Source organism: Artemia franciscana, chromosome 18, assembly GCF_032884065.1.
Source record: "Artemia franciscana chromosome 18, ASM3288406v1, whole genome shotgun sequence".
Lineage (NCBI taxonomy): Eukaryota > Metazoa > Arthropoda > Branchiopoda > Anostraca > Artemiidae > Artemia > Artemia franciscana.
The window spans coordinates 36,032,116-36,166,426 of NC_088880.1; the positions used below are offsets into that span (position 1 = coordinate 36,032,116).

The window sequence follows — 134,311 nt, forward strand, 5'->3', positions numbered from 1 at the left end:
AAAAAACCGCCCGATAAGGGACTTGAACCCTTCACCTTAGGATTAAAAGTCCCACGCTCTACCGACTGAGCTAACCGGGCATGTTTGAAGTCGAAATACCTGCATGTGTATAAGTATAACTTTTAAATAACTTTTAAGAATTTCAAAAATTAACATGGGCTCTTATGGGGAAATGGGTTTTTCTAAGCTAGAAAATCGGGGGTTAAGATTTTCCGACGAAACTTTCCAGGAAAATTGCTCGGAGAATTCCGCGTCGAATGAGTCTTCCTACACCCAGATCCGATGTCGGCTGTGACCTGTAGGCGTGGCAAAAAAAAAACAAAAGGAGAACATGAACATTAAGTGGCTATGCGTGGTTTCTGGAAAACAGGGAAGGAGCTATCGGATCGAGCTGAAATTTCGCGGATAAGCTCCTGGGCCCTAGGGGACCTTAACTTGTGAATTTCAGCCCGATCGGACAACGTTAAAGGGGGGGGGGGGTTGGCGGGTCGAAACTTTCGGCCGGATTTTCCCCATGAAGGAAAAGTTGGAGGGTGATGAAATTTGGCAGGTTTCTTAGTTGGAGCTCGGGCTACGAAATGCATCCCTCCCCATTCCTCTGCAACCACTGGAACCGAAGATCGCTTAACATTGTCGTGGTTCGCCTCTTTAAAGAGGCACGAGTGTGCCTCCTTGACTTTTATACACTTACAAACTTTAAAGTTTGTAAGGCATACGGATGTATTTAGTCTTACTTATGTTAATTATTCCTCGTTTTGAGTGTGAATCTACTATTCATTCAAATTTCTGTTCTGTTTTAGTTTTATTTATTCATTGATTATAATTTGTGGTAGTTTTATGCTTGGAAAATTGTTTGACTTGATTTTCACTTTTTCTTGGCTTAATGAAGCTCTTTCCTGTTCTTTGAAAAACTTGTCTTGTGAAAAAAGTTTATTTTTTAATTAACTTATGTTCGTTTTTGTTGGCATAGTCTTTTTCATGGGAAAAAATATTGTGTATCTTTTCAGTTTTCTCTATGAATTCTTAGCTTGGGTATATTGACTCCTTAGCTATTTGTATGTTGGAAGAATTTATAATCCTGAAACAAAGAGTGTTATTTATTTAAATTTTATAGCTTCTGAAGTTAACATGCAAAATAATTCTTAATATCATTCCCAATGGGTTTTATCTATGCTTTTTAACAACTTTTATACTCTTGCGAATTTTAAAGTTTTGTTAATTTAAAAGGCAAAAGAATACTTTTATCCGTTAGTAGTTTCAAGTTCAGCCAAAAATTACCAGCTATGCTGCTCTGACAATTTCCGTAGTTCATAAATGTATGACGATATTATACTGGATATTCGTATAGATTTTGGAAAGGAAAGAATTCACTTAATAGAACCAAATTGCTACAAGAAGAAAACTATGGAAACTATTAAGAAGAAAAAAGCTTCTGTTAGTTCTCAGTCTGTATGTTCAGTATGTAAGATTGGATCAAGCGGTTATCTATAAGGGTAAGAAATTTTGCTAATGGTGAAGCATATATCACATTAAGCAGAATGTGATATTTAGAAGGATTGCAAACTGAAGAATGGGACTGTGACAACCTCCAAGAAAAAATACTTTGCAACAAAGAACCAAAAAATGAAATATAAACAATCTGGAGTTACACAACTTTTCCCTTTTGTTTCACGCTCTAGTTTTCTTCATTTTTTTTCTTTGATTCAGTTTTATTTCTGTTTCTTTACTTTTTTCTATGTTTGTTAATTGTTTTTTTTTTCCAATCTGTTTTTCCTGGACGGTCATATAGCCTTACGGCCAATAGCTGCAACCTAGTAAAAAATAAACCACGGTCAATAGTAACCAATAGTTAGAACATAAGTTTAAAGAACTGTCAAGTGGTAAATACTGTCTTTTGTATCTGATTCAGGAATGGCTACTATTATCTTGATTGGTCATAAAAACAAAAAGTTATTTTTGAAACAAATCTGTAGGAATTTCGAAAAACCGCCTGAGTTCTTCGACAATGGTGCCAGACCAACTTGAAAATTACACCATTAAAACTCTCATTACGCGCAATAGCAATTGTACAATTAATGCTTGCGAAATGTCATTACAATACTGAATTTTGAAAAATAGAACTGTGTTTAATTTAACAATAATTCTTATCTCTTAGAAACAATATTGTAATACAGAAAATATATTGCCAATAAAAATTCAACAAAACCGGTATTTGAAAGAAATTAGCTCCACTTAGCTTTTTTTTTACAAGGAATTAAAAAAAGAGGCATTAGAATAAACTCTTGTTGTAGAAATAGTTAATTTTGTTAAGTAAAAATGAAAAACACATCTGTAGCTCTAATATCTTCTGCGGCATCTATCACAGCCGTCTATTACTTTGAACGGAAGAAAGGCTACGCCATTCTAGATTCTATTGAAGTTCTTTGGAATAAAGTCCAAGAAGGTTTCAAAGCTGCTGGGGCTGTTTTATTACAGCCGTCACTGCATAAGTTCAATTCTCCAAAAGAGGATACAGCCCTAGGAGAAAACGGAGTTGAAGAAGACTTAAACCTAGAAATTCCTGACGCAGAAAAAGAAAAAAGGAAGCAGCTGATCATAGACGAAACGACAGATGCTGAAACTTTGGTCAAAGTGGTAATTAGTGACAATAAAGGTTATAAAACTCATGAATCTTTGAACCTAGAAAAAGTTAAAGAAAAAAGCAAGCAAGAAGTGCAAAACAACGCTAAAAAAGATTTGAACCAACAAAATATTGATCCAAGTGGTTTCAATACCAAGCAAACAAAGGAAAATGAAACTGTTGATGCTTCAAAGCTACAAAAAACGGACAAACCCTCACAATCTCTTTTAGTTACACAATCTCCTCCTCGTCTTCTAATACCACCTCCTCCTCCTTTACCTGATATTAATTCAACCTCTTCTCCTGCACTCACTCTGTCATGTTCTCCGTGTCCTCCTGTTCCTCCTCCCAGTACCATTCCTACTTCTATTTCACCCTTTTCTCGACTTTTTGCTTCTCAAGCTCCACATGAGGAGTCATACTCAAAGGCCAAGAAATTTTTTCAACGTTGGCTAAAAATTATAAGAGGTAAAAAAGGTAAACGGTGGTGGAGGAAATTTATTTTCAAAAATATCTTCAAAAAAAAAGGAGTCAGTTCATACTCAGGATAACAAACCAGCTTGTCTACCAGATGAACCTCCAACCAAACCTCCCCGAACATATGCTCCAAAGGAACCGCCAAACGTCCCCCTTTCTGGGCGTACTCCCAAAATTTCAAATACCAGGAAAATACATGATTATAATCCCAAGAAAGGCATGGATGCTGTCATTGAAGAATTGAAAAGGAGACAAAATATGAAAAAAAGAACTAGTAAGGAAATGGAGATTTGGGTCCAAAATCTGGAAAAAGGTCGGAAAAAAGTCAGTTCCTAATGTGGATTGTAACAGTTTTGGTTGTACTGTTTGCTTTCTAGTGCCTAGTTGTAATATTTGTTTTATTAGTTGTCTTAATTGTATTGTTTGTCGTCTATATTAATTGTATGGTTTGTAATATTGCTGTATTGTATTATTTGTAATGTTGTTGTAATAGTGCCTAGTTGCAATATTTGTTGTATTACTTTATATATATATATATATATATATATATATATATATATATATATATATATATCTATCTATATATATAAAAATAAGTTGTCTGTCTGTGGATGGATGGATGGATCAGGTGACGTCACCTGAAAAAACTGGATCAGGTGACGTCAAAACTGAAAAAACTAAAAAAAGGCAAAAACTACAAAAAAAACTAAAAACTAATAAAAAAAATAAAAAAGCTAAAAAACTAAAAAAACTTAAAAAAAGGCAAAAACTACAAAAAAAAACTAAAAACTAATAGAAAAGCTAAAAAACTAAAAAAAGGCAAAAACTACAAAAAAAACTAAAAACTAATAAAAAAAATAAAAAAGCTAAAAAACTAAAAAAACTAAAAAAACTAAAAAAAGGTAAAAAACTAAAAAAACTAAAAACTAAAAAAAAATAAAAAAAAGGAAAAAACTGAAAAATAAGCTAAAATAAAGGTAAAAACCAATAAAAAACTAAAAAAAAACTGAAAAAACTAAAAAAAGGCAAAAACTACAAAAAAAAACTAAAAACTAATAAAAAAAGTAAAAAAGCTAAAAAACTAAAAAAACTAAAAAAACTAAAAAAAGGTGTAAAACTAAAAAAAATAAAAACTAAAAAAAAACTAAAAAAAAGGAAAAAACTGAAAAATAAGCTAAAATAAAGGTAAAAACCAATAAAAAACTAAAAAGAAAAAAAGGAAAAAACTAAAAAAAATTTTCATCTAAAAAACTAAAAAAAACTAAAAAAGGTAAAAACTAAAAGAACTAAAAAAGAAAAAAATAAATGACGAAACTCAAAGAGAAAGCGACCAGGACAAAAGGAATGTTCGATTAGCAATCAACAAAGCACCGGGACACAGGGAGTATAAATGACGACCAGGACATAAGTAAAAAAAAAAAACTATCTATATATATAAAAATAAGTTGTCTGTGGATCTGTGGATCGTGGATCAGGTGACGTCACCTGAAAAAACTGGATCAGGTGACGTCAAAACTGAAAAAACTAAAAAAAGGCAAAAACTACAAAAAAAAACTAAAAACTAATAAAAAAAATAAAAAAGCTAAAAAACTAAAAAAACTAAAAAAAGGCAAAAACTACAAAAAAAACTAAAAACTAATAAAAAAGCTAAAAAACTAAAAAAACAAAAAAAAAGGCAAAAACTACAAAAAAAACTAAAAACTAATAAAAAAAATAAAAAAGCTAAAAAACTAAAAAAACTAAAAAAACTAAAAAAAGGTAAAAAACTAAAAAAACTAAAAACTAAAAAAAACTAAAAAAAAAGGAAAAAACTGAAAAATAAGCTAAAATAAAGGTAAAAACCAATAAAAAACTAAAAAAAAAAACTGAAAAAACTAAAAAAAGGCAAAAACTACAAAAAAACTAAAAACTAATAAAAAAAGTAAAAAAGCTAAAAAACTAAAAAAACTAAAAAAACTAAAAAAACTAAAAAAAGGTAAAAAACTAAAAAAAAATAAAAAATAAAAAAAACTAAAAAAAAAGGAAAAAACTGAAAAATAAGCTAACATAAAGGTAAAAACCAATAAAAAACTAAAAAGAAAAAAAGGAAAAAACTAAAAAAAATTTTCATCTAAAAAACTAAAAAAAAACTAAAAAAGGTAAAAACTAAAAGAACTAAAAAAGAAAAAAATAAATGACGACACTCAAAGAGAAAGCGACCAGGACAAAAGGAATGTTCGATTAGCAATCAACAAAGCACCGGGACACAGGGAGTATAAATGACGACCAGGACATAAGTAAAAAAAAAAATTAACAAAACTAAAAAGAAGGTAAAAACTACAAAAAAACTAAAAAGAAAAAAAAACTAAAAACTAATAAAAAACTAAAAAATCTAAAAATCTAAATAAACTAAAAAAGAAAAAAAAAGGAAAAAAATAAAGGAGAAAAACAAAACTAAAAAACGAATGTATATACAGACCGGTACACCGGGATACAAATGACGACCGGGACACAGGGAATATAAATGACGACCGGGACACAGGGACACAACTACAACGGGGACACCGGGGGAAACAGGGGGATATAAATGACGACCGGGACAAAAAAACTAAAAAGAAAAAAAAACTAAAAACTAATAAAAAAACTAAAAAATCTAAATAAGCTAAAAAAGAAAAAAAAAGGAAAAAAATAAAGGAGAAAAACAAAACTAAAAAACGAATGTATATACAGACCGGGACACCGGGATACAAATGACGACCGGGACACAGGGAATATAAATGACGACCGGGACACAGGGACACAACTACAACGGGGACACCGGGGGAAACAGGGGGATGTAAATGACGACCGGGACACCGGGACAGGGAATGGTCGATTAGCAATCACCATCAACAAAGCTCAAGGGCAATCATTAGAATCATGAGGTATAGATCTGAATACAGATTGTTTTCCCATGGACCATTATATGTTGCATGTTCAAGAGTCGGTAAACCTGACAATCTATTTATATGCAAAGACAATGGGACAGCAAAGAATGTTGTATATTCGCAAGTTTTACGTAGTTAAAACCATATATATATATATATATATATATATATATATATATATATATATATATATATATATATATCTATATTCACAGGTGGGACATAGGGACACAACTACAATGGCGCGTAACTATTATGGCGCGTAACGACTTACGCGCGCGGGGGGGCTTGGGGGGGGCGCGAAGCGCCCCCACCAACTAGGTGTTGGGGTGGCGCGAAGCGCCACCCCAACAGCTAGTATATATATATATATATATATATATATATATATATATATATATATATATATATATATATATATATATATATGTTCTTAACTACGTAAAACTTGCGAATATACAACATTCTTTGCTGTCCCTGTTGTAGTTGTGTCCCTGTGTCCCGGTCGTCATGTCCCGGTGTCCCGGTCGTCATTTGTGTCCCGGTCTGTATATACATTCGTTTTTGAATTGGTCTTTTTTTAGGTTTTAGTTTTTTACCTTTTTTTTAGTTTTTTTTTCGTTTTTTTAGTTTTTTTTTCTTCTTTATTTTTCTTTTTTTTTTCTTTTTCATTTTATTTTCTTTTTTAGTTTTTTTAGCTTTTTAGCTTTTTTGGTTTTTTATTAGTTTTTAGTTTATTTTCTTTTTAGTTTTTTGTAGTTTTTACCTTTTTTTAGTTTTTGATTTTTTTACTTATGTCCTGGTCGTCATATATAGATATATATATATATATAAATATATATATATTTTTTCTTTTTAGTTTTTTTGTAGTTTTTACCTTTTTTAGTTTTTTTCTTCTTTTGTATTAATGCTAAAGCCAAGGTTCAAACCTGAAGCCTCTCGGACCTAGAACCTGAAACATAACGCTTTACCAACTCAGCTACTTCGGCTTGAATCCATTCGTTTTGAGCAGCTTCCTCGGGTGTTGCCATTGTAGGTTCTTCAGTCATTTTACAATTAGAAATTTCTCTTTCAACGGTCTTCTTACAATTAAAAATTTGTCTTTGAACGATATTCTTAAATACCTGTGTCCTGGTCGTCATTTATATTCCCTGTGTCCCGGTCGTCATTTGTCTCCTGGTATCCCAGTCTGCAATTTCTCTTTGAGTGTCCCGGTCGTTATTTGTATTCCCTCTGTCCCGGTCGTCATTTGTGTCCCGGTCTGTAATTTCTCTTTGAGTGTTTTTTCTTTTTAGTATTTTTTAGTTTTTTACATTTTTCTTTTTTCAGTTTTCTTTTTCTTCTTTATTTTTCAGTTTCACTATGAAATACATATCGCCGAACCTTTGTTTTTTTAACTAAAATCTGGAAGGCATTGATGACCTTATCCAAGTCAAAATCCCAAGCCCAATCATCATCGCTATCATTTTCAGTTTTGATATATTTTGACTCTCGCTGTCCAGGTGGATCTTCATCTAACTGAGCAGTTTTGCGTTCTTTAGCCTCAAGCCTGTTTCCTTGCTGTTCTTTTGATTCCTCGGCACGCTTTCTTTTCTAACTTTTTTTCGATCAGCAGCAAGTTTTTTGGCATAGACACTTTGAGCATCTTCATCGGCTTTTGCCATTGTAAGTTCATCAGTCATTTTAAACTCAAACATTAATAGATTTCTACGTGAATATATATGTCTTAAATATCTTTAATGACGTCACCGTCATAGCAAAAATGACGACAACTAACTTCATGACGTCAGTCGACACAGAAACATGACGTCACCTGACAGACAGACACACAGACAGACAACTTATTTTTATATATATAGATTAATTACAAATTACTAATTATAATCTAATTATCTATCAAATTATAATCTAATCTAATTTATCTAATCTAACTTATAATCTAATTATATTTTACTAATTTATAATCCTGACACAAAGAGTGTTATTTATTTAAATTTTATAGCTTCTGAAGTTAACATGCAAAATAATTCTTAATATCATTCTCAATGGGTTTTATCTATGCTTTTTAACAACTTTTATACTCTTACAAATTTTAAACTTTTGTTAATTTAAAAGGCAAAAGAATACTTTTATCCGTTAGTAGTTTTAAGTTCAGCCAAAAATTACCAGCTATGCTACTCTGACAATTTCCGTAGTTCATAAATGTATGACGATATTATACTGGATATTCGTATAGATTTTGGAAAGGAAAGAATTCACTTCTTTGGAAGGAAAGGAAAGAATAGAACCAGATTGCTACAAGAAGAAAACTATGGAAACTGTTAAGAAAAAAATAGCTTCTGTTAGTTCTCAGTCTGCATGTTCAGTATGTAAGATACTGATATACAATATACTCATTCTCATTTGGGGTTCCCATCTAGCCCATGTCTACTCGACTTTTTGTAGTCAATTACAGACAGTTGAAATTTTTGTTTCTCGCCCAAATCCCTTGGCTTATAAATGCAAGTTCACTTGCATAAGAGTCGAGGCAGATTGCAGGAGGCCCTTGTAGGCCTTGAATTGGACTCGTTATTTCCATTCATATTCATTTCTTTGGCGGGGTAATCAGTTGTAAATAGATTGCCAAATTTGTCAATATGCTGCTTCCCCCTTTCTGCGACCGTGAATTAACCTGAGAGAGAACCTCCAACAGGTTGAACCCAACCCACCGTGAATTAGCATGAGAGGGTTGACTCTAGTTCAGCGTTGTCGAATGATAGCCATGAGAGGAAAATTTTCAAGTAATTTAACCCGTAGTCAACCTGCGTGTGTTCCCCAGCGAGAACCTCCAACAGGTACGACTCTAGTTTGGCATTTGTGAAGGGACACACATGCACGGAAAGGTGTAGCATAAACGGAAGACAGTAACAACGGCAATCAAAGGGATAAAATTTACCCTTGACTGGGCTGCCTACTTAATTCAACAATCTGTCTTGGCTTTTTTCTACAATTGGCCATGACTTCCACTTTTCTCCACAACTATTCCCTCTTTTTTAAATTCAAATTTAAAAAATAAATAAATTCGCTAATAAATATCAGACAGTCAGACAGTCATCCCATCTAGCTTATGCCCACCGCCTAGAGTACGGATGCTTAAAGCCGTTGAATGGTTAGACTGTTTCCTTAGCGGCAATCAATTGCTAAACATATACCAACAATGTAGTTCATTTCTTTTGCCCATGTTCACCGCTTGAGGTACGGATGCCTTCAAGCCGAGGCTAGTTAGACCCGTTGTTCTAGCGCTAGGCCATTCTAGCTATAGGCACATACCAACACCATATACCTCTTTCATAGGGTATTTCATTGAGCCTATGTTTGCCGCGCTTAAAGCACGAATCCTTAAAGCCGTCAATGGTTAGACCATTGCTCAAGTGGTAGTAACCATCCGCTTCACACATACCAACAATATACTCATTCTCATTTGGGGTTCCCATCTAGCCCATGTCTACTCGACTTTTTGTAGTCAATTACAGACAGTTGAAATTTTTGTGAGAGGGTTGACTCTAGTTCAGCGTTGTCGAGTGATAGCCATGAGAGGAAAATTTTCAAGTAATTTAACCCGTAGTCAACCTGCGTTTGTTCCCCAGCGAGAACCTCCAACAGGTACGACTCTAGTTTGGCATTTGTGAAGGGACACACATGCACGGAAAGGTGTAGCATAAATGGCAGACAGTAACAACGGCAATCAAAGGGATAAAATTTACCCTTGACTGGGCTGCCCACTTAATTCAACAATCTGTCTTGGCTTTTTTCTACAATTGGCCCATGACTTTCACTTTTCTCCACAACTATTCCCTCTTTTTTAAATTCAAAAATCAACGGTATACCAACAATATACTCATTCTCATTTGGGGTTCCCATCTAGCCCATGTCTACTCGACTTTTTGTAGTCAATTACAGACAGTTGAAATTTTTGTGAGAGGGTTGACTCTAGTTCAGCGTTGTCGAGTGATAGCCATGAGAGGAAAATTTTCAAGTAATTTAACCCGTAGTCAACCTGCGTTTGTTCCCCAGCGAGAACCTCCAACAGGTACGACTCTAGTTTGGCATTTGTGAAGGGACACACATGCACGGAAAGGTGTAGCATAAATGGCAGACAGTAAGAACGGCAATCAAAGGGATAAAATTTACCCTTGACTGGGCTGCCCACTTAATTCAACAATCTGTCTTGGCTTTTTTCTACAATTGGCCCATGACTTTCACTTTTCTCCACAACTATTCCCTCTTTTTTAAATTCAAAAATCAACGCTTCACGCTTCAAGCGGTTATCTATCAGGGTAAGAAATTTTGCCAATGGTCAAGCATATATCATATTAAGCAGAATGTGATATTAGAAGGATTGCAAACTGAAGAATGGGACTGTGACAACCTCCAAGAAAAAATACTTTGCAACAAAGAACCAAAAATGAAGTGTAAACAATCTGGAGTTACACAACTTTTCTCTCTTGTTTCACGCTCTAGTTTTCTTCATTTTTTTCTTTGATTCAGTATTATTTCTGTTTCTTTACTTTTTTCAATGTTTGTTAATTGTTTTTTTTTTTCAATCTGTTTTTCCTGGACGGTCATATAGCCTTACGGCCAATAGCTGCAACCTAGTAAAAAATAAACCACGGTCAATAATAACCAATAGTTAGAACATGAGTTTAAAGAACTGTCAAGTGGTAAATACTGTCATTTGTCTGATTCAGGAATGGCTACTATTATCTTGATTGGTCATAAAAACAAAATGTTATTTTTGAAACAAATCTGTAGGAATTTCGAAAAACCCTCTGAAATTCTTCGACAATGGTGCCAGACCATCTTGAAAATTACACCATTAAGACTCTCATTACGCGCAATAGCAATTGTACAATTAATGCTTGCGAAATGTCATTACAATACTGAATTTTGAAAAATAGAACTGTGTTTAATTTAACGATAATTCTTATCTCTTAAAAACAATATCGTAATACAGAAAATATATTGCCAATAAAAATTCAACAAAACCGGTATTTGAAAGAAATTAGCTCCACTTAGCTTTTTTTTACAAGGAATTAAAAAAAGAGGCATTAGAATAAACTCTTGTTGTAGAAATAGTTAATTTTGTTAAGTAAAAATGAAATATACATGTGTAGCTCTATTATCTTCTACGGCATCTATCACAGCCGTCTATTACTTTGAACGGAAGAAAGGCTACGCCATTCTAGATTCTATTGAAGTTCTTTGGAATAAAGTCCAAGAAGGTTTCAAAGCTGCTGCGGCTGTTTTATTACAGCCGTCACTGGATAAATGCAATTCTCCAAAAGAGGATACAGCTCTAGGAGAAAACGGAGTTGAAGAAGACTTAAACCTAGAAATTCCTGACGCAGAAAAAGGAAAAAGGAAGCAGCTGATCATAGACGAAACGACAGATGCTGAAACTTTGGTCAAAGTGGCAATTAGTGACAATAAGGGTTACAAAACTGATGAATCTTCGAAGTTTGAAAAAGTCAAAGAAAAAAGCAAGCAAGAAGTGCAAAACAACGCTAAAAAAGATTTGGACCAACAAAATATTGATCCAAGTGGTTTCAATACCAAGCAAACAAAGGAAAATGAAACTTTTAATGCTTCAAAGCTACAAAAAACGGACAAACCCTCACCATCTCTTTTAGTTACACAATCTCCTACTGGTCTTTTAATACCACCTCCTCCTCCTTTACCTGATATTAATTCAACCTCTTGTCCTGCACTCACTCTGTCATATTCTCCGTGTCCTCCTGTTCCTCCTCCCAGTACCATTAATACTCCTACTTCACCCTATTCTCGACTTTCTGCTTCTCAAGCTCCACATGAAGAGTCATACTCAAAGGCCGAAAAATTTTTTCAACGTTGGCTACAAATTATCAGAGGTAAAAAAGGTAAACGGTGGTGGAGGAAATTTATAATCAAAAATATCTTCAAAAAAAAGAAGTCAGTTCATACTCAGGATAACAAACCAGCTTGTCTACCAGATGAACCTCCAACTAAACCTCCCCGAACATATGCTCCAAAGGAACCGCCAAACGTCCCCCTTTCTGGGCGTACTCCCACTATTTCAAATACAAGGAAAATATATGATTATAATCCCAAAAAAGGCATGGATGCTGTCATTGAAGAATTGAAAAGGAGACAAAATATGAAAAAACGAAACAGTAAAGACATGGAGATTTGGGTCCAAAATCTGGAAAAAGGTCGGAAAAAAGTCAGTTCCTAATAACTAATTGTTGGATTGTAACAGTTTTGGTTGTACTGTTCTAGTTTTGGTTGTTTCTAGTGCCTAGTTGTAATATTTGTTTTATTAGTTGTCTTAATTGTATTGTTTGTCGTCTATATTAATTGTATTGTTTGTAATATTGATGTATTGTATTATTTGTAATGTTGCTGAAATAGTGCCTAGTTGCAATATTTATTGTATTAGTTGTCTTAATTGTATTGTTTGTTGTCTTATTTGTAATGTTGTTGTATTGAGTTATTAATAATGTTGTTGTTTTTTTTTGTAATATTGCTGTATTGTCTTATTTGTAATGTTGCTGTAATATTGCCTAGTTGCAATATTTCTTGTATTAGTTGTCTTAATTGTATTGTTTGTAGTCTTATTTGTAATGTTGTTGTATTGAGTTATTAATAATGTGGTTTTTTTTGTAATATTGCTGTATTGTCTTATTTGTAATGTTGCTGTAATGGTGCTTAGTTGCACTATTTGTTTTCTTAATAGCCTTAGTTGTATTGTTTGTTGTCTTAGTTGTCTTATTTGTAATGTTTATGTATTGAGTTGTTTGTAATTTTATTTTTAATGTTGCTTTATTGTCTATATTTGTAACATTGCGATAATAGTGTTTAGTTGCATTATTTGTTTGTGTTTTTTTTTCAAAGAGACCCAGTAACCTTACTTCAGCGAAGTTCAGCCAAGACTAATAAACAAAGTGAGATGAAACGAGGCAATTCAGCAGCCATGTGCTTGTACATCCTAGCCACTAAATACCTTTTGAAGAATCTGCCCTTGTTAGCAATACCTGGGTATAAAGTAGACAGTTCTAGAAGCAATTGAAATCAGACTAAGATTAATAATATTTCCTTAAATAGGGGCTTGGGAGAAATTTCACTAAATGTTCTTTACACAAATTCAATTAGAATTGATCTTACAAAATATTAAAAAAACGGTAGATATTAACAAAGAACCAGTCACAAATAGACCTTTGAGACTATTGTTTGTTGTCTTATTTGTGTTGTTGTTGTATTGAGTTATTAATAATGTTGTTTTTTTTGTAATATTGCTGTATTGTCTTATTTGTAATGTTGCTGTAATAGTGCCTAGTCGCAATATTTGTTGTATTAGTTGTCTTAATTGCATTGCTTGTTGTCTTATTTGTAATGTTGTTGTATTGAGTTATTAATAATGTTGTTTTTTTTGTAATATTGCTGTATTGTCTTATTTTTAATGTTGCTGTAATGGTGCTTAGTTGCACTATTTGTTTTCTTAATAGCCTTAGTTGTATTGTTTGTTGTCTTAGTTGTCTTATTTGTAATGTTTATGTATTGAGTTGTTTGTAATTTTATTTTTAATGTTGCTTTATTGTCTATATTTGTAACATTGCGACAATAGTGTTTAGTTGCATTATTTGTTTGTGTTTTTTTTTTCAAAGAGACCCAGTACCCTTACTTCAGCGAAATTCAGCCAAGACTAATAAACAAAGTGAGATGAAACGAGGCAATTCAGCAGCCATGTGCTTGTACATCCTAGCCACTAAATACCTTTTGAAGAATCTGCCCTTGTTAGCAATACCTGGGTATAAAGTAGACAGTTCTAGAAGCAATTGAAATCAGACTAAGATTAATAATATTTCCTTAAATAGGGGCCTGGGAGAAATTTCACTAAATGTTCTTTACACAAATTCAATTAGAATTGATCTTACAAAATATTAAAAAAAAACGGTAGATATTAACAAAGAACCAGTCACAAATAGACCTTTGAGACTATTGTTTGTTGTCTTATTTGTGTTGTTGTTTTATTGAGTTATTAATAATGTTGTTTTTTTTTGTAATATTGCTGTATTGTCTTATTTGTAATGTTGCTGTAATAGTGCCTTGTCGCAATATTTGTTGTATTAGTTGTCTTAATTGCATTGCTTGTTGTCTTATTTGTAATGTTGTTGTATTGAGTTATTAATAATGTTGTTTTTTTTGTAATATTGCTGTATTGTCTTATTTTTAATGTTGCTGTAATGGTGCTTAGTTGCACTATTTGTTTTCTTAATAGCCTTAGTTGTATTGTTTGTTGTCTTAGTTGTCATATTTGTAATGTTTATGTATTGAGTTGTTTGTAATTTTATTTTTAATGTTGCTTTATTGTCTATATTTGTAACATTGCGATAATAGTGTTTAGTTGCATTATTTGTTTGTGCTTTTTTTTTCAAAGAGACCCAGTACCCTTACTTCAGCGAAGTTCCGCCAAGACTAATAAACAAAGTGAGATGAAACGAGGCAATTCAGCAGCCATGTGCTTGTACATCCTAGCCACTAAATACCTTTTGAAGAATCTGCCCTTGTTAGCAATACCTGGGTATAAAGTAGACAGTTTTAGAAGCAATTGAAATCAGACTAAGATTAATAATATTTCCTTAAATAGGGGCTTGAGAGAATTTTCACTAAATGTTCTATACACAAATTCAATTAAAAATGATCTTACAAAACATTAAAAAGAAACAGTAGTTATTAACAAAGAAATAGACTTTTGAGACTATTGTTTGTTGTCTTATTTGTGGTGTTGTTGTATTGAGTTATTAATAATGTTGTTTTTTTTGTAATATTGCTGTATTGTCTTATTTGTAATGTTGCTGTTGTGCTTAGTTGCACTATTTGTTTTCTTAATAGACTTAGTTGTATTGTTTGTTGTCTTAGTTGTCTTATTTGTAATGTTTATGCATTGAGTTGTTCGTAATTTTATTTTTAATTGTTGCTTTATTGTGTATATTTCTAACATTGCGATAATAGTGTTTAGTTGCATTATTTGTTTGTGTTTTTTTTTCCAAAGAGACCCAGTACCCTTACTTCAGCGAAGTTCAGCCAAGACTAATAAACAAAGTGAGATGAAACGAGGCAATTCAGCAGCCATGTGCTTCTACATCCTAGCCACTAAATACCTTTTGAAGAATCTGCCCTTGTTAGCAATACCTGGGTATAAAGTAGACAGTTCTAGAAGCAATTGAAATCAGACTAAGATTAATAATATTTCCTAAATAGGGGCTTGAGAGAATTTTCACTAAATGATCTATACACAAATTCAATTAAAATTGATCTTACAAAATATAAAAAAAAAACAAAAACGGTAGATATTAACAAAGAACCAGTCAGACCTTTTAGACTATTGTTTGTTGTCTTATTTGTGTTGTTGTTGTATTGAGTTATTAATAATGTTGTTTTTTTGTAATATTGCTGTATTGTCTTATTTATAATGTTGCTGTAATAGTGCCTAGTTGCACTATTTGATGTATTAGTTGTCCTGGTTGTATTTTTTGTTGTATTATTTGTAATTTTTTTTCTTGAATTATTTGTAATATTAATTTTAATGTTGCTTTATTGTCTATTTTGTAACATTGCGATAATAGTGTTAAGCTGCATTATTTGTTGTCTGAGTTGTCTTATTTGTAATGTTGCTGTATTGAGCCGTAATTAATAATGTTTTTAATGTTATTTGTAATATTGAGTTATTGTCTTATTTTTAATGCTGTTTTAACAGTGCTTAGTTGCACTATTTGTTTTCTTAATAGCCTTAGTTGTATTGTTTGTTGTCTTATTTGTAATGTTTATGTATTGAGTTGTTGGTAATTTTATTTTTAATGTTGCTTTATTGTCTATATTTGTAACATTGCGATAATTAGTGTTTAGTTGCATTATTTGTTTGTGTTTTTTTTTTCAAAGAGACCCAGTACCCTTGCTTCAACGAGGTTCAGCCAAGACTAATAAACAAAGTGAGATGAAACGAGGCAATTCAGCAGCCATGTGTTTGTACATCCTAGCCACAAAACACTTTTTGAATAATCCGCCCTTATTAGCAATACCTGGGTATAAAGTAGACAGCTCTAGAAGCAATTGAAATCAGACTAAGATTAATAATATTTCCATGAATAGGGGCTTGGGAGAATTTTCACTAAATGTTCTATACACAAATTAAATTAAAAATGATCTAAAAAAAAAAAAACAGTAGATATTAACAAAGAACCAGTCACCAATAGATCTCTGAGATCAGCTGCCAACAAAGCAAGACTAGCACTAAAAACGTGTTTATAATCAAACAAATCAAAACTCCTTTCATTTCATTGAATTGCCTCAGTCCTGGCTGAACTTTCTGAAGCATGGCGACTGGGACTGTTTGAAAAAAAGAAATCATTTTAGTTATATTGGTTACTAGCATGTGGGGGTGCTTCGTGCCCCCCCCCCCCGCGCGTAAGTCGTTACGCGCCATGTTACACGCCATTGTAGTTGTGTCCCTGTGTCCCACCTGTGAATATAGATAGATGTGTCCTCGTCGTCATTTATATATCCCCTTGTGCCCCCCGGCGTCCCCGTTGTAGCTGTATATTCCCTGTGTCTCGGTCGTCATTTGTGTACCGGTGTCCCGGTCTGTAGTGTTATCTTATAATGACGTCATATACAGAGCCTTATATACTTATAATGACGTCTTATGCAAACCCACAAACAAATAAACATGCCTAAAAACAACTTATCTATATATATATATATATATATATATATATATATATATATATATATATATATATATATATATATATATATATATATACTAGCTGTTGGGTCGCGCCACCTCAACACATAGTTGGTGGGGCACTTCGCGCCCCCCCAAGCCCCCCCACGCGCGTAAGTCATTACGCGCCATATTAGTTACGCGTCATTGTAGCTGTGTCCCTGTGTCCCACCTGTGAATAGAGATAGATATAAATATATATTTTTAACTACGTAAAACATGCGAATATACAATATTCTTCGCTGTCCCATTGTCTGTGCATATAAATAGCATTTCTATTCCCTGTGTCCCGGTCGTCATTTGTGTCCTGGTGTCCCAGTTTGTAATTTCTCTTTGAGTGTCCCGGTCTTCATTTATATTCCCTGTGTCCCAGTGTCTCGGTTGTCATTTGTGTCCCGGTGTCCCGGTTTGTAATTTCTATTCAAACAATCCCTGTGTCTCAGTCGTCAATTATATATCCCGCCTGTGCCCCCGGCGTCCCCGTTGTAGTTGTGTCCCTGTGTCCCGGTCGTCATTTATATTCCCGGTTATATCCACGCTTTCTTTTCTTACTTTCTCTATCAGCAGCAAGTTTTTTTGGCATAGACTCTATGAGCAGCTTCCTCGGCTGTTGCCATTGTAGGTTCTTCAGTCATTTTACAATTAAACATTTTTCCGTGAACGCATGTCTTAATTAGTTTTATGTTTTTTACCTTTTTTTAGTTTTTTTTAGTTATACCTCATGATTCTAATGATTGCCCTTGAGCTTTGATGGTGAGTTGATGGTGATTGCTAATCGAACATTCCCTGTGCCCCTGTCGTCATTTATATATCCCCCTGTGCCCCCCGGCGTCCCGGTCGTCATTTGTGTCCCTGTGTCCCGGTGTGTATATACATTCGTTTTTGAATTGGTATATGATGAAATAAATTTTGTGTTTTTTTTTTTTTTTTTTTTAGTTTTTTTGGTTTTTACCTTTTTTTAGTTTTTTAGTTTTTTTTTCTGTTTTCTTTTTAGTTTTTTGTAGTTTTTACCTTTTTAGTTTTTTTTTTATAAATGACGACCGGGACACAGGGACACAATTACAACGGGGGCATTGGGGGGCACAGGGGGATATATAATTGACGACGGCGACACAAGGAATGGTCGATGAGCAATCACCCATCAACAAAGCTCAAGGGCAATCATTAGAATCATGAGGTATAACTAAAAAAACTAAAAAAAGGTAAAAAACTTAAAAACTAAAAAAAAGACCAATTCAAAAACGAATGTATATAAAGACCGGGACACCGGGACACAAATGACGACCGGGACACCGGGACACAAGGAATATAAATGACGCCCGGGACACTCAAAGAGAAATCACAGACTGGGACACCGGGACACAAATGACGACCGGGACACAGGTAATATAAATGACGACCGGGACACAGGTTATTGAGATATATTACATCAGGAATATTGAGATAGGTTGGAGTTGGTTTCAAGATTTGAAAACTTTCACTTTAGGTATGACGCGAACTTACGCTCTCTTCTGATTAATAGCTCGGTACTAGCTTTAGGAAATACCGGTTAAAAATGGAGGCGAGTGACTTGACAAGGAAAAAGGGAATTCACGTAACAACTTTAAAGGTAGCTCACCAGGGTAGGACGCACAGTTCTTATTCAGTTTCTGAAGTTCCTTGTTAACAGCCAACTCAGAAATTTCCCCTAAGTTATTAATCTCTCCTAAAATAATGAGAGATTCAATTTCTGGACCGATGACTGACAAAAGTGCGGTACATCTTCCAACAAAAAATGAGTTCACTTCCTTCGCCGATAGCAAGGTACCATCCTCTTTAATGCCCTTAAGTCCCTGGGTATCATTTCACCAACAAGTCTTTTTGCTGACTAATGTCATTTGTGTAGATCTGTCGTAAGTAAGGGTATAATTTTATTTTTTTTACAAATTATCTCTCCACTCACCAATTCAGTTTGACAATATGGCTCGGTAACTTGGCTGAAACAACTGAACCGCCATTGATGTGAAAGTGGCTGCGAGTCTAAATGAAGTCCTTGATGTCACTTGTGATCCATAGTTTATCAGTATCTGTAACATTAATTAGTCGGGAGTCCAGCCTGGAACTTCTCCTGAAGTTGGCTGTTTGGCCTACTGACTTGAAGTGGATGTACGGCTCGGATCAAATGTTATCAAAATTGTATTTGCCGATCCAACGACCGAATGAAGAAATCAAATCTCTTGTTAATGGTATTATAGTAGTTTCAACATTTTCAGTTTTGGGGCTGGCTAAATTTGCTACCCAGAAAATTATGAAATAACTCCAATAATAATATAACTCTCCAATTCTGGCGAGGTTCTGCAGAATTCTGGAGAGGACTGCGGTGCATAAAAGTCACTAAGGCTCGTTAAGATCAAGTCAAATATGCTGACACTCTGATGGGTCAGTATTACGACAAATTGCCGCAAATTCAAGACACTGGAAGCCCACTGCTGTTTGGTTAAAGTCACCAGCAATCACAAAGGCAGGAGAGGCATACATTTGGCGCGGTTTGTCTACGAAAAAAAGCATGTCTTCAATAACTCCTTTCCTGGTTCTGGCACTCTCAGGGTAATAAACCGAAGCGATTATCAAACACGAAAATTTTCTTGACAAATGTGCTGGCTTACATTCCGTATAGTGACGAATAATATAGTAACAACATGGAGTAATTCTGTATAATTTTAATGTCGCTCCTTCCTTGCAGTTAAAAAATATTGTTTTTTTTTATTTAATTTACACATAGTAATGGTCATTATGAAGTGTACCGATGTTTTCATGGAGACTTTTTCACGTTGGAGTGTGGGTGGGAGGAGGTAGCGGTCTCGTTGGAAGATCTTTCCATGGAGGAATTTATCATGAGGGAAGAGAACTTCCATGAAGGGGGCGCAGGATTTTCTAGTATTATTAAAAAGAATAATGAGAAAATAAGTAATTTTTTTCAAGGCACCATTGTCGAAGAATTTCAGGCTGTTTTTCGAAATTTCTACAGATTTTTTCAAAAATAACATTTTGTTTTTAAGATCAATCACAATAATTGTAACAATTGCTGAATCAGCTACAAATGACAGTATTTCCCACTTGACAGTTCTTTAAACTCATGTTCTAATTGTTGATTACTATTGACCCTGCTTTATTTTTTACTAGCTTGCAGCTATTGGCCGTAAATCTATATGACCGTCCAGGAAAAACAGATTGGAAAAAAAAAATTAACAAACATAGAAAAAAGTGAAGCAACAGAAATAAAACTGAATCAAAGAAAAATAATGAAGAAAATCAGTGGGTGAGACAAGAGAGAATAAACCAAAAGTGTTACCAATAATATTTAATTTTGAGTTTTGTAACTCCAGATTGTTTATATTTCGTTTTTCGGTTCTTTGTTGCAAAGTATTTTTCCTGGAAGATTGTCACAGTCCCGTTCTTCAATTTGCAATCCTTCTAAAGATCACATTCAGTTTAATGTGATATATGCTTGACCATTGCCAAAATTTCTTACCCTGATAGATAACCGCTTGATCCAATCTTACATACTGAACATGCCGACTGAGAACTAACAGAAGCTATTTTTTTCTTAACAGTTTCCATAGTTTTCTTTTTGTAGCAATGTGGTTCTATTAAGTGAATTCTTTCCTTTCCAAAATCTATACGAATATCCAGTATAATATCACCATACATTTATGAACTACGGAAATTGTCAGAGTAGCATAGCTGGTAATTTTTGGCTAAGCTTAAAACTACTAACGGATAAAAGTATTCCTTTGCCTTTAAAACCGTATTAACCGAAGGGTCCATTAAATTGAACAACTTTTGTATTAGTCTACAGCAATCAGTTTTTTAGAGGTAGTCTTTATCGTGTTAGTTGGTCTTGTGAGTATTATTATTTTTGTGCAGGAGATTCATTTACTTAGTTCCTTCTTAGTCATTTTCCTTGTTTTGCAAGACTTAATCTTTATTGCTCATCGGATTCTTTCACCATAGACAATTCCTACCACATATGACGCCATTTTTGTGTTAAGTCATCTTCTATATGATGATAAAATTTGGTTCCAAATAAAAATAACGATGGAAATTGAAAGGCCCAGAAGATGTACCTCCAAGAATAAAATGATGTGAAATGTCAAAGAGTTTAAAATTGCAAAAAAATAAGATTTATAAAAAATAGACTTTATAGCCACCACTTTTTAATATAAATGATTTAAACAACTTTTTCACATTTATTCTTTTTAATCTAAGAAATGACTGGTGATTGTTTAAATTGACATATACTGACATTGCTTCGTTAAAGTTTTGATAATTTATCATTTATGAAATCAAGAAATATGAAAACATTTCAAACGTATTTTGTTTTCAGCAAAGCGTAAATGGTGTTCTTGTCTTGAGAAGGCGTACGGATTTATCAGTCTTACTTATGTTAATTATTGCTCGTTTGAGTGTGAATCTACTATTCATTGAAATTTCTGTTCTTTTTTTAGTTTCATTTATTCATTGATTATAATTTGTGGTAGTTTTATGCTTGGAAAATTGTTTGACTTGATTTTCACTTTTTCTTGGCTTAATTAAGCTCTTTCCTGTTCTTTGAAAAACTGGTCTTGTCTTGTCGTTTTTGTTGACATAGTCTTTTTCATGGAGAAAAAATATTGTATATCTTTTCAGTTTTCTATATGATTCCTTAGCTTGGGTTGCTATTTGTATGTTGGAAGAATTCTATAATCCTGACACAAACACTGTTATTTATTTAAATTTTATAGCTTCTGAAGTTGACCTGCAAAATAATTCTTAATATCATCCCAATGGGTTTTACCTATGCTTTTTAACAATAATATGAAAAAAACTTCGTTTTCTTAAAGAATTAAAGAGGCTGCGTCCCAAAGTCGAACCTTAAAACGTACAGGAATTAGGAGAGGCAGTTAGGGGGCTGCCGCCCCCCAAACCCCCCGAAGCCAAGAGCGAGGGTTAGGGGGGTGGCAGCCCCCCACAACAAAAAACCTGTACAAAAGAGTCTTTAAAAGCGGGGGGTTTGGGGGGCGGCGGCCCCCCAACTGCCTCTCCTAATTCCTGTACGTTTTAAGGTTCGACTTTGGGACCCAGCCTCTTTAACTCTTTAAGTAAACGAAGTTTTTTTCATATTATTTCTGTACGTTTTTCTACAATCCATGGTGGATGTAATTTAATAATTCCTGTACTCCTCGTACAGGAATTAGGACTGCCTCTCCTAATTCCTGTACGTTTTAAGGTTCGACTTTGGGACGCAGCCTCTTTAACTCTTTAAGAAAACGAAGTTTTTTCATATTTGTGAAAAATACCGCCCGATAAGGGACTTGAACCCTTCACCTTAGGATTAAAAGTCCCACGCTCTACCGACTGAGCTAACCGGGCATGTTTGAAGTCGAAATACCTGCATGTGTATAAGTATAACTTTTAAATAACTTTTAAGAATTTCAAAAATTAACATGGGCTCTTATGGGGAAATGGGTTTTTCTAAGCTAGAAAATCGGGGGTTAAGATTTTCCGACGAAACTTTCCAGGAAAATTGCTCGGAGAATTCCGCGTCGAATGAGTCTTCCTACACCCAGATCCGATGTCGGCTGTGACCTGTAGGCGTGGCGAAAAAAAAACAAAAGGAGAACATGAACATTAAGTGGCTATGCGTGGTTTCTGGAAAACAGGGAAGGAGTTATCGGATCGAGCTGAAATTTCGCGGATAAGCTCCTAGGCCCTAGGGGACCTTAACTTGTGAATTTCAGCCCGATCGGACAACGTTAAAGGGGGGGGTTGGCGGGTCGAAACTTTCGGCCGGATTTTCCCCATGAAGGAAAAGTTGGAGGGTGATGAAATTTGGCAGGTTTCTTAGTTGGAGCTCGGGCTACGAAATGCATCCCTCCCCATTCCTCTGCAACCACCGGAACCGAAGATCGCTTCACATTGTCGTGGTTCGCCTCTTTAAAGAGGCACGAGTGTGCCTCCTTGACTTTTATACACTTACAAACTTTAAAGTTTGTAAGGCATACGGATGTATTTAGTCTTACTTATGTTAATTATTCCTCGTTTTGAGTGTGAATCTACTATTCATTCAAATTTCTGTTCTGTTTTAGTTTTATTTATTCATTGATTATAATTTGTGGTAGTTTTATGCTTGGAAAATTGTTTGACTTGATTTTCACTTTTTCTTGGCTTAATGAAGCTCTTTCCTGTTCTTTGAAAAACTTGTCTTGTGAAAAAAGTTAATTTTTTAATTAACTTATGTTCGTTTTTGTTGGCATAGTCTTTTTCATGGGAAAAAAATATTGTGTATCTTTTCAGTTTTCTCTATGAATTCTTAGCTTGGGTATATTGACTCCTTAGCTATTTGTATGTTGGAAGAATTTATAATCCTGAAACAAAGAGTGTTATTTATTTAAATTTTATAGCTTCTGAAGTTAACATGCAAAATAATTCTTAATATCATTCCCAATGGGTTTTATCTATGCTTTTAACAACTTTTATACTCTTGCGAATTTTAAAGTTTTGTTAATTTAAAAGGCAAAAGAATACTTTTATCCGTTAGTAGTTTTAAGTTCAGCCAAAAATTACCAGCTATGCTGCTCTGACAATTTCCGTAGTTCATAAATGTATGACGATATTATACTGGATATTCGTATAGATTTTGGAAAGGAAAGAATTCACTTAATAGAACCAAATTGATACAAGAAGAAAACTATGGAAACTATTAAGAAGAAAAAAGCTTCTGTTAGTTCTCAGTCTGTATGTTCAGTATGTAAGATTGGATCAAGAGGTTATCTATCAGGGTAAGAAATTTTGCTAATGGTCAAGCATATATCACATTAAGCAGAATGTGATATTTAGAAGGATTGCAAACTGAAGAATGGGACTGTGACAACCTCCAAGAAAAAATACTTTGCAACAAAGAACCAAAAAATGAAATATAAACAATCTGGAGTTACACAACTTTTCCCTTTTGTTTCACGCTCTAGTTTTCTTCATTTTTTTTCTTTGATTCAGTTTTATTTCTGTTTCTTTACTTTTTTCTATGTTTGTTAATTGTTTTTTTTTCCAATCTGTTTTTCCTGGACGGTCATATAGCCTTACGGCCAATAGCTGCAACCTAGTAAAAAATAAACCACGGTCAATAGTAACCAATAGTTAGAACATGAGTTTAAAGAACTGTCAAGTGGTAAATACTGTCTTTTGTATCTGATTCAGGAATGGCTACTATTATCTTGATTGGTCATAAAAACAAAAAGTTATTTTTGAAACAAATCTGTAGGAATTTCGAAAAACCGCCTGAGTTCTTCGACAATGGTGCCAGACCAACTTGAAAATTACACCATTAAAACTCTCATTACGCGCAATAGCAATTGTACAATTAATGCTTGCGAAATGTCATTACAATACTGAATTTTGAAAAATAGAACTGTGTTTAATTTAACAATAATTCTTATCTCTTAGAAACAATATTGTAATACAGAAAATATATTGAAAATATATATGAAATATATATATAAATATATTTCATATAATTATATGAAAATATAATTAGCTCCACTTAGCTTTTTTTTTTACAAGGAATTAAAAAAAGAGGCATTAGAATAAACTCTTGTTGTAGAAATAGTTAATTTTGTTAAGTAAAAATGAAAAACACATCTGTAGCTCTAATATCTTCTGCGGCATCTATCACAGCTGTCTATTACTTTGAACGGAAGAAAGGCTACACCATTCTAGATTCTATTGAAGTTCTTTGGAATAAAGTCCAAGAAGGTTTCAAAGCTGCTGGGGCTGTTTTATTACAGCCGTCACTGCATAAGTTCAATTCTCCAAAAGAGGATACAGCCCTAGGAGAAAACGGAGTTGAAGAAGACTTAAACCTAGAAATTCCTGACGCAGAAAAAGAAAAAAGGAAGCAGCTGATCATAGACGAAACGACAGATGCTGAAACTTTGGTCAAAGTGGTAATTAGTGACAATAAAGGTTATAAAACTCATGAATCTTTGAACCTAGAAAAAGTTAAAGAAAAAAGCAAGCAAGAAGTGCAAAACAACGCTAAAAAAGATTTGAACCAACAAAATATCGATCCAAGTGGTTTCAATACCAAGCAAACAAAGGAAAATGAAACTGTTGATGCTTCAAAGCTACAAAAAACGGACAAACCCTCACCATCTCTTTTAGTTACACAATCTCCTCCTCGTCTTCTAATACCACCTCCTCCTCCTTTACCTGATATTAATTCAACCTCTTCTCCTGCACTCACTCTGTCATGTTCTCCTTGTTCTCCTGTTCCTCCTCCCAGTACCATTCCTACTTCTATTTCACCCTTTTCTCGACTTTTTGCTTCTCAAGCTCCACATGAGGAGTCATACTCAAAGGCCAAGAAATTTTTTCAACGTTGGCTACAAATTATAAGAGGTAAAAAAGGTAAACGGTGGTGGAGGAAATTTATTTTCAAGAATATCTTCAAAAAAAAAGGAGTCAGTTCATACTCAGGATAACAAACCAGCTTGTCTACCAGATGAACCTCCAACCAAACCTCCCCGAACATATGCTCCAAAGGAACCGCCAAACGTCCCCCTTTCGGGGCGTACTCCCACAATTTCAAATACCAGGAAAATACATGATTATAATCCCAAGAAAGGCATTGATGCTGTCATTGAAGAATTGAAAAGGAGACAAAATATGAAAAAAAGAACTAGTCAGGAAATGGAGATTTGGGTCCAAAATCTGGAAAAAGGTCGGAAAAAAGTCAGTTCCTAATGTGGATTGTAACAGTTTTGGTTGTACTGTTTGCTTTCTAGTGCCTAGTTGTAATATTTGTTTTATTAGTTGTCTTAATTGTATTGTTTGTCGTCTATATTAATTGTATGGTTTGTAATATTGCTGTATTGTCTTATTTGTAATGTTGCTGTAATAGTGCCTAGTTGCAATATTTGTTGTATTACTTGTCTTAATTGTATTGTTTGTTGTCTTGTTTGTAATGTTGTTGTATTGAGTTATTAATAATGTTGTTGTTTTTTTTGTAATATTGCTGTATTGTCTTATTTGTAATGTTGCTGTAATAGCGCCTAGTTGCAATATCTCTTGTATTTCTTGTCTTAATTTTATTGTATGTAGTCTTATTTGTAATGTTGTTGTATTGAGTTATTAATAATGTTGTTTTTTTTGTAATATTGCTGTATTGTCTTATTTGTAATGTTGCTGTAATGGTGGTGCTTAGTTGCACTATTAGTTTTCTTAATAGCCTTAGTCGTATTGTTTGTTGTCTTAGTTGTCTTATTTGTAATGTTTATGTATTGAGTTGTTTGTAATTTTATTTTTAATGTTGCTTTATTGTCTATATTTGTAACATTGCGATAATAGCGTTTAGTTGCATTATTTGTTTGTGTTTTTTTTTCAAAGAGACCCAATACCCTTGCTTCAGCGAAGTTCAGCCAAGACTAATAAACAAAGTGAGATGAAACGAGGCAATTCAGCAGCCATGTGCTTGTACATCCTAGCCACTAAATACCTTTTGAAGAATCTGCCCTTGTTAGCAATACCTGGGTATAAATTAGACAGTTCTAGAAGCAATTGAAATCAGACTAAGATTAATAATATTTCCTTAAATAGGGGCTTGGGAGAATTTTCACTAAATGTTCTATACACAAATTCAATTAAAATTGATCTTACAAAATATTAAAAAAAACGGTAGATATTAACAAAGAACCAGTCACAAATAGACATTTGAGACTATTGTTTGTTGTCTTATTTGTGTTGTTGTTGTATTGAGTTATTAATAATGTTGTTTTTTTTTGTAATATTGCTGTATTGTCTTATTTGTAATGTTGCTGTATTAGTGCCTAGTTGCACTATTTGATGTATTAGTTGTCCTGGTTGTTTTGTTTGTTGTATTATTTGTAATTTTTCTTCTTGAGTTATTCGTAATATTAATTTTAATGTTGCTTTATTGTCTATTTTGTAACATTGCGATAATAGTGTTAAGTTGCATTATTTGTTGTCTGAGTTGTCTTATTTGTAATGTTGCTGTATTGAGCCGTAATTAATAATGTTTTTAATGTTTGTTATTTGTAATATTGAGTTATTGTCTTATTTTTAATGCTGTTTTAACAGTGCTTAGCTGCACTGTTTGTTTTCTTAATAGCCTTAGTTGTATTGCTTGTTGTCTTAGTTGTCTTATTTATAATGTTTATGTATTGAGTTGTTCGTAATTTTATTTTTAATGTTGCTTTATTGTCTTATTCGTAACATTACGATAATAGTGTTTAGTTGCATTATTTGTTTGTGTTTTTTTTCAGAGACCCAGTACCCTTGCTTCAACGAAGTTCAGCCAGGACTAATAAATAAAGTGAGATGAAACGAGGCAATTCAGCAGCCATGTGTTTGTACATCCTAGCCACAAAATACTTTTTGAATAATCCGCCCTTATTAGCAATACCTGGGTATAAAGTAGACAGCTCTAGAAGCAATTTAAATCAGACTAAGATTAATAATATTTCCTTGAATAGGGGCTTAGGAGAATTTTCACTAAATGTTCTATACTCAAATTCAATTAAAAATGATCTAAAAAAATATTAAAAAACAGTAGCTATTAACAAAGAACCAGTCATAAATAGATCTTTGAGATCAGCTGCCAACAAAGCAAGACTAGCACTAAAAACGTGTTTATAATCAAACAAATCAAAACTCCTTTCATTTCATTGAATTGCCTCAGTCCTGGCTGAACTTTCTGAAGCATGGCTACTGGGACTGTTTGAAAAAAAGAAATCATTTTAGTTATATTGGTTACTATCTGTTGGGGGTGCTTCGTGCCAACCCCCAAGCCCCCCCCCCCCCGCGCGCGTAAGTCGTTACGCGCCATTGTAGTTGTGTCCCTGTGTCCCACCTGTGAAAATAGATAGATGTGTCCTCGTCGTCATTTATATATCCCCTTGTGCCCCCCGGCGTCCCCATTGTAGCTGTATATTCCCTATGTCCCGGTCGTCATTTGTGTTTCTGTTTTCCGGTCTGTAGTGTCATCTTATAATGACGTCATATACAGAGCCTTATATACTTATAATGACGTCATGTACAAACCCACAAACAAACAACCATGCCTAAAAACAACTTATCTATCTATCTATCTATATATATATAAAAATAAGTTGTCTCTCCGTTACGCCAGATTATATCTTCTATATATATAAAAGAAAACAAACTAGAATGTAAAAACTGGAAATTGCATAAATATTTCGAAATATTTTGACAATAGATTAAGGTAATTCGGAAAAAGAAAAATGGTAAAAAACTAAAAAAGAAACTAAAAAGAAAAAACTAAAAAAAATTAAAAAAATTTAAAAAAGAAAAAACCTAAGAAGAAAAAACGTAAAAAACTAAAAAGATAAAAAACTAAAAAGAAAAAAAAACTAAAAAAAGCTAAAAAACTAAAAAAAAGAAAAAAACTACAAAACTGGGAATTGCACAAATATTTCAATATATTTTGACAATAGATTAAAGTAATTCGAAAACCTTAAAACAGATACCCCAAATTTTGAGGTTTAATATAAATTGTTGGAGCTTTAGCATGCTTGGCACGTAAAGATTTTTCCAAGTATCAATGTTAAAATGAACATTGACAAGTTGAAGAAAACAAATCAATAAAAAGAAGAAACTAAAAAAAGAAAAAAACTAAAAAAGAAAAAAACTAAGAAAAGAAAAAACCAAAAAAGAAAAAGAAATGAAAAAGAAACTGTATCTATATATCTATCTATCTATCTGTATATATAAAAATAAGTTGTCTGTGTGTGTGTGTGTCTGTGTGTCGAGTGACGTCATGTTTGTGTGTCGACTGACGTCATGTTTTCGACCGACGAAATTACAGACCGGGACATCAGGAAACAAATGACGACCGGGACACCGGCACATCTATATATATAAAAATAAGTAGGGAATATAAATGACGACCGGGACACTCAAAGAGAAAGCGACCGGGACACAAGGAATGTTCGATTAGCAATCACCATCAACAAAGCATCGGGACACAAATGACGACCGGGACACAGGGAGTATAAATGACGACCAGGACGTAAGTAAAAAAAAAAACTAAAAAAACTAAATAAAAGGTAAAAACTACAAAAAAACTAAAAAGAAAAAAAACTAAAAACTAATAAAAAAAACTAAAAAGGCAAAAAAATAAAGAAAAAAATAAAAAAAGGAAAAAAAATGAAAAATAAAGGAGAAAAACAAAACTAAATAAAATAAAAATAAAAAAAACTAAAAAGAAAAAAACTACAAAACTAAAAAAAAGTAAAAACAAAAAAAAACTAAAAAGAAAAAAAGGGGAAAAATACAAAAATTTATTTCATCATATACCATTTCAAAAACGAATGTATATACAGACCGGGACACCGGGATACAAATGACGACCGGGCCACAGGGAATATAAATGACGACCGGGACACAGGGAATATAAATGACGACCGGGACACAGGGACACAACTACAACGGGGACGTCGGGGGGCACAGGGGGATATATAAATGACGACGGGGACACAGGGAATGTTCAATTAGCAATCATCATCAACAAAGCTCAAGGGCAATCATTAGAATCATGAGGTATAACTAAAAAAACTAAAAAAAGGTAAAAAACTAAAAACTAAAAAAAGACCAATTCAAAAACGAATGTATATACAGACCGGGACACCGGGACACAAATGACGACCGGGACACAAATGACGACCGGGACACCGGGTCACAAGGAATATAAATGATGCCCGGGACACTCAAAGAGAAATCACAGACTGGGACACCGGGACACAAATGACGACCGGGACAGAAGGAATATAAATGACGACCGGGACACAGGGACACAACTACAACGGGGACACCGGGGGGCACAGGGGGATATATAAATGACGACGGCGACACAAGGAATGGTCGATGAGCAATCACCATCAACTAAGCTCAAGGGCAATCATTAGAATCATGAGGTATAGATCTGAATACGGATTGTTTTCCCATGGACCATTATATGTTGCATGTTCAAGAGTCGGTAAACCTGACAATCTATTTTTATGTACAGACAATGGGACAGCGAAGAATGTTGTATTTTAGCAAGTTTTACGTAGTTAAAAACATTTATATATCTATATATATAAAAATAAGTTGTCTGTGTTTGTGTGCGTGTGTCGAGTTACGTCATGTTTGTGTGTCGACTGACGTCATGTTTGTTGATTGACGTAATTTTAAGGATTGAGCTGTATGCGCCATGAAGCTGTTTGTCGACTGACGTCATGTTTGTCAACTGATGAAATTACATAACGGGACACCGGGACACAACTACAATCGCGCGTAACTAATATGGCGCGTAAAGACTTACGCGCACGGGGGGGGGGGGCTTGGGGGGATTGTGAAGCGCCCCCACCAACTAGGTGTTGGGGTGGCAACACCTAGTTAAAAAACTTAGTTAAAAAGTTTTAAAATTAAATTTAAAAGACCGTTGTAACTAAAACTGAAATGAAACTGTATTTATATATCTATATAAATGACGACCGGGACACTCAAAGAGAAAGTACAGACTGTTGGAGCTTTAGCATGCTTGGCACGTAAAGATTTTTCCAAGTGTCAATGTTAGAATGAACATTGACAAATTGAAGAAAACAAATCAATAAAAAGAAGAAACTAAAAAAGAAGAAAGAACTAAGAAAAAAAACTAAAGATGAAACTGTATCTATATATATAAAAATCTATATATATATATATATATATAAATAAGTTGTCTGTCTTTTATGTCTGTTACACTATGTCTGTTACGCCAGATTATATCTTATCTATATATTAAAATAAGTTGTATGTATTTTTGTATTGAGGGTTTGCATATGACGTCTGAAAAATAAAGAAGAAAAAGAAAACTGAAAAAAGAAAAACGCTAAAAAACTAAAAAAACTAAAAAGAGAAAACTAAAAAAGAAAAAAAAAGAAAAAAGAAAAAACTTAAAAAGAAAAATGTAAAAAAAAAATTAAAAGGTAAAAAACTAAAACGAAAAAAAAACTAAAAAAAGCTAATCAACTAAAATAAGAAAAAACTAAAAAAAACTGGGAATTGCACAAATATTTCAATATATTTTGACAAAAGATTAAGGTAATTCGAAAACCTTAAAACAGATACCCAAAATTTGAGGTTTATTATAAATTGTTGGAGCTTTAGCTTGCTTGGCACGTAAAGATTTTTCCAAGTGTCAATGTTAGAATGAACATTGACAAATTGAAGAAAACAAATCAATAAAAAGAAGAAACTTAAAAAAGAAAAACTAAAAAAGAAAAAACTAAAAAAGAAAAAAAACTGAAATGAAACTGTATCTATATATCTATATAAATGACGACCGGGACACTCAAAGAGAAATTACAGACTGGGATACTGGGACACAAATGACGACCGGGACACATGGAATATAAATGACGACCTGGACACAGGGGCACAACTACAACGTAGTTGTAGTAGTATTTGTGTATATATAAAATTAAGTTGTCTGTCCGTTACGCCAGATTATATCTTCTATATATATAAAAGAAAACAAACTAGAATGTAAAAACTGGAAATTGCATAAATATTTCGAAATATTTTGACAATAGATTAAACAGGATGGCTGGCCCCCAACCCCACATTGCACTTCCTGGCTGAAGGGCCAAGAAACGGAGATCAGCACCGCCGGTACGGACTGTAAAGTCTAATGCCGTATCCTTTACCTTTACCTTTAATTCGAAAAAAGAAAAATGATAAAAAACTAAAAAAAACTAAAAAGAAAAAACTAAAAAAAAATAAAAAATTAAATAAATTAAAAAAAGAAAAAACCTAAAAATAAAAAACGTAAAAAAATAAAAAAGATAAAAAACTATAAAAAAATTAAAAAACTAAAAAATTAAAAAAAAGAAAAAATTAAAAAAAACTGGGAATTGCTCAAATATTTCAATATATTTTGACAATAGATTGAAGTAATTCGAAAACCTTAAAACAGATACCCGAAATTTTGAGGTTTAATATAAATTGTTGGAGCTTTAGCATGCTTGGCACGTAAAGATTTTTCCAAGTGTCAATGTTAGAATGAACATTGACAAATTGAAGAAAACAAATCAATAAAAAGAAGAAACTTAAAAAAGAAAAACTAAAAAACAAAAATAAGAAAAGAAAAAACTAAAAAAGAAAAAAAACTGAAATGAAACTGTGTCTATATATCTATATAAATGACGACCAAAACACTCAAAGAGAAATTACAGACTGGGATACCGGGACACAAATGACGACCGGGACACAGGGAATATAAATGACGACCTGGACACAGGGACACATCTACAACGGGGGCACCGGGGGCACAGGGGGATATATAAATGACGACGGGGACACAGGGAATGTTCGATTAGCAATCATCATCAACAAAGCTCAAGGGCAATCGTTATAAAAATGCGGTATAGATATGAATACGGATTGTTTTCCCATGGACAATTATTATGTTGCATGTTCAAGAGTTGGTAAACCTGACAATCTATTTATATGAACAGACAATAGGACAGCAAAGAATGTTGTATATTCGCAAGTTTTACGTAGTTAAATATATATATATATATATATATATATATATATATATATATATATATATATATATATATATATATATATATATATATATATATATATATATATATATATATATATATATATATATATATATATATATATATATATATATATATATATATATATATATATATATATATATATATATATATATATATATATATATATATATATATATATATATATATATATATAAAAATAAGTTGTCTGTCTGTCTGTGGATCTGTGGATCTGTGGATCAGGTTGACGTCATGACGTCAAAAACTACAAAAAAACTAAAAACTAATAAAAAAAATAAAAAAGCTAAAAAACTAAAAAAAAATAACAAACTAAAAAACTAAAAAAACTAAAAACTAAAAAAAAACTTAAAAAAAAGGAAAAAACTGAAAAATAGAAGAGAAAAAGAAAACTAATAAAATTAAGAATAAAAATAAAAAAAAATAAAAAAGATAAAAACTAAAAAAAAAGTAAGAAGAAAAAACGAAAAAAAATTAAAAAAGCTAAAAAAAAGGTAAAAACCAATTAAAAACTAAAAAGAAAAAAAAAGGAAAAACCGCGCAGTTAGATGAAGATCCACCTGGACAGCGAGAGTCAAAACATGTCAAAACTGAAAATGATAGCGATGATGATTGGGTTTGGGATTTTGACTTGGATAAGGTCATCAATGCCTACCAGATTTTAGTTAAAAAAAACAAAGGTTCGGCGATATGTATTTCATAGTGAAGCTGAAAAATAAAAAAGAAAAAGAAAACTGAAAAAAGAAAAAATGTAAAAAAACATGACGACAGGGACACAGGGAATATAAATGACGACCAGGACACGCTGAAAAATAAAAAAGAAAACTGAAAAAAGAAAAAATGTAAAAAACTAAAAAATACTAAAAAGAAAAAACACTCAAAGAGAAATTACAGACCGGGACACTCAAAGAGAAATTACAGACTGGGATACCGGGACACAAATGACGACCGGGACACAGGGAATCTAAATGACGACCAGGACACAGGTATTTAAGAATATCGTTCAAACACAAATTTTTAATTATAAAAAGACCGTTGAAAGAGAAATTTCTAATTTTAAAATGACTGAAGAACCTACAATGGCAACACCTGAGGAAGCTGCTCAAAACGAATGTATTCAAGCCGAAGTAGCTGAGTTGGTAAAGCGTTATGTTTCAGGTTCTAGGTCCGAGAGGCTCCAGGTTTGAACCTTGGCTTTAGCATTAATACAAAAGAAGAAAAAAACTAAAAAAGGTAAAAACTACAAAAAAACTAAAAAGAAAATATATATATATTTATATTTTATATATATATTTTCTATATATTGTCTGTCTGTGTAACGATGACTCTGGTCAAACATTTTCAGATCAATTGCTGGCAATTGGAAACGAAAAGCTCCCAGTAGTGGGAAAGCCAAGAATGTTGTATATTCGCAATTTTTACGTAGTTTGAAACACATATATAAATCTATCTATATTCACAGGTGGGACACAGGGACACAACTACAATGGCGCGTACCTAATATGGCGCGTAACGACTTACGCGCGCGGGGGGGCTTGGGGGGGCGCGAAGCGCCCCACCAACTAGGTGTTGGGGTGGCGCGAAGCGCCACCCCAACAGCTAGTATATAAATAAGTTGTCTGTGTGTCGGTGTCTCGAGTGACGTCATGTTTGTGTGTCGACTGACGTCATGTTTGTCGACTGACGAAATTACAGACCGGGAAATCGGGGCGCAAATGACGACCGGGACATAAGGAATATAAATGATGACCGGGACACTCTAAGAGAAAGCGACCGGGACACAAGGAATGTTCGATTAGCAATCACCATCAGCAAAGCACCGGGACACAAATTTTGACCGGGACACAGGGGATATAAATGACGACCAGTACACTCAAAGAGAGATTACAGACCGGGACACCTGAACACAAATGACGACCGGGACACAAATGACGACCGGGACACCAAGACACAGGGAATATAAATGACGACCAGGACACTCAAAGAGAAATTACAGACTGGGACACCGGAACACAGGGAAACAACAACAACGGGAACGCCGGGGGGCACAGGGGGATATATAAATGACGACGGGGACACAGAGAACGTTCGATATTGCAATCACCATCAACAAAGCTCAAGGGCAATCATTAGAATAATGAGGTAAATATCTGAATACAGATTATTTTTCCCGTAGACAATTATATGTTTCATGTTCAAGAGTCGGTAAACCTGGCAATCTATTTATATACACAGACAATGGGACAGCCAAGAATGTTGTATATTCGCAAGTTTTACGTAGGTAAAAATATATGTATATATATATATATATATATATATATATATATATATATATATATATATATATATATATATATATATATATATATATATATTCACAGGTGGGACACAGGGACACAACTACAATGGCGCGTAACTAATATGGCGCGTAAGCCTGTAAATCTTGTAAAAAAAAACTTTATATTCCCGGGACACAGGGAATATAAATGACGACCGGGACACTCAAAGAGAAATTACAGACCGGGACACCGGAAACAAATGACGACCGGGACAGAGGGAATATAAATGACGACCGGGAAACTCAAAGAGAGATTACAGACTGGGATACCGGGACACAAATGACGACCAGGACACAGGGACACAACTACAACGGGGACGCCGGGGGCGCAGGGGGATATATAAATGACGACAGGGACACAGGCAATGTTCGATTAGCAATCACCATCAACAAAGCTCAAGGGCAATCGTTAGAAAAATGCGGTATAGATCTGAATACGGATTGTTTCTGAAGTTACTTACAGACAGTTACGGATTGTTTCTGAAGCTGAACTTTCTGAAGCCTGGCTACTGGGACTGTTTGAAAAAAAGAAATCATTTTAGTTATATTGGTTACTAGCTGGTGGGGGTGCTTCGTGCCCCTCCCCAAGCCCCCCTCCCCTGTAGTTGTGTCCCTGTGTCCCACCTGTGAATATAGATAGATGTGTCCTCGTCGTCATTTATATATCCCCTTGTGCCCCCCGGCGTCCCTGTTGTAGCTGTATATTCCCTGTGTCGCGGTCGTCATTTGTGTCCCAGTGTCCCGGTCTGTAGTGTCATCTTATAATGACGTCATATACAAAGCCTTATATACTTATAATGACGTCATATGCAAACCCACAAACAAACAAACATGCCTAAAAACAACTTATCTATCTATCTATATATATAAAAATAAGTTGTCTGTCTGTTATGTCCGTTACACTATGTCTGTTACGCCAGATTATATCTTATCTATATATAAAAGAAAAAAAACTAGAATGTAAAAACTGGAAATTGCATAAATATTTCGAAATATTTTGACAATAGATTAAAGTAATTCGAAAAAAGAAAAATGGTAGAAAACTAAAAAGAAAAAACTAAAAAAAAATAAAAATTAAAAAAATTAAAAAAAGAAAAAACCTAAAAAGAAAAAACGTAAAAAAAGATAAAAAACTAAAAGAAAAAAAAACTAAAAAAGCTAAAAGTTAAAAAAAATAGAAAAAACTAAAAATAACTGGGAATTGCACAAATATTTCAATATATTTTGACAATAGATTAAAGTAATTCGAAAACCTTAAAACAGATACCCCAAAATTTGAGTTTAATATAAATTGCTGGAGCTTTAGCATGCTTGGCACGTAAAGATTTTTCCAAGTGTCAATGTTAGAATGAACATTGAAAAATTGAAGAAAACAAATCAATAAAAAGAAGAAAAAAAAATAAGAAACTGTATCTATATATATAAAAATAAGTTGTATATATGCATGTTTGCTTGTTTCTGGGTTTGCATTTGACTTCGTTATACGTATATAAGGCTTTGTATATGACGTCATTATAAGATGACACTACAGACTGGGACACCGGGACACAAATGACGACCGGGACACAGGGAATATAAATGACGACCGGGACACTCAAAGAAAAATTACAGACCGGGACACCGGGACAAAAATGACGACCGGGACACCGGGACAGAGGGAATATAAATGATGACCGGGACACTCAAAGAGAGATTACAGACTGGGATACCGGGACACAAATGACGACCGGGACACAGCGAAAATAAATGATGACCAGGACACAGGGACACAACTACAACGGGGACTCCGGGGGCACAGGGGGATATATAAATGACGATGGGGACACAGGGAATGTTCGATTACCAATCACCATCAACAAAGCTCAAGGGCAATCGTTAGAAAATGCGGTATAGAACTGCATACCTATTTTTTTCCCATGGAAAATTTTTATGTTGCATGTTAAAGAGTTGGTAAACCTGACAATCTATTTATATGGACAGACAATGGGACAGCAAAGAATGTTTTATATACAACGGGGACGCCGGGGGCACAGGGGGATATATAAATGACGATGGGGACACAGGGAATGTTCGATTAGCAATCACCATCAATAAAGCTCAAGGGCAATCGTTAGAAAAATGCGGTATAGATCTGAATACGGATTGTTTTCCCATAGACAATTATTATGAAACCTGACAATCTATTTATATGGACAGACAATGGAAAAGCAAAGAATGTTGTATATTAGCATGTTTTACGTAGTTTATATACATATATATATATATATATATATATATCATATATATATATACATATATATATATATATATATATATATATATATGTATATATATATATATATATATACATATTATATATATATATAATATGTATATATATATATATATACATATATATATATATATATATATATATATATATATATATATATATATATATATATATGATATATATATATATATCAGATTGTTCTGGTATTAAAAAATTTTCGAATTTTAATCCATATTGGAGTGTTAATAATTCACTGTAGGTGATAGATTCTTTAACAGTGTTTCAGCTAAAAGAATTGAGTCTTTCGATTTTGCGACAATGTATACTAATTTATCACTTAATGTAGTGTTTGATAATTTAAAAACTGTTATCAACAAATCTTTCCTCTCATCTAGTAAAAGGTTCTTAAAAATAGACACTTATAATGAAAAAGCTACATGGACAAATTGCTTTAATGCTACAGTTAACTTGAGATGTTATAGCTTGGATATAATTTTTGAGTTATTAGAATTTGTTTTATACAATACTTATATAAGATTTGGTGGCGATTTGTATAAGCAAATTGTGGGAATTCCCATTGGGGGGGGGGAATGCCAGCCCATTTATAGATGACTTGTTTTTAAGTCAACTAGAATATAAATATATGATGGATAAGAATAATCCAATTAATTTAAAACATGTTTTGTCAAATAATAAAATATATTTAGATGATATTTTGGTCTTAAATTGTAAGGATTTCGTTGATATTTCTAAAAATATATATCCATCAGAGCTTATTCTTGAACCTAGTCATGGCGCTGGTTCTGAAGATCATTTCTTAGATTTAAATGTTAATATTTGTGATAATAATAAATTAAGTTTTAAAATGTATTAATAAAACGGATGATTTTGATTTTGACGTGATTAGTTTCCCATTCCATGAAAGTAATATACACTCAAATATCACATATTCAGCGTTTTTCTCACAGTTACTTCGTTATGCAAGGATTTGTAGTAATTATATTGATTTTAAAAATAGATGTAAAATCTTAAGCCAAAAATTGATATCAAGAAGTTTTTCTGCAAATAAATTAACTTGGCAATTTAAAAAAATTATTTTTCATTATAACGAACTTTTAAATAAATATCAAAAGAATTATCTAGAAATACTTAAAGAAATTTTCAACTAATTTCGGAGGTTCGAGAAATGTTGTCACAGCACCATTTATTTTGAATTGTGTTTCTAATTGAGCGGATTTTCTTAAAATTTAGCCACATGGTAAAGGTGAATTCTATAAGATTTTCTTAAAAATTAGCCACATGGTAAAGGTGAATTCTATAATTTTTTAGTTCATTCAGGTTTTTTGCAATGTGTTAATATTTGTGGTTTGGTAAAATTTATGATATTTAGTTTACCTATTGTTGCTAAAGGGAGGGATATATTAACAGGATAAACTTGTTTTGGTTTTACTTGGTTGTTTTACATTTGCTGTTTTTTTTTCATAGGCATGTATTTTGGGGGTGATACCTGACGCGGGGATGCCATGGATATTCTGTGGTAGCCACAACACTGTGCTGGGTAGAGAATTTAGACTGGCGAAACCCTATATAGGCCAGTGTATTCTCCTGATGAGCCCTTATGTTGGGTGTTGCCTCTGAATTATTTGTCTATATTATTTTTTCTATTGTAAGGTAAATGACGACTTATACTTATTGACGACATGACTGCCTGTCCATGGATTATTCGTTATGGTTGATTGTGTGTGGCTATACTGTTTGACCTATGTGATTGTATGGATGAGTAGGGTTGAGGCCTCATTCAAGTGCTGGTCTATATTAGTCACTAATTTAGGAAAACAGTCTTCCTTTTCTCCTTCTGTCTCTTTTTTTTGTGTTTTCGTGCTATTGCATTGGTGATTTCTCTTTTCATGATATTATTCCAGGTTGGATCCAGTGCTGGTGGAGAATTTTTTTTTTTTAGTTTTCTCCCCGACAGACCTTTACCCTGGTCCAGGTTTTTAACCTGATATTGTTAATTATTGGTGAGGTGGCACTTATGCAAATTTCATGTTCTTTTTGTTTATGTATTTATTGACCTATTGACTTTGGCATGTTTTTTGGACTTTGATTGTTGGATTTTGATTTGGATGTTGGTTTGTTTTGGATTTATTTTCAATAACTTTTTATGCAACAAAACACAAATATTAGCCTCGGAACTCGGAACGATTTTTTGAAAGTTAGTAAGTGTAATAGTCGTTGTTTTCTTTGCCAAGACCATTTTGTCCCACGGACTTCTGTTAAAACTACATTGTATAATAAAAATTTTGCATGCAAGTTACGTGGTAATGTTAATTGTAGAACAACCAATGTAATTTACCTATTAGAATGTAACAAATGCTGCCTACAATATGTGGGGGAAACAACTAATAATATATATAAAAGATTTTCTGGACATAAAAGAACAGTTAATAATGAAAAAACTAATAACTATCTAGTTCAACATTGTAATAATGGTAAATGTTCCATATCAGATATAACTGTCACAATTTTAGAAAATTTAGAATTAGAAAATTTAAATAAAGAAGAGAGGAATAATAGACTACGTAAACAGGAGGATTTCTGGATCCATACTCTTGGTACAGCTTATCCTTTTGGGCTAAATGATCGTGTAGCAAAATATGGTGACATGTCTCATGTTGTTGTTAAATTTATTGATGGTTTTATGGACCATCCTTCTTTTACTTGTCCTACTAAACGTAAAAAACGATCGAGAGGACATAGGAAAAATAATAGAAAAAATGAATTAGATGTACATATGCTTTCTATAGATCTATGCCAGCTACTTGAATCTAGGGGTATGATTTCTGTAATAAAATGTCTAAATAATTTATCCAAGAGGAATTTAATCAAACTTTTCTGGATTGTTAAGAATAATACAGCTCTTGATTATAATTTTAAAGTAATATGTGATACAATTTGCATTCTAACTAAAACGAAATTTTTTTCAAAAAAGAAAAAGTTCGATAAGATTAGTAATAAGGATAACAGATTATATTTACCTATTAATTTTACTTGTAAGCACATTGAAGATATTAATTTACCAGAAATTTTAAATCAGCGGCATGTGAAACAGGCCCTTCCTAGTAATTTGAATTATAATGATAGTCCAGTTTTAACTTATAAATTTTCAAAAACTATTGGGCAAATTGTTTTTAATTATAATTTAATACTAAAAAAACTAGATAGTGATATAAATTGGAAACCGGTTTGTAATTGTAAGCAACTTGGCCCATTTGTAAATCCTACTTACAAACATGTTATAACAGAGGACTTGTCAATAATAAAGCAAGATGATCTTCAAATTATAATGAATAAAGGGGCTAATTTCCGTCTTTCTCATCATCTGAAACCATCGAGTGTTCTTGATGGCTTGGAAAATGATTTTGATTTATTTATTGATAAGTGGTGTAAGAAAGAGAATAAAAATAAAGAGAGTTTTCAAAGTTGGAAGAATTTAATTATTAGTAGAATAAGAAATAAAATATATTCTAACTTAAAAAATAGTAACACTAAATCATTATTTTATAATGCGAAGATTAAACAAGCAATTGCTAATCTAAAGAATGAATTTGTAATTGTGCCAGTGGATAAAGCTAATAATAATTTTGCCATAATTTGTCAGAAGCTGTATTTTGATATTTTAAAAAGGGAGTTATGCACAACTAATGTTTACGAAAAGGTAAATATAGAGGATGAGAATTTAATTGAAAAGACTGAAGAAATACTTTTTAAAAATTTTAATATTAAAATAAATGACAATGATAAAAAGTTCCCTTTCCTATATTGGACTGTAAAATTTCATAAGAATCCCCCTAAACCACGGTTTATTGCTGGAGCAGCTAAATGTCCAACCCGCATTGCTGCTACTGACCTCTCTTTAATTTTAAAGGAAATTGTAAATAAACTTAAAACCTATTGTTCTGGGTTTAAAAAATTTTCGAATTTTAATCCTTATTGGAGTGTTAATAATTCACAGCAGGTGATAGATTCTTTAACAATCGTTTCAGCTAAAAGAATTGAGTCTTTCGATTTTGCGACAATGTATACTAATTTATCACTTAATATAGTGTTTGATAATTTAAAAACTGTTATCAAGAAAAATTTCCTCTTATTTAGTAAAAGGTTCTTAAAAATAAACATTTATAATAAAAAAGCTATATGGACAAACTGCTTTAATACCGTAGTTAACTTGAGATGTTACAGCTTGGATATGATTTTTGAGTTATTGGAATTTGTTTTATACAATACTTATATAAGATTTGGGGGTGATTTGTACAAGCAAATTATGGGAATTCCCATGGGGGGAATGTAAGTCCATTTATAGCTGACTTGTTTTTAAGTCAACTAGAATATAAATATATGATGGATAAGAATAATCCAATTAATTTAAAACATGCTTTGTCAAATAATAAAAGCTATTTAGTATATTGCAAATGTGTTAAGGTTTTTTGCAATGTGTTAATATTTGTGAATTGGTAAAATTTATGATATTTAGTTTACCTATTGTTGCTAAAGGGAGGGATATATTAACAGGATAAACTTGTTTTGGTTTTACTTGGTTGTTTTACATTTGCTGTTTTTTTTTCATAGGCATGTATTTTTGGGGTGATACCTGACACGGGGATGCCATGGACATTCTGTGGTAGCCACAACACTGTGCTGGGTAGAGAATTTAGAGTGGCGAAACCCTATATAGGCCAGTGTATTCTCCTGATGAGCCCTTATGTTGGGTGTTGCCTCTGAATTATTTGTCTATATTATTTTTTCTATTGTAAGGTAAATGACGACTTATACTTATTGACGACATGACTGCCTGTTCATGGATTATTCTTTATGGTTGATTGTTTGTGGCTATGCTGTTTGACCTATGTGATTGTATGGATTAGTAGGGTTGAGGCCTCATTCAAGTGCTGGTCTATATTAGTCACTAATTTAGGAAAACAGTCTTCCTTTTCTCCTTCTGTCTCTTTTTTTTGTGTGTGTTTGTGCTGTTGCATTGGTGATTTCTCTTTTCATGATATTATTCCAGGTTGGATCCAGTGCTGGTGGAGAAAAAATTTTTTTTTTTTAGTTTTCTCCCCGACAAACCTTTACCCTGGTCCAGGTTTTTAACCTGATATTGTTAATTATTGGTGAGGTGGCACTTATGCAAATTTCATGTTCTTTCATCTTTTTGTTTATGTACTTATTGACCAATTGACCTTGGCATGTTTTTTGGACTTTGATTGTTGGATTTTGATTTGGATGTTGGTTTGTTTTGGATTTATTTTCAATAACTTTTTATGCAACAAAACACAAATATTAGCCTCGGAACTCGGAACGATTTTTTGAAAGTTAGTAAGTGTAAAAGTCGTTGTTTTCTTTGCCAAGACCATTTTGTCCCACGGACTTCTGTTAAAAGTACATTGTATACTAAAAATTTTGCATGCAAGTTACGTGGTAATGTTAATTTTAGAACAACCAATGTAATTTACCTATTAGAATGTAATAAATGCTGCCTACAATATGTGGGGGAAACAGCTAATAATATATATAAAAGATTTTCTGGACATAAGACAACAGTTAATAATGAAAAAACTAATAACTATCTAGTTAAACATTGTAATAATGGTAAATGTTCCATATCAGATATAACTGTCACAATTTTAGAAAATTTAGAATTAGAAAATTTAAATAAAGAAGAGAGGAATAATAGACTACGTAAACAGGAAGATTTCTGGATCCTTACTCTTGGTACAGCTTATCCTTTTGGGCTAAATGATCGTGTAGCAAAATATGGTGACATGTCTCATGTTGTTGTTAAATGTATTGATGGTTTTATGGACCATCCTTCTTTTACTTGTCCTACTAAACGTAAAAAACGATCGAGAGGACATAGGAAAAATAATAGAAAAAATGAATTAGATGTACATATGCTTTCAATAGATCTATGCCAGCTACTTGAATCTAGGGGTATGATTTCTGTAATAAAATGTCTAAATAATTTATCCAAGAGGAATTTAATCAAACTTTTCTGGATTATTAAGAATAATACAGCTCTTGATTATAATTTTAAAGTAATATGTGATACAATTTGCATTCTAACTAAAACGAAATTTATTTCAAAAAAGAAAAAGTTCGATAAGATTAGTAATATGGATAAGAGATTATATTTACCTATTAATTTTACTTGTAAGCAGATTGAAGATATTAATTTACCAGAAATTTTAAATCAGCGGCATGTGAAACAGGCCCTTCCTAGTAATTTGAAATATAATGATAGTCCAGTTTTAACTTATAAATTTTCAAAAACTATTGGGCAAATTATTTTTAATTATAATTTAATACTAAAAAAAAATAGATAGTGATATAAATTTGAAACCGGTTTGTAATTGTAAGCAACTTGGTCCATTTGTAAATCCTACTTACAAACATGTTATAACAGGGGACTTGTCAATAATAAAGCAAGATGATCTTCAAATTATAATGAATAAAGGGCTAATTTCCGTCTTTCTCATCATCTGAAACCATCGAGTGTTCTTGATGGCTTGGAAAATGATTTTGATTTATTTATTGATAAGTGGTGTAAGAAAGAGAATAAAAATAAAGAGAGTTTTCAAAGTTGGAAGAATTTAATTATTAGTAGAATAAGAAATAAAATAAATTCTAACTTAAAAAATAGTAACACTAATTCATTATTTTATAATGTGAAGATTAAACAAGCAGTTGCTAATCTAAAGAATGAATTTGTAATTGTGCCAGTGGATAAAGCTAATAATAATTTTGCCATAATTTGTCAGAAGCTGTATTGTGATATCTTAAAAAGGGAGTTATGCACAACTAATGTTTACGAAAAGGTAAATATAGAGGATGAGAATTTAATTGAAAAGACAGAAGAAATACTTTTTTAAAATTTTAATATTAAAATAAATGACAATGATAAAAAGTTCCCTTTCCTATATTGGACTGTAAAATTTCATAAGAATCCCCCTAAACCACGGTTTATTGCTGGAGCAGCAATGCCCGCATTGCTGCTACTGACCTCTCTTTAATTTTAAAGGAAATTGTAAATAAACTTAAAACCTTTTGTTCTGGTATTAAAAAATTTTCGAATTTTAATCCATATTGGAGTGTTAATAATTCACAGCAGGTGATAGATTCTTTAACAATGATTTCAGCTAAAAGAATTGAGTCTTTCGATTTTGCGACAATGTATACTAATTTATCACTTAATATAGTGTTTGATAATTTAAAAACTGTTATCAAGAAATCTTTCTTCTTATCTAGTAAAAGGTTCTTAAAAATAGACATTTATAATAAAAAAGCTATATGGACAAACTGCTTTAATACCACAGTTAACTTGAGATGTTACAGCTTGGATATGATTTTTGAGTTATTGGAATTTGTTTTATACAATGCTTATATAAGATATGGGGGTGATTTATACAAGCAAATTATGGGAATTCCCATGGGGGGGAATGCAAGCCCATTTATAGCTGACTTGTTTTTAAGTCAACTAGAATATAAATATATGATGGATAAGAATAATCAAATTAATTTAAAACATGCTTTGTCAAATAATAAAAGATATTTAGATGATATTTTGGTCTTAAATTGTAAGGATTTCATTGATATTTCTAAAAATATATATCCATCAGAGCGTATTCTTGAGCCTAGTCATGGCACTGGTCATGAAGATCATTTCTTAGATTTAAATATTAATATTTGTGATAATAATAAATTAAGTTTTAAAATGTATAATAAAACGGATGATTTTGATTTTGAAGTGATTAGTTTCCCATTCCCTGAAAGTAATATACACTCAAATATCACATATTCAGCGTTTTTCTCACAGTTACTTCCTTATGCAAGGATTTGTAGTAATTATATTGATTTTAAAAATAGATGTAAAATCTTAAGCCAAAAATTGATATCAAGAGGTTTTTCTGCAAATAAATTAGCTTGGCAATTTAAAAAATTTAGTTTTCATTATAACGAACTTTTAAATAAATATCAAAAGAATTATCTAGAAATACTTAAAGAAATTTTCAACTAATTTCAGAGGTTCGAGAAATGTTGTCACAGCACCATTTATTTTGAATTGTGTTTCTAATTGAGCGGATTTTCTTAAAAATTAGCCACATGGTAAAGGTGAATTTTATAAGATTTTCTTAAAAATTAGCCACATGGTAAAGGTGAATTCTATAATTGTTTAGTTCATTCAGGTTTTTTGCAATGTGTTAATTTTTGTGATTTGGTAAAATTTATGATATTTAGTTTACCTATTGTTGCTAAAGGGAGGGATATATTAACAGGATAAACTTGTTTTGGTTTTACCTGGTTGTTTTACAGCTGCTGTTTTTCTTTCATAGGCATGTATTTTGGGGGTGATACCTGACGCGGGGATGCCATGGATATTCTGTGGTAGCCACAACACTGTGCTGGGTAGAGAATTTAGAGTGGCGAAACCCTATATAGGCCAGTATATTCTCCTGATGAGCCCTTATGTTGGGTGTTGCCTCTGAATTATTTGTCTATATTATTTTTTCTATTGTAAGGTAAATGACGACTTATACTTATTGACGACATGACTGCCTGTCCCTGGATTATTCTTTATGGTTGATATTGTGTGGCTATGCTGTTTGACCTATGTGATTGTATGGATGAGTAGGGTTGAGGCCTCATTCAAGTGCTGGTCTATATTAGTCACTAATTTAGGAAAACAGTCTTCCTTTTCTCCTTCTGTCTCTTTTTTTTTGTGTTTGTGCTGTTGCATTGGTGATTTCTCTTTTCATGTATATATATATATATATATATATATATATATATATATATATATATATATATATATATATATATATATATATATATATATATATATATATATATATATATATATATATATATATATATATATATATATATATATATATATATATATATATATATATATATATATATATATATATATATATATATATATATATATATATATATATATATATATATATATATATATATATATATATATATATATATGTATATATATATATATTTATATATATATACATATATATATATATATATATATATATATATATATATATATATATATATATATATATATATATATATATATATATACATATTTATATATATATATATATATATATATATATATATATATATATATATATATATATATATATATATATATATATATATATATATATATATATATATATATATATATATATATGTATGTATATATTTATATATATATATATGTATATATTTATATATATATAGATATAGTTTCTTTGTAGTTTTTCTTTTTTTATTTTTAGTTTTGCAGATTTTTTTATTTTTTAACTTTTTTATTTTTAGGTTTTTAGCTTTTTTATTTTTTTACTTTTTTTAAAGTTTTTTCTTTTTAGGTTTTTTCTTTTTTTAGTTTTTTTCGCGCCATATTAGTTAAGCTCCAATGTAGTTGTGTCCCTGTGTACCACTTGTGAATATAGATAGATATATATATGTTTTAACTAGGTAAAACTTGCGAATATACAACATTCTTCGCTGTCCCATTGTCTGTGCATATAAATAGATTGTGAGGTTTACCGACTCTTGAACATACAACATATAATTGTCCATGGGAAAAAGAATCCGTATTCAGATCTATACCTCATGGTTCTAATGATTGTCCTTGAGGTTTTTTGATTGGTGATTGCTAATCGAAGATTCCCTGTGTCCCCGTAGTCATTTATATACCCCCTTCTGCCCCCGGCATCCCCTTTGTAGTTGTGTCCCTGTGTCCCGGTCGTCATTTATATTCCCAGTATCCCGGTTGTCATTTGTATCCCGGTGTCTCGGTCTGTAATTTATCTTTGAGGGTTTCGGTCGCCATTTATATCTGCCCCCCCTCCCAAGCCTCCCCGTGCTCGTAAGTCCTTACGTGTCCCTATGTACCATCTGTGAATATCGATAGATATCTATATATATGTTTTTAACTACGTAAAACTTGCGAATATACAACATTCTTCGCTGTCCCATTGTCTGTGCATATAAATAGATTGTCAGATTTACCGACTCTTGAACATGCAACATATAATTGTCCATGGGAAAAACAATCCGTATTCAGATCTATACCGCATTTTTCTAATGATTGCCCTTGAGCTTTGTTGATGGTGATTGCTAATCGAACATTCCCTGTGTCCCCGTCATCATTTATTTATCCCCCCTGTGCCCCAGCGTCCCCGTTGTAGTTGTTCCTGTGTCCCAGTCGTCATTTATATATTCCCTATGTTCCGGTCGTCATTTGTGTCCCGGTGTCCCAGTCTATAATTTCTCTTTGAGTGTCCCGGTCGCCATTTATGTTCCCTTTGTCCCGGTGTCTTGGTCGTCATTTGTGTCTCGGTGTCCCAATCTTTAGCGTCATCTTATAATTACGTCATATACAAAGCCTTATATATTTATATTGACGTCATATGCAAACCCACAAACAAACAAACATGCATACATACAACTTATATATATATATATATATATATATATATATATATATATATATATATATATATATATATATAGATATAGTTTCTTTTTTAGTTTTTTTCTTTTTTGGTTTTTTCTTTTTTTTCGTTTTAGTTTTTCTCTTATTTAGTTTTTTTTTCTTTTTTATTTTTTCTTTTTTGTTTTTTTTTAGTTTTTTTAGTTTTTCTCTTTTTTTATTTTCTCTTTTTTTAGTTTTTTTTTAATTTTTAGTTTTTTCTTTCATTTCCTTCTTTATTTTTCAGACGTCATATGCAAACCCTAAAACATACAAAAAAACAAGCATGCTTTATTTTTTTTTTCTTTTTTAGTTTTTTTCATATTTTAGTCTTGTAGCTTTTTTAGTTTTTTAGCTTTTTTTAGTTTTTTACCTTTTTATTGTTTTTTATTTTTTTTATTTTTAGGTTTTTCTTTTTTAGTTTTTTTATTTTTTTTTTGTTTTTTAGTTATTTTCTTTTTTAGTTTTTTAGCTTTTTTAGCTTTTTTTCTTTTTCTGTTTTTTTGGAGCTTTTTTAGTTTTTTTAGCCTTTTTTTGTTGTTTTTCCCATCTGTGGAAGAGTGGGGGGCCCGTTAATTCGGAAAAAACAGAAAAATTTAAGTATTTTTAACTTACGAAAGGTTGACGAGATCTTAATGAAATTTGATCTTTGGAAGGATATCGTATATCAGAGCTGTTATTTTAAATTCCGACCGAATCTGGTGATATTGGGGGGGGAGCTGGAGGGGGAAACCTAAAATCTTGGAAAACACTTAGAGTGGAGGGGTCAGGATGAAACTTGGTGAGAAAAACAAGCACAAGTTCTAGATACATGATTAACATAACCAGAACGGATCTACTCTCTTTGGGGTAGTTGGGGGGGGGAGTTCTGAAAAAAATTTAAAAAAATTAGGTATTTTTTACTTACGAACGGGTGATCAGATCTCAATGAAATTTGGTTTTTAGAAGGATATCGTGTCTCAGAGCTCTTATTTTAAATCAAATCTGGTGTCATTGCCGTGGGGGAGTTGGGAGGGGGAAACCTAAACTTGGAAAACACTTAGAGTGAAAGGATCGGGATGAAAATTGGTGGGAAAAATAAGCACAAGTCCTAGATAAATGATTGACATAGCCATAATGGATCCGCTCTCTTTGGGGTAGTTGCGGGGGGGGTGTAATTCTGAAAAATTAGAAAAAATGAGGTATTTTTAACTTACGAACGGGTGATCAGATCTCAATGAAATTTGATATTTAGAAGGATATCGTGTCTCAGAGCTCTTATTTTGAATCTCGACTGGATCTGGTGACACTGGGGGGGGGGGGATTTGGGAGGGGGAAACATAAAACTTGGAAAACACTTAGAGTGGAGGGGTCGGGATGAAACCTGATGGGAAAAATAAACAGAAGTCTTAGATACGTGATTGACATAACCGGGACGGATACGCTCTCTTTGGGGTAGTTGGGGGGAGGGTTAATTCTGAAAAATTAGAAAAAATTACGTATTTTTAATCTACGGAGGAGTGATCGGATCTTCATGAAACTTCATATTTAGAACGACTTCGTAACTCAGATCTCTTATTTTAAATCTCAATCGGATCCAGCGTAATTGGGGGGAGGGCAGTTGGGGGGACCAGAAATCTTAGAAAATACTGAAAGCGGTGAGATCAGGATGAAACTAGATGGGAAGAATAAAAACCTATCTAAGATACGTGACTGATGTAATCGGACCGGATCTGCTCTCTTTGGTGGAGTTGGGGTGGGGGTGATTTTTAAAATTGAGGTTTTTGTAACTTACGAAAGGGTGACCAGATCTTAATGAAATTTGATATTTAGAAGGATCTTGTACTTTAAAGCTCTAATTTCTAATTCCGACCGGATCCTGTGATATTGGGGGGAGTTGAAGGGGGAAACCGGAATTCTTGGAAAACGGGAAAATTGGGGTATTTTTATCTTACGAATAGCTGATCAGATCTTAATGAAATTTGATAATTAGAAGGAATTCATGTCTAAGAGCTCTTATTTCTAATCCCAACCAGATCTTTGACATTGGGGAAGTTGGAGGGGGAAATCTTGGAAAACACTTGGAGTGGAGGAATCGGGATGAAGCCTGGTGGATAGAATAAGCAAATATCCTTGACACGCGATTGACGGAACTGCACTGGATTCGCTTGCTTTGGGGGAGTTGGGGGCATGGGTTCAGTGATTTGGCGAGTCAGGTGCTTCTGGACGTGCCTGGACGATGAAAATCGGTAATCGTGTCAGGAACCTGCACAAATTGACTTGATAAAGTCGTTTTCCCAGATTCAACCATCTTGGGGGATAAAGGGAGAGGAAAAATTAGAAAAAATTAGGTATTTATAACTTACGATTGGGTAATCGGATCTTAATGAATTTTGATATTTAGAAGGACATCATGACTCAGAGCTCTTATTTTAAACTCTGACCGGCATTAAGCCTCTTATTTTCCTTTTAAATCAATCTATTGATTCATAGAATTTGTTAAAGCTCATACCATATGATCTCTTGGCTCTTCTTGCCTCTTCACAAGTGCCACATGAGCTCTTAGCTCTTGCTGTTTATTTAAATTGTAGGAGCACAAGTTGTAAAAGTAGTAAATAGCAACGAAGACCACACTGCCTTTCCAACATAAACATCAAAAACAAGAGGAACAATAGGGCATTCTTTTCGCAAGACAGTGGAAATCGAACTAGAGCGAATATTTCAGCGTTATGTTCAAGGGTTATCGTCAGAAAAACGTAAATATATAGAAGAAGAAAAACTTACGAAGAAAGACAGAAGAAGAAAGATATAACCAATATAACTAAAATGGTTTTTTTTTCAAACAGTCCCAGTAGCCATGCTTCAGCAAAGTTCAACCAGGACTGAAAAATAAAGTAAGATGAAACGAGGCAATTCAATGAAATGAAAGGAGTTTTGATTTGTTTGATTATAAACACGTTTTTAGTGCTAGTCTTGCTTTTTCGGCAGCTGATCTCAAAGATCTATTTGTGACTGGTTCTTTGTTAATATCTACTGTTTTTTTTTAATATTTTGTAAGATCATTTTTAATTTAATTTGTGTATAGAGCATTTAGTGAAAATTCTCCCACGTCCCTATTTAAGGAAGTATTATTAACCTTAGTCTGATTTCAATCGCTTCTAGAACTATCTACTTTATACACAGGTATTGCTAATAAGGGCGGATTATTCAAAAAGTATTTAGTGGCTAGGATGTACAAGCACATGGCTACTGAATTGCCTCGTTTCATCTCACTTTGTTTATTAGTCTTGGCTGAACCTCGTTGAAGCAAGGGCACTGGGTCTCTTTGAAAAAAAAAAACACAAACAAATAATGCAACTCAACACTATTATCGCAATGTTACAAATATAGACAATAAAGCAACATTAAAAATAACATTACGAAAAACGCAATACATTAACATTACAAATAAGACAATTAAGACAACAAACAATACAACTAAGGCTATTAAGAAAACAAATAGTGCAACTAAGCACCATTACAGCAACATTACAAATAACATTAAAATCAACATTGCGAATAACATTAAAAACAGCATTGGGAATAACTCAATACAACAAAATTACAAATAAGATGATTAAGAAAGCAAACAGTACAAACAAGACTGCTACAATCCACAATTAGGTATTAGAAACTGACTTTTTTCCGACCGTTTTCCAGATTTTGGAGCCAAATCTCCATTTCCTCACTAGTTCTTTTTTTCATGTTCTGTCTCTTTTTTAATTCTTCAATGACAGCATCCCAAACATTTTGGCTTGTAACGACCATGACTATCATTAATAAAAACCAAAATAATAATAAAAAAAATGAAAATATTTTAGATTTGCTAATGCAACTTGCTAATGCTTGGAAAATTCAATAAAGTAATATATGACACGATGGCACTTCTATAATACGTACCGAGAACTAGTAGTATCCTTACTTGCAAAGAAAGTTAAGCTAAAAAAACAAAATTCAACAATTAAAACAAGGTAAAACTAAGAAAATACATTCATTGGGGTGCATTACCTCCACCCAACCACCAAGAGCTAAGAATGGAAACTCCCAAGAAGAGTGGCTTAATATCGTCAAAATCCTGGGGGCACAAAATTGGAGCCAATTTTCCAAAATTATGTGAAAATGGTAGTAAATACTAACCGGGACCAAAACAGGGGTGACAAATTGTCTGTGTCAACAAATATTGCCATCTTTTTTTTCTTTGTTATTATTTCCTTCCATTTTACCGTACCAAAAATATACTTTTGCTCATATACAGCATCTCCTCGAACTTCCCGGAAATTCATTGTAGTTAATTGAGACGTTCCGAAAATAAAATAATTCTCAGCATGAAATTACGCAGTCAGCTCAAAGTCATCAGTATTTAAGCAAAGCACATAGTTGGTTGGGTGGGGGCAGTTATCCTCTCCAGACCATGTTGTCTCCTCACCCCATCCTGGAGTTTGGAAACCATCTTAAACAAAAGTATGTAAGAAGAAAAATGCACGTGAAAATGACACTTCTTACTGCCAATTCAAAAATTTTGGTGACCTTGCGGCTATATTTTTGGAAATTTTGGAAAGTATATTTTTGGAACGGGAAAATGGAAGGAAATAATAACAAAGAAAAAAAAGATGGCAATATTTGTTTACACAGACAATTTGTCACTCCTGTTTTGGTCCCGGTTAGTTTTTGCGACCATTTTCACTTAATTTTGGAAAATTGGCTCCAATTTTGTAACCCCAGGATTTTGACGATATTACGCCACTCTTCTTGGGAGTTTCCATTCTTAGCTCTTGGTGGTTGGGTGGAGGTAATACACCCCAATGAATTAGTCAATTAGTGACATGACTATAAGTCTCCGGAATGAAGCTGTGTCATCATTTGCGGATGACACAGTGGCTATCAGCGCTGCAAAGACGGAAGAATTACTCCTGACATCGTTGAAAAATAATGTAGATAGGTTACATTCTTGGCTAAGGGTAAATAGACTTAAGATTAATCTTGGTAAGTAAAAATTTGTCATTTTTTCTCGACCTCTCGTTTTTATCCTTGGATTAACGAAATTGTTATATATTGTGGGATTTTAAAGCGTGCTTTATCGATTAAGTATCTTGGGGTTTATTTTGATGAGATATTATCATTCAAATCTCATGTACAGTCTGTGAGTAAAACTTTGTCTCGTAACTTAGGTGTAATCAGAAAACTGTAGCATTTTTCCCTGCACATGCACCTTTATTTTTCCCTTGTCCATCATATATTCTCTATTGTAGTAGCATTCAGCTTCGTAAATTTGTTTCCGTTTTTCAGCCCATACGAGTTCTTCAAAACAATGCTGTTCGTTTATTGGTTGGCCTACAACCCCTGGGTTCGGTGTGGAACATCTACGAGTGAATAAGGATACTACAAGCCTCAGGACTAAGAGAGTTATATACATTTTTGTTTATTTTTAGGCCACATCAGGTTACAATGTTTTCATGTTTTGACAGTTCAGTTAATTTGAGATCCATAATCCCCAATTATCACACTCGATCTTCTGGAGAGATTAATATTCCATTGACTGTTTCGACCTGGTCGACGTTTTTTGTGCTTCATAGGGCGATTAGAAGTCGGAATAATCTTGATCAGAGTTTTAAAATTTAGAGTGATGTTTCTTTTTTCAAGAGTGAAATAAAAGAAATTTTTTTTACTAAGTAAATAATTCAGTAGTGTGTTTTGGCCTCTAGGGGTATGATTTTATTAGTATTGTTGAATTTGTTTGTTGGAAGGTTTGTGGTGCCAATTAGGTCGTACGATGGGCTTTATAAATATTTTTTTCTTTGTCCTGTATTATTTTCTAATTTATTTTTGCCACCCCCTCGGACAAGTTTATACTTCTCGGGGCGGCTGTTATTACTGTTTTGTATTGGTTAAATAATAAGTGTTTTCTCCCTCTCAAAAAATTAATGGCGCAGAAACTGCAAGAGAGCCCATTCCAACTCGCCCTTATACTTCTGAAGTCCAAGAGGCTATGATACAGTCCAATTAGTAAAGCTGGTTCCATTCATTTTTTGATACAACAATTTTCAAAATCGTAAGAGTTTTATCTTAAAACTTTAAAGAAAAACTGCTAGTGTGTCTTCCAGAGCGACCTTGAGGTTATCGGTGAGTTTTTCCTTTAAAAAATTCGCAAAATTGCAGTAGTGCAAATGTATAAATCCTGGGGAGGGAGGGGCAAAAAGTGTATTTTTCTTATATCTTACATTACACCTCTGAAATATTGGAAGATCTGAAGTTTCAGGAGAGGGGACTCAGCTAAGAAATAAAACATGCATTCTTGGATCGGTCGAGTTAGTTATAGTCAAGTTCGTCACTACCCTTTCTCCTTTGGGAATGCACCATGAAAACGTGCCTACACAATCAAAAGTATATCCGCTCTTACTCTTAGAGCAAAAGTTTAAATTAGTAACAATTTCTATGATAGAGCAAGTGTATGCGTTGAAGAATGTATTTTCTGTCATAAAGCGAAGGAAATTTTCAAAAATTCAGTCGAATGTTCGGTTTTTTGAAAGTTGTTCATCCCTTCAAAAGGTTTTCATCCCTTTGAAAACCTACTTAAGAGAAGATAATACTCAAGAAAGTACTTTGTAGCATGGCAAAGAGTCTAAGTTTCTTTGAAATCCAGAATTTTTTATTTTTCACACTACTTATGTACTTAAGAATGAATATAAAGAGGGGTGTAGAACAATATTTTCTAGCGCAAAGCACTGTAAAAATATACGAAGTGCTCTTAAACCATTCATTTTTTTTTTTTTGAAAAATTTTCACACGAATTGGCTAGGAAATTCAACTTAAAAGAATACTTTAAGCCGCAAGGTCACCAAAATTTTTGAATTGGCAGAAAGAAGGGTAATTTTCACGTGCATTTTTCTTCTTTCATACTTTTGTTTAAGATGGCTTCCAAACACCAGGATGGGGTGAGGAGACAGGAGACAACATGGTCTGGAGAGGATAACTGCCCCCACCCAACCAACTATGTGCTTTGCTTAAATACTGTTAACTTTGAGCTGACTGCGTAATTTCATGCTGAGAATTATTTTATTTTCGGAACGTCTCAATTAACTATTATGAATTTCCGGGAAGCTCGAGGAGATGCTGTATATGAGCAAAAGTACATTTTTGTAACGGGAAAATGGAAGGAAATAACAACAAAGAAAAAAAGATGGCAATATTTGTTTACACAGATAATTTGTCACCCCTGTTTTGGTCCCGGTTAGTTTTTACTACCATTTTCACTGAATTTTGGAAAATTGGCTCCAATTTTTTACCCCCAGGATTTTCACGATATTACGCCACTCTTCTTGGGAGTTTCCAGTCTTAGCTCTTGGTGGTTGGGTGGAGGTAATACACCCCAATCAATGTATTTTCATAGTTTTACCTTGTTTTAATTGTTAAATTTTGTTTTTTTAGTTTAACTTTCTTTGCAAGTAAGGATACTACTAGTTCTCTGTACGTATTATAGAATTGCCATCGTGTCATATATTACTTTATTGAATTTCCCAAGCATTAGCAATTTGCATTAGCAAATCTACAATATTTTCATTTTTTTATTATTATTTTGATTTCTATTAATGATAGTCATGGTTGTTACAAGCCAAAATGTTTGGGGAGGTTTCTCGCTTAATTTTTCCTTGGGGGGGGGTGAGCAATATTACCGAATGAATCGTCATTCTTATGTATGTTCTTTATCAATTATTTGCTGAATGTCTGTTGTAAATACGATACGCAAAGCCACTACACGAGTTGGTAAAACCGCTGCAGTTACCAACCGAGATTGAGATTTCGGTAAATATCATGTCACTATCAACATGCTTCTTATTTCACCAAACGGAAAATTGTGGCACCATCTGTAAAATTATATCAGGAGTCAATAAAACTGCTGCGTTTACAGACCAAATTGGAGATTTCTGTAAATAACAATTCAGTGTTTCCAAGGTCATTATTGAAAAAAAAATTAACAAAACAAAAAATAACAAAAATATTGGGGATTCGCAATTTTGCCGAATTATCTTCTTACCGACTGGTAACCCGACCCGAAAAGATTTGGGATCCCCCTCTGCCCCCCATAGGCGACAGCTTAGATGAGATTCACTACTTATGATTAGTTGACTATGACTAATTATTTGATTTTGCAAATTTGACCCATGCCATTTCGTTTTGACAAAGCGATAAGCTTTTCTTAGAAATATAACCTTTCAAGTTTATAAAATCAGAGGTTATAAAGGGTTATAAAATAATATCAAAGGTTATAATATCAAGGTTATAAAATATAACCTTTCAAGCTATTAAATGGAGAGAAGGTAAAGAGTCAATCAACACATTTCCGTTTAATATAAGGTTTACTTCATTATAAAATTATTTAATTTTTATTTTCAGCCACCGTACGAAGAAACCAAACTTCGTTTCTTCTGTTGACAAAGTCGTAAGGGGAATTGTAACCAACCATATACCATGGAGCATACTGGGCATCAGCAACGGCATCTGCTTCTAGTAGTTGGTAAAGAGAATAACCTTCTGTTATGAAATCGTTTTCAGATGCATATCCTGAGAATTGCCTAAAAATCATGATAGTGTATTGAAATAGGGAACTTTAAATTTTAATAGTGAAAATTTTCACAAGTGTTACATAAATTAAGATTAAACACTTTATTCAGCACCAATTACACTGATTACACTAGTTTTGTCATATAGTTATTCTAAAAAATGCCAAGGTACATCAAACACTAGACAAGGCAGTTGATTTTTTTTTTCGTCAACACTAGCGCACGTTTAATCTTTCTTAAATTATTTGTACTCCTTAGAAGAACACTTAACTAGTATTTTAAATAATAAGCTTTTTTGTTAAATTTTTGGTGTTACTCTAGAGAATATCCATACACTTTAAGATATCTGATGTGAATACAGTTTTGTTTTCTCGGTACTCCTATCTACAACCGAATGAGTATTGGGAAATAATGCTGACATAGCACGGATAATGTTGATGCTGTTTTAAGGATCGCAAGCTGTGTTAAAATCCCATTTAGTCCCTAAAAGACGCTTAATGAATGGAATTGTTGCTTTTCAATTTTAGTTTTTGTATAAACAATGAGAAAATTACCCGATTCAGCAATTTTTAATCATAGCAGTTATTCAGCTCCGCCTGTCACTGACTTCAATGAGGGGGTAATCTCTCCCAGATAAGGATGAAGGAAGAGGGATGAACTACAGATTTGCTACAAATCTAAAAAGAGATCGAGAAACCCACAACTGTCTACAACAGCCCATTGAAGAGGTCCCGAAGCGGTGTAGCAGCACTTGGGGATAAGTGAAGAGGTCCCGGGCCATCTTAGGACCAAATACTTTACTACTTATAATTTATAATACTACTTATACTACTTATAATATTGTACCTGTGAAATTTTTGCAGTTTATCAGTAAAATCGTTTTCTTTCTCAGTGTCAAAACCATCTAAGCTGGAATATTATTTATCCTAGTTTAATTCAGCTTTGACATTAGACTTACTAGACAAAAATACCATATTTATCTTTAGATCCTGCCTAATTTCTCCTTTTATTATATGTAAAATTTTTCCAACATACTACTGTTTTCAACTGTCTAGTCTCCATCTGATGTTCATTATGACTTATACCTTGCACTTTCTAATCTTAGAGTCTGTAACTCAAATTTCGTTGGATACAGATTCCCAACCTAAGCTCAAGAACTTCTTTATTCATCATAATTTACTGCCTATAGCATAATCCTTCCTACCTAAATAAACAGGTTCCACATCACCTAAGTTTATATTCCCAATCATTCGAGATGAGGTTGCAACATATCTAACAGGTCCAGTTCTAATTATCCCAATTCACCTGTAAAAATGTCAATGAGGTAGTTGTCTTTCAACATCCCAACATTTGATGTACCTATTCCACCTCTAGACAAATTTTTATTTCCAAGTATACACAAAAGGATTAGCATGAACAGACTGCTAGGAGTCCCCATGACTTCCACTAGAATGGACATTGCTATGAACTTTTACTCCTGTGGATATTCCTGTTTGAAAAATTAAATAAAAAACAAGTTGTTTTTACTAAAAGTAACGATCAACATCAGATTAATAGGAGCAGAAGTTAATGAGTATATGGTGGTGTTACCACCTCCTGATTTCCTCAATCATTAACCAAAAATTTCTTTCATGATTATTGTGCTTCAACAGCTGTTCTTAAAATATTGAGATAAAAAAGTCTGAGTTTAGTACAAAGAGTGAGGGATTGAGGAAGGGGGTTCAGTGGCTTGTTTATGATTAAAAAAATCTAAAAATAGAATTAAAAAGGTCCGTCATGTTCTCAGAACTTTTTCTTCTTTCGCATACTGCTGGTAAATTTTGTCATTGGTGCCTTTGAATGGCTTTCGATGGGTCTTAAGTAGTAATATTCCTTATTAATTTTTACTCCCTCTGTATTTGCAACTATTTTACCATCATGCTAATTTTAAATAAGGTTAAAATAATTTTGTTTATTATCTTTTAATTACAAACATGTATGGATCAGCTTACCTTGAATATAGTTCGATCTCTGGCCTATCTTCAATATAAACAGCTTGGTTAGTGGGTACAGGCGGACTTTCTTGGAACTCCTCCGGTACAAAAAATGACATTCTGAATGTTTGTTTGCAGTTTGGTCCTTCTCCAGGTATAATGAGGGTTGTAACGGGGGCTGTCATCGGAACTACGACTCCTAAAACATTTGATATTTGTTTAATTTTTAATAAATTTGATATTTGTATAATCATCAAATTTCTCGTTTAATCACTTAAGTAATTAAATAATTACTTAGTAAGGTAAATTGAATATTCCTTTGGGGGGTTGCAACATTATGATATCAATATCGTCCCCAGTTTTTTTTTGCATTTATATATTTTTCTGTGGTTTTTTTTGCGACAAAGTCACACTTTTCTAGATTTTGCACTTGTTTTTATTTGTAGTGTTCAAGTAAGATTTTTTTTTCATGCAATAAATCGAAATATTTTGAATCAGTATTTCCGAGAAACTTGTCTCAGTTCAGAAGACCTGAATAACAAGCCTTTTTTAAACCGTTGAATTATTTGAATGAGTTTCTACAAGATGAACTGGTAAAGTTTTTCTTAATCAGCCTTATTCAATTCAATTTATTTCTGACCCGTCAAAAAAAACAAAAGAGAGTTTGTAGCCCTAGTAAGAGAGTAAGACAAAAAATAATAAAATAAAAAGAGAAAATAGTATGCTGGTATTCCCTCCAGAGGCGATAGACTGGCTATATTGTCAATCTCTTCCTATTCCTATAAATAAAAACCTTATAGAGGCACAGATACAATAACAATAAGGTAATATATATGTCATCGGAATTACGACTCCTTGAAATATAGTGACGAGCAAACTCGAGATAATATGATGTAAATTTTCAACCTTCCTCAATTAAAGCGGCATTCTTTGTATGCAGTAATTCTATAAGTCTATATACATAAAAATAAGTTGTTTGTGTGTGTGTGTGTGTGTGTGTGTCGAGTGACGTCATGTTTGTGTGTCGACTGACGTCATGTTTGTCGACTGATGTCATTATAAGGATTGAGCTGTATGCGTCATGAAGTTGTTTGTTAACTGACGTCATGTTTGTCAACTGATGAAATTACATACCGGGACATAAATGACAACTGGGACACAGGGAATATAAATGGCGACCGAAAACCTCAAAGAGAAATTACAGACTGGGACAACCAGACACAAATCACGACCGGGACACAGAGAATATAAATGATGACCGGGACACAGGAACACAACTACAACGGGGACGCCGGTGGCACAGGCGGGATATATAAATGACGACCGGGACACAGGGATTGTTTGAATAGAAATTACAGACCGGGACACAAATGACGACCGGGACACCGGGACACAGGGAATATAAATGACGACCGGGACACTCAAAGAGAAATTACAAACTGGGACACCGGGACACAAATGTTGCATGTTCAAGAGTCATTAAACCTGACAATCTATTTATATGCACAGACAATGGGACAGCGAAGAATGTTGTATATTCGCATGTTTTACGTAGTTAAAGACATATATCTATCTCTATTCACAGGTGGGACACAGGGACACAACTACAATGGCGCGTAACTAATATGGCGCGTAACGACTTACGTGTGCGGGGGGGCTTGGGGGGGGGCGAAGTGCCCCACCAACTAGGTGTTTGGATGGCGCGAAGCGCCACCTGAACAGTTCGTATATATTTAAATTTCTTATCTAGAATCCCAATTTATAACCAATTTATATTCTAATCGTAAAAGTTTTAAACACTTCATACTAAAAAAGAAAAAAATACAGAACAGCTAAAATTTTAAAGTGCATATTGTGTTTTTTTTTACTGATATTAACGTGTCAATGACATGAAAATAAACACATTTTTGGACCCCCTCCCTTATATAGACCACTTTTAGGTTCAAAGATGACTATTTAATTCATGCCGTATGTTTTAATTTTTTTCTGATTTTTTCCCCGTGTTCCTTTCCTTTAAATTTTGCACCATCTAGTACCAAAACCGGCAAATCGCATATAAAGGTTCTATTCTATGAAGTATCTTCCCACTTCTCTTTCCTAATTCCTCAATTCTCTTTCCTAATTCTCAATCTTTCCTAATTCTTTAGGATATATTTGGTTGTATAATCATCAAATTCCTGAATTAATTACTTCATAAGACTTTATAAGATAAAAACTATTATTCTTTCTACGATATTAGGTTCTAGAAGCATATTTTCTAGTACCTCTCTTTTTTGTAGAGGCACTAGAAAATATACATGTAGAACCCAGTAGGCATCCTTGCCCAGTGGTTAGCCCAATAGAATTGGGATTCTTTGTCCATCAGGACAAGGGTTGGAATTCTGGTGTCGCTGGTTCTATGCAATGAGCGGGGCTCAGTGGTGTGACTCTATAAGCTCTGCTAAAGTTGATCTAGCTCTAAAACCTGGGAAAATCTGAACGCAGTAAACAGGAAAGCTGTGTCAAAGCACAATATGACTGGCCCTTAATCCCCCATTATACTTCCTGGCTGAATGGCCATAAAACGGGGATCAGCATCGCCGGTAGGGATTATATCATCCAACGCTGCATACTTTATTTTTACCTTACCCCGCTTTTTCAAGTCTTTATTAATGATCCACCTACAGTTTTTTTTAGTTTTTATGGCACTTGGTATTAACCAAGTGACATATAGCAATCGCAAATTCTGTCGGTCTGTCGGTCTGTCTGTCTGTCTGTCGGTCCCGGTTTTGCTACTTTAGGGACTTCCAGGTAAGCTAGGACGATGAAATTTCGCAGGCGTATCAGGGACCGGACCAGCTTAAATTAGAAATAGTCTTTTTCCCGATTTGACCATCTGGGGGGGGAGTGGGGCCGGTTAATTCGGAAACAATAGAAAAAATGAAGTATTTTTAACTAATGAGAGGGTGATGGGATCTTAATGAAATTTGATGTTTGGAATTATATTGTGCCTCAGAGCTCTTATTTTAAATCCCGATCGGATCTGATGACATTGGGGGGAGTTGGAGGGGGGAAACTTAAATTCTTGGAAAACACTTGGAGTGGAGGGATCGGGATGAAACTTGATGGGAAAAATAAGCACAAGTCCCAGATACATGATTGACATAATCGGAACGGATCCGCTCTCTTTGGGATAGTTGGGGGGGGGGGGGTAATTATGAAAAACTAGAAAAAATGAGGTATTTTTAACTTACGAACGGGTGATCGGATCTCAATGAAATTTGATGTTTAGAAAGATATCGTGTCTTAGAGCTCTTATTTTAAATCCCGACCGGATCTGGTGACATTGGGGGGGGGAGTTGGGAGGGGGAAACCTAAAACTTGGAAAACACTTAGAGTGGAGGGATCGGGATGAAACTTGGTGGGAAAAATAATCACGAGTCCTAGATATATGATTGACATAACTGGAACAGATCCGCTCTCTTTTGGGTTGCTGGGGGAGGGGTTAATTCTGAAAAATTAGAAAAAATGAGGTATTTTCAACTTACGAACGGGTGAAGGATAGAAGGATATCGTGTCTCGAAGCTCTTATTTTAAATCCTGACCGGATCTAGTGACATTGGGGAAAGTTTGGGGTGGGGAACCTAAAATCGTGGAAAACGCTTAGATTGGAGGGATCGGGATGAAACTTGGTGGGAAAAATAAGCAGAAGTCTGACATACATGATTTACATAATTGGAACGGATCCACTCTATTGGGAGGGGGGTTAATTCTGAAAAATAAGAAAAAATGACGTATTTTTAACTTATGAAGGAGTGATCGGATCTTCATGAAACTTCATATTTAGAAGGACCTCGTAACTCAGCTCTCTTATTTTAAATCTCAACCGGATCAAGCGTAATTGGGGGGGGGGGCAGTTGGGGGGACTGGAAATCTTAGAAAATACTTAAAGCGGTGAGATCAGGATGAAACTGGATGGGAAGAATAGAAACCTGTCTAAGATACGTGACTGATATAACCGGACCAGATCTGCTCTCTTTGGTGGAATTGGGGGGGGGGTAATTTTGAAAATTGAGGTATTTGTAACTTACGAAAGGGTGACCAGATCTTAATGAAATTTGATATTTAGAAGGATCTTGTGCTTTAAAGTTCTAATTTTGAATTCCGACCAGATCCTGTGACATTGGGGGGAGTTGGAGGAGGAAACCGGAATTCTTGGAAAACGTGAAAATTTGGGTATTCTTATCTTACGAATAGATGATCGGATCTTAATGAAATTTGATTTTTAGAAGGAATTCATGTCTCAGAGCTCTTTTTTCAAATCCCAACCAGATCTTTTGACATTGGGGGAGTTGGAGGGGGAAATCTTGGAAAAACACTTGGAGTGGAGGAATCGCGATGAAACTTGGTGGATAGAATAAACAAATATCCTTGATATGTGATTGATAGAATCGTACTGGATTCGCTCTCTTTGGGGGAGTTGGGGGGAGGGGTTCAGTGATTTGGCGAGTTTGGTGCTTCTGGACGTGCTAGGACGATGAAAATTGGTAGGCGTGTCAGGGAGCTGCACAATTTGACTTGATAAATTCGTTTTCCCAGATTTGACCATCTGGGGGGCTAAAGGGAGAGGAAAAATTAGAAAAAAATCAGGTATTTATAACTTACGAGTGGGTGATCGGATCTTAATGAATTTTGATATTTAGAAGGACAGCGTGACTCAGAGCTCTTATTTTAAATCCTGACCGGCATTAAGCCTCTTATTTTCCTTTTTAAATAAATCTATTGATTCATAGAATTTTGTTAGAGCTCATAACATATGATCTCTTGGCTCTTAGCTCTTCTCGCCTCGTCACAAGTGCCATATGAGCTCTTAGCTCTGGTTTTTTTGTACTGTTTCTATTCGTCGAAAGTGATTGGAGGGTAACCGATTCCCCTCACATTCCCACCATTTTCCCAAACATATTCAATCAAAATTTTGAGATAGCCATTTTGCCCAACGTAGTTGAAAGATCTGGAAAAAATGTCTTTGAGGGTACCAACCCCTCCCTACAGCCCTCAGGGCAAGGGCTCATGCCCATGGAGCATTTCAAGTTTATATAGAAAGAGCAATCGTATAAATTTCGGACGGGGCTCATTAGATTGCTAATTATAATTATAGTGCCATTTTTTAGATTCAGAGTGATCGGAGGGTAGATTTCCCCCACACCCCGTATTTTACCGAAATTCATCTGATAAAAATTTTGAGATGGCCATTTGCTATCATAGAAACTTCGAGAAGAACCCGTCCGATTAAAATGGCTGAAATCAGGGTGCAAGGAAAAAAAAGATAAGAAAAATACAGCAAAACCAAAGTGCTGCTCTCGCAACACAATCAGTATTAGTTCAAACATATTCTTATACCTTGGGTTGAGTTCATTGAAAAACGGTTTAATTTAAATATTTGTGAGTTAGATAAGGATTAAGTCAAGAGAGGGTGTATTTAAATGGGGGTTCAGTGGAACAAAGGCTTATTTTAACTTGATTAGTTGTCAGATGAGGGTTCAGTTTAATGGGGCTGAGCTGCATGTGGGCTGGGTTTCATGGGGCTCAGTTAAAGGGGTATTTAGTTGCACGAGGGTTCAGTCAAATACAGTTGAGCTGCAAAGGGATCTAGTTCCACGAATTAATTGTTTTTTTAAGCATTGACTAAAATAAAATTAAACATTAAGCATTTGAGATGAATTACCCGTTTTCGAAGAGCTTTTACATTGGAACTGTTTAACGACAGTATTTTTTTTTTACTTGGGGCTTCGAAAAGGGTTCGATATTTGAACCCAGTGCTGTGAATTGGACATATTTTTTGTCAAATGGGTATATTCAGGGTTTCCTTGTCTAGTAAAAATAATGCTACTATTCAGGGTCTTTAAAAAGCATTACCACGCCATAAAATTTACTACATCCCAAAAAATATTTCGTGTGATTCTATAGGTAAATATTTCTCTATGTCTAGTTCTCCTCAACTGACTTCTGATATGACAGAAAAGGGCAACTTATGTGGCATACAACTACAAGCAATTGCAAAAAAACAGTCTAATCTGAATTTTAATCTCATCTCCGAATGTTTGCCTTGTGTGGTAATAACGTTTTCAGACTATCCATTTTCTAGAAAATTGTACGGAAAACTGGAAGCAGTGAAAGTAATCGAGATATACAGTATTTTTAAATACATGTGTAATAGTTTATCGGCTATCGTCATCAAAGTTTTTTTTTTCTAAACCAATACCTACAGAAAAACAATTTTTAAGCATGCATCATTTGGAAAATTTACCCTTTTTCTGTTGAAACCACACAAAAAAGTTGAAACCTGTCAATTGTTTCATCAAATTCTGAGACGTTTCAAATTACTAATACATCGTTAAATGTTTTTAGTTAATAAAGGAATGTTTAGTCATCAAGCATTCACCTATTCGCACTGACTTATTGAAAAAGAGGCCTTTGGGAACATATCAAATGGTCAAAATTTAAAGCAATAGATTAGGAAATTCTCTCTTAACTGATATTTTTGAATTGTATTGTACAAATTGTTAATAATAAAAAAATTTGCACAATACAGCGTAACTAGAGACTTTTTTCAAATTTATTTTAAGACAAAACCAAGAAATAATTTACAATAAACCGTTTACACAACTTCAATGTTTAAAAAGTTATATTAGCAGTTAGTGAATTTTTCAATTTTCAAAAGTTTTAATTTTCGATATCAATTTTTGAAATGCTGACGTGATTGAAGGTTGAAACCCTGATCTTCATCAATCAGCATACTGTAGCAGTATCTGCTTCTAATCGAAATCAATGTGTGCTGAACTGTTAGTAGCCATTTTAATGGCTACTAGCAGTACTTAGTACTAAAAAGTGATTCGAGGCCAACTCAAAATTTTGAGATAGCCATTTTGTTCAACATAGTTGAAAGGTCTGGAAATTATGTCTTGGAGGATATCAACCCCCCTACATTCCTCAGGGCAAGGGTTTTAAGTTTTGCCCTGGGGCTATATAAGGTAGAAAAAAAGACTGGTCGTATAAACTTCGGAGGGGGCTAATTGGACTGGTAATCGGAAGTTCTATTTCTCTTTTGAAGATTCAGAATGATCGGAGGTTGGATACTCCCCCCACACCTCAAATTTTTCCGAAATGCACCTGATAGGAATTTTGAGATAGTCATTTGTTGTCTTAGAAACTTCGAAAATAGCATATTCGATTTGAAACTGAAAGGGCTAGTGCCCCTTTTAATAGTTGAAAATGATTGGAGGCAAACTAATCCCTCTCCCACGGCCACCATTTCCTTAAACACATCCAATCAAAATTTTGAGATAGTCATTTTGTAGAACATAGTTGAAAGGTCCAGAAATTATGTCTTTGAGTTTGACACCCTCTTATAGCCTTCAGCAGAACAGTTGTAAGATATGCCCTGAGGGCATTTAAGGTATATATTGAAAGGGTGATCGTATAAACTTTGGAGGGGGCTCACTGGATTCGTAAGCAGAAGTTCTATTGCCCTTATTAAGATTCAGAGTTATTGGAGGGTGGATACCCCCTCCATACTTTTTATTTTTTCCGAAATCGTCTGATAGAAAATATTAGATGGCCTTTTGTTGTCGTAGAGACATCGAAAACCGCTCATTCGATTGGAAATTGAGAGGGAAAGTGCCCTTTTTCATAATTGAAAGTGATTGGAGGGCAACTAAACTCCCTCCCAAGCCCATCATTTCCCCAAACACATCAAATAATTTTTTTTAGATTGCCAGTTTGTTCCACGTAATTGAAAGGATCAGAAATTAGGTCTTTGAGGATGACAGCCCCGTTACCCTTCCCTTCCCACACACACACACACACAGTCCTCAGGGCAAGATAAGGTATGCCGTGTTGGCATACAAAGTATATATACAAAGGGTGATCGTATAAACTTCGGTTCGCTCCCGTAATGCATCTGATATAAACACTGAAATGGCCATTTTTTGTCGTAGAAACTTCGAAAAAGGCTCATTCGATTGGAACTTGAACTGGGCTAGTGCTCTTTTTGTTAATCAAAAGTGATTGGAGGGCAACCCTCCCCCCCCCCACGCATCAATTACCAAAACACATCTAACCGAAATTTTGAGATAGCCATTTTGTTCAGTGTAGTTGAAAGGTCTGGAAATTATGTGTTTTACAGCCCCCATACCTTTTCAAGACCATAACCTAATTTGCACTTTACTGAAAAAAAAGGCTATGGATTGTCAGTTTAATATACATATACTGATATAGATTCCTTAAAGTTTCAAGATTTTTAACTTATTAAAGTTAAAAAAGTTAAAACTACTATTAGTTATTAACTAGTAGTAGTATTAACTAAAAAAGTTAATGCTACTACTACTACTTCTACTCTTACAATTTCAATAAATAAAAAGAGTGTAAGTGTATCCAGGTTGTCAAAGAACATAGATGGGATCTTTCGGGAATGATATTAACTTTATTTTTTTCACGTTCAACTTCAGAAGCTATAAAATTAAATTAAAAAATACTGTTTGTGTCAGGATTAAAAATTGTTGAAAAAGTTTCTCCAACATGCAAATAGCAACCCATGCAATGGATTCTTATAGAAAATAGGCCTAACTGAAAAGATATACAATATTATTTTTTCCACGGAAAAGACTATGTCGATGAAAAGCGAACAGGAATTGATTCAAGAAAACTTTTTTCCACAAGACAAGCTTTTCAAAGAAAAGTAAAGAGCTCCATTAAGCCAAGAATGAGCAAAAGTAAAGTCAAATGATCTTCTAAGCGTAAAACTACTACAAATCACTATCATTAAATAAATGAAACTCGAAACGAACAGAAACTACAATAGATAGAGTCAAACTTAAACGAGCAAAAGTAAAGCTGATAAAACCCTATAAATCTTATCTTATATATGACTTCTCAAGCTCAGAACACAGTTTGCGCTTTACTGAAAATAAAATAAGTTTGAAATTCTTCACCTGTTTTACTGTCATAAATGAAAAATTACCACCTTAAGGTGGTAATTTAACCTTAAGGTAAAAAATCTTAAAACCTTAACCTTAAGGTAAAAAAAACCTTAAGGAAGAAATGTCGGTATATGTTAATTAAACTGACAATCCACGGTCATTTGTTTTTTGTTTTTGTTTTTTTTTTTTTTTTTCAGTAAAGCGCAAATTATGTTGTGGTCTCATAGGGGTTATCAGCCCGAATCATGTTAACTTTTACTCGTTTTGAGTTTGACTTGGCAATTTATTGTAATTTCTGTTCTTTTTTATCTTCATCTATTTATTGATAGTGATCTGTGGTAGTTTTACGCTTGGAAAATAATTTGACTTTATTTTTGCTCATTCTTGGCTTAATGGAGCTCTTTACTTTTCTTTGAAAAGCTTGTCTTGCGGAAAAAGTTTTTTAAATTAATCTGTGAAAGCAATAATTGCAGCTTACTACAGGACGGATTGCAGCTTATTGTAGCTGTTAAATAAGAAAACAATAATTGTGATAGAACACAACAAGCACTTTAGGATATATATCTAATGATTACAATCACTTATTTAACAGAAAGATAACCAAAATTAACTTAATTACCACTCTTGAACGCAGAGGTATTTTTTCTCGTTTGACAGGGTATGAAAGATTACACCAGGTTAGACCTAGCAGTAAGAAAACTCCTTTAGTCATCCAACGGTTTTTTAGATGGATGTACGTAATTGATGAATTTCTTCGGTTAGCCCTCTACGTAATTTATAATACGTAAACTACATAAACTACGTATTTTCAAATCATCTTGTTAACATAGTGTAGTGGTCCCAAACTTACTTTGTCTACACTCCCCCCGACCCTTTTTGAGCAAAAATCATTTACTCATGGCCCAATGGAAATTAAAAAAAAAATTGGTTGCCACAGCGATTAATTAGTATTTAAGTATTAATGTTTTTACCTTTTCGTGAAATTTAATTAAGAAAAGTTAGGAACATAGAAGTTTAAAAATGTGAACTAGGTACTGAGAATGAAAGTTAACATAAATTCAAACACTCCAACTCATCTTATTGAAAGGAATGAACTTGGTGTGTTGCTAAATATTCAGTAATTCCCGGCTCTGTTTTCGTCAACAGCAACCTTAAACCAGCACTAATTAATCATTCCAACAAATATGTAATGTAATATTAGCGATCACTATACTGATCCTGGGTTCCTCGCTTCCCGCATGAATCGCTCCAGAGCACACCAAGGGACGGGAGCACCCGCTTTGGGAAACACGTATATAGAAGAACAACAATCACGAGTGACTTTCCCTTGGATTATTTCCAGGATTTCAATTTGAGGAAAACATGAAGCCTTTTTTAAATTAAAAAGTGGTTTCAGCTACGAAGGAAATCTTTTTTAGTCATTGCATTGCTGAAATATGTTTACTTTTAATGTGTTCTAGGCCCCCACCCCATAAAATTTCCTCCGTGGACAATTCCATTGTCCACGTGGACAAAATTTCCTCCACCCGGAAATTTCCATCTGCGGACAATTAAAACAAATAAGAATGTAAAAATTAATACTGGAGGATTAGCCTATCTTCACCATATACCCCTATTTTACGTATATTTCGAAACAGGTAGAATATTCTCTAAGTCCCATCTCACAAAAATGTAAGCTGCTAAATTTTAAAAGTTCATTCATTTTATTTCTCATACTTTCCCTTTGGCTGCCCAATTTTGTATTTGAGGGGTAATTTTCCGGGGGTAATTGTCTAGTGGGGAAGCATATTCCCGAGGATGTTCGGGGAAAAGTGTCGCAAAGTGATTTTTGGGGACTGGGATTTTCCGGGAGGAACTGTTTGGGGGAGAGGGAATCAGCTGGGCACCATTTTTATAGAATAATACTCATTTTTGGATGGGGAGGATCAAAATCAGAATCTTAATTCTGGTCTTGACCTTGGTTTTACTGATCAGATAAATAATTCCATGGCATTTGGAATCACACAAAACCATGACTTAGGCTAATATGCCATAACTAGATCCATCGTGGCATGCACATTATTTAATCAGATTACCTATCTATTAAATTCTTCAGTGTTCATACCACCTAGCATAGGGGGTTGATTCAAACTGTCTAGAGTGGAGACATTAATAACCCCTTATAATTCTTAGCCTGACTTTGATCGATTTTTTCTCAACAAGTTTATGCAATGTTATGTCAATGATGGGAAATTCAGAGATATTGTTACGCTGGGGGTTATAACGAGGAGTTGTTAGCGATAGTAAAGGCAAGTCAACAATTCAGTTGATACCAGAACGTACTTCAGTAGTGTAGTTCAGCAATGGTTCGAAAAGGATTAAGACATAATTTTCACTTGGTATATAAGTTTCAGCCTTTTATCAAGTCAAGTCTTAATTGTTAGAAATTGTTTCTTTTTTCATGTTCAATAATAAGCAATGAAACTGACTTATTGCAAAATATATATATATATATATATATATATATATATATATATATATATATATATATATATATATATATATATATATATATATATATATATATATATATATATATATATATATATATATATATATATATATATATATATATATAGCATCTCGAGGAGAGAGCTTTAACCCTTACTCCAGGTGAAAATTTGAACAATTAGTTATAATTATGTAATCTTCGCTAGGGCAACAGTGCATTTGGTGTTGTGTCCCGGACTAAACATTATAATACCGAAATTCTTACTTAATTATGTTCAGACAACCTCGATTTGCAGGACTTTCAGATTCGCTTCCAGTTTATTTGAGTCCCAGTATCCCCTTTCCACGGGCACTTCATCTGGGGGAGAGCAAGGGGTCAGTTTCCTCCAAATAATTTGGATGAAAATATACAAAGTCAATAAACTAGAAATTTACTCCACTTTATGATAAACAGAATAATTGTAGTTAGCATGTTTTGACTGCAATTTCCCTATACTTTATACTCCTCCCCTAATGCGCAAATATATAGCCCAGATAATATTATCAACATCTCCAGATTTTTGCTAGTCCCCTGAGATAATTTGCTAATGGGCGGAATGTCTGTGTGACAGCCAGCCGACGCTGAGACTTGCAAAATTATTTCAAGTTACTACGTCATTGTGGTATATTCAAAAAAAAATTAAAAGAATACTTCTTAGGGAATTAGTTTTTTTTAGTTTTTTAGTTGTTTTTATGGGGGTGGGGGATGTGAGTGGGTTATAGGGCTGTAGGGAGTAGCGGGTTGAAGAGGTTGGGTGGATGAATTTGTATTTGGATGGTGGTTGTTACCCAGGGGTGAGACGTGACTGTCTTTTTTTCTATTTTTTTTATTTTTTATTATTGTTTTAATTAGTTTAGGATGCTACAAGGAATACTTATGTAGGCTCTTTTTATTATTATTATTATTATTGTTATTATTATTATTCTTATTATTATTATTAATAATTTAGGATGCTTTTAGGAATGTTTTTGCAGTTAATCGCTACGCGTTAGAAAAATTAAAAATTTTCCTAGCGTAGTGATTTATATCTGTAATAGTTTGTATTTTTATTGTGCAAATAAATGTCAAAAAGTAAGTCACATCCCTTACTCGAACCAGAACCCATTCCTGTGGAGCCTTGGCTCTGGGAGGGGAGCACCGCGGCTGGGGAATTGCCTATTTTGATCCGATTTTTCACTTTGATTTTTTGTTTTTGGAGGTGGCTGCTTAAATAGTTCTTCCCTGGGTGCCACCAACTCTAGGAACGACTCTGATCCAAACAAACTAGATTTTCTAGCTTATGACAGACAAAATTCTGTGTTTCTTCTACTCCCCCTATATTTCGTCACCTTTTAATTAACCCTGACTATATGGAATCTTTCTAAGTAGGAAATGCTCGCTTGCCTTGAGGAATAAAAAAAGCAAAAAAGGTGTATACTCCGGTGAATATCGGAAAGATACTGATGCTCAGGGTTGTCGCCATGGTCAGTTTCAAAGTGCTACAATTGCCCAAATCTGCGTGCAACATAGCGATTTTCGGTGCTGGTGTCAAAGAATGATAATAACAGCGCTAAAATAGCACTTCTGTGCTATTTTAGCACTATTTTAGCAACCCTGAGCACGTGCTACAGTGCTACACGCAATGGAATAGTGTCAAAATAGCACTTTCATGCTAGAAGTGGCAACCCTGCTGATGAGGTTGTTGCATCTTCAGGGATGCCTCAGCTACCCGTTGAATGACATCATGTCATTGTTTTCAGATGGTGTTTGGCTGGGAGTACTTGACATTACCAATTATAAAAAAATTATTCTACTTTAAATGAACAAAAGCACGGTTTTGAGGTACGACAAATTTTAGCTGCAGTGCCTATTTTTTCTTCTATCAAGTATGATCCAGGGAAGGAGATCCACCCTCTGACAAATAAAGTTCCTACAAAAAAATAGATATTGATAATCTGATAACTTAGCCAAAATATGTTTAAAAACATTTATCATAGACTGAAACACTATTTTGCACTACGAGGGAAGGAGTGGCCGAAAATCACATTAATATTAGGGGGTTCCAGGCTCGTACGTAAGATTTTTTTTGGGGCCCACTAGTAATTTTTATATTTGATAATTTTTGATAAATTAACTTAAGTTGAGAAAAATTTTTAATAGTTATTTTTATATTTGATAAGTTGAATAAGAAGTGTCGGAAATTCTGAAAAGCTTAGGGGTTTAAAAATCGTTAAAATTTCGTAGCAGAAGACTATAAAATTTACGGTTTCTAAGAGGCATATTTTCTCTTATATTTACAACTTTAAAACGTATTTAAGCAATTACGGTTAAGCAGATTCTCAAGTAACATCTGAATCTCAGATGTCAGGTGGGGCGGAAAAAAACGCCTTACCCTGCTGCAAGAAGAAGGACGAGAAATAATTTTGTGCATGAGTCAACCATTTTTTAAATTAAAGTAGGCCTACCAAACCTTCTAAATTTTCTTTTATCGTATGTGTTTGACTCTTGTCTCAAATCGAAAGCTCTGGAAGTTGGGATGGGGTATATGAAAGCTCTGAAGCTAACTGTTCCTATGTCTATAGGCTTATACCCGCAGTTGTAGTCAGAATAAACATGGGTTTTGGTCAAATTTGACTCATTTTAATTTTTTTTCATGAAACTATACTTACTTTATTTACTTTGCCTGTCACTCTGGTATGTGCAGAAAATTATTTCGGGAATGGGAGAGAGGGGTAGAACAGAAGATTATGGAAGGGCCAAATTACCCTTTTAGGAAATTGTAGAAAAGAATTCTGTATAAACTCTGGCGCCATGCCTAGAGCTTGCCCTCCCCAAGACCGCACCCGTTTTCTTGAATTTTGAACTCAAGAAAATAATAAATTAAAGAAAAGGAAGGGACAAAATGAAAGGGAAAATATTTCTTTAATTTTGATATGGAGGCATTTTATTAGATCAAAAGAGAGACACATAGGCAGCAATTGAATTTGGAGTAAGGAGTGACACAAATTAAAAGAACAAAAAAAGAATGAAGAGTGGGGAAAATACAAAAAATTATGGGTCAAACCGGAATTTTTTTCGATTCCCCCCCCCCCCCCTGTCGAAACAATGAATTTATGAAAGCCCTTTAAAGAGTCGGAAAGACATTGGTTCCACATTGCGCAAGTGCTTGCTGAAAGACAATAACGAATGATTTTAAAGAATTTGGGCACTTTTGTCTTATAGCCACCACACTCAGGATCTTGTATCGCGAAAATGAGACAATAATCGGTTTTCATGGTCTTTTACCAGACAATATTAGCTTTGGCTCGATGAAAAAACTACATTATAGCTATATTAATTAAATATTTAGTTGGTATTTTGGTTAGGTTCTAGTGTGGTGGCTATAAGGCACAAGTACCGAAGTTACGATGATCCTCCATTTTCAAGAGAGTTTGTACCTGTTTCTTAAAAATGTGAACTATATTTGCATCACTACGGTGTTTAAAATGGATGGTTACTAGTTAATAAGCCTAAAGAGTGTAGCAATCCTCAAGCCTATCATATGGTCTATTGTATCCATATATGTTCTATCATATGGTCTATTGTATGAAATCAACATTCTGTCGTATTCAATGTTCAGTCTATTGTGTAATTAAATAAAAAAAACTAATTTTTTTAGCTGAAAGTAAGGAGTGACATTAAAACTTAAAACGAACAGAAATTACTCCGTATATGAAATGGGTTGTCCCCTCCGCAATCCCTCGCTCTTTACGCTAAAGCTTTTAATTGTTTTAAAAAGTAGAATTGTGGCAAAGAGTCAAACTTCAGCGTAAAGAGCGAGGGATTGCGGAGGGGACAACCCATTTCATATACGGAGTAATTTCTGTTCGTTTTAAGTTTTAATGTCGCTCCTTACTTTCAGCTAAAAAAATTAGTTTTTTTTATTTAATTTCTGAACGTTTTTGAATTAATGCATGTTTGGTTTTGGCTCTCCGCACATAAATTATTAAAATGAAACTTGTATATTAATTCTTTTTTTGGCTAAATGGCTTTCTCTTAGTTTTGATCAGACGATTTTGAGAAACAAGGGGTGGAGAAGGAGGCCTAGTTGCCCTCCAATTTTTCGGTCACTTAAAATGGCAACTAGAACTTTTAATTTTTAATGAACGTTTTTATTAGTAAGAAATACACGTAGCTTAAGAATTAACTTACATAACAAACTTTCATAACCTTATATTTTTATTATGTATACGAGGGAGTTTTTACCCTCGTTAATACTTCGCTCTTTACACTAAATCGTAAGTTTTGTCCCAATTCTTTAAGAATGACCCCTGAATCAGAAAGGCCGTAGAATAAATAGTTGAAATTACTAAAAATACTTTAGCATAAAGAGCAAGGTATTTATCTCCTCCTAAATACCTCGCTCTTTATACTAAAGTATTTTTAGAACCCCTCATATGCGTAATTATCTCTGTTCGTTTTAGGTTTCAATGCTACTTCTTCCTTTCATTTGAAAAAACGTTTTCATGTTTATTTTTCATTGTTTTCTTATAGTAGTGCTAGAGAACCCTGCGCCCTTTTCATTGAATTTTTCTTCCCTCATGACAGATTCCTCCAAGGAAAGATCCTCCAACATAGCCCCCTCTCCTCAGCCCCACCCCCAAACAAAATAAAATCCCCCTGAAAACGTCTGTACACTTCCCAATAACCATTACTATATGTAAACACTGGTCAAAGTTTGTAACTTGCAGCCCCTCCCCCAGGGATTGTGGGGGAGTAAGTCATCCCCAAAGACATAGTTATTATGGTTTTCGACTATGCTGAACAAAATGGCTATCTCAAAATTTTGATCCGTTGACTTTGGGAAAAAAATGAGCGTGAGAGGGGGCCTAGATGCCCTCCAATTTTTTTGGTCACTTAAAAAGGGCACTAGAACTTTTCATTTCCGTTAGAATGAGCCCTCTTGCGACATTCTAGGACCACTTGGTCGATACGATGACCCCTGGGGAAAAGAAAAAAAAAAAAACAAAAAAAAAAAAAATAAATAAACACGCACCCGTGATTTGTCTTCTGGCAAAAAATACAAAATTCCACATTTTTGTAGATAGGAGCTTGAAACTTCTATAGTAGGGTTCTCTGATACGCTGAATCTGATGGTGTCATTTTCGTTAAGATTCTACGACTTTTAGGGGGTGTTTCTCCCTATTTTCTTAAATAAGGCAAATTTTCTCAGGCTCGTAACTTTTGATGGGTAAGATTAAACTTGATTAAACTTATATATTTAAAATCAGCATTAAAATGCGATTCTTTTGATGTAGCTATTGATATCAAAATTCAATTTTTTAGAGTTTTGGTTACTATTGAGCCGGGTCGCTCCTTACTACAGTTCGTTACCACGAACTGTTTGATAAATATCACAACATTGCATTTCCGACTATTCTTCATTGACAAGGACTGTCAATTCATGGCAAATCAATAACTAAATACGCCTAAAAGGGCGTTGTGAGAATAACAGCTAATTAGCATACACCAGGGATCTACACCAGACCCCTTTCATAAATATTGTAGAATACCAGATTTGTTTATAACTCTTTGGGTAATGACAAGACATAAACTAGGCCCTGTGAACTTGCATCAAGCTCAGGGTGACAGGGCAAATAAATCAGCACTGTGAATCTTCAACTTTTGATCCCATCAGCCCCTTGTTGACAATATTATTCATGGATTGTAAGAGTTGTTATTTAACAACCAATGCACTATAATATTTAAATTACGTTTTATTTCAGATAAAATAGTCTAACGGGTCGTTTACCGGGCTAACGCGCTGTTTATCCTAAAAAACTAACAAAAATTCTCCAACTCGTAAGTTGGTTTTTAAAATGCAGTTGAAAAACTCTTACCACCCCCCCAAAAAATGTATAAATTTTATAGTAAAAAATAGAATTAAACTATAAAATGCAAACAAGTAACAAATATTTTGAGAACAAAATAAATGTTCAAAATAAATAGTAAGAACAGTGTTTTAGTTCGGTGACAAAGTTGTAGTAACGATAATAGCGGAATACGACGACATTTTTGAACAACTTTGCTCTCATTACGTGCGCGGCGGGTGTCGTTCTCTCAGTTGTAGGTTGTAGACCATATTTCATTATCCCAAGGAAAGTAACGCAGTTGTGTTACTGAGTAATTATTAAGCAGTTATCCTAGTGAAATAACTTTTGTTATTCAAAATAAATAATACTAAGGGCAAAGGAAAACAAAAAAGAGGTTGTTTCTAGATATGTGGACAAAGTATGGGTATTTTGAAAATGGTGAAAAATTGGTGCACACCTTATGTACAGCTATCAAAGCCGTATCCAGAATTTTGTTAGGAGGGACGCGGCATTTTTTCGAGAATCTGATCGGACAAAAATTTCGGGGTTCAAACTTCCTACCCCCACCCTAGATACGGCCTTAACAGTTATTATAACAGTCATGACTTGTTTTTATGGCACTTGGTATTAACCAAGTGACATATAGCAATCGCCAATTCTGTCGGTCTGTCTGTCGGTCCCGGTTTTGCTACTTTAGGCACTTCCAGGTAAGCTAGGACGATGAAATGTGTCAGGCGTATCAGAGAAGGGACCAGCTTAAATTAGAAATAGTTGTTTTCCCAATTTCACCATCTGAGGGGGAGTGGGGGCCGGTTAATTCGGAAAAAATAGAAAAAATGAAGTATTTTTAACTTATGAATGGGTGATTGGATCTTGATGAAATTTGACTTTTGGAATGATATTGTGTATCAGAGATCTTATTTGAAATCCCGACCGGATCTGATGACGTTGGGGGGGGAGTTAGAGGGGGGGAACCTAAAATCTTGGAAAACACTTAGAGTGGAGGGATCGGGATGAAACTTGACGGGAAAAATATGCACAAGTCCCAGATACATGATTGACATAATCGGAACGGATCTGTTCTCTTTGGGGTAGTTGGGGGGGGGGAATTCTGAAAAATTAGAAAAAATTAGGTATTTTTAACTTACGAACGGGTGATCAGATCTCAATGAAATTTGATGTTTAGAAGGATATCGTGTCTTAGAGCTCTTTTTTAAATTCCGACCGGATCTGGTGACATTGGGGGGGGGGGGAGTTGGGAGGGGGAAACCTAAAACTTGGAAAACAGTTAGAGTGGAGGGATCGGGATGAAACTTGGAGGGGAAAAAGAAACACGAGTGCTAGATACATGATTGACATAAACGGAACGGATCCGCTCTCTTTGGGATAGTTGGGGGGGGGGGGTATTTCTGAAAAATTAGAAAAAATGAGGTATTTTTAACTTACGAACAGGTGATCGGATTTCAATGACGTTTAATATTTAGAAGGATATCGTGGCTCAGAGCTCTTATTTTAAACCCGACCAGATCTGGTGACATTGGGGGGGGGGTTGGGAGGGGGAAACCTAAAACTTGAAAAACGCTTAGAGTGGAGGGATCGGGATGAAACTTGGTTGAAAAAATAATCACGAGTCCTAGATACATGATTGACATAACCAGAACGGATCCGCTTTCTTTGGGGTAGTTGGGGGAGGGGTTAATTCTGAAAATTAGATAAAATGAGGTATTTTTAACTTACGAACGGATGATCGGATCTCAATGAAATTTGATATTTAGAAGGATATCGTGTCTCAAAGCTCTTATTTTAAATCCTGACTGGATCTGGTGACGTTAAGCGAAGTTTGGGGTGGGGAACCTAAAATCATGGAAAACGCTTAGATTGGAGGGATCGGGATGAAACTTTGTGGGAAAAATAAGCAGAAGTCTTACATACCTGATTTACATAATTGGAACGGATCCGATCTATTGGGGGGGGGGGTTAATTCTGAAAAATAAGAAAAAATGACGTATTTTTAACTTACGAAGGAGTGATCGGATCTTCATGAAACTTCATATTTAGAAGGACATCGTAACTCAGATCTCTTATTTTAAATCTCAACCGGATCAAGCGTAATTGGGGGGGGGCAGTTGGGGGAGGGGGAAAATACTTAAAGCGGTGAGATCAGGATGAAACTGGATGGGGAGAATAAAAACCTGTCTAAGATACGTGACTAACATAACCGGACCGGATCTGCTCTCCTTGGTGGAATTGGAGGGGGGGGGGGTAATTTTGAAAATTGAGGTATTTGTAGCTTACGAAAGGGAGACCAGATCTTAATGAAATTTGATATTTAGAAGGATCTTGTGCTTTAAAGTTCTTATTTTAAATTCCGACCAGATCCTGTGACGTTGGGGGGAGTTGGAGGGGGAAACTGGAATTCTTGGAAAACGTGAAAATTGGGGTATTTTATTTTTCGAATAGATGATCGGATCTAAATGAAATTTTATTTTAGAAAGAATTCATGTCTAAGAGCTCTTATTTCAAATCCCGACCAGATCGTTTGACATTGGGGGGAGTTGGAGGGGGAAATCTTGGAAAAACACTTGGAATGTAGGAATCGGGATGAAGCTTGGTGGATAGAATAAACAAATGTCCTTGATACGTGATAGACAGAATCGTACTGGATTCGCTCTCTTTGGGGGAGTTGCGGGGAGGGGTTCAGTGATTTGGCGAGTTTGGTGCTTCTGGACGTGCAAGGGCGATGAAAATTGATAGGCGTGTCAGGGAGCTGCACAATTTGACTTGATAAAGTCTTTTTCCCAGATTCGACCATCTGGGGGGCTAAAGGGAGAGGAAAAATTAGAAAAAATTAGGTATTTATAACTTACGAGTGGGTGATCGAATCTTAATGAATTTTGATATTTAGAAAGAAATCGTGACTCAGAGCTCTTATTTTAAATCCTGACCGGCATTAAGCATCTTATTTTCCTTTTTAAATCAATCTATTGATTCATAGAATTTTGTTAGAGCTCATACCATATGATCTCTTGGCTCTTAGCTCTTCTCGCCTCGTCACAAGTGCCATATGAGCTCTTAGCTCTTGTTTTTAGACAAAACACTAGGACAAAAAGTCGAAAAAAATACTTTATCACACTGTTCTGAGAATGATGTATAGTCAGACACGTCCCCAAAACTTTATGTGGGGGTTCAATGACAAAAAACTGTTAAAAGGGAGGCAATTTTAATAAACAGAAACTAATTTGATTTGATAATTCAAATAGGAAGTGCTAGATGATAAAAATAGGGCTGGAGGGGACCCAGCGAATCCCATCCTGTGCATACATCACTGTGCACAGTGTTTTTCATCTTTTTCAGTTATCTTTTTGCATGTTTTAGGTTTTTTTGCTTTTTTGTTGTTGCTAATAGAAACCTCCAGAGGTGAAGTCCAAACCTCCTGGAACTGTATCTTACATTGTTTCATTGTCGCAATTAAGAATTTAGCTGTTATTTATATATTTTCATATCACCTAATTCATAAATCAACAGGTACTGATCTTAAATGTTCTTTTGAATTTTAATGTCTTTTTACTTCCACAGAAAAATTTGTTTGTATGCAATGTTTCACTGAAACCGGTTTTGTTCTTAATCAGGTAAATCGGCTTTCACGCCCATGACCAAAGACTATCATTCCTAGACGTGTATTTCAGACATGTATTTCATATTTAGTTTCAGTATGTAACCTAAATTCTGCCATGCATGCATGAAAGTGCCACTCTTACACAGACACATATACCATCAAAAGAGGTGTTTTGATTGATGGAATTTGGCGTACTTATCGGTTATATAGCGAACACTATAGAATTTCGATCGCGGATGATGCGAACATGACACAATAAAGTTATCAAGTAACCTCTTTATATCACACAATTAGCCTTGGCTTGGCTGGAAAATAAATTGTAGCTATATCTTATTAAAGTATTTAGTTGGTATTTTGGTTTGGTTAGGCTAGTATAATATATGCTATGCTTTACCCCCCCCCCCTAATTTTCAAATATATAGCCCAAATTTGTTTCTAAACTATTATGTTTTCATCATATTTTGTTTGATTCCATTAGCATTAATAGAATATCACTTCCCGAGTGTCTACTATATAACCGATAAGTAGGGAATTTGTTATTAAGAACACAGAAGTTTAAACATAAATGCTTTGGTCAGACAGTTCTTTGTAAAGAACTGAAGGTAAGGAACGACTTGGCTCGATAGTAACCGTAACTCTTTAAAATAAAATTTTAAAAACAAGAGATATACCAAAAGGATTAGCTTTCTATGCTGATCCCAAATATATAAGATTTATTTAGTAGTACCCTTCAAAAACTACGAGCCCAAGAAAATTTGCTGGATTTTGGAAAAAGGGGAAAGACACCCCCTAAAAGTCAAGAAATTTTATTCAAAATCATCAGATTCGGTGTATCAGATAACCCTGCTGTATGTTTTTTAAGTTGCCATCTGTAAAAATGTGGAGTTTTGTATTTTTTGCGAGAAGAAAAATCAAATAGTCCTTGGCAACGAACTGATAAGGAGCGACACGACTCAATAGCAGCCGAAAGTTTTTAGCGTAAAGAGCAGGGTAATGAGATGGTGAAAGCCTCTTTGATATACAGAACAATTTCTGTTCGATTTTAGATTTGATATTGCTCCTTACTTTCATTTTTAAAAACTATATTTTTTATTTAATCACGCAGAAGGGACGAGTGTTTATTTTATTTTTGTTTCGTTCTTGCCAGGGGTGATCATATCGATTCAATTGTCACATAAAATTTGGAGGGTGTGCAATTGAATGGATGTTAAAAGTTCTTGTGCTCGTTTTAAGTGACCAAAAATATTGGAGGGCAATCTGCCTCCTTCCAGCGCTCTTTTCCTCCCATAGCCTTCCCGCCAAAATTTTATTATATGAAATTTGTTCAGCATAGTTAAAATGTCCAATAACCATACTTTTGGGCTACAAAATTCCCGAGCCCCAGGGGAAAGGGCTGCAAGCTATCAAATTCATCCATTATTTACATATAATATTTGTTATTGGGAACTACTCAGATATTTTTCTGGGGGGAGGTGGCTCTGGATGGGTAATTACTACTGGGAGCCCTTTTTGTTGGGAGGGAAGTTTCAGGAAGTGAGCCTTTCAAGGGAATCTTTACAGGGATGAATTTGCCCGAATTCAGGTCCCAAATTCGTTTTATTTGCCTTCATTTCTCTTTGGCGACTTAATTTGACAAATAGGGATATATTTCAAGAAAAAATTTACTGGGTTTGTAAATCTCTTGCGGGAGTTTTCAGTTATGGGGGAGAGGTTTCTGAGGGATAAATTCTCCATGTGGAAATCATCATCAGGAGAAAGTCCCTGTGGAGAAATTTTCCGAGGGAGAAAGTTCCGATTTAGGAGTGATCCCGAGGAGAATTTTCCACATAGGGAGGGATCGGGAAAATTAGCTTGACTTGAAAAACGATCAGAAATAAAATATATATAAAAAAAATCTCTTTTCAAACTGAATAATACTAAGGAGAATTTTTCAGGTTGAATAGTTCACAAGGATTATTTTGGGGGAAATTCGAAGCGACGATGGAATTTTGCAAGGGTAATTTCCTGGATGAAAATCTTACACAGGAGGAACTTTCCGTGGAGAGATTTTTGAGGAGGGAGGAATTTTCACGGAGAAGTAGGTAGATTTTATTACATTGTTTGAAAAACGATCTGATTCAAAAAAAAACAAAAACAAGCAAAAAACAGGTTTTTTAAACTGAAGGAAATGATCTATGTTAAAACTTAAAACAAGCAGGAACTTAGAACTTAAAACAAGCAGGAACTATGCCATATATGAAAGGAGGCTGCTACTCTCCAATACCCTACTCTCTACGCTAAAGTTCGACATTTTGTCCCCATTCCTTAAGAATGAATCCTAAAACAAAAAGGTCACATAACTAGAATCATAAGCTTTTTTAAAAATATTAAAAGAGTACAGCCTAATGAGCGGGGTATTTAGGAGGGGACAGCCCTTTCCATGTACGGAGTAATTTCTGTTTATTTTAAATTTTAACATTGCTCCTCACTTTCAATTTCCTAAACTTTTGTTTTATTTAATTGCCGTCAAGTACCGTATTTTACAAAAAACGCCATTACACCGAACTTCTTGGAAATTGATCTCTGGACAGATGCTTGTCAACCGTAAACAGGCGTGCCTTGTTTAACTCTCATTCCAGGCAATCTAATGGTCCTATGTCAATTTTAAATTCTTGGTCAACCTGCCTGAGACTCTAGGCAGGTGAGCCTTTCTAGAAGCTAGCAAACAAGTGTTAGTCCAATAAGAAAGTCATAGTTACTCCCATCAATTACCTGTGCCATTTAACCAAACACTTGGAAAACTATAGATTTCACCGTTGGCCTACGAGTCCAGGAGACTTTTTGGTAATGTGTCAATCCCGTGACACGGTATTCCACCTTTAGACTACAAGCGGCCAACCCTATTTGGCGTAGGTCTCACTTGTTCACCCGTGAGTCTAAGCAAATTCAGTCCCGGTTTTTTCCAATGGACATTGCCCGTCATGCATCAACCAAAAATTAGTCCAATCTTTCATATCTTAGTTCTGTAACTACCGACCTTAGTTCTTCCAGGGGAATGGCGCATGGACGAATGATAGATAGAATTATCTATCAAAAGTTGAACTCACATCATTTTTATACAATCCTACAAAGGGCTTATGCTAGAGTTGTCTCTCACTCAATTGGACCACCTGTCTTGGATTTTTCTATAATTAGCCATGACTTGATGCCCACAACTTCTTGATTTTAATTCAAGTTTCGCGAAACACACTTTTTAACGTCACTTGAAGGTTTGATGGCTTTTTGACGTAATAAGACAGAAAATAGTATAAAAATGTATGGTTCTAATAGAAATTAGAAGGAAATGCTCAAAAATTTTTTTTGTATTATATGATCTTTTTAGCAAGGAGGGGCCTAAAAACATAAACTGTTATGTAATTATAATTTTTAGAAAACTAACCTGCTTCATTACCACCATCAATATAATTGAAAAGGGTACGAAAAAGGGGGCTCTCAACTTCTTCAAAGGTGAAAGCATCCATTGAAGTAGTGACCCATTTCTTCTGGGGATATCGTCTCACTTCATATTCCTAAGAGGTAACTTATATTAGTGTATACACATTGATCGCACTTCTTTGGAGAAATTAGTTTCATTGAAGCTTCCTCGTTATCAAACGATTAGATTTAAAACATCCAACCGCCCCGAGGAGGGGCTTTATTTTTAAAATAGAAAAAGTAAGAAAAAAGACGTTACAATTGTAGTATGTTTGGATTCAGTGGGTGAATAATGAACATAAACTTTGAATTTAAAAAAAAAATTGTGTTTCTATAAAATTTACTTATTGAAAGCCAACTGATATAATCGTTGTTTATCCTATGCGCCAAATACTTCTACCAAAGATATTGAATAAAAATATAATCAAGTGAAAAAACAGAATCAAGACTAAAAATCAAATAAATCATCCTATATAATAGAGAAATTTTTACCCTCTCAGCCCCTACTAATTCTTGGGATTTCCCTGTATTTGGAGCTTAAATATAAGTACACCTACAAATATACATCTTTTCTTTTTCTCACCCAGGGTCTTCATACCTTTTTTTTAGATTTGATATACGAAAAAACGAAATTATTTTTAATTGTTAAGTAAAAGCTTTTGAATTTTATTTATATATTTAGCTATCTAATCATTTATTATTTAACTGTTTATTGTTAAACAATAATTTTGTTGTTTTATTATTAAGATGTCATGTATAATATTATAATAATATTATAGTGAAATTGAAATTAAGTTAAAACTATGAATTTAAAATAAATAGAAAAATAAAAAAATTAGCCCAAATCATCAACATCTAATTAGCAAAAATTTCATTTCCAATCCAATATATTCTAATATAGGAATTGTTTGGCATGTAGAGGTTTATTCAAATCAACTACAATAAAAAAATTTATCTTCTATTTTTTGTCCACCGTATTTTCACATATTTTTCCTGGTCTTTTTAAGCCAAGCGAAATAACAGAACTTGTAACCCCCATTATTCTGAAAGCATTATAAACAAACTGTATAATGCCCAAATTTATTGATGGGTTTTTATTATGCTACAAACTCCATATATCCTAAGAAAAGAGGTGCATGAATATCAAAATTATATGTTTAACCAGACGAAAGTAGACTACTATGCTAGAATCTAAACGATAGTTCTACAAGTTGATGCCCACAGGGAGGGGGGCAAGGGGAACAATTACCCCCTAGAAGTTGGGGAATCTAAAGTAATTAAGAGGAAACCACAGGAAGGAGAGCCAAAGCTTACTGCATTGCTTATTAAAACTGAACTTTAAAAGTTCTTACTCTATTTCTAAAGAAATAGGCTATTTTTTATCTGTATTTTTGCAATTTTTTTTAATTTTATTTCTTTTAATTTACTTGATGCAGCCTATGCGTTTGATTACTTTTCCAAAAAAATATCAATACCACCCGTCAAAAATCAGAAAGAGAGCGTTGAAATATTGACTGTTTTTTCTGCGTTAGTAAAAGTGCTGTGAAACTATACTGTGTAGTGCAGATCGACTTAGCTGTCTTTGATTCGCAGGAAATTCGTATTCGTAGTTTGTAGGAATTTCGAATTCGTTTGAAATTCGAAATTCGTTCGTAGGAAATTCTCTCAAGAAAATCACTGCTGAATTGAAACTCCGTTTTTGGAAAAGTTATCTATCAAATCCTCGAAAAAGGATAATAGTGCAAGTACTAAACAAGTAAGCAGAAACTTTTTTTCAGTTCCAACATTATAATAACTTAGTTGATAAGCACTATTAAAATTATGCATATTCTTATTAGTATTTTGGTTTCATTCACCTTTTCTATGGTAAGCTGTCATAACCCAATGGAACATAGCTTACCCCTCCCTAGTTTTAATTTGCGCATGCCTTTGCTACAGACTCAGCAATTTTCAAACTGATGCTGAGGTTTGCGCTCTTATTTCTGTGGTTAAAGATCCTATTTCACCAATTTAGTATTTGGATAAAGACTTTTCAAATCTCAATTTAGTCAGTAGTTATGTAAATGGTTGATATTTTTCTCCATAAAATAGAAAAAAAACAATAAATGACAATAAAAATATGTATCTGAAACGACATTTATAGAGTATTTCAGCCAAAATCAGGTAAAAAATTTTCTGACAAATTTTTATAATGCTGCTAGAAAATATTCAAGAGTTTGTTTTGTCAGGGTTGGTTTCTAAATAAGAAATGAAGAAGAGGCTAGTTATTTGAAAAATATTGTAACAGTGAATGTTTTTAATTAATTTGAAAGGGTGGATTTTCGCCTAAGACCCACTCTTATTTATGCTTCTTTAATTCTGCTCACCCTTTAAAAAAAAAACTGTGATAAAAGCTTCATAGTTGCTCTGCAAAGGGATTGTGCATAAAAATTAGATATTTACTCACGAAGAACTTTCTGATTTATAGAATAGTTTTCGAATCTTCCACTTACCTAGTAATTAGTAATAGTAGTTAGTGATTTTTTTGTTAAAATTCTTATGACCTTCTAACAGTTTAAACTTCAGAAGCTTAATTTGATCATATACTAATGACTTACCACACCAGTGTTTATAACTTCATATGGTGCAGTTTCGACTGCTGCTGATGCAATCCCAACCAATGACTGAAATTGAAAGTATATATACAATAATAGTTTTTGTCAGTGAATTGTGTTAACTTTATTGGAATTAAGTTGACTCTAAAAAATAAACACCAGATTACACTAGTATGGAGCAGTAAAAACTGACTTAAACATAGTTTAAAATGTGGTAAAATTCTTAAGAGGCTCGTGACAAATCAGCTAAGATAAAAAAAAAGAATAGTACTAATTATTGCTTGTTAAATGTAAGATAATTAATATTTCTTGTACAAAGAACGCTGCAAACACATAAATGAGGTAAAACTAGTTCGAAGGATGCATGTTTTGCAACTCACGTTCTTACAGGGGTTTGGAATGACAAAAATTAACCCTTTTCATAGGAAGAAGATTAACTTCTGATTAGCGAATAACTATGTGTTAAAGCATCATGGGTTGATTAAAAAGATATAAATTGGTATTAGGGGTTGGTTGTTTATTGACAACAGCCTGTGAAGCATTAGCAGTTAGTAACATTTTAAATAACATTATTTGGACCTCAGTAAAACCAATAAACTTGACGACAAACATTTACTTTTAATATAAGTTAATTTGATTTAGGTAGGGTTTAAAATTCAGAATTCGATCCATTCCTTGCGGAAACATATCTCAATCACGCGTTACGAGAACTGGTCATGCATGATTCAACCCTAGATTTATATAGTCAATCAACTACCAGAGGGTCTAAAGAGTATAAACAGAATAGTAACGAAGGCATAAATGGACCATATAAGATGCCACAGGTAAGAAAAGTAGATGTTTTGAAGTAAGTGGTATTGAGCCTTATCGTTCACTTGTAATTTAGCCTCAGAAAACACTACAACGAGATTATTGTAAATGTAGGCCTAGTAGTTTAATTATAACATTAAGACTGATCGTAAACTTCCTCTAACAAACTGTAGCTTTAAAAAAATTTCTCTAGTGTGCAGAATATAAGTATTTCAGAAAAAGTAGACATTCTGGAATGCAGGAGGGGGAAGAGCCTCCTGAACCCCCGAGATCTCACGATTTTTTCCCATAATTTTCTGATACTTCTCACAAACCCCTGCGTAGTGTCTGCTGGAAAGATTTCTGAGATAACAAAAGTACAAGACATTGTTTCCTTTAAATCATTTTCGTTTCCCTACGAATATTTTTTTTTAGTGAGTAGTCTTCTCCCTTGCGATGCTTCCATCCCTTTAGCCCTTTCTCTAAAAAATGACCATTTACAAAAGTGATGGTCTCCTCATTTGACAAAAATTTATGTCTTTCAACCTATTATTCAAATATTTAGATTAGGGAACAAAAATAAGCCACTTTGGGATAGATCTGGTGAATATGGTGGATGGCCTAAACCTTATTTCATATAACCGGCGTCGTACCATCGTAACCGCCTATGCTCCATTGTTTTGGTTAAAGGGATTTTTTCTGCAAATGCGGGAGGTTTTTTTCTTGTATGCTCCTACAAAGGTATTTCCTTTTTGAAGAATTAATGAAAATATATTAAATATTTATCCCAGAAAACAGTCGCCATCACCTTCCCCGCAAAAAAAAACTGATGTTCTTTTCAAGAGCCACCTTCCTCTTTACAGCACACTATTATGACAGTATTTTTATTTTGGTTATATAATGGTGTATGTACACATCACTTACAGTTATTAATAGGCAAAAAACCTGTAATTTCCTTTAAACTGCACAAAAAGAGCATTTGACATGTTCAGTTGAGTTTCTTTCTAGTACAACATTAGAAAACTTACGTGAGCAAATTCAGGCATATGATTCGTGATTTTTTTCTTGATTCTTTATTCAGCATATGCGAAATTCACCACATGGACATTTATTCAACGTCGCTTAGCATCATTTTTAGGAATTAATGTAACTTAAGAAGTAACTCTTAATGTGACTTTTAATGTTCTAATGTAGCTCTTTACTTTCGATTGTAAGAACTTCGATATTTGTAAGGTACTAGATCCTTTGGTTGTTATTGAGACACATTAGCTTAAACATAAGGTTAGAAGTCATTTATCTTAGATCACAGAGAAAAAGAGTTCATAGGTGTTTTACTTGTTGCCTTGTCCTTAGAAGGTTCTACTCAAAGAATAATATTTTTAAATGAATTATAAGTAATTCATTTATGTTAAACTATAAATTATCTATTAATATACCTATTAATTGTGAATTATGAATTATAAATTATAAATTTATAATGACAATAATTATAATAACAATGATAATACACATACTACATTATAATAATAAACTATGTAAATTATAATAATAATAATAATCATAAACTAATTAATAATTAATTTATAAATTTCATAAATAATAATCATAAATTAATAATTGCAAATTATTAATTATAAATTATTTAGATATTTTACGTTAAAAAGGTTATTTAAAGCACACTGGAGTGATGATATATAGCAGAAACCCCAGGGAAAGTAACTCGTTCTGGAGGTACATCCATTTAATAAACAGCAAAATAACAATTTGATCATAGGCTAATCAAAGAAACTATCGGACGTTCATTTTAAATTCTAAAAAACAGAAAGGAAACAGAACTCACCAAAAAGGCTAGAAAAAATTTCATAGTGTCAATAGTTTGTATTGGTCACAATTACTAACATTAAAATTTTCTTTAGGTAATTTGTATTTATACTAAGACACATACAAGATAGATAAGATGAGCAATTAGATAACAAGTGCGTCAAAAATAAATGGGTAAATAGCAGCAAATAATGTTCATGCAAAGTTCAAATTTATACCAGTATTACGTAATAAGCAAGTTGCATAACATATAACAATTAATAAATATTTCATGAAGCTAAAATTAATTCTAGAAAAAAATAATGCAATTTAAATTCATTCTCTAACACTAAGGCGGACTGACTTATTTTCTTGCGTAGCCTACATGAGCTTTATCCCCGAACGGAACTACCTTTTTAACCCCAATGTATTTTCTGTTGTGGTTTTGCATACCTTTTCTTTTTTATTCTCTAGTGATAAGCAAGCCCACTTCTTTGAAGCTGGTTGGAGTACATCTTCTTTTTAACTGCGCGAAGTTAAAGGGGTGAAAGTGCGAAATTTAACTTCGCACTTTCTCAGTTTTTGCCTTAGATGTAACACTATCATTGGCTCTGAGTAGTGTTAAACCCACGAAGTATAATATTTCTATGTTTGTCCTTTTTTAAGGACAAATTTTTCTATTGTATTTTTGTCCTTTTTTAAGTATTTTGCCATTTTGAAGTTTTACATTTTTATTTTATTTTCTCATTTCCAATGTATTTTAAAACCGTTGAGCCTGTGGAAGTTGCGTTGAAGCATTTTATTTAGATTGTTGATTTAATTTATAATTTGAAAAGAAAAACAATAATTCGCAAAAATTATCTTCAATCTGAAAATTTTATCAAGTAGTCTGCTTTTCTATTCCTCTCGATTTTCAATCTCAAAATACGTTCGCAATTGCGTGTTTCTTACGTCAAACTTTTTTTGCTATACATACAAATTCTCCTTTTGGTCAAAAACGCTATAGTTATTATAATGCATGTTTCTTATGTTTGGGTATGTCCTCGGAATTCTAAATTATAAAGATGGTGATCATTTTTGTTGTAGTTATTAAGATGGATTTGAGATCTGAAATTTATGTAGAACGTGTTTTCTGGCTTTCAATTTGTTAATATTTCAAACTAGCTATAACTAATCTCTTTTTAAATGACTTTAAATTTTAGCTTTTATTCGGTACACCAACTAATGTCTTTTAGCTAAAAATTGAAGCTAGCCACATGAAAACATTTGAACAAGAAAAAAGATCTGATTAAGAGAATCTTCTAGGGCAGTGGTTTTAAAAGATGACTGAACTCAGCGCCATCTAACAAAAATATCCAGTCTTGGCACCCAATATTTTGGTGTCTTAGAGAAAAGAGGGCATTAATATTGATAGTGCTCGGACTCTGTAGTGACAACAAGTGGAACCTATTTTTCTAAATAAAAAAAAACTCAAGTGTTACCAATAGGAATTAAAGACTGTTAAATAAGAAACACGACTTAAATATTTCTTTTTTTCATTACTTAAATAACTACACCTGCGAGTTTTGTTTTACAAAGTTTTTTTCAATGGGAAGGATGTAGTTATTTCCTTTTTTCTTCATCGGAGTTTCAGCATCAACATCAACTTTAGTTACTTTTAATCGCAGTGAGTTTGATACATACAATTTTGTTTCTGTACTTAGATTCAATGTAAAGCATAGCCAGAAATCCGGCCTCACATAGATATGAGCTACTAAAGAGGAGGACTTTCATAGCCTCATCAAGGCAAGGATAGTTACCACCAACTGAGAGCCAGAATTTCAAAAACTGTTTAGGATTAGAAATATTTTTCAGTGACATATCTACCATTAAATCAATGAGTTGTTTACTTTATTTTGTTGACATAATAGCTGGTAAGTTGTCTTGACATGGATTACAAATCAAACTCAATGAATCAAATTTTATATCTATTCCCAAAATGATCGTCAAAACTGTTTTTAATCTTGAATTATGACGGAAATTTCAGAGAGTACGTTCATATTAGGCTGCTGCGCTTGGCTTTCAATAATAAAAGTTTCAAGTGTTCCAAAAACAATCATAGGTTCCATTATCAACACAACTTTTCCACAGCATAGCCTTTATTACATAGATTTATCTAAGTGAGCCAGATTACTATATCCTTGCTCAGATTTATGTGAGCCAGATTTAGCTATGTGAGCCAGATTACTATATTTTTGCTCATATATATTTGATCCAGATTTATCTATGTGAGCTAGATTATTATATCTTTGCTCATATCTCTGTGAGCTAGGTTTATCTATGTGAGCCAGATTACTATATATTTGCTCATATCTATGTGAGCCATATTACTATATCTTTGCTCATATCTATGTGTGCCAGATTTATCTATGTGAGCCAGATTACTTTATCTTTGCTCATATCTATGTGAGCCAGATTTTGGCTATGGTTTACACTAAAACTTAGCATATAAATAAATTGGATTTATCAAACCCACTGTAATTAAAAGTAACTAAAGTTAAGGTTATGCTGAAACTGTAATGGAGAAAAATGGAAACACGTCCTTCCCATTGAAATAACATTGTAAAAAAAAACTTCTAGGTGTAGCTATCTAAATAAATAAAAATGATCATATTTTAACAGTCTTTCATTCATACTGGTAACACTTGTAATTTATTTTTTCATCAAACAGTACGTGGTATCAAACTGCAAGTCAGGAGAGACCCGGCTCAATAGTGCCCGAAACTCTAAAAAAACGGGATTTTGATACCAATAGATATGACAAAAGAATAAGATTTTTATATTGATCTCAAATATATAAGTTTCATTAACTTTTATCTTACCCATTAAGGGGTACGAGCCTGAAAAAAAATTCCTATTTTTCGAAAAATCAGGAAATACCCCTAAAAGTCATAGAATCTTAATGAAAAGCACACCATCAGATTAAGTGTATTACAGAACCCTAATGTAGAGATTTCAAGCTCCTACCTGCAACAACGTGGAATTTTGTAATTTTTGCCGAAGAAAGATCACGAGTACTTGTTTATTTTTTTCCAAGGAAGATCGTATCAACCCAGTGTTCCAAGAATATCGGGAGAGGGCTTATTCGAACCAAAAAATAAAGTTAATACCCTTTTTAAGTTGCAAAAAATGGGAGGGCAACTAGGCATCTCCCCCGCCACTTTTTCACAAATTCGTCCGATCAGAATTTTGAGATAGGCATTATGTTCAGCATAGTTGAAAGGCCGAATAATTATGAATTTGGAGATATCATGAATCTCAACAGCCCCTGATGATTGGCTTTTAAGTTATGAAATTTCTCCATTGCTTACGTACAGTATTTGTTATTGGTAAGTAAGCATACATTTTTCGGGCTGGGGGACGAATTTTGCGCTGGTGGGATTCTCCACGGGGATAATTTTCCATAAGGAGGGAAGTTTCCAAGGACTGAATTTTTCAGGGAAAATACTAAGAAAAAGCAACTAATAAATGATCTTGTATTGTCAGTTTAATTGACATATACTGACATTTGTTCCTTAAGGTTTTGATAATTTTTCATTTATGAAAGTAAGAAAGGTGAAAACATTTCAAACGTGTGTCCATAATTTTCCATAGGAAGATAAGTTTCAAAGGACTGAATTTTTCAAGGAAAATACTAAAAAACGTCCTTGGATTGTCATTTTAATTGACATTACTGACACTTGTTCCTTAAGATTTTGACAATTTTTCATTTATGAAAGTAAGAAAGGTAAAACATTTCAAACATGTTTTTTTTAGTAAAGCGCAAATTGTGATTAGGTCTTAAGAAGGCATGGAGGTTATAAGCACTACTCGTGTCAATTTTTTCTTGTTTTGGTTTGAATCGGTTATTTATTGTAGTTTCAGGCTTTGAGTTTCATTTATTTATTGGTAGTGATTTGCGATAGTTTAACGCTTGGAAGATTATTTTACTTAATTTTTGCTCATTCTTGGGCTAATAGAGCTATTTACTTTTCTTTGAAAAACTTGTCTTGGCTATCTAAAAATTTGATTACATGTGTTTTGGGAATTGATGAGCGTGGGGGGGGGGCTTGGTGCCCTTCAATCACTTTTGACTAATAAAACGGGCACTAGTTCTTTCAATTTTCCATCGAATAAACCTTTTTCGAAGTTTATATGACAACAAATGGACATCTCAAAATTTCTATCAGATGCACTTCGAGAAAATATGAGGTGATGGGGGGGGGGTCAGAACCCTTTGGTCACTCTGAATCTTACAAAGGGCTCTAGAACTTGCGATAGCAAATCCAATGTGCTCCATCCGAAGTTTGTACGATCACTCTTTCTATATATATAAATATATATATATATATATATATATATATATATATATATATATATATATATATATATATATATATATATATATATATATATATATATATATATATATATATATATATATATATATATAGCTTATGTGCCCTCATAGAACAACTTGCAACCCTTGCCCTGAGGGCTCTGGGGACGGGGGGGGGGGAGTTGTCATCCTCAAAAAATATTTTCCGGGCCTTTTCATTACGTTGACAAAACGGATATCTCAAAATTTTGATTGGATATGTTTGGAAAAGCTGTGGGCATGGAAGAGGGGTTAGTTGCCCTCCAATCACTTTTGACTATTAAGAAGGGTAATGGCCCTCTCAGTTTCCAATCGAATGACCTCTTTTCGAAGTTTCTAAAAGAACAAATGGCCATCTAGAAATTTATATCAGATTTATTTCGGGAAAATACGAGTTGGGGGGGGGGGTATCTACCCTCTAATGACCCCGAATCTGAAAAAGGCATTAGAACTTCTGACTACCATTCCAATGAGCCCCCTTCAAATTTTATACGATCATCCTTTCAATTTATACCTTATATGCCCCCAGAGCATAACTTATAGCCCTTGCCCTGGACTCTGGGGGGGGTTGTAGTCTTTAAAAACATAATTTCCGGACCTTTCAACTACGTTGAAAATAACGGCTATCTCAAAATTTTGATTGGATGTGTCTGGGGAAATGGTGGGCGTGGGAGGGGTAGCTGTCCTTCGATCTCTTTTGGCAATTAGAATGAGCACTAGCCCCTTCAATTTCCAACCGAATGAACCCTCTTCGATTTTTTTACGACAACTCCTTCGATACGAAGTGCTCTGGTCTCAACAAATAATACATTGTGCCCACATCGCTCTTTACTAGGGCAGCACTATTGTGCTGCTGATGATTAGCAAACAAGTTCCACTACTCGCCACAACCGTGATAACCTAAAAGTTTGCTCACGATCGCGACTATCGCGACACGATCACGGTTGCAACCTATAGTCTGAAAACTGCTGACCTAGGGGATCTTCTCGTTTTAGTCTGAAACAGTAATTACTGAGAAAGTCATACACTAATGATGCAAAGAAGCCAAAGTCTTAATCTATAATTGTAATAGAATTAATACATATTATATTGCAAACAAACTTAAATTAAAATTACTTTTAGCATTTTAATTAATACTTATAGTTAATATTGCAGTTAATTGTACAGTTATAACTACAATGCTATTTTAATTAGATATAATAGTAATAATTTAGTTTATAAGAGCTGTATCCTTGAAAAATTTTTCTCTGACTGGGAAAAATCGATAAGACTATGAAATTACCAAGCTATACAAAATTTTAGGAATTTGAACTTTACTTGGAATTGTTTTCTTTTTAGATATTCCCTTTAATCGAATGTACTTGTTATCAGAAAACCCACTCATCCTATCTACAAAGGTTTGCTAATTGTCACAGAGATAAGGATTTGATATAAAGATGATATTTTTTATTTTTGAGAGCATGATGACGAATCTCTAGGGCCTTTTCTTCACTTGCTTAACTTCTTGGATCCAAAATTCAAGTTTACTATGGAATCAGAGGTAGAAAGGCGTCTTCCTTTCATAAATGTCCTGGTGCACCGAAATGATACATGCTTCAAGTTTGGAGTCTGTAGAAAACCTGCACATAGTGACCGCTACTTAAATTATTCCTCAATTAATTGACAATACTAATTGACGGAGTATTGAGGAGTATTGTATTGAGGAGTATTGTATTGACTAATTGAGTATTGTATTGACTAATGTATTGTATTGACTAATTGACTAATTGAGTATTGTATTGACTAATTGTATTGAATAATTGTATTGACTAATTGAGGAGTATTGTATTGTCAATTAATTGACAATACAATACTCCTCTGAAAAGAGGAGTGGTCACCTCTCTAGTTGACAAATCTTTGCAAGTGTGTTCACCACGTTTCCTGGATTCAAAGCTTGAACATCTTAAAGAATTATATTTGGGAATTGTTATCCAATTAGTTTAATAAATTCTGTCATTGCGAAACGTATTAAAAATTATCAGATAGTGGCACAGTAACCGCAAATCAAAGGGAAAATTCACTCCCGTACATTACAGAGGTTCCAGACCACATTTCTAAAAATATATGGACAAATAACATGTACACTTACTATAGACCCAGAAAAACCAAAATTTATCAAGGTAAGGAACCTATCCCGATAAGTGAAAACTCCAGTGTCTACGGAATTCCTTGCTCTTGTGGTCTTTGGTACATCGAATGAGCTTATCAGCAACTTACGGATAAGTTAACTCAGCACTCTACCTCAAATAGTAATACCCTCAAAAAGCGGAAAAACCAGAAAATTTTGACTCTGCCCTTGCAGAGCACATATTTAATAGCCCAGACTCTACTGTTTTATTTTACTAAGCTAGCCTAATTTCGCATGACAAAGGTATTGTACAGCACTACTGAGAAGCTGTTGAAATTTACAAATGCTAACATTTAGGTCTACCTCGTACTTCGATCTTAAAGGGTATCCGCAAGAAATGCAATGGTTAAAATCAGAAAGCAGGTGACCTAGTTCTCCAATTTATTTAATTGCTGGTCTGTTCGTTTGAGTGTGACTTTTTTTCTTTTATTTCTCAGTTGTTTGTAGTATCTGCCGATGATATCCCAAAATTTTCACCTTAATATCCTTAGTTTTAATAGTAGTAGTAGTAGTAGTAGTAGTAGTAGTAGTAGTAGTAGTAGTAGTAGTAGTAGTAGTAGTAGTAGTAGTAGGAGTAGTAGTATTAAAATCAATTTTAGTAGTCTAAGCTTTAATGGCAGTAGTAGTAGTAGATGTAGTAATAATAGTGACAGTAGCAGTAGTATGAGTAGAAGCAATAGTATTAAAATGAAAATCTTTTCTTTTAGTTACTTCATCATCCCTCACAATAAGCCCTGTAAGTTTCAACTTCACACAGAAAAAATGTCCTTAACACATTGCTGTTACACCCTTTTGACAACCTTTATACAGAGGGCGTGTTCTGATTCAATTTATCTTCCCTGCTCAAAATTCCTTGAACATTTCTCCTTCATACCCTTGGGCATAATTGTAATAGTAGTCACAGTAGCAGTATTGATATTACTAGCAATAGTACTGAATAGCGGTAGTATTACTAGCAGCAATAGTATGAACCTATTGCCTTTTGGTCACTAGAACATCCCTCTCATCAAGTCCTGGAAGTTTCAACTTAATACAATCAGCCATCGCTATGACATTACTGATACGGGCTTTTGATAATCTGTACGTTCATATATTTCTTGAAATTTTGATCTCAATGTTCTTAACCCTATAAGTAGTTGCAATAGAAATAGTAGTAGTAGTAAATGTAGAAGTTACAGTAGTATTAGAACTAGTGTGTACATATTGCCTTTTGGTGAGATGATCTTCCCCTTTTAGTATTTTCTGTAAGTTCCAACTTAATATTTAAACCAATTCTTGAGATTTTGACAATGTGTATGCACATAATGTCTTTGAACTTAGTTCGAATTCCTCTTTAAAACTGTAAATGGTGGAGTGTTGATATCCACAAATATATAATTTCCAGACCTTTCAACTACACTGAACAAAATGGCTATCTCAATTTTTTGATTAAGTGTGTTTTAGGAATTGATGGGCGCGGGGGGCTTGTTGTCCTCTAATTCTTTTGACTGTTGAAAAAGGCCCTTTCAAGGTCCAATCGAATGAACCTTTTTTGAAGTTTTTACGACAACAAATGGTCATCTCAAAATTTCTATCTGATATATTTCAGGAAAATACGAAGTGTGGGAGGGGGTATCTGCCCTCCAATCCCTTTCAATCTTAGAATGGGTACTAGAACTTCTTATTACCAATCTAATGAGCCCCCGTTGAGGTTTATACGACCACCCTTTCCATATAAACCTTATATGCCCCCAGGGCATAACTTACAACCCTTATTCTGAGAGCTGTGGGGGGTTGTCATCCTCAATATGTTTGGATAAATGGTGGGAGGTGGTTAGTTGCTCTCAAAATACATTCAGCAATTAAAAAAGGCCATCCCTTTCAACTTCCAATCGAATGAGCTCTTTCCGAAGTTTCTACGACAACAAATGGAAATCTCAAAATTCTATCAGATGCATTTCAGAAAAATACAAGGTGTGGGGGGTATATACCCTCCGATCACTCTCAAGCTTAAAAAGAGCACAGGAATTTCGGATCACTCATCCGTTAAGCCCCCTCCAGAGTTTATACAATCACCCTTTCTATATATACCTTAAATGCCCCCAGGGTATAGCTCTGGAAAGGGTTATCATCCTCAACGACATAATTTTCAGGCCTTTCAAATACGTTTTAACAAAATGGCTATCTCAAAATTTTGATAGGATGTGTTTGGGCATATGGTGGGCGTGGGAGGAGGAGCTAGCTGCCCTCCTATCGCTTTTGACTATTAAAAAGGGCATCAGCCCTTACGATTTCCAATCAACTGAGCACTTTTCGAGTTTCTACGACAACAAATGGCCATCTCAAAATTTTTATCAGATGCATTTTGGAAAAACGAGGTGTGGGGGGATTTTTATTGGATGTGTTTGGGGAAATAGTGCGCGTGGTAGGGGGGTTACTTGACCTCCAATCACTATCGAGTATTAAGAAGGGCAAACGTCCTTTCAATCTCCAATCGAATGAGGCTTTTTTGAAGTTTCTACGACAACAAACAGTCATCTCAAAATGTCTATCAGATACATTTCGGGAAGATACGAGGGGGGGGCATCCAACCTCCCATAATTCTGAGTCTCAAAAATTGTACTAAAACTTCTGATTAGCAATCCAAAGAACCCACTTCAAAGTTTATACGATCACCCTCTCTAAATAAGCATTTTATGCCCCCCTCCTCGGGGCATAACTTACAAGGCTGTAGGGGGTTGTCATCCTCAAAGATATAATTTCCGGAGCTTTCAATTATGTTGAACAAAATGGCTATCTTAAAATTCTCATTGGAAGTGTTTGGGGAATATTTATCTCAAAATTTGATTGGATGTGTTTGAAGAAATGGTGGGCGTGGGAGGGGTGCTAGTTGCCCTACAATCATTTTCGACTATTAAAAAGGGCACTAGCCCTTCCAATTTCCAATCGAATGAGCCCTTTTTGAAGTTTCTATGACAACTCCTTCGACACTAAGTTCCCTGGTCCAAAACCGAAGAACCCACCAAAAAAACAAAAAATAAATAAATAGTACATTGTACCCACATCGCTCTAACGAGAAACTTTAGGGTGGCTACGACACGTTCTCTGGATAAAGGATGAGAGATTGCCAAATGCCGTCCCTTTTGGCCAACCACCTAGGTCCATAAGAAAACAGGTGTTCCCAACATGGCGGGGGGGTCGTAAGGAATGATCTAAGGGAAATTCGAACTTCTTAGGAGGATGTAAAGAGAGAGGTTTTGATTGAGCTAAGATTGAGGAGGAGTTTAAGCAGCTGTATTGGCCTCAGGTGGTATGGTGCTGCAATAAATTGTCATTAGTAGTAGTGAATTGTCATTGTCATCGTCAATGGATTGTCATTAACAGTAGTGATAGCATATTCCTTGAGTTCGATGCATTATGCAACAAGAAAAGTGAAATGCAGAGAGTGAGAGAGTAAGAAATACTTAATTATTTTGTTGTTGTTGTTGTTGCACAATGTTTGACTAGTCCTTTTTACTGCATATGACGAGCCAAATACACAATTGCACTTTGTACTGTCAAATGAGTACAAATTAGGTTAATTTCTGTTATAGCTCATATATATAAAAAAGAAATATATCCATTTTGCTTTGGGAAAGGGTGTTTTTTTTTCTAGCCTAAATTAGACATGTGCCTCACAAAAATGAAAGATACATTCGAGTTATCGTACAATTACTGGTAAGTAATCATAGGGTTACGTATGGATTGGTTTTTCAATTATTTTCTACTATTTTTATGTCTTCTGCTCTTCTGTACTTTGGTTGCCAACAGGTGAATAGCTGATTACCACTAGATTTAAATATATCCACGATAATACAGTTTTTATGTTTTCCTGTCATTTTTGCAAAACTTTTAACTATCACAACGAACTTGTGTTCAATTGAAGTGACAATTTTCCATCTTTTGACAGAACTATCTTGCGAAATACAAAGCTATTATCTCTTATGACGCAACAAAACTGAAAACAAAATAGAAGAATATTGCAGAATTTTTTCTGGTGTGATCAGAACCAACTATAGTGTGAATTTACTATGGGTACAATATATTTTTGCAAAAATGTGTTCTTTTTCTGACAGCATACCCTGGAAATTATCGTCCTCAAATCAAAACACTGCACAAATACACCGGTTTAACCAGTAACAACATATTAGTGCCGACTTTGTCCTTTGCAAATTCCAGAACACCGGTATTTTCCTAGTAGGTGATGTTGATGACCTAAAGTTAAATTCCTTTTGTAGTTCCTTTAATTTAAAACAAATAGTAAAAATACCAACGCCCAAAGGAAATACTACTCTTGATCTGATTTGCACGAATATGCACACTTTTTATAGCTCACCTGTTCCTTTGCCCCCTCTTGGAGGAAGCTACTATTTTGTTTATTAATGAAGCCTCCTTTCAAGTTTATTCATACATTTCCTGTTACCCAATTCTCTTATCATCCAATTTCCAAAGAAGGCCTTTTCGAGTTTGGATCTTGGATTACAAATGAAAACTGGCCAGTTCTTAAGGGAATTAATTTAAAAAAAAACAAGTTTTCTTAACGGAAAGTAAGGAGCGACATTAAAACTTAAAACGAACAGAAATTACTTCGTATATGAAAGGGGCTGCTTCCTCATCAACGCCCCGCTCTTTACGCTAAAGTTTGACTCTTTCTCTTAACTCTACTTTTTAAAACAGTAATTATTAACTCTTTCTCTTTCTCTTTCTCTTAACTCTACTTTTTAAAACAGTAAAAAACTTTACCGTAAAGATCGGTAAAGGTAAAAAGGTAAAGGATACGGCATTAGACTTTACAGTCCATACCGGCGGTGCTGATCTCCGTTTCTTGACCCTTCAGCCAGGAAGTGCAATGGGGGGTTGGGGGCGAGCCATCATGTGCTTTCGCACACCGTAAAGAGCGCAAAAAATTCCACATTTTTGAAGATAGGAGTTTGAAACCTCTATAAAGGTTCCCTGATACGCTGAATCTGATGGTGTGATTTTCGTTAAGATTCTGTGACTTTTAGGGGTTGTTTCCCCCTATTTTCTAAAATAAGGCAAATTTTCTCAGGCTCGTAACTTTTGACGGGTATGATTAAATTTGATGAAACTTATATATTTAAAATCAGCATTAAAATACAATTCTTTTGATATAGCTATTGGTATCAAAATTCCATTTTTTAGAGTTTTGGTTACTATTGAGCCGGGTCGCTCCTTATTAAAGTTCGTTACCAAGAACTGTTTGATAATGACATTAATGTTAAAGTGTCTTACTTCCAAAATCTGATTAAACCAAATACTTAGAATCCTTCCCTGAGAAAAAAGTAAAATCGTGTTCTAATGACAAACCTTACATTACTAGCAAGTTAGAAAAACTAATTAGGTTTAAATTTATCTTTTTCAGAATGGTAAAACATCTGAAGCTAACTCACTGCGTAAACATATAAAAAAGAAAAAACGTAAATCTGCTTCTATGTATTACAAATGCAAAGTCAAGGATTTATTTTCTAATAAGCCAAAACAGTGGTACTATAGTATAAAAAAAAATGTGTGGGAAAACACATAATAATATAGATTTCCATTTACAAGAAGAGCCCCTTGTTACAGCCAATGATCTGAATAAATTTTTTCCTCCATAGTTCAAAGCCTCCCTCCCCTCTCTATAAATACTGATTATGATCTACGCTCTACCAATTTTTCTATTATTTTGCCCTCAGATGTTGAGACAGAAATTAAAAACACTAAAAAGTGCAGCACCTGTCCACTACACATCCCAATTGTACTAATTAAAGCCTTTGCAGACATTCTTTCAGAACCTTTGTCAGTAGTTTTTAATGAAATTACCAATACTGGTAAGTTCCCTGATTGTTGGAAATTGGGTTTTAACACTCCCATAAAAAAGAAGGATAGTAAACAAGATTTCGCTGGTGTCCGGCCCATTACTCTTGCTTCAATGTTTTCTAATTTATGTGAAATCTTTTTTGCTGATTGGTTGAAAGTAAAAATAATCCCAAATGTTGACCAAAGGTAATTCGGAAATCTGCACTCTACCTCTACCTCACACTATCTGGTTCACCTTTTCGACACTATATGTAATAAACTTGAAAAACCCAATACCTGGCTCAACGTTACCGCAGTTGACTTACAAAAAGCTATTGATTTAATTAACCATAATACAATAGTAAAAAAATTAACCAGTGACTTACTAGTTGACCCCTACTTAATAAGAATAATTTTGTCCTTCCTTTCTAATAGAACGCAAGTCGTCAAATACCTGAATGCATAATCTAATCCCTTCAGATTTATAATTGTGTACCCCAGGGCACCCTCTTAGGCCCAATTTTATTTCTTACCATGATAAACAGTCTTGGTGTCGATTTCCCGGATAGATGGAAATTCGTTGACAATTTAACTGTCTTAAAAACATGTTTCAATATTTAAATAGTAACCAAATGGATACATTGGAGTCAATATCATACGAAAGCTGTTGCTAGTGACATGATAGTCAACCCTTTAAAGTCAACAATTTTAACAATTGGTTTCCAAAAAGCTCCCCCTTCTTTCTCCTGTTCTATCCCCCTGAAATGTCTGTTAATACCATGAAATTACTGGGTGTTACTATCTCAAGCTACTTAAAATGGGATTGTCACGTTAATGATTTCTTAAAACGTACAAATACTTCATTTTATCTCCTCAAACTCGTTAATAAATTTAAATATCCTAAATCACATTGTTTGAGGATTTTTTTTCTCTCTTTTGTACGTCCTAACCTCGAATACACTCGTCCTGTTTGGCATCCTGGCATCTCCAATGATTTGTCGGGCAGAATAGAGGCAGTTCAAAAAAGCTACTCAAAAATTATCTTCAATGAGGGTAAAGTGTCTTATATTTCCCTTCTTCAGAAAGCAAATCTAGTCATCCTTAAGGAAAGGAGAGCACAAATCTCCTTGCGTTTTGCCCACAATGCCTTGCATAACCCTCTTGCTACTTCTCTTTTCCCTAGTGATTATTTACCCCCACGTTTTGTTTCAAGAAAAATCCCCCTTCTTGCCCCAATAAGAGTTTCCACTGAAAGATATAGAAGAACTTTCATCCCTCACATAGTTGAAATTTTAAATCAATAGCCCCCCTCCTTTATTTCACTTTTGACCTTGTCTTCGGCACAATCCTTTCATTAATTGTAAATGTTTTATTTTAATAGCCAATTTGACGTTATTTCAAATGTTTTTTATGGCACTTGGTATTAACCAAGTGACATATAGTAATCGCAAATTCTGTCGGTCTGTCGGTCCCGGTTTTGCTACTTTAGGTACTTCCAGGTAAGCTAGGACAATGAAATTTGGCAGGCGTATCAGGGACAAGACCAGATTAAATTAGAAATAGTCGTTTTCCCGATTTGACCATGGGGAGGAGTGGGGAGCCCGTTAATTCGGAAAAAATAGAAAAATTCCACTATTTTTAACTTACGAACCGTTGATCAGATCTTAATGAAACTTGATGTTTGGAAGGAAATCGTGTCTCAGAGCTGTTATTCCAAATCTGGACCGGATCTGGTGATATTGGGGGGGAGGGGGAGGAATTGGGAGGGGAAACTTAAAATCTTGGGAAACACTTAGAGTGGAGGGATCGGGATGAAACTTGGTGGGAAAAATAAGCACAAGTCCTAGATACATGGTTGACACAACCTGAACGAATTCAATCTCTTTGGGTTAGTTGGGGGGGGGGGGGGTTAATTCTGAAAAATTAGAAAAATGAGGTATTTTTAACTTACGAGCCTGTGATCGAGTCTCCATGAAATCTGATATTTAGAAGGATATCGTGTCTCAGAGCTCTTATTCTAAATCCCGACCAGATCTGGTGACATTGGGGGGTGAGTTAGGAGGGGGAAACCTAACACTTGGAAAACACTTAGAGTGGAGGGATCGGGATGAAACTTGGTGGGAAAAATAAGCACAAGTCCTAGACACATGATTGACATAACCGGAACGGATCTGCTCTCTTCGGGGTAGTTGTGGGGGGGGGGGGGCTAATTCTGACAAATTAGAAAAAATAAGGTATTTTTAACTTACGAGCCTGTGATCGGATCTCAAGGATATTTGATATTTAGAAGGATATCGTGTCTCAGAGCTCTTATTTTAAATTCTGACCGGATCTGGTGACATTGGAGGGGTGAGTTAGGAGGGGGAAACCTAAAACTTGGAAAACACTTAGAGTGGAGGGATCGGGATGAAACTTGGAGGGAAAAATAAGCACAAGTCCTAGACACATGATTGACATAAGCGGAACGGATCTGCTCTCTTCGGGGTAGTTGTGGGGGGGGGCTAATTCTGACAAATTAGAAAAAATAAGGTATTTTTAACTTACGAGCCTGTGATCGGATCTCAAGGATATTTGATATTTAGAAGAATATCGTGTCTCAGAGCTCTTATTTTAAATTCTGACCGGATCTGGTGACATTGGAGGGGTGAGTTGGGAGGGAGAACCTAAAACTTGGAAAACACTTAGAGTGGAGGGATCAGGATGAAACTTGGTGGAAAAAATAAGCACAAGTCCTAGATACATAATTGACATAACCGGAATGAATCCGCTCTCTTTGGGGTAGTTGGGGGGGTTAATTCTGAAAAATTAGAAAAAATGAGGTATTTTTAACTTACGACCGGGTGATCAGATCTCAATGAAATTTGATTTTTAGAATGATATCATGTCTCGAAGCTCTTATTTAAGTCCCGACCGGATCTGGCGACATTGGGGGAAGTTTGGGGTGGGGGAACCTAAAATGATGGAAAACGCTTAGATTGGAGGAATCAGGATGAAACTTGGTGGGAAAAATAAGTAGAATTCTGAAAAATTAGAAAAAATGACGTATTTTTAACTTACGAAGGAGTGATCGGATCTTCATGAAACTTCATATTTAGAAGGACCTCGTAACTCAGATCTCTTATTTTAAATCCCAACCGGATCCAGCGTAATTGGGGGGGGGGGGCAGTTGGGGGGGACCGGAAATCTTAGAAAATACTTAAAGCGGGGAGAACAGGATGAAACAGGATGGGAAGAATAAAAACCTGTCTAAGATATGTGACTGACATATCCGGACCGAATCTTCTCTCTTTGGTGGAGTTGGGGGGAGGGGTAATTTTGAAAATTGAGGTATTTGTAACTTACGAAAGGGTTACCAGATCTTAATGAAATTTGATATTTAGAAGGATCTTGTGCTTTAAAGCTCTAATTTTAAATTCCGACCAGATCCTGTGACCTTGGGGGACTTGGAGGGGGAAACCGGAATTCTTGGAAAACGTGAAAATTGGGGTATTTTTATCTTACGAATAGGCGATTGGATCTTAATGAAACTTGATATTTAGAAGGAATTCATGTCTCAGAACCCTTATTTCAAGTCCCGACCAGATTCTTTTGACATTGGGGGGAGTTGGCAGGGGAAGTCTTGGAAAACACTTGGAGTTGAGGAATCGGGATGAAGCTTGGTGGATAGAATAAGCAAATGTCCTTGATACGTGATTGACGGAACCGTACTGGATTCGCTTTCTTTGGGGGAGTTGGGGGGAGGGGTTCAGTGATTTGGCAAATTTGGTGCTTCTGGACGTGCTAGGACGATGAAAATCGGTAGGTGTGTCAGGGAGCTGCACAAATTGACTTGATAAATTCGTTTTCCCAGATTCGACCATCTGAGGGGCTAAAGGGAGAGGAAAAATTAGAAAAAATTAGTATTTATAACATACGAGTGGGTGATCGGATCTTAATAAATTTTTATATTTAGAAGGACATCGTGACTCAGAGCTCTTATTTTTAAGTCCTGACCGGCATTAATCCTCTTATTTTCCTTTTAAATCAATCTATTGATTCATAGAATTTTGTTAGAGCTCATACCATATGATCTCTTGGCTCTTAGCTCTTCTTGCCTCATCACAAGTGCCATATGAGCTCTTAGCCCTTTTTTTTGTTATTTTACAGTATTTGACAGTATTTGTTTTTCTTTAAGCCTGTGATCCCCCCCCCACGCTTTCTGTTTTGTTTTTCCATTAATCGCATAAGGTTGATTTTATTTCTTGTACTTGGATCTTTTTTCTTTTTCATTTGCGTTAATTTTTTTTTTGACCATTTTTATCCTTGATTGAATTCTTGTGATAGCATTTTTGAAAACAAATATTGTCTTATCTTATCTCATAATGGTAACTTCAACAAGTTTAAATCTGATTTACGTGTGGAGTTGCTCAGTAGGTATGCTTTCGAAACCGATTAAATAAAGTTTAAGATGGTTATTCTTCTGTATTATTTATATGTTATTTTGGGGTTTTATAATATTGTGTCTCGTTGTTTATTTTTCAAGTTGGTTTCGGTTAATGGTCTCATGCTCAATACTCTTTTTTTTTCTTTTATGTTAGCACATCCTCGCAAGCTCCGCTTTTGTTGTGCTATTATAAAAAAAAATTATCATTTTCAATAAAATTGCTCTACTACTACTAATATAAAAATTATAAGAAAAAAGTGATGGTATAATTTTTACGAGAAACTCGAATTACGCATTCTTTTATAGTTGGCCCGCTAGATGGCGCTATAAACTGTTCAAAATAAATACACGTAAGTTGTTTAAAAAAAACTTTAATACACATAAACTATCATAATATTTCAAAATAAAGAGTTAGTAAACTGTTAGAGTTAGTCAATCTGAGTTAGTAAACTTGCCTGATTGATTATCACATGTGCTTCCTTACTTTGTCCTCCACTGGATCTTGGATATAGCTCATTGTGATTATTTTTGCAGATAGGCTGTATTTTTACATGCTAATGGCTTTGTTTTTACTATGTCCAAGCTGTCAGAAGGAATTAGAAACAAACCATATTGTCTGTTAAGCCAGTTGACCTTATTGTTTGGAATCATTGGTATCGTTACGGAATAAAACTTAAAATATCCTCTCAAAGAGTTTAATCCATGTTTTGTGTTATCCTAACCGTTTGAGAATAATATTGCTGCAATAATTCCTAACTGTAACAACGGAAAATCAACATTGTTGTCAAATACTTTTATTTGTAATTCCTCAAGCTGGAAACAACCTAAAATACAAGTAGCCAAAGTACCAACACCTGTGGTAAATAGTACTGTCGTAACTAATATGAATAATTCGGGTAATTTTTGGAAATTTTCTAATACAGTGGATCTGTCTGATCTTAGCTAGAGCTATGAATTTAGAAATCTGTAACCTCATAGAATTTTGGCTCTTATGAACTCAAGGGTAACCCAAAATCCTATTGAGAAAGCAATGTTGATCAATTCTTCTTGGTATTGTTCTACATTGTTCTTAGTACGGGTTCTATGCTAAATTTCGTTGCCGGTCTTTTCAACACCATCCTTTTCTCAAAAATATGGGTTTCCACCCCGTCACAATAGAAAGCTGTGTTGCCCTGTTTGGGGTATCACAATACATAAGTCCGTGCAACTTTACTGAGATTAATTTAGAAAACTTTTTCCACAAAGCAAATTTTTCAAAGAAAGGTAAACAGCTCCATTTAGCCAAAAATGAGCAGAAAGAAAATTGAATAATCTTCCAAGCATAAAACTACCACGAATCACAATCAATAAATAAGTGAAACTTGAAACCAACAAAACTACAATAAAAAGCCGAGTCAAAACTAAAAACGAACAACAGACGAGTAGGGCTGATAATACCCATGCCTTCTCAAGACCAGAACATAATTTGCACTATACTGAAAAAACAAACAAACAAAAAATCATCATGGATTGTCAAACTAATTGACATATACTGATATTTATTCCTTAAAATTTTGACAATTTTTATTTACGAAAGTAAAAAGCGGAAACATTTAAAACGTATGGGATTATTCCCACCCTAAAGACATTTTTATACGATTTTGGGACAAAGGTAACAAAATGGCAAGCTCACAATTTCAATTGAATGCGTTTTGAGAAAAAAGGATGTAAGGGATATGGGTGGGGGTGCTAGTCACTCTCCATCATGTTTGACTCTTAAAAGTGAACTAGAACTATACATTTCCAATCAAATGAGCTTCTTCTGAATTTCAAATATCCAGCCCTTCAATAAAAACCTTATATGCCCCTTGGGGCATAATTTACAAACCTTAATCCCCGGACTCTGGGGGATTCTGTCAACCCCTAAGGCCTTATTATATGATATTTGGACTAATTTGGACAAATAACTATCTCTAAATTTCTATGGGATGTATTTATGTAAAGTAAGACTTAGGGGGGAGGGGGCTCGCTGCCCCCAAATCACTTTGACTCTTGAGAAAGGCACTAGAACACCTGATTTCCAGTCCAAAGAGCCCCCTTCGGAGTTTGTACGACGATCCTTTCCATAAAACCTTATATGCCCTCGGGACGTAGCTTAGAAACCTTGTACTGAGGGCTGTGGGGGGGGAGGGTTTGTCATCCTCAACGAACACAATTTCCGGACCTCACAATTACACTGAACAAAATGGCTTTCTAAAAATGTTGCTTTGATGTGTTTTGGGAAATGGTGGGTGTGGGAGGAGGGTTAGTTACCCTACAATCACTTTCGACTATTAAAAAGGGCAGTAGCCCTTTCAATTTCCAATGGAATAAGTTCTTTCGAAGTTTCTATGTCAACTCCTTCGATACAAAGTGCCCTACTCTATATAAAAAAAAAAAAAAAAAAAAAAAAAAAAAAAAAAAAAAAAAAAAAAAAAAACATTGTGCCCACGTCACTCTTTACATAGGCAGCATCTTAATTATTGCGCTGCCTATGATTTTTCTTGAACAAAAGGGTACATTTGGTCAAATAGTTTACCGTTATAGGATTTGATCTGTTCAAAAGATGTTTATCGGCTCTTTGTGGGCCCAATTTTCCCAAAAATTCATATTTTTCATTTATTTTTATTTATGAATAGAATGGCCACGTCCTCATAGCTCCGAAGATTCCAACCACAAGTTTGAAACCAGTCAATACAACAGTTGATAGTCCTGCTGTTCATGATATATATATATATATATATATATATATATATATATATATATATATATATATATATATATATATATATATATATATATATATATATATATATATATATATATATATATATATATATATATATATATATATATATATATATATATATATATATATATATATATTAAGGATTCAAACAAGCAAGGAAATTACGATCACAAATTTGAAACCATTGAGAAAAATGTTTTTGTGCCTTTTCTGAGGAATAATTTTTGTTACTTTAGTTTTGATTATACATTGGGGTGAGCTTGGCCCAAGGATTCAAGGGTATAAGTTTCGAGAGAATCGGAGCAATAGAAAGTTTTTTACCTTTTTTAAACCCTAGTTTCGGGAGAATCCCTCATACCCAAAATGAGTGTTTTTACAACTTTGGCCCCCTTTAGCTCTGACTATGGCTGGAAGTTTCAAGATAATCAGGACACGGCGCATTCTAACAACTTTTGGAGGTTTTTTACCCCTGAATAAATTTTTCTTGGACATTAGAGGCAATTTGGCAAGGTTTTTGCGGTTTTAGGTATCGAAACGTCCACGAAAGTTATTTGCTCTTATCAAGGCACAATAATCAGGTGACTCAATAGTTTTTCTAATTCTCCTAGGGGGAGGAGGGTTCAGGGGTTTGGAGATATTAAATGATAAGGTCACGGTAGTTATTAAAGCCTATACTCTACTCCCAAGGTAAAACAATCTTTTTAAACCAAGACTAGTATGGTCATATCCTTATCAGCGACAGCACAATATCGTTAGCTAAATAAAGCGTGAAACGGGTTCTATGTACCAATATTTTTTCTTCTTTTTTCTGACACAGCACATCCTATGAAATTTACTTAATTTATTAAGTAAGAAAGTATGGCCCTCTAGCCAGGAAGTGCAATTGGTAATTGGGGGCCAGCCATTCCATGCTTTTGCATACCCTTCCTGCTTACCTTCCCCAGATTTCTACATGTACCCATTTAGAGCTGGGTCAACTCTAGCTGATTTTAAAGAGTCACGCCATTATCCCCTGTCCCAAACCAAATAGCCTGTCATGCCTGGAATCAACACCCAACGCACATGTTGATGCGTTTGGAATGAACTGTTTTATAAATTTGGAGGGAGTTCATTCCATTGCAAAGCAAAATTAAGGTGAAACTTTCCGAGATTATTGAGGGGAATGTGTGACTAACTCAAAACACACTAAATGCATTCAGATTGACAAAAGGGCGTATCAGCTGCATCTCAGGATCAAATTAGAGCATTAAGCCGATACTTCATGACATTTGAAGAAGGATGCTGATCTAAATTGAAAACACTTCTTTACGTACGGTTTATCAAAAGGGTAAATCAGTAATGTCTCAGCAATGCCTGAAGGTAACAAACCAAAACTTTTCAGGGGCGTGTAATGGGGGATATTGAACTAAATCATGAGATGCTTGAGCCATCCACGTTTGTCATCAGGGTGTATTTCCGGTATCTTAAGAAGGGATAAAGGCATCAAGTTGAAACATTCCTGGTATATTGAGGAGGTTGCTTAACTTAATCTTGATGATAAAAGGGTTGTATTTGCGATATATCGAGGATGCCAAATGGAATTAGAGAGAAACTTGTAACTGCTAATGCGGCTACATGTAACTGTGAGTACTTGCAACTGCTACTACTGCTGATGTCACTATTGCTACTACTACTAATACTACTGCTACTAATTATACCTACTACTACTGCTACTACTGCTATTGCTACTGCTATTGCTACTACTAATACTATTACTAATACTACTGCTACTACTACAATTGCCGCTACTGCTACTATTACTACTACTACTGTTACTACTACTACTACAATTACTACTACTTTTACTGTTACTACTGCAACTGCTACTGTTACTAGTACTACTACTACTATTACTACTATTACTACTACTAATACTGCGACTACTGCTAATACTAGTGCTACTATTACTACTACAACTATTGAGCCAAATCAAAAGATTTTAAAGTCCATATATTTTCTAAAAATGCCATCGATGCAATAACTTAGGAATGTGATATGGTAGAGGGCTGTGAAATTAAATCCAAATAACTACATATATCCAGATTGTTAAAGCTTATTGTTAAAGGATATTTCATCGGAACTTCAAGGTATGTTGGTGGGGATGTCAAACTAAACAAAAAATACTATGCGCATAAAAGTTTGTCCGAAGGGCATATCTGCAATATTTCATCTACGAACTATGAATATTAAGTTAAAATTGTCTGGGTATGTTGAGGGGGAGATTGAACTAAATCTAAATGTGATGTATGCATCCAAGGCTGTCAAAGGGGTGTATCCGTAGCATCTTAAGAAAGGTTAAGGGAAAAAGGCTAAGGGACCGTTGACGCGCCAATGTACCACCGGTCTATATGTATTTACCCTTACGTTTTTACAGTAACCTGTTGATTTCGGTGTACTAAGTAACCTAGCGTGCTACATAACTTTGTAAAATTTTATTGACATTGAATTCTTAGAGCTTAGAAACAGAGTAGGCAGCGGCGTAATTAGGGGGAACGCCCCCAGAGCCTCCCAGAAATTTGGGATGTTCTTTTAAAAAGTTTATTCTATCCCTTACTTCAATCCTCTTGATTTCTTACAGCATAGTTTGATAATTTATTCGAAATGGTTTGCAGCAATAAATATTTAAAACTCTTTCAGCATTTGCTTATACTCAAGGGTGCAACATTATTGAGTTTAGGATTCCGTCCGCCCTACTGAACCTCAACGATTATGCAGATTTTGAACCTATGTTTTTAATAATTTTCTCCCTACGCATCATTCTAAATTAGTACAGTAAAACTATTATCAAAATTTGGCCAACATATAAATAGTAAGCCAAAAACAAGTAAAAAAAAACAGTAGCCCATTTTTCAATATTCTGTTTTGTTTTACTTAGAGCTATATCCTCCTGCGCCACCTGGTCGGCCCTCTCTCTGATACTTTCGTGCGTGCTCCTGAACAGAGATTTTTCGAAAACGACTTGTAAAGCATAGAATCCTGATCAGAACATCCCCATCTTTGTTTTCCTCACCTATGCCTACTAATAAAAGGGGAGGCAAAGCTATACATCGTTAAGTTTAGTGTATATATGTTTCTATGTGTTCTTTAGAGACTCCCAACTCCCTTTATATGTATGGCTAATAGTCTTAAGGTGTCAATCGCTGATTTTCATGCAGTTGCAAGCTTATTTTGAGATTTGTTTATCAGACATTATAAACGTGTTCTGTCATTTTTTTTTTCAAATAATATTTTAAAATAAGAAACTATCTTGTAGTCAAATTTGCCAGAATATCGTTTCGCTTAATTTAAGGCGTTACCTGCATTAAAACTAACAAAAAAAAAAAAATGCTTTCAACCAGCATGATCCGGAACTGCGCTTTTTATGGTTTCAAATCTTTGTTGTGTGAGTTGGGTACCGAACTAGCTACCGTGATTGCATCATACTGTAACCCTTAAGAATCCAATCTCAGCAAGTTTAAGGCTCACTTTTGTGAAGCTATAGATTAGGATACCCTAAGAAAATTTTCTAGAACTATTTCGTCAAAAATACTCTTATTATGTTAGAAAGAGAAAAGCAAAAGGAAGAAAATTAATACTTAGTCTGAATCATCAATTTAAAAAAGGCATTCAAAATATGTAGCATTATACAAAAATATAACACCTTAATTAAAAGATGAAGTCTGATGTAATAGGGGTTTGTTTCCGGAGTAAGGGGATAATTCAGTTTAGGTTTAGGAGCAAGCAAAGCCAAAATTTTATTTTTTTAAAAACTAGTGGGAGCGGCTGGGAGATTTTGCTGTGCATCCCATAAAAATACATGAAAGTATTTTTTTTTTTTAATTTAAGGGGGATGGTAGAAGTTTCATCAGGGTCTCCAGTTGTTTTTGCTCCCAACCCCAATCATCAAAGCTACAATATAAGTAGATAAACAGAAACTCAGTTCGGCACCTCTTCAGAGGCTCCACATGGGACAGCCACCCCTCCTAGCTATACCCTTGGGGCGGATTTAGGTGGGGTTGGGGGTAATAACTATCGAGAAGCAGGAAGATACTCTCCCCACTCTCCCTGTTTATGCCACTCACATTATAGTCTTTTTGATAAAGTCAATGTTATTTGGCACAAGTGATGGGCCAACTTCTTCAGCTTCTTATTTCATATTAAACTCAAGAAAAAAAACATGGTCGGGCATAACAGTTTTTCCACTTTTCGAATGGCTTAGCATTTCCTTTCAAACGGTTCGTGGTAACGAACTGTAGCAAGGAGCGACCCGGCTCAATAGTAACCAAAACTCTAAAAAATGGAATTTTGATATCAATAGCTACATCAAAAGAATCACATTTTAATGCTGATTTTAAATATATAAGTTTCATGAAGTTTAGTCTTACTCATCAAAATTTACAAGCCTGTGAAAATATGCCTTATTTTATAAAATAGGGGGAAACACACCCTAAAAGTCATAGAATCTTAACGAAAATCTAACGAAAAACTGTTTTTTACTTTTTTAAAAAGAAGAGTTGAGAGAAAGAGTCAAACTTTAGCGTAAAGAGTGGGGCGTTGATGAGGAAGCATCTCCTTTCATATGCGAAGTAATTTCTGTTCGTTTTAAGTTTTAATGTCGCTCCTTACTTTCAGTTAAAAAACCTTGTTTTTTTTAATTTAATTAATAAAGACATCAGAACTTTGTCGAGCACAATTGCTAAAAGCTGGCATACTTTAAATAAATAAAAACACTGTTTTATCATTTACCTCTAATTTTAAGTAAGGTTTATAAGGGATCTCACTAAAAACTCAAGAAACAAGTTAATATTAAAAAATAAGAAATTAGTCGTTCTTGTAGCTCTTTTGGAAGGGAAGCCAAATTGATTTTCTTAACTTAAATTAATACCGTCATTAAAAGTAAATTTTTACTTAATTAATTTGAAGGACAAGTCAAAGTTTTGACATATGGCGTCAAAAAATCCTATATTCTGAAAACATAATTCTTTGTTTATACGTGTGAATGACCAAGCATGCAGAAAAGGATGTTATGGAATTTAATGCCCGAACTTGGATTGCAAGGTTGGATATAGTGAACATTATTCACCAGTGTTTTTTAACAGCAATAGTAAATTGGACTTCGCTTCTAGCTGAGTATATAATTTTAGTCAGTTTTCTACGTAGGTATGAAAATGATGAATTTAAAGGTAAGAATTTTTACTCTATTTACACTGAAGATTTTTAGTTTCCTTTGCTATAGATTCTTATTGATACTTCGCAATTTTGTGCCTTGATTACTCATAGGAAGTAAATATTGTGCTGACAATTGAGCATATGCATATCAAGTTCAATGAACTTTCTAAGCATAATGGGTAGAGCCCTAACAACTTGAACACAACCCTTTTAGTGAGTCCAGATTTAGCCCAAAATAATATGTTTATCCATTGTTTTTCATTGCTTGAGTTTTCGCACGTGTCTGTTCTATTTCTCTTCTGTATAATAAGTAGACAAGGGGAAATAAAACCGATAAATAGAAAACTAAAATATTATGAAGAAAGAATTTATTACTAAAGTGTTTTCTTGTAATAGTGTATATAGCGCACGGCTACGTCTGGTCTCACCAGGGGAAAGATTGTCAGGGTAATGACCCCAACGTTTGGAAAGAGGGTTGATCGCGAAGTTGAACAATCCAACTCTTTCGCTATCGTAGGGTTATTTTCTTGACAGGCCACAGACAAAAATGGTAACAATCTTTACCGATATTTTTCGGTTCGTTACATTTTAACCACATTTTTTAGCTCAATTTAAAAAATAGGATTAGATTTGCCCGGTCAAAAAAAAATTAATTTCTTTCGCAAGACAACTTTCATTTGTTTTATGTTATCAAACAGTTCGTGGTAACGAACTGTAGTAAGGAGCGACCCGGCTCAATAGAAACCAAAACTCTAAAAAATGGAATTTTGATACCAATAGCTACATCAAAAGAATCGCATTTTAATGCTGGTTTTAAATATATAAGTTTCATCAAGTTTAGTCTTACCCATCAAAAGTTACGAGCCTGAGAAAATTTGCGTTATTCTAGAAAATAGGGGGAAACGCCCCCTAAAAGTCATAGAATCTTAACGAAAATCACACCATCAGATTCAGCGTATCAGAGATCCCTACTGTAGAAGTTTCGAGCTCCTATCTACAAAAATGTGGAATTTTGCATTTTTTGCCAGAAGGCAGATCACGGATGCGTGTTATTTGTTTTTTTGTTTTTTTTTCCCAGGGGTGATCGTATCGACCCAGTTGTCCTAGAATGTTGCAAGAGGGCTCATTCTAATGGAAATGAAAAGTTCTAGTGCCCTTTTTAAGTGACCAAAAAAATTGGAGGGCACCTAGGTCCCCTCCCACGCTAATTATTTTCCCAAGGTCAACGGATCAAAATTCTGAGATAGCCATTTTCTTCAGCGTAGTCGAAAAACCTTATAACTATGTCTTTGGGGAGAACTTACTCCCCCACAGTCCCCGTGGGAGGGGCAACAAGTTACAAACTTTGACCTGTGCTTACATATAGTAATGGTTATTGGGAAGTATACAGGCGTTTTCAGGAGGATTTTTTTGGTTTGGGGGAGGGGTTGAGAAGAGGGGGATATGCTGGGGGAACTTTCCTTCGAGAATTTGTAATGGGAGAAGAAAATTTCCATGAAGGGAGAGCAGGATTTAATAGCATTATTTAAAAAATAAAATAAAAAATAAATGTGAAAAAGCTTTTTCAGCTGGAATTAAGGAACAGCAATAAAACTTAAAACAAACAGAAATTATTACCCATATAAGGGGCTCACCTCCTTATGATACCTAGCTCTTTACGCTAAAGTATTTTCGGTAATTTCAACTACTTATTCTACGGCTTTTGTGATTCAGGGGGTCATTCTTAATGAATTGGGATAAAATTTAAGCTTTAGTGTAAAGAGCGAGGTACTGACGATGGGGTGAATCCCCTCATATATGTAATAAAAACATGAGAATACAAAAGTTCTTTACGTAAGCTAATTTATAAGTTACGTAAATCTTTTACCAATAAAAAGATTCGTAAAAAATTAAAAGTTCTAGTTGCCTTTTTAATTAATCAAAAAATCGGGGGGCAACTAGGCTTCGTCCCCCGCTCTTTTTTCTCAAAATCATTCGATCAAAATTATGAGAAAGCCATTGAGCCAAAAAAAAAAAAATATGCAAATTTGGTTTTGATTATTCCTCTGCGGAGTGCCAAAATCAAAACATGCATTGATTCAAAAACGTTCAGAAATTAAATAAAAAAAAACAAGTTTTTTTAACTGAAAGTAAGGAGCGACATTAAAACTTAAAACGCACAGAAATTACTTCGTATATGAAAGAGGCTGCTTCCTCATCAACGCCCCGCTCTTTACGCTAAAGTTTTTTACTGTTTTAAAAAGAAGAATTGAGAGAAAGAGTCAAACTTTAGCGTAAAGAGCGGGGCGTTGATGAGGAAGCAGCCTCTTTCATATACGAAGTAATTTCTGTGCGTTTTAAGTTTTAATGTCGCTCCTTACTTTCAGTTAAAAAAAAACTTGTTTTTTTATTTAATTGGCTAATAAAGCCATTGTTTACGGATAGTTTCGGATATCAATTTGACTGACCTTGACACAAACAGCAGGCTGTTGGAAAAATACCCTTTTGTTCCGCTTTCTAGGGACTACAATGAGAGAAATGTTGCTAGTACACGGGTTGCGGATGAAGAATTAAAGCTTTATAAGAGTGTTATTTCTGGTCATTATTCTAGGGCCAAGGATAGCATATCTTTCCTGAATTGGATGGGTAGAGGTCTTAAGAAAGGATTCCAAGGAAACTAAAACTTCTTGGGAGTGTGTAGGGAGTGATGAGGGGAGCTTCAATTAGACCGGGATGGATAAGGAGCATGTGCAACTTTGTTGGGCTGTGGAGTTATGATACTTTAGTCAGTTGTTTGTAGTAGCAATTGCTGTAGTTACTACTACTAAGTTCTAAAAACTTTTATAGCAAGTGTCTGCCCGCCATGGAACGTACATGTGCAGACATTTCAAACTGTTCGTGGTAACGAACTGTAGTAAGGAGCGACCCGGCTCAATAGTAACCGAAACTCTAAAAAATACAATTTTGATACCAATAGCTACATCGAAAGAATCGCATTTAAATGCTGATTTGAAATATATAAGTTTCATCAAGTTTAGTCTTACCCATCAAAAGTCACGAGCCTGAGAAAATTTGCGTTATTTTAGAAAATAGGAGGAAACGCCCCCTAAAAGTCATAGAATCTTAACGAAAATCACACCATCAGATTCAGCGTATAAGAGAACCCTACTGTAGAAGTTTAGAGCTCCTATCTACAAAAATGTGGAATTTTGCATTTTTTGCCAGAAGGCAGATCACGGATGCGTGTTTATCTGTTTTTTTTGTTTTTTTTTCTTTTTCCCAGGGGTGATCGTATCGACCCAGTTGTCCTAGAATGGGGCAAGAGGGCTCATTCAAACGGAAATGGAAAGTTCTAGTGCCCTTTTTAAGTGACCAAAAAAATTGGAGGGCACCTAGGCCCCCTCCCACGCCAATTATTTTCCCAAAGTCAACGGATCAAAATTCTGAGATAGCCATTTTATTCAGCGTAGTCGAAAAACCTAATAACTATGTCTTTGGGGACGCCTTACTCCCCCACAGTCCCCGTGGGAGGGGCAACAAGTTACAAACTTTGACCTGTGCTTACATTTAGTAATGGTTATTGGGAAGTATACAGGCGTTTTCAGGAGGATTTTTTTTGTTTGGGGGAGGGGTTGAGAAGAGGGGGATATTCTGGGGAAACTTTCCTTAGAGAATTTGTGATGGGAGAAGAAAATTTCCATGAAGGGAGAGCAGGATATAGGCTACTAGCATTATTAAAAAAAAAAAAAAAACAATTAAAAAATAAAAGTGAAAAAGCTTTTTCAGCTGGAAGTAAGGAACAGCAATAAAACTTAAAACAAACAGAAATTATTACCCATATGAGGGGCTCACCTCCTTCTAATACCTCGCTCTTTACGCTAAAATATTTTCAGTAATTTCAACTACTTATTCTACGGATTTTGTGATTCAGGGGGTCATTCTTAATGAATTGGGATAAAATTTAAGCTTTAGTGTAAAGAGCGAGGTACTGACGATGAGGCGAATCCCCTCATATATGTAATAAAAACATGAGAATACAAAAGTTCTCTACGTAAGCTAATTTATAAGTTACGTAAATCTTTTACCAATAAAAAGATCCGTAAAAAATTAAAAGTTCTAGTTGCCTTTTTAATTAACCAAAAAATCGGGGGGCAACTAGGTTTCGCCCCCCGCTCTTTTTTTCTCAAAATCATTCGGTCAAAATTATGAGAAAGCCATTAAGCCAAAAAAAATATGCAAATTTCGTTTTGATTATTCCTCTGCGGAGAGCCAAAATCAAAACATGCATTGATTCAAAAACGTTCAGAAATTAAATAAAAAAAACAAGGTTTTTTTAACTGAAAGTAAGGAGCGACATTAAAACTTAAAACGCACAGAAATTACTTCGTATATGAAAGAGGCTGCTTCCTCTTCAACGCCCCGCTCTTTACGCTAAAGTTTTTTACTGTTTTAAAAAGAAGAATTGAGAGAAAGAGTCAAACTTTAGCGTAAAGAGCGAGGCGTTGATGAGGAAGCAGCCTCTTTCATATACGAAGTAATTTCTGTGCGTTTTAAGTTTTAATGTCGCTTCTTACTTTCAGTTAAAAAAACTTGTTTTTTTTTATTTAATTGCAATAAGGAGGCTCAATAATAACAATAAAAATCGTATTTGTTAGTTAAGTGAAATTAAGATTTCTCTTCTGCATATGTACTTGTATCAATCAACCACATTTTCAAAGTTGTTGGCGAAAGCGTTTCTCGTGCCTTGTCTTCCCTGAGTTAGTTAATAGTATTACGTAATCCAATACTTATAGTTTTTACTTAATTACAAATAGTAAGTACTTTCAGAATCTTTTACTTAAGTAGACTACAAGTTACTGATACTTTTTACTTGAGTAATTGCTAAAGAACTTTTTACTTAAGTAGTTAATTAATCGACTGGTTAATACCCCCCTTAGATTGACGCTGCAGTGATTAAGAAGGGCAATAGCTTTTGTGGGGATTTGTATCGTGCATTTATTGTACCCCTAATTCATTAGGAATAATGAATTAGTATATCTATGATTGTTATTTGTAAGACAATAACAATCTATAACAATAATAATCAATAACAATAACAATCTATAGCAATCTATAACAGCAACAATAAAAACAACAAAAATAACAATCTATGATCGTTATGATCGTTATTTGTCTCAAGGAAAATAGAAAACTATAATTTTTAGTTTATTGCAGCAGCTCCTAGTAGCAATAAATTATTCCTTAGTCATGTCCTAAAATATCAGTCAGAAATAATTTTTAACATTTTAAGCATAAGCAAACACTAAAAAGAACAAGTATCAAGCTAATCAGATAAACGAGAAAGAAGCCTGAAGCCTTAAACCTTTGACCATATTTGTCAATAGCTGCAAGGGTTCAACATTCACTCACCCTTGTATCAAAGTGTCAAATTTTAGGTTGACAGTGTTGTTTCTGGTGGTTGGGTCTCTATTAGAGCCAGTAAACGAGTTCTCAAAAATGTATAAATAATGACGAGACGGGAAAGCAAATTTTAACGTAATCGTTATTAGACTTTTTTTTTGCAGAGCAGAAAATGTTATTATGTCAATTCGGAAAAATTATAGAAAAAAATACTAGAAAAATATTTCTTTTTTTTATAAAAAAAAAAAATATCAAGAAAAAATATCATAAAAAAATTATTCAGAACAATTCAGAAAAATTTTTCAGAAAAAATTATAGTGCTGTTTTCAGGAAACTAATACATATATACAGATAGATTACAGTGGAACATACTTTTCGATAAAGAAGTTCTTGAAAAAAATTAAAGAGCTATATTAAACTAAAGACCAGCAGAAATGGAGCGTTCCATTGCAACTGAGCCCCCATGTAGCAAAATCCCTTGTAAATGAACCCTCGTGCCTCTGAACCCTCGCGAAACTGAACCCCCGTGTAGCTCAATCACCATACATTTCAACCCTCGTTTAACTGAACCCTTCGTTACCTGAAACCTCGTTTAATTGAACCCCTGTTTAACTCAACACCATTCAACTGAACCGTCATTCAACTCTTCCCCCCTGCAACCGAACCCGTGTTTATCTGAATCCTATATAACTGTACCGAGTACAAATGAATCCTCCTAAAATTCAATCACTGTTTAACTCAACCCCCGTGCAACTCAAGATCTATTTTAACTGAGCCCCTATTCAACTAAAATCCCAGTCAACTCAACCTTCATTCAGTACAAACCCTTATTCAACTCAATATCTGTGCAACTCAACCCCCGTGTAATCCAACCTCAAGCAGCTCAATCCCATTGTAATTTGATCCCCATTCACCTGGATCTCCTGCAAGCCAACCCTCATTTAACATAATTCTCATGCAACTCAACCCCTGTCTTGCCTAGACCTGTTTGACTCAGACCCTCATTCGAATCATCCATATTCAGTTCAACCTTTTTCAAATGACCAATATAACTAGAAACTGAAATTTAGCCCATTCTGTCGCTGGATATAAAGTGACTCGAATTAAACAATCTTTATTTATTAGTTAATTTGCATGAAAGTGTTCCTTTTTATATTTTATGCTGAAACATTTTTATGTTTCATACATTGAAACAGTTGTGTTCTTCAATTGTTCTTCTGTCTTACATATTTAAAAATTAGCAGAAGTTCATTACACATGTACATTTATGGCAATTTTTTTAAAAGATCTGGAAACGGTGATATGTCTTCTTTTTCTGTTTTATCTCTCCAGTACTAATAGGGCACTGGAACATCATATATACCTGTTTACGGTCATTTCAAAGCTAATACTCACATTTAGATGTTTTTTTTTTTGAATTTTGCCATGACAATACCATCATAAAGCACTTTATGGTACTAAATATGATTTTTTTGTCATTTCTGGAGTATAAGGGCTTGAAGCCATAAAAGTTCTACCATTGGAACCTTTGTGATCAAAACCCTGATGCTGGTCTTTAAAATGCCCCTCTTAAATACTTCCCTCTCAGTTTCCTATGCAAGTGCAAAATAAAAATAAATAAATCTTAAAAAATATATAAATTCGAAAAATATCAATTTGCTAATGAGAGACGATATCTATTTTCACATCATCACTGAAATTAATTACGAAACAAATTTTTGGAATTTCCAAAAAAGTGCTTGATACCCGTATGTGTCTTCCTTTTCCTTCTTTGAATGAGGATTCAGTTAAATGGGGTTGACTTTTACAGGGGTTGAGTCACAAGAGGGTTGAGTTAGAAGGGGTCAAGCTACATTTAGTTTGAGTTACATGGGAGTGGAGTTAAACAATGTTCAGATGAAGGAGGACTCTGATAAATAGGGTTGAGTTGTATGGGGCTCAGTTGAACGTGAGTTTAGTTAACTGGGGTTCAGTTAAAGAAGGTTCAGCGACATGGGCTCAGTTGCACGAGGTTCAGCTATACATAAAATTAATGAATAAATGATATCCAGAAAGAACAGAAACTACAATGGACAATTAAGTCAAACTTAAAATGAACATATTTTGAACAAACGGGGAAAGGAGTAGTGTACCTTCAGCCTTCTAAAGTCCCGAGCGTGGTTTGAGCATAACTATATTTTTTTCAAAAATCTACTTTCCTTGATAAGCTCCTGCTGGCCCCCAAAGGTCAAGATTCAAGATCTAGTTCCTTCCTCCCCTCTGTCTAATATTTCCATAAATTATGTACTAGGTTGTGTTGAAAGAACTTCAAATGCTACTACTATGGGCATTAGCTTGTAAAGATGCAATTTCTATGGGTTTATAAATTTCTTTATTTTCCTCCAAAATATAAGCAGTAACTCCTGCTTGCCTTTATATTCATATTATTTTATATTAATTTATGTTAAAATTATCAGCAATGGTCAAATTTACAAAAACTTTCCATCAGTGGTATTGTGCGTTTAGATACCCCTGGGTTTTGCAATAAAATGCTGAACTTCTTGTTTTATTATGTTTCTTGTCGCAATCGAGTATTTGAAATGTTAGATTTTTATGGATTTTTTATGTTAGATTCTATGGATAAATCAGGTTTATCCTGATTTATCCCGCTACTGTCAGTTTAAATTTTCAGCGATTTTCTTTTATTTTAAGGGATTGGGCCACTTTAGTTGAGCAAAACATTTTTCTCTGGCGCTTGCAAAAGAGCTCAGGTCACATTTTTTGTTTATTATTTTATGTGTGGCGCCTGACAAGCGGTGTTCCTAGTCTATTATTTTTCTTAGTGATTATCATCATTGTTATATAAATGATAATAAGCCCATTATTACGATAGTATATGAATACTTATTCTAGGTGTTTATCATTACTTTTATCATCACTGCAACATACTCAGAAAGCACTGCTAAGAATGACCAAGCAAGCACCAAAACTTTGAGTCATTTATTCAGTGGCTTTGGTGGACTCGGCGGTCTTGGAAGCACAGGTGGCCTTGGAGGTGTTGGAAGTCCTGGTGGTTATGGAGGACTTGGTGGTGTTGGAAGTCCTGGTGGTTATGGAGGACTTGGTGGTGTTGGAAGTCCTGGTGGTTATGGAGGACTTGGTGGTGTTGGAAGTCCTGGTGGTTATGGAGGACTTGGTGGTGTTGGAAGTACTGGTGGTGTTGGCGGTATTGGAGCTCCTGTTGGTGGATATGGGTATCCAAATTATGCCAGCTATGGATACCCTGGGAGTTTATATAGCGCTTACAGCTACCCTTATGGGTATCAAGGATACAGCTACGGTTACCCATGGTACAGTTATGGATATCCAGGATACGGTTACGGATATACTGGCTATGGTTACGGGTATCCTTACGGATCTAGTGGATACCCTTATGCCTACGGAAAATAATTCGAAATTTTAAATATTAACAGACATATAACTAATTAATTGCTCATATATTCTTTTCAATTAACGGAGAATGTTTATTTTATATACATCTAAAAAAATATAATTTCCTTTATTTTTTATAGCACTTTTTTACAATGTTTCAGGAAGGGGAGTTTTAGTTAGAATAAGGTATTTATGTTTTTCGTTAATTATGTATTTTCGATAAACAAAAACTATACTTTTTATACCATACATGAGCTGAATTGTGAGCATCAAAAGACATCTGTCTGGATTTCCCCTCCAAAAGTCACTTTAATTCAGGTCTTCTAGAGTGCTTATGTATGTGCATGTTCGCTCAGAAATTACTGGAGGGGTGATATAGGTTTAAAATTTTGCATCCTTTAAGCAGCGTTCACATGTGTCTAGCTTGAATTTCATGTCTAGACACGTGTATGGCCGGAAATCAATGTCGAGGAAATTACTGTTCACAAGAAAAATTCAGTGCTTAGCTAAAACTACAGCTTTAGTTTTAAATAGATTACAGTCGTCATTTCTAGCCAATCAAGAGAGCTTATGCGGGCAAAACTTTCAAAATTGTAATCCTTTTTTTACTGTGACAAGACAATGGATGAGACAAACCAAACAATTGCCTTCGTGTGCTTCACTATTATGTCTTTTGTTGCATATTTGTCTACAATAAAAAAAAATTAATGAGAAAACAAAAACTATATTTCACTTGAAAAATGTAAACATATATGATGAAAATAGTGGAACTTGACACATTCTCATTGGCTGTAATTGAAAATTTGAGTTCTAGAGTCTAGAACACGATGCTTAGCTGAAATTTGCTGAATTTACAAAACCTTAATAGATAGGAACATATTTTTTTCCAACAACTGGCAAGTAGCAAGAGTCCATTATTCAAGACGTTGTATGTAAAACTGGTAAAACTTTGCAAAAAGAGAGTAGAGCTGTAAAGAGTCTCTTTGAACGATTTGAGTGGCCGTCAATAAAAAAAATGAATTAAAGCCTTTCCTTTACAAGTGGCTAGTAAATATTAATATTTTTCATACTTTTGGGTTTGCAAGGTCATAAGACAGAGTGACTGAATGGACAAAAGATGGCAAAGGCTGGTCTTGCCTTGTATATTTTTAATATTTTCCCATATTCTTTTGGAATAGATTTATGCAGAAATATCAATGGTTTCTTTAAATCACTGTTCATCGATGTTAAATGTGGGGGTAAGGATTTAGTTGTTGGTATAATTTATCGATTTCCTAGTGGATCTGTTTCTATGCATCCTTAATGATCTACTGGATACCATCCACAAACAGTTGACTGAGTGAATTACTATGGGAGCTTTAAACATAAATCTGATGGATATAAGATCTTCCATATCTTTTGATTTGCTTTAGTCCATACTTGCCACATGTACTTTGCCTTCTGCATGTATCCCATCGCGCATAATAGAAAAAACATCATCTCTAATTGACAATGTCTTCTGTACTAGGCTACCTTGATCCAAAATTATGTTTTAGTGAGCAACTTTTCTGCTCATTTCCCTGTTTACTCTAGATACTGTTTTAATAATATGAATATTGAGAGGACTAGTGAGTCTGGTAGGAGGTCTTTTAAGGCTGGACGGACTCGCAAAGAATCTTCCTATACCTCCCATGTTAAACATTTGGAGTTTGCCTGACGTTCCTGAATTAGTGATTTTGGCGGTTTTTATGTCAATAGAAGTAAAAAAATCTGGTGAACATTTTGGCATAATCAAATCTTAAAGCCGACAATTATTTTTTTTATAATTCCAAAATAATTATAAAACCTGTTTCGGGTTTGCATTCTAGATTGCTAAGCTTGACATTGTTGTTGTGGGTATCAAAAACTAGAGCAAAAAATTTTCTATTCATCAATAAGCAGCTTTTTTCTATAATATATACCTCCTGGCTGCAGTCCCTTCAAATACTTTACATATTTGTGTTCCGAAATCAAAATTTCCCCTCAAAAGGTTAGATTGAGCTGTAATCGGAGCATCTAAGAATGCAAAAATTACACCAAGGGGCTAACCACTCGGATTGTTCAGGAGCGATTCAGTCAAGCATTATTTAGTTCTAACCTGTTTAAACAGAGTCTAGAGAAGAAGTAAGGTGCAGACACCAAACTGCCGGTTAATGAATGTATAAGAAAATTGTATTGTATAAATAATTAAGGATAAGCTGCGTCTAATCCTAGAGATAAATTGAACACAGCACAAGGGCCGAATAAGAAGCAATGGTTTTATTTTAAAAAGATTGATCTATCGTTTTGGTTTAATTAAAATAAATTCAGGACAAATTTATGTATTGTAGTATAAGTACAATTTTGCATAATCTTCGTACTGAAATAAGAATTAAAAATATATAAAACAAGCTAATTAATAACTAATGAATGAAACAAAATAACTAATGAACGAAACAAAATGTCCCAAGAATATTTAAATTTGTTATAGCAAAACCCGAGTCTTGCTGTAGAACTACCAAAGCAAACTACAAAAGCAGTCAATGACCAGTCTCAAGTCCAAGGCCTTTCGAAGAAACAATCCCACCCCTTGGTAAATAAACCCCAATAAAAATTACCCATACTAAAGCAGTCAAATGACCAGTCTCAAGTCCAAGGCCTTTACAAGAAACAATTCAACCCTTTAGTAAGTGAACCCCGATAAAAATGGTCAAAACCCTAATAAAGTTCTTCTATGGTTCTTGTTATTGACCACAGTAACATGGAAAAAAAAGAAATATACGAGGGCTCCATTTGCCAAATGTGCAGGCCCATCGTGAAAAGTTGAAATTAAATTATCGGGCTAGAGGCAGACCGCGTTTACCAAAATATATGTTAGGAGACTTAACGGATGCTTCGGTTCACGACGAATCAAGTTCCAAAGGAATTGGAACAAATTCCCCTTTTGTGTTTAAAGTTATCACTTCTGGAAGAAATTTGGGGTCAGACCTTCTAAAAGGCTCACGCTGGATTGTGGATCTGCCTTACCTTTTTGAGAATTATGAAAAGCTCGTGATTCGCCACATGTAAGTTTTTTCTTTGTCTTTCATTTTAATGTTTAATCAACAATTAGTTCCAAAGAATGTATGATACCAAAATATGGTACTAATTTTTTTTTTGACAATACAAAGTTTAAGTAACTCGCTATAGTCGCCAGAAGTGCAAATGCTAAAAATTATGCAGAAAAGATTTAATATATTATTTTTTTGTAGAGGGTGAACAACCTTTTAATTGTGTTTTATGGCGAGGTGGTTCTTATAAACTTACTTTTTTTGTATCAATATTTCTAATTGACTTTAATTTCAATAGAACTCATCAGATTTTATATTAAATTAAAGTCCATGTCCACTACCTACCCACGACTTAGAAATTGTTGCAGTTCCCTTTAAATTGTTGGTATTTCTTTGTCCACAAGTTTATCGGAGTAACCTTTCATGTACACCCCCCCAAAAAAAATCCTAGATCCGCCCCTGACGTGGCGGGTGGGTAAATATTCACTAGGGAAAGGAGAAGTAGTACAAGGGTTATGCACGATATTGTTGGCAAAATAATAAGGAAATTTGTACTCTCATTTCCTTAAGGGTGACTAGATTTGCTCTCCGAAGAAGGGAAATGTAAGGCCCTTTACACTGTTTGAAAATAATTCTTAGACACGTTTTTTGAACTGCCTCTATTCTGTCCCACAATTCATTGGACATGCCAGAATGGCAAACAGAGAAACAGAAAAAAAACACAAAAAAAAATGTATTAATCCAAAAACGTTCAGAAATAAAATGAAAAAAAAACAAGTTTTTGAACTGAAAGTAAGGAGCGACATTACAACTTAAAACAAGCAGAAATTACTCTGTATATTAAAAGGTTTTCTCCCTTCTCAACGCTCTGCTCCTTACGCTAAAGTTTTTAACTGTTTTAAAAAGTAAACTTAAGAAAAAGAGTCAAACTTTAGCGTAAAGAGCAAGGTGTTGAGGGAGGAAAAGCCCCTTTGATATACAGAGTAATTACTGTTCGTTAATTGTGCTCCTTACTTTCAGTTAAAAAACTTCTTTTTATCATTTTTTTTCCAACATAAAGCGAACTTACCAGTAGGGGTAATTTCGAACAGTTCGTGGTAACGAACTGTAGTAAGGAGCGACCCGGCTCAATAGTAACCAAAGCTCTAAAAAACAGAATTTTGATATCAAGAGTTACATCTCAAGAATCGCACTGTTATGCCGATTTTAAATATGTGAGTTTCATCATCAAGTTTAGTCTTACCCATCAAAAGTTACGAGCCTAAGAAAATTTACCTTATTTTCGAAAATGAGGGAACCCCCCTAAAAGTCATTTAATCTTAAAGAAAGTAACACCATCAGATTCAGCGCATCACAGAACCTTATTGTACAAGTTTCAAGCTCCTATCTACAAGAATGTAGAATTTTGAATATTTTGCCAAAACACAAATCCCAGATGCGTGTTTATTTATTTAATTCTTTTTTCCAAGGGTGATCGTACCGACCCAGTGGTCTTAAAATTTTGCGAGAGGGCTCATTCAAATGGAAATGAAAAGTTCTAGCGCCATCAAAATCCTGATATAGCCATTTTATTCAGCATAGTTGAAAAACCTTATAACTATGTCTTTCAGGACGACTTACCCCCCCAAAGTTCCCATGGGAGAAGCTGCAAGTTAAAAACTTTGACCAGTGTTAGCACATAGTAATGATTATTGGGAAGTGTACAGACGTTTTCAGTGGGATTTTTTGGTTGGAAGGAGGGGTTGAGAAGAGGAGGTTATGTTGGGGAAACTTTACATGGAGGAATTTGTCATGGGGAGGAAAATTTCCATGAATGGGAGGGGGCAGGATTTTCTAGCATGATTTAAAAAAACAATAAAAAATAAATATGAAAAAGTGTTTTCAACTGAAAGTAAGGACCAGCGGTAAAACTTAAGAAGAACAAAAAATATTACACATATAAGGGGTTCATTTCCTCCTAATCTCTCACTCTTTACGCTAAAGTATTTTTTAGTAATTTCAATTATTTATTCTACGGCCTTTGTGATTCAGGGGTTATTCTTAAGGATTTAGGACAAAATTTAAGCTTTAGTGTAATGAGCGAGGTATTGACAAGTGGGCGAGCCCCCCTTATATACATAATAGATACATGCGAATATAGAAGTTCGTTAGGTAAGCTAATTCGTAAGTTATGTATATTTTTACTAATGAAAACCATCGTAAAAAACTAAAAGCTCTAGTTGCCTTTTTAAGTAGCAAAAAATTGGAGAGCAGCTGGACCTCCTTCCCCGCTCATTTTTCTCAAAATCGTTTCGATCAAAATTATGAGAAAGCCGTTTAGCCAAAAAAATAAAAATTCAAATTTCGTTTTAATTATTCATCTGAGCAGAGCCGAAATCAAAAATATGGATTAACTAAAAAAAAACGTTCAGAAATTAAATAAAAAACGATATTTTTTAAATGAAAGGAAGGAGTAACATTAAAACTTAAAACGAACAGAAATTACCCAGTATATGAAAGGGGCTGTTCCCTCCTCAACGCCCCGCTCTTTACGCTAAAGTTTTTACAGTATTAAACAATAGATCTTTTAAATTATATTTTTGGTAAAAAACAAGGAGAGGGGCACTTTTGAAGGAAGGCCTAAAAATTCAGAAAAGAACTTAAAACAACCATAAGTAGCTACTTATACTTTTCCTAAGAGCGAATGCTTTGCTATACCCCACCCCTCGCCCCTCTTTAAGTGACAGTTTATAGCCCATTATATATTTCCCCATTACATTTTGAAATAGCCCCACTTTTTACTTCTGTATTAATTTATGACGAAAGCTAATCAATCGGCAGAAAAAATGAGTCGCGCTATTCTGAAATAAATAAAAAAAAACAAGTTTTTTCAACTGAAAGTAAGGAGCAACATTAAAACTTAAAACGAACAGAAATTACTCCGTATATGATAGGGGCTGTTCCCTTCTCAACGCCTTGCTTTCTACGCTAAAGTTTGACTCTGTCTCACAACTCTCCATTTAAAAAAAAAAACTTGCCATTTTGAAAAATAAAAAAATATACTATGACGTTTAGGGGCGTTTCCCCTTAATTTCCAAACTCGTAACTCGAAGAAGAGTGGGATATGTTGGGGGAACTTTCCTTGGAGGAATTTGTCATGGGGGAAGAAAATTTTCATGAAGGGAGCCCAGGATTTTCTAGTATTATTTAAAAAAAAATAATGAAAAAATAAATATGAAAAAGCTTTTTTCAACTGAAAGTAAGGAGAAGCATTAAAGCTTAAAACGAACGGAAATTATTAAGCATACGATAGGCTCACCTCCTCCTAATACCTCGCTCTTTACGCTAAAGTATTTTTAGTAATTTCAACTATTTATTCTACGGCTTTTGTGATTCAGGGGTCATTCGTAAGAAATTGGGACAAAATTTAAGCTTTAATGTAAAGAGCGTGGTACTAACGAGGGGGTGAGCCCCTTCGTATACGTAATAAAAACATGAGAATACAGAAGTTAGTTACGTAAGCTGATTTGTATGTTACGTGTATCTTTTACTAATAAAAAGATTCGTAAAAAATTAAAATTGTTAGTTGCCTTTTTAAGTAACCAAAAAATCGGACGGCAACTAGGCATCCTCCCCCGCTCCATTTTTTCTCAAAATCATTCGATCAAAACTATGAGAAAGCGCTTTAGACAAAAAAATAATTATTAAAATTTCGGTTTAATTATTCATCTGCGGAGAGCCAAAATCAAAACATGCATTGATTCAAAAACGTTCAGAAATTAAATATAAAAAAAACAGTTTTTTTTTAACAGAAGTAAGGAGCGACATTAAAACTTAAGACGAACAGAAATTACTTCGTATATGAAAGGGGCTGCTTCCTCATCAACGCCCCGCTCTTTACGCTAAAGTTTTTACTGTTTTAAAAAGTAGAGTTAAGAGAAAGAGTCAAACTTTAGCGTAAAGAGTGGGGCGTTGAGGAGGAAACAGCCTCTTTCATATACGGGATAATTTCTGTTCGTTCTAAGTTTTAATGTTGCTCCTTACTTTCATTTAAAATACTTGTTTTTTTATCTAATCATTAAAAAGTACGGATAAAGGTTCTGAAAGAATGTCTGCAAAGGCTTTAAACGATTTGAGAAATAAACTAGCTAATTTGATCCTCCTAACTCATAAAAGCATATTGGTATTTTTAATCGTACTAATAAGAACTTTGTGAATTACTCGAATAAAAATTTAAATGATAGCTGAGATGCAACTGAATTTGGGGCACGGATTTTTACTTTGAATTTGATTTTAGGGAGTCAAGTGAGACTTAATTTTTCTTGGAATTTGGTTAGTAATTTCCGTTGGAATTTGGTAAATCGACACGGGTCTGTTTAGAGGGCATTTCCTGTCATGCCCCAAAGGATTTTGTAAAGTTTTGAAATACTTGGCTTTCCTGATTGGTAGTTCCAGGACAGTTTTTGGCTTGGTTACATACATAAATAAAATTGGGTGGTTTAATCTGACAATGAAATACAACAAACTTTCGGTTAGATCGTATAATTTCCACTTTTCGCCCATTTCTAGCTATATTTTATATTTTATTTCATATTTTAATTACCCTACATCGCTCACTACTCTACATACTACCTATCCTTTTTGAAGCTATAGCACTTTCCTTTCTACCAAAACAATAAAATCGCTACTTTACTATTTTACTTCCTCACAACCAATTAGCATTTTATTTACAGGTGCCAAGACATCAATTTGGTTTCAAATATGATGTTTTCTAAAGAACATAGAGCTGGATTGCGCTCAAGACTCATCTTCAAATGCGAATCATGTCATGAGGAAGCCACAATTCACACAGAAAAACCCCTTGCTCCTAGAAGGCTTAAAAAAAAGACTCAACGAAAACCGTAGTCAAAAAACGGAAAAGGACTGATTTTGATTGTGTGAATACTATCAGAAAGAAACACAAAACAGAAACAGGAACAGTAAGTGTCAACAAAGAGGTAGTGGTTGGTGCAATAAATGGTGGAATGACTCACGCCCAGGTTCAAGAACTTTTCTCTACCATTGGAATAAATACCCCGTCTCAAAAAGTCTTTACGAAATTTGAGAAAGAAATTTGCGTAGAATTGGAAAAAGTTCTCTATGATTATCTTATCGAAAATGGGAAAACCGAGCGAAGGATGGCACTGGAAGCAGGTGAGAAAATTCACCCAAATGGAGCTGTAGAGACATGTGTTATAGTTGATGGAAGCTGGTGTACACGAAGTTATGGGAATAGATATCGTGCACTCTCAGGCTGTGGAGTGGTGATAGGTTTCTATTCGAAGAAACTCTTAAATCTAGGAATTAGGAACAAATATTGCTGTACTTGCGTGAAATACAGGCATCAAGTTAATAGATCTGTTCCTGAACATACATGTTTTATGAACTGGCAGGGGCCCAGTACAGGTATGGAGTCAGATATATTAGTTGACGCATTCCGAATAGCAACATCCATGCACAATCTAAGATATACTCGATTTGTTGCCGACGGCGATTCGATTACCCGTTCTGAAATTATAGCAAGGGTACCATATGGCAGAAATGTACAAAAAATTGAGTATGCTAATCATGCGTGCAAATGCTTGAAAAACAGACTATATAAGAAGCAGCATGAAAATGCCGAATGCAGAAGATTTCTTAGTGCCGCAATAATAAAGAAAATGTGTGATTTTGCCAGAAATGCAATTGTATGTGCCACCACAGAGAAGAAAAGCGTGAAGGATCTCATCAGTGCGCTGAAGGCAATTCCTCTACATTTTTTCCGTGGCGATCATAGATTTTGTCCTACAAGCTGCTCGTTCTCCGGGAAAGTTCTACAGGTCAATCCTGAAGACACCCCTAGCAACATCTTTCTCAGCCATGTGTATTCAGCCTTTGATACGCTGACCAGAAGGGCTCGTCTACTGATAGGAAACCACACGAGCAACCTGGCAGAATATTTTATGAGCATAGTTGCAAGGCTTATAGGTGGCAAAAACATCATGGTTAGCCAAAGTGCGCGATATACCACCCGTGTTAAAGCAGCAGGAATCCGATTTACGAAAGGTCACTCAGCTCGCCTTGAAATATTTCGAAGAACTGTAGGATCTACACCAAGTAGGCAGTTGAAAAAACTTGCACAACAGCGGGCCATGACTACTGCTCGACGTAAAAAACTGTCTGCTAAAAAGCGCCTTTTCACTAATGCTTCCACAAAACTCCCTTCAAAAGAAATCAGGGAGCCAACCGGAGCAGACAAAAACTACGGCTCGAACGCAACTGCTCCGGATCTTGATTGCAGTGCGCTCGAAATTGCAAAAACAGATTTTTTGACTCGTCTCCAATGTACTGCGACAGATATCCTCAGTATCGAAAAAGCCACTAGACTTCAGAGAAATTCTATCGATAATAGCTGGATAGAATACAGAAAAAAACAGAATTACAGCTTCCGTAGCTGGTGATGTTTGTAAAAGGCGGTTGAAGACTGTGGGCTCATTAGTTCGGCAGCTGCTGTATCCCAGAAACCGCCAAACAAAGGCAATGGAGCATGGTCAGATGTATGAGCCTGTAGCTATTGCAGCTTTTGCAAAGAAAATGGGTTGCATTGTGAACTCCGCTGGGCTTTTCATTCACAAGGAATATGGGTTTCTAGGGGCCAGTCCGGACGGGATAGCAATTTTTCCTTCGGGTGAGAAGGCTCTTTTGGAGGTGAAGTGCCCTTTGACAGCAAAAGGGCTTACATTGGAAGAGTGGATAGCGCTTAAAAAAAATACATGTCTAGAAAAGAAAGTTAATAGTGAAATAAAGCTGAAAAGAACACATGACTACTATTACCAAATTCAAATGCAATTGGAATGTTGTGACATTGATTTTGTATACTTTGTAATATTTTTAGGGGAAGAGGAATTATATTATGAAAAGATTGGTCGTGACCGTGAATTCTGGTCTAACAAAATGCTACCAAATCTAATAAAATTTTATTTTGAGGCACTGTTACCCGAAATTGTCGACGGAAGGTTGCCAAGAAGTATGGAGATACGAGAACCGTTTATATAAATCCAACTGTGCTAGGTATGGGTAGTTATCATGTGTCATTACAGTCTTATCCGAATACAAATTCAGATATACAAATACTCAAGCAACAATCAAACTTTAGAATATTTTTTAATGAACCCGTATGGATAAGCTAAATAAAAAGAACAAGTTTTTTTTAACTGAAAGTAAGGAGCGACATTAAAACTTAAACGAACAGAAATCACTTCGTATATGAAAGGGGCTGCTCCCTCCTCAACACCCCGCTCTTTACGCTGAAGTTTTTTACTGTTTTAAAAAGTAGAATTGAGAGAAAAAGAATAAAACTTTAGCGTAAAGAGCGGGGCGTTGAGGAGGGAGCAGCCCCTTTCACATACGAAGTAATTTATATTCGTTTTAAGTTTTAATGTTGCTCCTTGCTTTCAGTTAAAAACATGTCTTTTTTTCATTTAATATCTGAACGTTTTTGAACTAATGCATGTTTTGATTTTGGCTCTCCACAGATGAATAATTAAAACGAAATTTCATATTTATATTTCTCATAATTTTGATAGAATCACTTTGAGAAAAAAGGAGCAGGGGAGGAGGCTTAGTTGCCCTCCAATGTTTTGGTTACTTAAAAAGGCAACTAGAACTTTTAATATTTTACGAACGTTTTTGCTAGTAAAAGATCTACGTAACTTACGAGTTAGCTTACGTAACGAACTTTTGTATTCTGTTAGTGTATTAGCGTGGGAAGAGGCCTATGTGCCCTCCAATTTTTGAGATCACTTAAAAAGGGTACTATTTTTTTATATATAATTCACTTGTATATAACTTCATTTCCGTTGGAATGAGCCCGCTTGCAACATTCTATGACAACTGGTTCGATATAATCACCCCTGGAAAAAAAAATCCATATTTTTGCTGATAGAAGCTTAACACTTCCACGGTAGGGTTCCCTGATAGGCTGATTCGGATGGGTGTAATTTTGGTTTTATTACTTTTATTGGGTGTTTCCCTCTATTTTCTAAAATAAGGCAATTTTTCTTAGACTCGTAATTTTAGATAGGTATCTCATATATTCAAAGTCAGCATTAAAATGCGATTTTGTTCATGTAGCTATTGGTATCAAAAATCCGTTTTTTAGAGTTTTGGTTACTATTGAGCCGGGTCGCTCCTTAGTACAGTTCGTTACCACGAACTTTTTGATAAAATGAAATAAATTTGACTCTTCGCTGCGATCAATTATTTAAATTATATTTTTCTAAATAGGTCTGCATGAAGTAAAAACCCGAAAATATGTACTTTTATTTGTAATTTCCACAATTTTATACCGCGTCTCCTGGCAAATAATGATGACCAGACCACAGGCACACACGCAGGCGAGGGATTCACCCACCTTAGATTTGTATAATGCTTAATTTTCTCAGCGAAAAGTTTAATTTTCCTGTGTTTTCCTGGTATTTCTTTCGTAAGAGTTGAACCCCCATCCTCAAAAAAAAAATCTCGAATAATAATTTCTCTAATTTTCTCCTCGAATAATAGTTCTTTTCCAAATAAATATTCATATTTACTTGTCGAATTACGAAGAATGAATATACATTAATCATAATTTTCAGTGAGAAACCCCTTGAGTTTAATGACGGCAGTGAAATCTGATAACCTTGAGTGTTTGTGTGATATACCGCGATAGAAAAAGAATTGAAAAGACAGTATAAATTCTGGAGAAGCGTCCAGCCTTAAATTTGGTGAAGTGGAATTAATGCTGCTTAGGTCAAGATTGGAAGATATTTCTTGGGATAATTTTGAGATTGATTCTGATTTTGTATTTCATTTGATACTTTTCATAAGTCTATCAAAGATACTTTTCTTGATATTTGCTCTTTTTCACCTTCTAATCGTAAGTGTAAGAGTGCCTTTCCCCTAAATCCTAGGATGATTCCTGGTATCCATTAATGAAGTTGTAGAAAAAAGATTTCCGGAAGGACTGTAAGTCTGCTATCTCCTCTCTGAAAGCTATACGCTTTCAGTGATTTAAAATTTTTAAAAATCTTTTTAATTATGTGTGTCGAAAGGCCAAGTCCCAGTATTATTATAAATGTGTTTCAGATTGTGGTAAAGATATTCGAAAAACTTGGCAGGCTATAAATTCTGTCTTTAGACCCTCTTTTCAGTCTCCATCAGTCCCTTCTTTTTTGGATCTCCATGGCTAAATTATCGAGGGCTAAATTATCGAGGGCAAACTGAAATTTCAAGATGCATTTACTTTTTATTTTGCGAATATTGGTAAAACGACCGCTTCTGCTGTTAGTTCTTCTCCGTCACGATCCAACTGCAGGTCTTATCTTGGCAACCGTGTTTTAAGTCAATTTTCTTGGAACCAGCGACTGATATGGAAATTATTAAAATTCTATGGGATTGAAAAATTCCTCGTCGATGCTTTCTCGTCTTAACAATTTTCTTACTTCTAACTTTCAACGATTTTCAATTTTGTTTTCGAGAAAATCATTCAAGTGAGCATGCTTATTAGTTTTATTGAATTATCTTCGCTCTACCCTAGACCCCCTTTTGATTCTTGTTGTTTTGATTTTTGATGCTCGTAAAGCATTTGTTTCTCTAGCCAACAGTGTTCTTTCTAAACTTTCTCCTTTTGGCGTAAAAAGTGCAATTCCTTGGTTCTAGTCTTTCATGTCTGGTAGAATAATTTCTATTGATCCGCTTTTTAGCTCACCATAAAGTGTAGACCAAGGGGTCCCTTAAGGGTCAACTTTAGGGCCAGAATTATTGTTAATTTATGTAAATGACCTAATTTCCGTTGATTTTTTTATATTTTTAACACTATATTTAGCCATTCTCTGGGGAAGGGAATATAGAATTTTTAATTTTGCATTATGTATTGTAAGTTCTAATTTACTGTTTCTTGTTATTTACTTATTGTCTCAATTAAATCTTATTTATTGTTGTATACGTCGTCTAACATTCTCCC

General features: G+C 34.3%; 2 protein-coding genes and 1 long non-coding RNA gene across 3 annotated transcripts; 2 read left to right on the top strand and 1 right to left on the bottom strand.

The window, feature by feature from the left end:
• Positions 1-55,942: 55,942 nt before the first annotated feature.
• LOC136038950 (heme-binding protein 2-like) lies at positions 55,943-87,861 on the bottom strand. The gene is made up of 5 exons (XM_065722465.1): positions 87,761-87,861; positions 85,135-85,200; positions 82,503-82,632; positions 58,169-58,349; positions 55,943-56,189 (listed from the first exon to the last, which is right to left on the bottom strand). Exons 1-5 carry the CDS (start codon positions 87,782-87,784, stop codon positions 55,994-55,996), a joined length of 597 nt encoding a protein of 198 aa, XP_065578537.1. The 5' UTR covers positions 87,785-87,861; the 3' UTR covers positions 55,943-55,993.
• On the top strand, positions 69,422-107,277 carry LOC136038951 (uncharacterized). Its single transcript, XR_010620345.1, has 3 exons — positions 69,422-69,485; positions 81,019-81,161; positions 107,181-107,277. It is a non-coding gene; the product is annotated as an uncharacterized LOC136038951 (long non-coding RNA).
• A 5,057-nt stretch (positions 107,278-112,334) lies between these two features.
• On the top strand, positions 112,335-121,404 carry LOC136038952 (prisilkin-39-like). The gene is made up of 2 exons (XM_065722466.1): positions 112,335-112,491; positions 120,749-121,404. The coding sequence occupies exons 1-2, from the start codon at positions 112,471-112,473 to the stop codon at positions 121,283-121,285; spliced, it is 558 nt and encodes a 185-aa protein (XP_065578538.1). The 5' UTR covers positions 112,335-112,470; the 3' UTR covers positions 121,286-121,404.
• Positions 121,405-134,311: the final 12,907 nt, after the last annotated feature.

What these genes read in the sequence shown, in the direction of transcription:
- LOC136038950 (XM_065722465.1), bottom strand. Translation starts at nt 87,784, where the DNA reads ATGAAATTTTTTCTAGCCTTTTTG. An exon ending in AAGTTATAAACACTGGTGTG is followed by an intron (nt 82,633 to 85,134) that starts GTAAGTCATTAG and finishes GTTACCTCTTAG; the next exon opens with GAATATGAAGTGAGACGATA. An exon ending in GAGATCGAACTATATTCAAG is followed by an intron (nt 56,190 to 58,168) that starts GTAAGCTGATCC and finishes CATGATTTTTAG; the next exon opens with GCAATTCTCAGGATATGCAT.
- LOC136038952 (XM_065722466.1), top strand. Translation starts at nt 112,471, where the DNA reads ATGAAAATGATGAATTTAAAG. An exon ending in TGAAAATGATGAATTTAAAG is followed by an intron (nt 112,492 to 120,748) that starts GTAAGAATTTTT and finishes TACTTATTCTAG; the next exon opens with GTGTTTATCATTACTTTTAT.